This window comes from Prunus avium, chromosome 2, assembly GCF_965620075.1.
Source record: "Prunus avium chromosome 2, drPruAviu1.hap1.1, whole genome shotgun sequence".
NCBI lineage: Eukaryota > Viridiplantae > Streptophyta > Magnoliopsida > Rosales > Rosaceae > Prunus > Prunus avium.
Genome location: NC_142285.1, coordinates 3,228,424 through 3,372,602, shown reverse-complemented (window position 1 = coordinate 3,372,602; position 144,179 = coordinate 3,228,424). Strand labels below are relative to the sequence as shown.

At 39.8% G+C, this 144,179-nt stretch overlaps 7 protein-coding genes, 2 long non-coding RNA genes and 5 pseudogenes across 13 annotated transcripts; 7 read left to right on the top strand and 7 right to left on the bottom strand.

Moving 5' to 3' along the window:
* Positions 1–3,335: 3,335 nt before the first annotated feature.
* Positions 3,336–8,119, bottom strand: LOC110744750 (putative disease resistance RPP13-like protein 1). Of its 2 annotated transcripts, XM_021944746.2 has the most exons (2): positions 7,465–7,598; positions 3,336–7,201 (listed from the first exon to the last, which is right to left on the bottom strand). In XM_021944746.2, exons 1-2 carry the CDS (start codon positions 7,569–7,571, stop codon positions 3,433–3,435), a joined length of 3,876 nt encoding a protein of 1,291 aa, XP_021800438.2. In that variant the 5' UTR covers positions 7,572–7,598; the 3' UTR covers positions 3,336–3,432. The 2 variants fall into 2 exon arrangements, with proteins under 2 accessions (XP_021800438.2, XP_021800437.1); XM_021944745.2 differs by having other exon boundaries at positions 3,336–8,119.
* A 1,654-nt stretch (positions 8,120–9,773) lies between these two features.
* LOC110744748 (basic leucine zipper 23 pseudogene) lies at positions 9,774–11,714 on the bottom strand (annotated as a pseudogene). The gene is made up of 2 exons (XR_015833744.1): positions 11,404–11,714; positions 9,774–10,870 (listed from the first exon to the last, which is right to left on the bottom strand). The product of XR_015833744.1 is annotated as a basic leucine zipper 23 pseudogene (transcript).
* Positions 11,715–14,157: 2,443 nt separating this feature from the next.
* LOC110744751 (putative disease resistance RPP13-like protein 1) lies at positions 14,158–18,686 on the bottom strand. 2 transcript variants are annotated; one of them, XM_021944748.2, is made up of 2 exons: positions 18,301–18,434; positions 14,158–18,037 (listed from the first exon to the last, which is right to left on the bottom strand). In XM_021944748.2, exons 1-2 carry the CDS (start codon positions 18,405–18,407, stop codon positions 14,269–14,271), a joined length of 3,876 nt encoding a protein of 1,291 aa, XP_021800440.2. In that variant the 5' UTR covers positions 18,408–18,434; the 3' UTR covers positions 14,158–14,268. The 2 variants fall into 2 exon arrangements, with proteins under 2 accessions (XP_021800440.2, XP_021800439.2); XM_021944747.2 differs by having other exon boundaries at positions 14,158–18,686.
* A 546-nt stretch (positions 18,687–19,232) lies between these two features.
* On the bottom strand, positions 19,233–22,318 carry LOC148296266 (uncharacterized; annotated as a pseudogene).
* A 283-nt stretch (positions 22,319–22,601) lies between these two features.
* On the bottom strand, positions 22,602–23,294 carry LOC148296265 (uncharacterized). Its single transcript, XM_088248145.1, has one exon. The coding sequence runs from the start codon at positions 23,292–23,294 to the stop codon at positions 22,602–22,604; it is 693 nt and encodes a 230-aa protein (XP_088104271.1).
* Positions 23,295–38,563: 15,269 nt separating this feature from the next.
* LOC110746982 (pentatricopeptide repeat-containing protein At4g38010 pseudogene) lies at positions 38,564–39,403 on the bottom strand (annotated as a pseudogene).
* A 16,776-nt stretch (positions 39,404–56,179) lies between these two features.
* Positions 56,180–56,605, top strand: LOC148296264 (uncharacterized). The gene has a single exon (XM_088248142.1). It carries the CDS (start codon positions 56,180–56,182, stop codon positions 56,603–56,605), a length of 426 nt encoding a protein of 141 aa, XP_088104268.1.
* Positions 56,606–61,290: 4,685 nt separating this feature from the next.
* Positions 61,291–62,469, top strand: LOC148296263 (uncharacterized). The gene is made up of 4 exons (XR_015833383.1): positions 61,291–61,432; positions 61,565–61,643; positions 61,744–61,811; positions 61,933–62,469. It is a non-coding gene; the product is annotated as an uncharacterized LOC148296263 (long non-coding RNA).
* An 11,586-nt stretch (positions 62,470–74,055) lies between these two features.
* Positions 74,056–75,005, top strand: LOC148296262 (uncharacterized). The gene is made up of 2 exons (XM_088248242.1): positions 74,056–74,674; positions 74,962–75,005. The coding sequence occupies exons 1-2, from the start codon at positions 74,056–74,058 to the stop codon at positions 75,003–75,005; spliced, it is 663 nt and encodes a 220-aa protein (XP_088104368.1).
* A 6,284-nt stretch (positions 75,006–81,289) lies between these two features.
* LOC148296258 (transcription factor ABORTED MICROSPORES-like) lies at positions 81,290–140,877 on the top strand. 2 transcript variants are annotated; one of them, XM_088249729.1, is made up of 4 exons: positions 81,290–81,817; positions 82,510–82,587; positions 82,720–82,798; positions 140,808–140,877. In XM_088249729.1, exons 1-4 carry the CDS (start codon positions 81,768–81,770, stop codon positions 140,850–140,852), a joined length of 252 nt encoding a protein of 83 aa, XP_088105855.1. In that variant the 5' UTR covers positions 81,290–81,767; the 3' UTR covers positions 140,853–140,877. The 2 variants fall into 2 exon arrangements, with proteins under 2 accessions (XP_088105855.1, XP_088105854.1); XM_088249728.1 differs by having other exon boundaries at positions 81,312–81,817; positions 82,405–82,587.
* Positions 82,890–83,831, top strand: LOC148296261 (uncharacterized). The gene is made up of 2 exons (XR_015833385.1): positions 82,890–82,940; positions 83,062–83,831. It is a non-coding gene; the product is annotated as an uncharacterized LOC148296261 (long non-coding RNA).
* On the top strand, positions 89,650–93,903 carry LOC148296260 (uncharacterized; annotated as a pseudogene).
* On the top strand, positions 100,332–103,047 carry LOC148296259 (uncharacterized; annotated as a pseudogene).
* Positions 107,685–109,872, bottom strand: LOC110772724 (flavonoid 3'-monooxygenase CYP75B137). The gene is made up of 2 exons (XM_021977184.2): positions 108,801–109,872; positions 107,685–108,458 (listed from the first exon to the last, which is right to left on the bottom strand). The coding sequence occupies exons 1-2, from the start codon at positions 109,761–109,763 to the stop codon at positions 107,826–107,828; spliced, it is 1,596 nt and encodes a 531-aa protein (XP_021832876.2). The 5' UTR covers positions 109,764–109,872; the 3' UTR covers positions 107,685–107,825.
* Positions 140,878–144,179: the final 3,302 nt, after the last annotated feature.

The window sequence follows — 144,179 nt, the reverse complement described above, 5'->3', positions numbered from 1 at the left end:
TGTCAATTATCCAAGTAGTAGAACCCATACCTGGCATAGTATCAGAAGCACACAGATTTGCAGACGGAGTCGGAGGATGGGCCGCATCGTGAGTCAGAGTGCAGGTGGCCTTGGGGCCGTACATACGAGCTTTGTAGTTAGCAAACCAATCAAGGTAACCATGCTCCTTAAAATTTTTTTTAGAATAATGATTCCCATTACAATGGCGACATTTAGGCGGACCGTCAAGAGAGCTAGGGATAGAGATAGAAGGACGGGACTCAGTAGAAGATCCAAATTTTTTGGACGAGGAGCGACCGGTCGTGTCGTGCTGGGCGACCGGTCGTTGATGAGCTGGGTCAACTTTGAGAGCCAGTGATCCTCCTCCAAGCATAGCGGATTGACGGGTGTCTTCCTCCATGACCATGGCATTGGCTTCAAGAAGGAGGGGGGGGGGGGGGGGGGGGGGGGGAGAAGGGGACTGAGAGCAAGAATACGGCTATGGATGCCATCATGGTGGATCAAGTCCTCCAAGAAAATCATAAACTCAATCGGCTTCAATTTCTTTCAAACGACGAGCCCCATTAGTAGAACAACTAAACTCATGTGGACGCAGACAATCAATCTCTTGCCAGATAGCATAGAGTTTTTCATAGAACACTTTCACAGATTCACCATTCTGACCTGTAAGTATGGACTGTTGTCGGAGTTCAAACAAATGAGAACTATTCTGAGTCACAGTATAGGTCTTCTGAGTTGCCTCCCATATATCAAAAGCAGTATCACCATGTTCAAACAAGGCACGAACTGGTTTAGTAAGGGAATTGAGAAGCCATGACTGCACCAAGCAATTATCTTCTTCCCATTGATCCAACTTGCCATACGACAACTAGTAATTGTAATACGCGCACCGCGAGACCAAGAGGTATAATTGGAGCCATCCAATTTGTCAGAAGTAATCAGGGTAGAGTAATCACGCGAGGGACGTTCCTCCTTTGGTGTAGACGCACTAGGACCAACCACAACCTTGAAATCATCACCCATGATAGCAGCGGAAAAAACACAAAACGAAGCAGATACGACAAACACAGCACATGCACGAGCACAAGAACCCTAAAAGAAAATAGAGCACACAGTAGAACACGGGTGGGTACAACACACACAGGTCACTAGAAACCTGGCTTTGATGCCAAGTTAAACAATATGGTAGAATATTTTCAGATATATTTCATTCTCCGAAAGGAGGTATTTATAATACAAGGTTACAAACCCTAGTAGGGTTAAACTAGGAAATAAGTGGAATCCTAATTACATAATATCTATACAAAAGGAAATAAATAAAAATCCTAATAGAATAAGAAGGAAATATCCTAATAGGGCTAGGATATCTCGCAAACAAGGGCAACATTAACGTCATTTCAACCCAACATTGGGCTTAGGGTTGCGAATATGAATTTTGAGATAAATTTTGGGTTTGGGTTTCAATATTATATCCAAATTGTCGATTGAAAACGACTAAATATTGTTGGCGTGACATGTTACCTATAATTAAGTGAGACAACCCAAAAAATCTAAAATACATAATTTGTACCGCAACATGTTCTCTTTTCATCAATTTGATTAAGATAATTTAGGTCATATCCTTGTATTGCAATCTTTAGACAAACAAACTAAAGAGCTAAAAGGAAAATATTTGACTCCTTCTGCCACATGTAAGAACTAAATTCATGCGAATTACAAGTTGACATGTATATATGTGTTTCTGATGACAGGAGGTAAGAACTAAATTTATGCGAATTACAATGACATGTGTGCATTATATGTGTTTTGGATGAATTATCTTTGTATATGTATCAAAATTAGAAACTTATCAAATTACAAAAATATCCATATTACAAGGATTATTTTTGTAATTTTGCATAACTTTCTTCCAGGAAAACAGAGTCACGCTGCCATAATTGCAACAGAAGCAGTGGCCCATCATGACGAGAGGATTTCTGGCCCAGTTTCTTTATTGAGCACCTTTATAAGAAAAATAGTTCTTTATTGTTTTTAGGGTAACATTATAAATAGTTCTTATTGCATTTACAGTTTCGAAGCATGAGTTCCTTTCGTTCTTTCACAAGGTAGCTAGTTTCATCAAGCATGCTCTGCTTTCGTCAATAACTTCATTGAAGCTAATGGCAAAGCTGATGCAATACCATTCCTTGTTGAGACCTTCTAAGATTTCAAAGCAAGTTACAAATTTTATGGAGCTCAGAGAATTACGGAAACTAGCAACATCACGGAAAGGGCACCAGACGAGTTTGATGACATCTTTTCATTTTGAATGAGGAAATGGTGTTTGTATGCTGAAATGAGGAACAGTTCCATTTTCGAGATTCTGAAATGACGAACACGCAGAGGTGAAAAGTTTTGTTCACTCATAACTTCATCTTTATCTCCATCTTGGGGAAAAGTTGCAAAAAAATTTAAGAGCAGAAGATTAAACTAAATACTCCTTTCCTCTTTCGTCATCTCTTCCGGCAACCTCCTCTGTCATCCTCAGCATTCCCCAGCACCGCAACGCCTAACCCGTCCCAACCACCAAGAGTCCGTCAACCTGCCGATCACCCTTATCTATCACTCCCCACTCTCGTCTCTTCCAATATCTCGAAGCGCCACTAACATGGCACAAGTGGTACCTCTGTCTATTCATAGTAAAAACAACTACAGCGTGCAATATAAAATTGAAGGGATAGAAAAGAATATCTAAAGAGAAAGTGTTTGTAGTTCAAGTGGTTAAGAGTAGTTACCCCTGCACTTGTGATAATGTCCACAAATACCATTTGAACTATTTATGTGCGCAATTTTAACCTATAAATAAATTTGTAATACATCACTTCATTTTTACGTTTAGTAAAAATCTTTTCTCTACAATTACAATTACAATCGTTATAAGGTATTTTGGTGAAAAATATCAAGGTCCTTAAAGGGACAGATTATGGGTTATAATCTCAAACTCACAAGATTTTTATAATATTTACTCTTGAATATGGAAAGAGATAGAAGTCAGTTGAATTATGTCTTTGTAATCATGTAGCATATTTAGGGCTTCTTGGCTGCAACTGCAACTGTCCACATAGCAGAGAATATAGGCTGCGGATCCTCTGGCAGTCACACACATCCATGCACATCCCTGAGTTTAATACTTTTATTTGATGCAATTTTAAATCATGGATGCAGGGGTGCAAAGAAGTTGAGGGTAGTAAGAAGCAGCTGCTTAAAAAGCCTCCATATATTTTAGGGCTCCAGTTGGTGTAAATCATGGATTGTTTACAACTCATAACTGGATGGAGAATAAAGGGCTTACAGGATGTGTAAAGCTATGGTAAAATATGAATGCCATTTTACAGGGAACGAAAATATATGAATGCCACTTTTACAGGGAATCAGAAAGCACAACTCACAAAACTACCTCAAATCTACAAAGGGGATGTTTTCAATCTTGGACCAATCCTCTCCTTTGTCTCGCTCACACCGACGTTGAAGAAGATGACAATAACGAATAGATAGGTCACCAAGTGTAGCTGGCAGCCCATTCATTGGCAAAGATTGGAGCTTATCACACTCACTAATAACCAATTTGTGAAGTGAGGTGAGATTCTGGAGCGCCTCCGATATGGATTCAAGATCAGGGAGCCTTTGGACAACAAGAGAGGTTAGACTGTGTGGAAAAAGATACTCATTTGAAAACGACACGAGGCCGGGAAATCCACCAAAAATGAGATCATGAAGAGATTTGAGTTTGTGAAGTTTCCACTCATCTACGGGATTAAGCATTTCACAATCTGTAACCGTCAGTAATCTTAAATTGGTGGGCAGTCCCGACTTTGGCAAGGATGTGAGACTTGGACAAAAAGATATCTCCAACCTTTGAAGCCGCTTGAGTTTGTAAATAAACTCAGGTAGGGACTTGAGCTTCTCACATTCAGAAATTCTAACTGTCTTCATGTTGGTTGGCAACCCACCCATTGGAAAATGCTCAAGAAGGGGGCATCTAATTACTTCCAAGGTCTCAAGATTTACGAGGTTGACAAGGTTGAATGGTAAGGTCTGGAGTTTAGAGCAATCACCAATCTCAAGACGCTCTAGTGTTGTGGGTAGTTCACCACTTGGGAAGGATATGAGAGAGGGGCAGTTGTCTATCTCCAAAAACTGAAGAGTCATGTTGTCTTTGATCATTAAGCCCCCAGGCAGTGATGTCAGAATTTTGCAGTAGTAAACTTTCATATGTTTCAGAGTAGTAGGCAAGTTTCCTTCCTCAAGAAATGATATCAGAGAGGAACATTTATGTATGTCCAAATACTCAAGACAATTGTTGTTGTGTAACACCTCCTTCGGAAGGCTCTTAAGACCGCCACACTCACCGATTACAAGACGCTTAAGCATGGAGGGAAACCCTGTATCTGGAAATGATTCAATCTTTGGACACCATTCAATCCTCAACTCTGTAAGAAACTTAAGTTTGTAAAGCTCATCTGGAAACTTCAACAGGCTCTCAGAATGTTTTAAACTCAAATAGTTAAGCACAGGAGGCAGCTTATCAGCTTCATTGGGAAAAGCAACAAATTGAGGACAATTGGAGATTGTCAAGCGTTGGAGGGATGCAAGATCTTTCAGTCCAACTTGCTCATTTGACAACTGATTAAGTTCAGAAAAGCTATCAAGACTCAATTCTTCAAGCTCTGTGGAATGTCGTATAAAGCCCTCAGGCAGTGACTTGACATGTGAAATATGATTCAGGTGCAGAGAGGTCAGTGAGGTTAGTTCATTCATACATCCCAGTAATTCAGCATTAGAATCTAACACGGACAATGTACAAAGTCCCATTAGCCTTGGAAGTGCAGCCAATTTTTCGCAACCATCTATCTCAAGACCTTCCAACGAAGGCAGGGTAACAGGAAGATCTTCAAGCTCTTTGCAACCTACAAGAACAAGCTGTTGAAGGCTAGGAAATTGTACAGGTTCTAATTTTCCAAGTTCAGGATGATGAGAAAAACTAGTCAAAGCCCCACAATACTTGATGCGCAGTTTTTTCAGGGAAGCAAATCCATGAGAGAACTTTCTTAACTTCGGACATCTGAATACGGAAAGCTCGCGAAGGCCAGGAATTCCTTGAAGTCTTCCATCTTCTAAAGATGACCATTCCTCCCACTCTTTCATGTTCTCAAATTTCAAAGTTTCCAAAGACGGAAAAGGAATTGTGGAAGCATCACAATCCCCATAAAAATCAAGTCCGACATGATTTATTCCATCCATTGCTTCAATTACAAGATCTTTAAGGGAAGGCAGTTGGCCCAGGGATGGTAAAGATGTGCATTTTGCGCAACCTTTGAGATGCAGGTATACCAAGCCAGTGAATTCAGGATCACACATCCAACTTGGAAATTTTGTACCACCATAGTAGCTAATGGTGAGTTTACTCAGGTTTTCATGAGGCTGTAATGCATCCAATACATCTGTCTCAATTTGTTCATTTCGCGAATCATCATCACTGCTCCATTCCATAATTAGTTCATCAAGGTGTAGCTTAAGATGCATTTTCGCCCGGACTGCATCCCCAACACTGACTTCATGCAAACCAGAAATGGAAAGTGAACCTCGAAGATGTGACAAGTCTTTTAACTCTGCTATCCCTGATCCGATGTGTTTCCCCACAACAAAATCTGAGAGTGTTTGAAGGTTAATCAATCTTCCCATTCTCAGAGGCATACTCTTCAGCCTAGTTCCTAGAATATTGAGATGCCGTAAATTCCTTAGGTTTCCCATATCTGTAGGCAGTGTGGTAAGAGATACGCATTGAAATAATATCAATGTCTGCAGATTGTATAGGTTGCTTGTTGACTCAGGCAACTCTTTTATTTCACAATGAGATAGATTGAGGTACCGAAGATGTTTCAAATTGCCAATTGAATCTGGCAACTTAGCTATGAGATAACCACTAAAGGATAGCACACGCAAGAATCTAAGTTTTGGCATCATATCACGAGGAACCTTGGGGGTTAAGCTGCTCAGATTGAACCCTTGCAATGGGTCTAAGGGTAGAAAGGTTCGCAAACACTCAACTTTGCTGAATGGCTCAAATTTCTGAAATACATCTTCAAGTTTACGAATGTATGATAAGTGACGGGTTTTTGTGGAATCGATATTATTCTCTGCGTTTTCCTCCAACCTGAAAAATGTTTTTCCAGAAACAGATTGAGCTAGATCATGGATGAGATCATGCATCATAAATCGTGACTTGTCATTGATGCATTGTTGGAAGAAGGACCTTGATAATAATTCAGAAACATACTTTCCAGCTACATCTTCAATTCTTTTATTTCCCTCCGGCTCCTGCACAAAACCCTCTGCCATCCATAACATGATTAGCATCTCTCTGTCATATTCATAGTCCTTAGGAAACATTGAGCAATATGCAAAGCATTGCTTCAAAATCCCAGGGAGGTGATAGTAGCTTAACCTTAGAGCTGGTAGAATGTTGTTGTCTGGCAGTTCCCAAAGTTTGCTATTCAAGGTGTCATTCCAAAAACTCTCATCTGGTTGAGGTTCAGCGCGCAGGAGACCCCCAAGTGCCTTTGCTGCCAAAGGCAACCCTTTACACTTCTCTACTATTTTCTTGCCAATCGCTTTCAAGTTTGGATAGGCATCTAAATTCCTGTTTCCGAACACAATTTGTTCAAATAATGACAGACAATCATTTTCCGACAGTGCCTTCAAATGGTAAGGTAGAACAGTGCCCACAAGTGATGCAACTTTTTGAGAGCGTGTTGTGATTATAATTTTACTCCCTGGAGCACCAACTGTGAAAGGTACTCGTAACTCGTCCCAACTTTCATACTTCTCATTCCAGACATCATCCAAAACCAGCAGAAATTTCCTTTTGTTCAATAATATTTTCAGATCTTCTTGAATTAATTCCAGATTGTTTGTGCTCAAAGTTTTCTTTGTGGCAGACTCAACAAGTGTTTTTGTTATCCTGACGACATCAAATAAATCAGATACACAAGTCCACGCCTTCAAATTAAAATGCCCAGCCACGGTGTCATCATTGTACACAATTTGAGCAAGTGTTGTCTTTCCAATACCTCCCATGCCGACAATTGGAATTATGGAAACCTCATCATCATTTTCCTTGCCCAAATCCAGCAACTTAATTATCTCCTCCTTATCAAACTCTCTGCCATAAACACGAGATTCATTAACCATTGGAGTTGTTGGCAATCTATCAACCCCGAATGATACCCCACCAACATCTTCTCTCAAACGAAGAATATCTTTTTGTTTTGCAATTTCATCTAGTCTTTCTATGATCTTTTTCATTTTTGGCTCAACACGCTCCCGAAAGGGATTAAGAGCATTACCAATGTCTTTCATCTTAAAGTCCAGCTTTTCCTTTACTATTTCATTTGTATTGAAAGAGTCACAGACAAAGTTCAATACCTTGTTGTTGCTGTTTTGTGATTCAAGAGCATCATTTGCGATCTCAGCCACAATGTCCTCAGCATCATAAGCTGCAACTCTGACCTCCTCAATCCAAGCTTTGACATGTAAGTCTTTGATTTGCTTCTCCTCAGCATGATTGAGAACTGCATGAATTATTAGTAGGTTCCTCTTGAGCTTTCCTAACAGGGAACCATCGGGTTCCCACTTGAGGAAAAAATCTATTACATCCTGGGTAGCCAACTTGTTAAGCAACAGGCTTACAGAAGCAGATTCAAATGCTCGTCCCAAAGGCATGGCTGCAGTTTAGGTTTCTGAGGAGGAGGAAATGAGAGAGAGAGAGAGAGAGAGAGAGAGAGAGAGAAATGGTGCTTAATGGAAGATAGAAAGACAGAAATGAATAGAGAAAGAAGGCTTATCATGGTTGTTGGCATAACTTTCAAGCTGTCAAGTCGTTGCCATATGGTATACGCAATCCTATTCTAAATAAGCTAATATTCTATTGGTTAATCTAAGTCTAACTATTAATTTAAGCTTCGATTCAGTCAATTTCATCAACCAGGCTCTGCCAGAAAGAAAGATATTTAGTTCTAATTTCAGCAGAAAATTTTGGGTTGAAGACAAGTGGTGGGTCATCCATCACCGACCAGGGAGAGGAAAGGCTCACGAGGGTGGTAATTCTTTAGAACGAAAGAAAGGGTGGTACTTCTTCTTAATTACTTTTTGGGGTGAGACGGGATTTTTTTAGTTTATTTGTTCGTTTCGTTTTTGTTTGGACTTAAATTATGCACGCCAGCCCATAAACTTTTGACCCATGATAACGAAAGGGCGAGGATCTAGCGAGAATGCCTATGTGAAAACATAACATGAGAACACCGTTGGATCTAATTTAACGGCTGCATGAAAAGCAATTGTAAGTGAAAGTGTTGTATTAGAATGAGGCCTTCTTCTTTCTCCTCCCGCCAAAACCTCCCCAATTGTCGATTGAAAACGACTAAATATTGAGATAAATTTTGGGTTTGGGATAAATTTTGGGATAAATTTTGAGATAAATTTTGGGTTTGGGTTTCAATGTTATATCCAAATTGTCGATTGAAAACGACTAAATATTGTTGGCGTGACATGTTACCTATAATTAAGTGAGACAACTCAAAAAATCTAAAATACATTATTTGTACCGCAACATGTTCTATTTTCATCAATTTGATTAAGATAATTTAGGTCATATCCTTGTATTGCAATCTTTAGACAAACAAACTAAAGAGCTAAAAGGAAAATATGTGCCTCCTTCTGCCGGAGGTAAGAACTAAATTCGTGCGAATTACAATTTGACATGTATATATGTGTTTCTGATGACAGGAGGTAAGAACTAAATTTATGCGAATTACAATTTGACATGTGTGCATTATATGTGTTTAGGATGAATTATCTTTGTGCATGTGTCAAAATTAGAAACTTGTCAAATTACAAAAATATCCATATTACAAGGATTATTTTTGTAATTTCGCATAGCTTTCTTCCAGGAAAACAGAGTCTCGCTGCCATAATTGCAACAGAAGCAGTGGCTCCTTGATAAGAAAAATAGTTCTTTATTGTTTTTTTGGTAACATTAAAAAAGTTCTTATTGAATTTACAGTTTCGAAGCATGAGTTTCTCTATTCCTTTTATTCTATTATTCCTTTTGTTCTTTCACAAGGTAGCTAGTTTCATCAAGCATGCTCTGCTTTCGTCAATAATTTCATTGAAGCTAATGGCAAAGCTGGTGCAATACCATTCCTTGTTGAGACCTTCTAAGATTTCAAAGCAAGTTACAAATTTTATAGAGCTAAGAGAATTATGGAAACTAGCAACATCATGGAAAGGGCACCAGACGAGTTTGATGACATCTTTTCATTTTGGATGAGGAAATGGTGTTTGTATGCTGAAATGAGAAACAGTTCCATTGAAACAGACTGAAAGATTTTGACTCGAGATTCTGAAATGACGAACATGCAGAGGTGAAAAGTTTTGTTCACTCATAACTTCATCTTTATCTCCATCTTGGGGAAAAGTTGCAAAAAATTAATGTAGCCATCATCAGCTTTCTCTGTTGTAACATTCCATCAACTAGTCCCAATTTAATAATTCAGTAGGAACACTGCATGCATTAAGAACTTCAAAAGAAAACTTAGTTTGCCAAAGATACATGACTCATTTTCGATGCAAATGGTTTTCTATCTACATCGCAGTTGATCCTAGGATGACATTATCCTCATCAGTGATTGAGTTCCATGTCACTTGATGTTCTGAAAGTTATTGACTAAAAGAAATTTCATCAACAAAAGTTCTTTAAACATAGATCAATAAACAAAGAGAGGAAGTCTTATATACACGATGGATATGATATAAGTTATTCAAAGAAACCAAAACTACAAACATTATCGACAAGTATACTACTTTATTGACCTAAATTCGTATCACCGTAAAGGATCTTAAATATGGACATCACAATGGCATTCATATATTTTAAATACTATATTAATCTATTACTCTTAAAATATGTTATAGCAATAGGTAGTGGTATAAAGATATTTGCTCTGGTATAGAAGAAACTCACATGCTATATTTACTCAGCTTCTGTTGCCAATGATACCAAGGTTTCTACTATGTGTAGAGTTTTGTACTGCACTAGCCATCTCATTTGTATTTGCTTGGCAATCAATTACTGCAGGCTGACAATTTCCTCCTAATGGCACCATTGCTTTCGCGCTTGTGCCGATACTAGCCTGCATTGATGACCCAACAGGTGAACAGAAGCATGGTAAATCTGTTTGACAACAAAGTCCAACTGCCCCAACAGTAAACTGCAGATTACAATCACCTTCCGTTAGAACAGAAGAAGTCTTACACTGATTTTGGAAGGGGAAAGCACCCAACTCATGATCAATCTTTCCTCTAAGGTCCAGAAACACGCTTCTCAGCCTTAAAAACTCTGTTTCAAGAATTGCCTGCCCCTGTATTTTTCTAACAAGTTGCTGGTTCAACAGCCTCAATTTCTTTACTTCCTCTTCTAAGTAAGCTGTATGCGCCTTCTTTTTCTCCCTGTACTTTCGAACTGCTTCTCTATTTCTGGAAGGCCTTCTTCTTCGTGGTCTGGGAACGGAATGCTCTTTATTCTTAGCACCATCATCATCTTCTGACAGAAGAACTTGGGTATGGGTGTGGTAGCAAGTATGTGTATGTGCAGCATCAGGGCCAGGTGGGTTGCAAGTGTGAGTGTGAGTGCAAGTCCGGGTATTCTTCAGACATTCATCAACAAATGTATCTACAGCCTGGTCTGAAGTCCCTACCTCCCCATCATCCATGTTTTCTTTGATTACTTAAAATAAGAACTATTTGGAGCCAAATAACGTAAGAAAGAGCGTAGCTGCAAAATACCAAATTTCTGTTTATTGGTCAATTAACTATAAAGCTACAAACTTTATGCATAATCGAACTAAACCACACAATTCTTACTAAAAAATATGAGGGCTTGACTACAATCAAATTAAACATAATTCAAGAATAGATGCACAGCAGCACAGCACTCGGAACAAAATCTATGAATTACCCACACCATCATATGTTCTAATGAACCAAAATCTCTCTTAAAAGCGACTTATTTGAACCCATAAGCAGAAACAACCCTGACATGCACTCAGAAGTTGAGGGTTTGAACTGAAAGCAGGGTCTTTCAGCAATTCAAAAAAGATATTAGATCAATCACAGAGACAAAATTATGGTACTGATCAATACAGAGTGTGAAGAGAATCCAGACATCAAGTGGGGCTATATGATGGAACAGAACATAAAAAAGCAGACTTTCGTGCAGAATATAAGAAAAGCAAGAATATGATTTTTATCAGATTGTGAGGCAGAAAATTCTGGAAATCTTTGTCGCAGCAAGTATGATGTAGTTACCTGCTTTCTAGGGTAAGATTCTGTGACCATGATGGTTTCATCTATCTGCCATCTTTACTCCATTGAAGAAGAAATAAGCATCTCTGGAGTATTTTTCATGTCTGTAGTCCATTCGAGGATAAATGTCAACAAAACGTTGCCTTTTTATTTTAGAGTTTTATCTTTAGATAATAGACTGGGTATTAGTTTGGCCGAACCAATGAAACAGGCGATTCGAATTAGAAAAAAACAAAAATTTAATGGTTTAAACTGAATTAAACCGAATAGCTCGACTCGACTGTGATTTTGAGATTTTTGCAAACCAATTCAAACGGAAAGAGACTGTCCACTTGTATATTTATTTTATTTTATGTGTGTAATCCTCTCCTTGGATAATAACTACATAAAAATGTTGAATTTAAAGTTTGAAGTTATTGATATTGATATTTGTCACTAAAGTAGTTATTGACGTCACGTTTGATTTAATGTTGAATTTTAAGATAGTTTGATATGCCAGAAAATGAAAACTATGTAGCAAGTTATGATTTTTTGTTGTTGTAATTGGACTAATAAAATTAAAGAAATGTTGAAGGAAAAAGGATTGGGTTTAGGACCAAACCAAACCAAATATAATCTTCCATAATTGGTTTGATTTGGTTTGGTTTTTTTTTTTTTTTGGTCAAAGGAATGAACATGTCATTACCATAGAGTATTACCATAGAATTTTACATAAAGGCCCAATACAAAAGTGAGAAATATAAAATAAGGCCCAACTAAACAAAATACAAGCCCCAATCCAATATACAAAAAGGCCCAAAACAACCAAAAAACCCCAAAATACAAAAACCCTAGAAACACCAAGCAGCCGTCATAGCCAGAAGAACAAGAAGGTTCAGGGGAACCAACAAAGGGGATCTGTAGAACGTGGGTTTGGGGGAGCAAGCCACCAACATGCATCATGCTCAAGCGATCCAGGAGCAAGTATTGGTCCAAATGGACCATTAAACTACAAAGCCAGCACCTCCATGACCTGATCTCAGATATGAGGTTGGTTTGTAGGGGAGAAACAGCAGCAGCAACAAACAAGTAGACGACCAAAAAAATTCTAGGGAGAGAGGAGGATTTTAGGGTTTGAGTTTTCCTGGGAGGGGGAGAGAAAAGGACTGATGGGGGGTGAGTGTATGAAAGGGAAAAAGTGTGAGAGAGGTGAAATGGAGTAGTGAGGGAGGAGATATGGAGGAGATCTGGGCCTACAACTAGAAAAACATGAGAGGGAGGGCAAGCCAAAGCAAACTAAAAAAAAAAAAAAAAGGAAAAGAAAGCCACACCAAAGGATGGCAGAGAAGCCACACAAGAGGTGGCGGAGGAGCCGCCCCGAAGGGCGACGGCACAGACACCAGCAGCTCAGAAGAGGGCGGTGGGAAAGGAGAGAAGTTCTAGAGAGAAGGGGGAGCCTCTCTCTAAAGCTCTCTCAGAATTTAAATAAAAGATCCAATTTGGTTTGGTTTCCTCATTAATTTTATCAAAATTGAACCAAACCAAAACCATTTTATTGTAATTAATTTTGCCAATGTTTTCTGGTAAAACCAATCCAATCAGGATTGTGCTTGCCCCTAACAGACACAACATCCTTTCCGTATTTGAGCTATTTGAAGAATCGTGTTTTCAATTTTGACATTTAAGTACCATACTTGGTGTTTTCAAAATTATTGCATTGTAGTTTTGCAGTTAGATTGATTGTTAGAAAATCCGTTTCAGTCATGATGTGGCACACATGGGATCTACATTGTTTTCTTAAGTGAAATAAATTATTAATAAAAATTTAAAATTGAATTAAAAAAAGCAGAAGACTAAACTAAATGCTCTTTTCCTCTCTCTTCATCTCTACCGGCAACCTCCTCTGTCATCCCCAACATTCCCAAGCCCCGTAACGCCTAACCCGTCCCAACAACCAAGAGTCCTTCAACCCGCTGATCACCCTTATCTGTCACTCCCTCCTCTCTTGTCTCTTCCAACATCCGGATGCGCCACTGACATGGCACAAGTGGTACCTTTGTCCATTCATAGTAAAAACAACTATAGCGTGCAATAGAAAATTGAAGTGTTAGAAAAGAATATCCAAAGACAAAATGTTTGCGGCTCAAATGGTTAAGTGCAGTTACCTCTGCACTTGTGATAATTTCCACAAATACCATTTGAACTATTTATGTGCGCAATTTTAACCTATAAATAAATTTGTAATACATTACTTCATTTTTACGTTTAGTAAAAATCTTTTCTTTACATTTACAATTACAATTACAATTGTTATAAAATATCAAGGTCCTTAAAGCGACAGATTATGGGTTATGATCCCAAACTCACAAGATTTTTATAATATTTACTCCTAAATATGGAAAGAGAAAGAATTCAGTTCAATTATCACTATACGGAAAAAGTATCTGCTACATAATGTGCAGAGTAATATTGACAGTTTAATACATTGCTTGTGTCTTTGTAATCATGTACCATATTCAGGGGTTCTTGGCTGCAAGCCTGCAACTGTCTGCATAGCAGAGAATATAGGCTGTGGATCCTCTGGCAGTCACAGACATCCATGCACAACCCTGAGTTTGGTACTTTTATTTGATGCAATTTTAAATCATGGATGCAGGGGTGCAAAGAAGTTGAGAGTAGTAAGAAGCAGCTTCTTAAAAAGCAAACCTCCATATATTTTAGGGCTCCAGTTGGGTGTAAATCATGGATTGTTTACAACTCATAAGTGCATGGAGAATAAAGGGTTTACAGGATGTGTAAGGCTATGCTTAAATATGAATGCCATTGTAAAGGGAACGAAAACATATGAATGCCACTTTTTCAGGGAATCAGAAAGCACAACTTACAAAACTACCTCAACTCTACATAGGGGATGTTTTCAATCTTGGACCAATCCTCTCCTTTGTCCCGCTCACACCGATGTTTAAGAAGATGACAATAACGAATTGTTAGGTCACCAAGCATAGCTGGCAGCCCATTCATTGGCAAAGATTGGAGCTTATCACACTCACTAATAACCAATTTTTGAAGTGAGGTGAGATTCTGGAGCGCCTCCGATATGGATTCAAGATCAGGGAGTCTTTGGACAACAAGAGAGGTTAGAGTGTGTGGAAGAAGATACTCATTTGAAAACGACACGAGGCCGGGAAATCCACCGATGGTGAGATCATGAAGAGATTTGAGTTTGTGAAGTTTCCACTCATCCATGGGATTAAGCATTTCACAATCTGTAACTGTCAGTAATCTTAAATTGGTGGGCAGTCCCGACTTTGGCAAGGATATGAGACTTGGACAAAAAGATATCTCCAATTTTTGAAGCCGTTTGAGTTTGTAAATAAACTCAGGTAGGGACTTGAGCTTCTCACATTCAGAAATTCTAACTGACTTCATGTTGGTTGGCAACCCACCCATTGGAAAATGCTCAAGAAGGGGGCATCTAATTACTTCCAAGGTCTCAAGATTTACGAGGTTGACAAGGTTGAATGGTAAGGTCTGGAGTTTAGAGCAATCACCAATCTCAAGACGCTCTAGTGTTGTGGGTAATTCACCACTTGGGAAGGACATGAGAGAGGGGCAGTTGTCTATGTCCAAAAACTGAAGAGTCATGTTGTCTTTGATCATTAAACCCCCAGGCAGTGATGTCAGAATTTTGCAGTAGTAAACTTTCATATATTTCAGAGTAGTAGGCAAGTTTCCTTCCTCAAGAAACGATATCAAAGAGGAACATTTATGTATGTCCAAATACTCAAGACAATTGTTGTTGTGTAACACCTCCTTCGGAAGGCTCTTAAGACCGCCACACTCACCGATTACAAGGCGCTTAAGCATGGAGGGAAACCCTGTATCTGGAAATGATTCAATCTTTGGACACCATTCAATCCTCAACTCTGTAAGAAAATTAAGTTTGTAAAGCTCATCTGGAAACTTCAATAGGCTCTCAGAATGTTTTAAACTCAAATAGTTAAGCACAGGAGGCAGCTTATCAGCTTCATTGGGAAAAGCAACAAATTGAGGACAATTGGAGATTGTCAAGCGTTGGAGGGATGCAAGATCTGTCAGTCCAACTTGCTCATTTGACAACTGAACAAGTTCAGAAAAGCTATCAAGACTCAATTCTTCAAGCTTTGTGGAATGTTGTATAAAGCCCTCAGGCAGTGACTTGACATGTGAAATATGATTCAGGTGCAGAGAGGTCAGTGAGGTTAGTTCATTCATACATCCCAGTAATTCAGCATTAGAATCTAACACGGACAATGTACAAAGTCCCATTAGCCTTGGAAGTGCAGCCAATTTTTCACAACCATCTATCACAAGACCTTCCAATGAAGGCAGGGTAACAGGAAGATCTTCAAGCTCTTTGCAATCTACAAGAACAAGCTGTTGAAGGCTAGGGAATTGTACAGGTTCTAAGTTTCCAAGTTCAGGATGATGAGAAAAACTAGTCAAAGCCCCACAATACTTGATGCGCAGTGTTTTCAGGGAAGCAAATCCATGAGAAAACTTTCTTAACTTCGGACATCTGAATACAGAAAGCTCGCGAAGGCCAGGAATTCCTTGAAGTCTTCCATCTTCTAAAGATGACCATTCCTCCCACTCTTTCATGTTCTCAAATTTCAAAGTTTCCAAAGATGGAAAAGGAATTGTGGAAGCATCACCATCCCCATAAAAATCAAGCCCAACATGATTTATTCCATCCATTGCTTCAATTACAAGATCTTTAAGAGAAGGCAGTTGGCCAAGGGATGGTAAAGATGTGCATTTCGCGCAACCTTTGAGATGCAGGTGTACCATGCCAGTGAATATAGGATCACACATCCAACTTGGAAATTTTCTACCACCATAGTAGCTAATGGTGAGTTTACTCAGGTTTTCATGAGGCTGTAATGCATCCAATACATCTGTCTCAATTTGTTCATTTCGCGAATCATCATCACTGCTCCATTCCAGAATTAGTTCATCAAGGTGTTGCTTAAGATGCATTTTCGCCCGAATTGCATCCCCAACACTGACTTCATGCAAACCAGAAATGGAAAGTGAACCTCGAAGATGTGACAAGTCTTTTAACTCTGCTATCCCTGATCCGATGTGTTTCCCCACAACAAAATCTGAGAGTGTTTGAAGGTTAATCAATCTTCCCATTCTCAGAGGCATACTCTTCAGCCTAGTTTCTAGAATATTGAGATGCCGTAAATTCCTTAGGTTTCCCATATCTGTAGGCAGAGTGGTAAGAGATACGCATCGAAATAATATCAATGTCTGCAGATTGTATAGGTTGCTTGTTGACTCAGGCAACTCTTTTATTTCACAATGAGATAGATTGAGGTACCGAAGATTTTTCAAATTGCCAATTGAATCTGGCAACTTAGCTATGAGATAACCACTAAAGGATAGCACATGCAAGAATCTAAGTTTTGGCATCATATCACGAGGAACCTTGGGGGTTAAGCTGCTCAGTCTGAACCCTTGCAATGGGTCTAACGGTAGAAAGGTTCGCAAACACTCAACTTTGCTGAATGGCTCAAATTTCTGAAAAACATCTTCATGTTTACGAATGTATGATAAGTGACGGGTTTTTGTGGGCTCGCTATTATTCTCTGCATTTTCCTCCAACCTGAAAAATGTTTTTCCAGAAACAGATTGAGCTAGATCATGGATGAGATCGTGCATCATAAATCGTGACTTGTCATTGATGCATTGTTGGAAGAAGGACCTTGATAATAATTCAGAAACATAATTTCCAGCTACATCTTCAATTCTTTTATTTCCCTCCGGCTCCTGCACAAAACCCTCTGCCATCCATAACATGATTAGCATCTCTCTGTCATATTCATAGTCCTTAGGAAACATTGAGCAATATGCAAAGCATCGCTTCAAAATCCCAGGGAGGTGATAGTAGCTTAACCTTAGAGCTGGTAGAATGTTGTTGTCTGGCAGTTCCCAAATTTTGCTATTCAAGGTGTCATTCCAAAAACTCTCATCCGGTTGAGGTTCAGCGCGTAGGAGACCCCCAAGTGCCTTTGCTGCCAAAGGCAACCCTTTACACTTCTCTACTATTTTCTTGCCAATCGCTTTCAAGTTTGGATAGACATCTAAATTCCTGTTTCCGAACACAATTTGTTCAAATAATGACAGACAATCATTTTCTGACAGTGCCTTCAAATGGTAAGGTAGAACAGTGCCCACAAGTGATGCAACTTTTTGAGAGCGTGTTGTGATTATAATTTTACTCCCTGGAGCACCAACTGTGAAAGGTACTCGTAACTCGTCCCAACTTTCATACTTCTCATTCCAGACATCATCCAAAACCAGCAGAAATTTCCTTTTGTTCAATAATCTTTTCAGATCTTCTTGAATTAATTCCAGATTGTCTGTGCTCAAAGTTTTCTTTGTGGCAGACTCAACAAGTGTTTTTGTTATCCTGACGACATCAAATAAATCAGATACACAAGTCCACGCTTTCAAATTAAAATGCCTAGCCACGGTGTCATCATTGTACACAATTTGAGCAAGTGTTGTCTTTCCAATACCTCCCATGCCGACAATTGGAATTATGGAAACCTCATCATCATTTTCCTTGCCCAAATCCAGCAACTTAATTATCTCCTCCTTATCAAACTCTCTGCCATAAACACGAGATTCATTAACCATTGGAGTTGTTGGCAATCTATCAATCCCGAATGATACCCCACCAACATCTTCTCTCAAACGAAGAATATCTTTTTGTTTTGCAATTTCATCTAGTCTTTCTATGATCTTTTTCATTTTTGGCTCAACACGCTCCCGAAAGGGATTAAGAGCATTACCAATGTCTTTCATCTTAAAGTCCAGCTTTTCCTTGACTATTTCATTTGTATTGAAAGAGTCACAGACAAAGTTCAATACCTTGTTGTTGCTGCTTTGTGATTCAAGAGCATCATTGGCGATCTCAGCCACAATGTCCTCAGCATCATAAGCTGCAACTCTGACCTCCTCAATCCAAGCTTTGACATGTAAGTCTTTGATTTGCTTCTCCTCAGCATGATTGAGAACTGCATGAATTATTAGTAGGTTCGTCTTGAGCTTTCCTAATAGGGAACCATCGAGTTCCCACTTGAGGAAAAAATCTATTACATCCTGGGTAGCCAACTTGTTAAGCAACAGGCTTACAGAAGCAGATTCAAATGCTCGTCCCAAAGGCATGGCTGCAGTTTAGGTTTCTGCGGAAATGAGAGAGAGAAAGAGAAAAAGGGTACTCAATGAAAGATAGAAAGACAGAAATTAATAGAGAAAGAAAGCTTATCATGGTTGTTGGCATAGCTTTCAAGTGGTCAAGTTGTCAAATTGTCGCTATCGAAAATTCTGTGGTGCATCGATTGTACCAATACAGCCAATCATCTGAGGGCTCATATTTCATTTTAAAAATCAAGGGTTGAGATTGAATGACCTGATAACTTGTTCACCCCTTTCTTATTAAAGAGCACGTGAAATACACGTGACTGAGAAAACAAACGAAAAAGCTTTGACGAACGCGAGGAAGACATCGCGTGCACTGGAGCTGCTTCATCATTGCGATATCTTTCTCTCTCTCTAAAATCCAATCCTCATCTTTGTCCCCAAGTCGGAATCTGAGCGTCTCCTCATCTTTGTCCCCAAGTGGGGTGATTCAGTCGAGTTCGACGAGGGTGGTGTGAAAGGCCTTGATTCGAGTAGAAATTCAACGACTTGGTATTGAATCTGGAGTGAGGATGTCTGTTGCAGAGCCTGGGAGAAAAAATTCAACGCCTTGGACTGAATCTTGGCAAATTTTTTTTCTTCCCTCTTTTAATAATTTTTAATATTTTAATATTTTCTCTTAATTTCATCATAGCATCAGACCCACTGTGATCCTTTCTCCATCAAACCATCAGACCCATGTAATTTTCTTTTTATGGAGGATTTGTTTTCTTCCATGTATGAGGTTATGGATTTGTGTTTTTTTTTTTTTTCAATTTGAGATTTGTTTTATTACTCAAGAACTCTAGTCATGATGAATCTCTACACCAAAATCTATTACGGTGCACAAAGCACGTCGTGAATTATCATTCACGACGCGAAACATGCAAGCAGTAAAAGCCCCCGTCATAAATAGTGTTCCTCAATCACGTTGCCTTATAGCACGTTGAATACCAACAAGCTCTCCTCGTTTCCGCACTTCTTTTAGTAATTTACATCTATGATCTCACCAAAGCTTTGCCATCTTTTGTAATGCATACTTCTTATGACACTCATCAACAATAAATTTATGGGTTAATTACTGTAGACGTCCGTGAACTATGGCGCCAGTTGCAATTGGGTCCGTGAACTAAATTTTGTGGCAATTTGGTCCTTTAATTAGATAATAAGGTGCAATTGGGTCCTGCCGTAACTGAATCTGTCGAAATGACCATGTGAGTGTCACGTGCTCTTGTTGTTCGGGGTATTTTTGACTTTTCGTCATTTTGAACAAAACAAAATAGGAAGAACAAGAAAGAACAGAGACAACAATGGCACCCAAAACCCAGAAAAACCCACAATTCCATTTGATCATTCAATCCCCACATAGCTAAACCCAAAACCCAGAAACCAAAATCAACCGAAAGCAACCCTTCAAAAATAATAATGTCCATTTCTTATTTGATCACAGGATTGAGCCTTGTGCCTTGCAGTGCTGCTGGCTTCTTGTGTGAGCCAGAGGTTTTCGTTTTAACAGATGCTTTTATTTACCAACAAGAAATGAAATTGCAGCAGCCTTGTTGGAGGGGCAGGGCACCTATATTATTCCCAAAACCATTTCTAACAAGAAAAACTTCGAGACCCATTTCCCACCATCAGCACCAGAGGCTTGGCATCAACAACAACAAAGATAAGCATCCAAAGAACACTCAAACCAACGGCGGGAGAGAGAACTTGCAAAACATGACAAAATGATTGCCAAGCCAGACCCTTTCCCCTGCTTTCCAGCCATCGAATGCCGCCGAGTGGTCAGACCGAATCGAGTCGCAGCAACCGATGTAGATCGCTCGTCGCCGTGCCGTTCCTTCCCAAAAAAGCAGGCAAAGGCACTGAGCTCGGGGGTGGAGACGTGTAGAAGGCACTCGATCCAGCGTAAATCGCATCCATGACCTTGAATTCTGCAACCTTAATCTGCTTCTGTACGGTCTCCGGGTCGGGGCCCAAATAGTCCGTCGATCCCAGTACCAAATTTGGAACATCTTCGCTCTTTGCCCTCGGCTTGCCAGCATCGCCGGAAACAACTCCGAGTCCTCGGTTAAAATCAACCGAAATGGCCAAGACTGGCGTGTTTCATTATGATCCGGCTATGGTGGTGATGCGAATGACGACTAGGCTTGCCTTGGATTGTCTGAGAGAGAGAGAGAGAGAGAGAGAGAGAGAGAGAGAGAGAGAGAGAGAGAGAGAGAGAGAGAGAGAGAGAGAGAGAGAGAGAGAGAGAGAGAGAGAGAGAGAGAGAGAGAGAGAGAGAGAGAGAGAGAGAGAGAGAGAGAGAGAGAGAGAGAGTGGCTGTCTGAGTTGGGGATTAGATGGGATTGGGGTTGGAGTGGTGGTGGTGGGTGGCTTTGGGTTGGTTGTTGGTTGTGGTCTGATGGTAAATTGGGGAGGACGAGAGGACGAGAGTGAGAGGGAGACGAAGAAGTTTTTTTTTATTGTGTTGAAATCGGGGCGAGGAAGTCCCACGAGGAAGTGTTGAAATCGAATTGGAAGACAGCAGAGGACGGCGAGGGACGATCGATCGGGAACGAGCGAGTGTCGAAGAGCAAACTGCCAATGACGTAGAGGGGGGGCGGCCAATGGAGAGGGATGTAAAGTTGCAGAGGCCATATACGTGGGGGTTACAAGGCATGGGGGGAATGGGGCACCAGGCTAGGTTTTGGGGGTCGAAGAGATAAGGAGAGGCTACGGAGGGGTCTAGGGGAAGATACAGAGGAGGTGAGAGAGGTTACGGTGGGTTTGGCGAAGAGCGATTAGGGTTTTGGAGGAGAGGAAGAGCTTCCATGATTTGCAGGTTGGTTTGAGGCGAGCTTGGTGGGAGTAGGGGATGAAGGAGAGAATGAGTGATGCGACGTCGTTTGGGAGACCAGGAATTAGGGTTACGGTTTCGTTGATCTGCATCAATTGTGGTGAAGATGGCGATGAAGAAGAGGAAGATGAAGATGGCGATGAAGAACCCTGAACCCTTCAGTTTTTTTCTTCAGACTCGAAAGGATGTTTTTACCCCTCATTTTGACGGACAAATTGACAGAGTTGGACGGCAGGACCTAATTGCAACTAATTGTCTAATTAAAGGATTTCATTGCCTCAAAAATTAGTTCACGGACCCAATTGCAACTGGGGCCATAGTTCAAGGATGTCTAGAGTAATTAACCCAAAAAAGAAAGAAAACATAGCTAATTGAAATTACCTGAGCGTGCTCCCACAACTGATGCTTGAAGTCTTTAGAAATATCTTTCCAATTCTCTAATGTTATAGGCACCAACTCCCATGCTGTGGCACCAAGGAGAGAAGCAAACTTAGCTGCATTTTCCCCATGTGGCTGGCCTCGAGGATTGAATTCAACTAGGAGCTTCTTTCCTTTTCTAAGATATTGCAATCGTGCTCGACCCCTAGGTTTCCTATTTTCTTCACCAACCTTGCCTTTCCCTTTTGTCTCAGATTCACCAAACTTGCCTTTCCCTTTGGATGACACATTAATTCCTTCCGTAGTAGGATTAGAAACTCCTTCACTAATGGGTGGCATGGTAGCTGAAGAGTCAGGAACTCCATCGGATATTCTTATAGCCCTCCTTTGCCTTACTTGTAGAATAGCTGTAGCAAGAACAACTGTGTGTTGTTTTTTTGCTAGCTTGGAACCCTGTTTTGAGCACTTTAAAATGACTATATGAGACATGATCATCAATGAACATTTAAAAATAATAATAAAAACCTTAAAATTATTAGCTTACTTCAGCAATCATGTTGTTTTTTTTCCATTCACAGTGCGTCCTGTCTTAGCCTTGAGAAAAGAAAACCACCAAGTACAGTAACTAAGAATAATGGCCCAAATAAATTGACAAGGAGTAAAGAAAGTAGTATAAAATATCTAATGTACAGTAACGAAGAATAATGATCCAAATAAATTGACAAAGTAAGAGGTTTTAAGGACTCATAGTCTTACCTTTTATTCTTGGATATTAGGTTGTATCCTCAAAATGACCAAAAGGATAACTCTCATCATCAAAATTCAGGCCAAGTTTTGTTACATCTAACGGTATGGACAACGTATAAGCATTCTCATCATGAAAGCCCCTTGTTGGTGCTTTTAGTACCGCATACCAATTTGAATTGCTATCAGTTCTAGAGTAAAACACTTGCTTAGCTTGAGATGCTAAAATAAATGGGTCTTTTCTAAATTGATGTAGGCTTTGATGGAGATTAACTAGTGTAAATCCATCTCCAACTTTGACACCATTCGTTATGTTTGCCCAATTGCAGTCAAATATAGGTACTTTGAACATGCGATAATCTAGCAAAACAATGTCTCTTATAACCCCATAACAAGTAATTTTCCCAATGGCCTGAGATGTGTCTTTTGCACTAGATTGACAAATAGTGTCTGCCTCCATAGATACACCACTATCTTGTGTGCTTCTGTTAACATCTCTTGTATGAAAGCGATGTCCATTGATAACATAACCAGAATAAGACATTACATCTCTCATAGGCCTAAATGCAAGCCACTTAACTGTTGTTGACTTACCATTAGTGCTGCCAAACTTGACTTTATTTTCTAACCATTCACTAGAAGTCAATATATGACGTTTTTCTAGTAGGCCTTCATTATTCAAAAGACGTCTATCTAAAAGCTTAAGCTCCACTCGATGCATTCTAGTACAGAAAAGAAGAGCATGAAGTTAGAAAAGAATAGCAAGCAATCATATGGCCAATCACTACTACACAAAGGGCAAAAGACGACCAGAAAACAACTATGGTAGATCAAAAAACCATCGTCGTTTTTTAAAAGACGACGGTAATAGAAACCTGTCGTAGATACATAACTTAAACACCTAAAAAACCGGGATCCGCATAGATATTTCTAAAACACGATGCACCAAATTAAAAAAGCGTAGTCTTATTAAAAAGGTTTTATTTCGAGTTAAAATCAAAACCTAAAAACAACGACTGCATCTATGAACTTACCGCCATAGAAAGTAAAGACGACGGTTTAAAAATCAGCCACCGTGTTAACTCATGAATAAAAACGACCAAATTTTCTTAGTCAGCAACGCATAAATTCAAAGGAATTGATGGCCGTGAATTACAAAAAATTTGCCGTATTAAATTAATTTACCACGACGGTAAAGATAAATTTATTGACTTTTTAACTACAGTATATTACGACGGTATCTATAACTCTACTGCCCGCTTAATTTTCTCTAACCACGACGGTTTGTTCAATTAACGACGTATAAAATTTCTTTACCACTTCGTGGAGTTAAAAATACCGTCGTATTAATTAGGTTGCTCGTGCATACATGTTGGATAAATCGGTCCCTCACTACTTATGGGGACATGCTCTTCTCTTTGCAGTCTATGTAATTAATTGGGTGCCTAGTAGTGTTTTGGATTTTCAGACTCCACTAGACACCTTGGCTCGTCATGTCTCTCTTCCTATCATCCTCAAGTTGCCTCCTCGAATATTTGGTTGTGTTGTATATGCTCATGTTCCCTCTCATCAAACGAGTAAGCTGGATCCTTGTGCCATTCGATGTGTGTTCGTTGGGTATGGATCAAATCAAAAAAGATACAAGTGTTACCATCCTCCTACTCACAAGCTCTTTGTCACTATGGATGCCACATTCCATGAGGATTTATCCTATTTTGAAGCTTCCACGCCCCATTCTCTTCAGGGGGAGAGGATGAGTGAAGAGAAGGAAGAAACAATTCAAGATTGCCCTGAAGCGACCGGTCGCTAGCCAAAAACAACCGGTCGCGAAACAATCTGCCTAAAAACGACTGGTCGCCTTGAACCCAGCAACCGATCACCTTGCTCCAGCGATGTTGAAATTCCAATATGCCCAAAAATGACCGGTCGCAATCCAGGAACGATCGGTCGCCAAGCAACCTGTCCAAAAATGACCGGTCGCTTAGAACTCAGCCACCGATTCCTTTACCACAAGGGAAGAAATCAGTTGGATGTCGGTGGATATACAACATTAAAGACAAAGCTGATGGATCCATAGACCATACAAAGCTCGATTAGTGGCCAAAGGGTATACACAAACATATGGAATTGACTACCAGGAGACATTTGAACATGTTGCCAAGATCAACATTGTACGTGTTCTCATGTCATTGGCTGCAAATCTTGATTGGCCACTACTGCAGTCTGATGTAAAGAGTGCATTTCTTCACGGAGACTTGCAAGAAGAAGTGTATATGGATCCACCACCAGGGATCTTGTTGCATTCCTAAAAGGACACAAATTAATGTGCAAACAACCAATTAAAAATACCCGCAAGTGCACGAATCTAATGAAGTATAGATTATGTAAGTACGGGGTCGATCCCACGAAGAACTTGTCGGTTTCCTATAAGTTCTAATTTGAGTACGTAAATAACACTAATTTTACACAACACACAAACACAATACAAATTGGAAACTAAAAATGAAGTAAGGAAGATAAAAGAAATGAAACAACACAAGAAAACAAAGAAAAACACAAACAGCACTTTCTATCACCCGTTTATCACCATTTGGACAGATTCGTTTCTCTGTTTTTCAGTTTCGACCTCTGTCCAGTTTTTGATCTATAACTTTCCAACCGTTTATCCAAAATTCACGTTCTTTAGACGGTTGGAATCAGCACAGAAAATGAAAGAACACAACGCGGACCAAAAGTCCAAAACAATTACGGAAACAAACAAAATTCAGTGACAAAGACACAAAACGTGTCAAACACGCAACTCACACACACATTGGGGGGGTTTTTTGATTTGGTTCAAGTGACCTATTTCTATTGCATGAAAGTAAATGGACTTTGAATTTAAATGTGAATGGCAGAGATGAATTATCAAAAAGTGAAATTAAAATGTAACAAACACTAGGGTTTCGGAATCCACCCTAAACAATTCTACCCATGTTCATGGATACTCAAGTGATGAACTCTAAATGTATTGATGAAGATGTTCGCAATCAAGACCATGGGTCGTGGCTCAAGACGCATTGATTCTCTCTAATATACGTAAAGTGCATGGTTCGTGCTACAATACTTGTGCCCTCCTCATAACCGAACCTAGGTATGGTTCGTACTTCGATTCGATTGCAAGGAAAACCCATTAAGTTCAAAGAGAATATGAACATCACAAGAACCCTAATAGCATGGTGTTTACATTAGGTATTCAAGAAACCAATTCACATGGATGGTTCTTACTCCATCCATCTATTGCTTAGGAAAACATGAAGATACACATAATCCCAACAACCTCAAGAAGCATGCTTTCAAAGGTAATCAATCAAGGAAAACACACATCAAGGATAGATTAATTTGGTGAATTGGAATTCATCAATTGTTGTCAAGAAACCAATTCACATGATGCTCACTTAAACAAGTTCAATCATTTGTTGCTAATTAGAAATTGTGTTCTTGGTTATCTTACACAACTTCTCAACTTTAGCTACATGCATACAACCTAAGGTGATTAAGCAAAGGAAGCAAACACATATCATAAAATTCAATTAGTGAATGGGGTTCATCAACAACATCTAGAAATTCATACACTCAAGCATCAAAACAATAAGGTAATCATGTTTAGGGCTTCAACCTAAGCCCTAGCTATGGAGTTTAGTTGCTCATACTTATTCCAAATACAAACTCGAAATATAACTAGAAGGAGTTTACAGATTTGGAAATGATGAAAGCTTGAAGTCTTCAATGGTGGAAGTCTTCTCCTTTCTTCCTTGGCTGCACCTCCTTCTCCTTCCTTGCTCTTAGCTCCTCCAAAAGCTGCTCTCAAGTTGTGTAGAATGTGGAATAGCCTCATTTCCCACGATCAAAAGGCTCCCAATATCAGATTGCAATTTTGACTTCTCCTCCCTCTCTCCTCCTTTCCAGCTTTTACCTTTTAATATAAAACTACCACCTTTGATAAAGCCTTAGCCCATTGTCCCCTTGCCATGATGGAGCTTTGACTTCACAAAGATGCCAAAAGCTCAGAAAATATCTATTTTACAAATGTAATTCCTTGTTACCAAGAGTTATGGTAACAAGAAGTTAAGATGACACAAGGGAGGTAAAAGCTGGCCAAATCCGGATTTCCAGAACTGTGGTAACATGATGGATTGGTTGGATAGGCAATACTTGTCCAATGGAGCTCAAATTTGGATATGTTGTAGTTAACATCCATTGGAACAAGTCTCATGAAGATCATGACCTCATCCGAGCACCAGAGCATGTTGATCCCAGGCCAAGAAGTTGACCTACGAAAATGAACAAAAACAGAATTTATAACTAATAATGCACTTTTAGCTCATTTTCATCCCAACCAAGGCAAAATCTAAGAAAACACAAAAAGGAAGTAAAAAGCTATAAAATGTCAAGAACTAACTCAAAATAGTGGGTGAATAACATGAAAAATCATGTGTAAAAATGAACCGAACAAACTTCCCAAACTTATCTTTTGCTAGTCCTCGAGCAAAACAGAAACTAAAACAAGACTCGAAACAAAACTTTTCGAACACTTTCCAAAGAGAGAGTGACTTATGCAAATGACTCAAAAATTTTCACAAGAAAAACTTAGTTTAGACATTAGTCACAAGGCGGCAAAGTTCAGAACACAACATGCTCAAGTGTAGTAGTGTGATGGCCAAATGAAACTCATTCTCCAATTTCAGTTTTCACACAACTTCAAAAAATCATACCAAGCACAAATGTAACTTCAAATCTCACCAAAGTTGTCCTCTCACAAATGAATCACTCGGGAGAGGGTTACAATGCATCACTCAATAATAGACATGAGAATAGAGTTAAACCATAAGGGACTTAACTCAAAATTAGCAAGCTGAAAAACATGCATGAATATGATCTCAAGAAGGATGCTAAACACTCAAAAGCTGAAAAATGTGTGCAAATCAACCACATGACATTTAGGATCAATTTAGGTCTTTATTATAGGTTGTAATGGGGCTAAGGGTGCAAGGTGAGTAAGAAATGAAGGATATGGATACAACAAAGTCCAAGGAACTCACAATGTAAGAGCATATAATCGTTGACTAAAAGACTTTGAAACATCACGCTTAAGATTTTCAATTTTTTTTTTTTTTTTTTAATTTTTTTTTTAGGGGTGATCAAATAGACCACAAAGCCTTGTACCTCCACTAATTATGATTCACACTCCTTCCTTCCATTCGAACAACCAAGAAACATGGAATTGGATTTGAAACCATTGCCACTTAACCACAACTTTTCTCTTTTCTTTCACCCTTTGAGTGAAGTACTCTTTTTTTTTTTATGTTTTTTTTTTTTTGAAATGTAATAACCCTTCCCAAACTTAGCATAAAAAACATATCTAAATTAAAGCTCATGAGTTCCTTAGAAAGGTATATTCTTGTTTTTCAGGCTAAGGCTAGAAGTAAAAATTGGTTACTTGAAAGAAAAGGCTTACATACATATAGGCTCAAGGTGGTTAACAATGGAAAATCATGCTTAAGCATGCATACGGTTAGCTTGAAAGGCACAAACGGTCCAAAGAGGGCCTCAATATCATTTCTCAAATGTCATGTAATCAAATTGCACAAGAATGAGTGACTTTTAAGTGCTCAACCAAATCAATGAATAATGAGATCAAACAACAACTCGGATGACAAGAAAATAAGAATATGTGTATAACACTCATGAATTGAAGCAAAAGGCTCAAAGCTCACATTATATGGTTATACAAGTCTAATTCATGCTTGATACAATTCTTTGGATCATGCAAATCCCTCAACTGGAGAATTATGAAACAAATGGCAAGTGCATAGAGGGTTTCAAACATATCATGCTAGAACGATGCCATTTAGTGAATAACAAATTTTTTATTTATATTTTTTTTTAGCATTTTCAATCAAGTCATGTAAACATTCATCACAATCTCATCGTATATGTCCGGAAAGTGACTTGAAAACAAAAAGACTCAAAACAGAAAAGAAAACAAAATAAAAGAAAGCAAGAGTTTAAGTGAAACGAAAAAGACTTGCTATCCCTTCCCAAACTTAAAAATAAACATTGTCCTCAATGTTAAAGAACTTAGGCATCAACAATGTTATAACAAGAAATAAAGGGAATAAAGCAAGTAAAAACAAGAACAAACAAGAAATACAACTACAACACGGCTGCAAAACAAAACGAAACAAAACAAAACAAAACCAAACTGAACCAAACAAAACAAAACAAAACAAGCAGAACAGTAAGCCCTAACAACAGTCCTACGCACGCAGAAATCCAACCCAAAGAAACGCACAAACCAAAATGAAAGCCCAACCCAAAGGAAAGCCCAAAAGCGAAGGAAGTATATAAAACAAAGAAACTGAGTCAGAAACACAAAGAGCGAGGACTCAGAAAAATAAAAAAAAAGTGGGCCCTGATGTCTCGGCTCCTGTGAGTCACGGGATACAAAGTGAGAGACGTGCCGACAAGCAGAGGTCTCTCTCACGGTCCCAAGCCAGAATTATTGCCTTCATAGGAAGGCGTGACGACTTTCGTTTCTTGAAAGCGCTGAAAGGCGGAAATGCAATTAAAGGGGTTGGGGGACAGGTGAGGCGATAGAGGGGGATAGGCCGCAAGGGCCGCGCCAAACCAGAAGCGCAGTGGCTAGGGTTACGTAGAAACTAACTCTATAAAAGAAGAAGAGAAAGAGTTGGGGCAAAACACACAAAACTCAGAAACACACAAAAGAGAAAAGCAAGAACAAAAGAAAAGAAAGTTCAAATGGCCTCTTCCTACCCATTCTCGCTGGATCTCAACCTAGCTCAACCAACTCAGACTCAGGGCCAAGCAGTGGCACCAGTGTGGATGCCCTACTTTGCCTCAGCACGGGGGCACGTGACAGTGAATGACTCGATACTGCTGGACAACGATGTTGCCCTTGGAGTTGCTAGAAATCTAGTGACTCCCAAGGATATACGGGTGCTGGGATCAAGGGATGACAACCGGGTCGTGAGCGATGCTCTGGCACTAAGCGTGCAAAGCACAGCAACAGTCGCAAGTGTGGGTCATCGCCTAATTGCGAAGTCCCATGAGGTGGAGGTGCTAAGAGGTCAGTTGGCGGCAGAGCGAAGTATGGTTGAAGAGTGCCAGAGTATTATTAAAAGTTTAAAAACAGAAAGGGCAAGGATACTAGAGGTGAATCGACACCAGCTGGAGGCGTTGCGGGAAGAGAACAAAAATCTCTCAAAGATGGTAAGTGTTTACGCCCATGACATGAGAAAGCAGCTGGAGGACATAGACCGACCGGGAAAACGCAAGAAAACAGACCGCGAGAGTGGTTACGCTCAAGCTAAGAATGCAATCTTTGGGAGCTCGAGTGATGAGCCCCAAGAGGCTGTGCGTGAAGCCCCGGAAGTGGATAGCCAAAGGGCTAAACTCAAGGGTCCTATGGTCGTGACATCGAGCACTGGAAAAAAATGATTCTAGTGTATTATTGGTGTGCCTGTCTGTCTTTGCCTTTCGGTGAATTTTTTTTTTTTTTTTTTTTTTTTTCAATTTCTCGTTTTCGGAAATAAAAGAAAAGAAAGTTGCAAAAGACAAAGAAGAAAAACAAAACGCACTTCCCAAACTTGAATAAAGGGAATGCGACAAACTAAAAAGAAACAAAGCACACTTCCCCAACGGAAATAAAACAAAGACGACAAACTAAAAAGAAATCAAAACACAATGCACCAGAAAACAGGGAGGGAAAGAAAGTAAAGTGAAAGCAGAAATGCTTCCCTGTTTAACTTGACTCATCCGCAAATTGCTCCGGAAATACAAAGTGGTGTCGGCTCCCCTATGAGAATAAGTCTATTTAAACCACTTCTCGGTTGAAAGAAGGAGCATCCTGCATTTCAACCTGCAAACTCAAGAAAAACCATCAAAAAGCCCAGACAGAAAAATCAATGGCATCCCCAGATATGCTTGTTGATGACCTTAACCTTGAGTTGTCGCTTGCACCACCAAATGCCCAGATACGGGCTCCTCCAAACCCTATCTTCCCAAACTCCTCATACCATCATGGCTCGGCCTCAAACTTCTCTGAGGTGGTGCCGCGAAGGGCAGTAATGCCGGAGGGCATGACTGTCAGCAGACTTACAGTTGCAGATCATCTGCATGTGGCGCAGAGGTCTGACCAGATGGCAGTGGACGAGTCCCACAATCTAACCGTGCTCAACGCGGTCTCGGCCACAAATTTGGGCATGCGCCTACTGGCGAGAACACGAGAGTGCGGGGCACTGAGTGAGGAGGTGGCGGCCCTGAAAGCTCTGGTGGCGGACCTGCAGAAGCGGCTCTACAGTGCCAGCCAGCATGTAGAGATGCTGCAAAAGAGGAATGAAGATCATGTAGAGCTGTTGCAGGTTCTACAAGCAAGAACAGACAGAGGCAATTAGCAGAAGCCTCAGGTGGTGCAAAATGCAACAATGAACATGTGATTGAGAAATTTATGTTTTTTTTTTTTTTTTTTTTTTTTTTTTTTTTTTTTTCAAGTTTGTGTTTGGAATCACATGTATGGAATGAAATAAACATTTGAGCCAAAGTTCAGTGTGTGCAATCATGAAGCAATCTACTTCCCAAACTTAACAACAAAATAGAAACACAAACAAGTAAAGGAAAGTAAAAGTAAGAAAAACAAAGAGAAACAACAAGAAAATCGAAATTACCTTGGCTGGAGATTGAAATCCTAACTCAAAAGGAAAATAAATAAATAAAGTAAAATAAAAGTAAGTTTGAGTCTAGAGAAACTCCACTTTGAAGCGATTAGGACGACAACAAACTTCTTCTATTCACCTTGGGTTGCCTCCCAAGAAGCGCTAAGTTTAAAGTCTTTTGCCGGACTTCCAACATACTTGGGTCACTTGGGGGGTTTTGGCTCAATCGCCTCCTTGTGCCGAACATGAAGTTTCTTCAAATCCCTTTGCCATCTAATCAACCCATTTCGTATTCTTTTCTTTTTATGCACATGAGTAGGTTTCAAAAGCAATTTTAAGCGCTCTTCAATACGTGGATTAGATGGAGGAGGCACATATTTAGGGTCGGGTGGCCTTCTCATTTGAGTAGAAGGAGTGACATTGAACATATGATTGGTGCTTGGAACATGGATGTTCAGCTTGTCTTCCTTTAGTAAAGGAATTGTGAAACTTCCTGGATCTTGCAAATTGGGAGGAAGCTTCCTTTGCAAAACAGCAGAAACCTCTTCCGTTAATGCAACAGTTTCGCATTCCTTGAGCTTGTTTGCATCCAAGGAAGGAATATTGACTTGCACTTGCTTGAAAGTTTCCAATATGTCCTTGGCATGTTGATTTTTCCTAGAACTCATCAACCTGTGAGGAAAAGGAGCATGTAAGATATCTTCATCAGTAGGTTCACGACTTACCTTCTCCTTTCTTGCCCTTCTTGCAAGTTCATGCTTTGGGATCCACTCAGGTGAAGATGCTGCTTGTTTATCTTCCCCCTTGTTGATTTCATCCTTTTCCTTAGGCCCAATCACTTGCTCAACCTGCATTTCATCAACATTGTGAATCAAATTTTTAGAACCATCAATTTCACCAATTACCTTACCAGTTCTCAAGGTAACTGCTTGAACATGCTCACGCCCATTTTGTATCACTGTTTGGCTAGACATTATCCTAGCTTCCCTTTGACTCAAAGATGTGACAATTTGCCCCACTTGATTTTCTAGATTGGCAATGGCCTTAACCATTTTCTGCATGTGGGTATCATTCCTCTGCATATGGGTGTCATTCCTCTGCATGATGAAACTATCTGTGTGTCTAACCATTGAAGCAACAATTTCTTCCAAAGTTGGTCCTTGAGGTGGTTGGTGAGATTGACTAAGTGGTGGTGGATTATAATATTGGGGTTGACCATAAGGTGGACAAGTATTATGTTGGCCTTGATATGGTTGATATGACCCTTGTTGAAAATTTGGATTGTCGGTCCACCAGAAGTTTGAATTATTTCTCCACTCCGAATTGTATGTTTGTCGGAAATATTCATTCATAGGCAATTCATTATGAAATGAGCCAAAAACATTTGCTTCTTCCATCACAAATTTATTGGAGTATTCTTACATAGTAAGTTCCACAATTTCAGTTGCGGCTGCCATTGGAGATGGTGGAGGTGACTCCTCGGATGTTCCTGTAAGAAAAAGAAACAAAAACAAATCAAGATAAAATGAAACAACAATCAATAAACAAAAATAAAACTAAGTACTCTAAACATACTCAAACAAAACAAATAAGCAACCGTGCCAGTTCCCCGGCAACGGCGCCAAAAATTGTTGCATTCCTAAAAGGACACAAATTAATGTGCAAACAACCAATTAAAAATACCCGCAAGTGCACGAATCTAATGAAGTATAGATTATGTAAGTACGGGGTCGATCCCACGAAGAACTTGTCGGTTTCCTATAAGTTCTAATTTGAGTACGTAAATAACACTAATTTTACACAACACACAAACACAATACAAATTGGAAACTAAAAATGAAGTAAGGAAGATAAAAGAAATGAAACAACACAAGAAAACAAAGAAAAACACAAACAGCACTTTCTATCACCCGTTTATCACCATTTGGACAGATTCGTTTCTCTGTTTTTCAGTTTCGACCTCTGTCCAGTTTTTGATCTATAACTTTCCAACCGTTTATCCAAAATTCACGTTCTTTAGACGGTTGGAATCAGCACAGAAAATGCAAGAACACAGCGCGGACCAAAAGTCCAAAACAATTACGGAAACAAACAAAATTCAGTGACAAAGACACAAAACGTGTCAAACACGCAACTCACACACACATTGGGGGGGTTTTTTGATTTGGTTCAAGTGACCTATTTCTATTGCATGAAAGTAAATGGACTTTGAATTTAAATGTGAATGGCAGAGATGAATTATCAAAAAGTGAAATTAAAATGTAACAAACACTAGGGTTTCGGAATCCACCCTAAACAATTCTACCCATGTTCATGGATACTCAAGTGATGAACTCTAAATGTATTGATGAAGATGTTCGCAATCAAGACCATGGGTCGTGGCTCAAGACGCATTGATTCTCTCTAATATACGTAAAGTGCATGGTTCGTGCTACAATACTTGTGCCCTCCTCATAACCGAACCTAGGTATGGTTCGTACTTCGATTCGATTGCAAGGAAAACCCATTAAGTTCAAAGAGAATATGAACATCACAAGAACCCTAATAGCATGGTGTTTACATTAGGTATTCAAGAAACCAATTCACATGGATGGTTCTTACTCCATCCATCTATTGCTTAGGAAAACATGAAGATACACATAATCCCAACAACCTCAAGAAGCATGCTTTCAAAGGTAATCAATCAAGGAAAACACACATCAAGGATAGATTAATTTGGTGAATTGGAATTCATCAATTGTTGTCAAGAAACCAATTCACATGATGCTCACTTAAACAAGTTCAATCATTTGTTGCTAATTAGAAATTGTGTTCTTGGTTATCTTACACAACTTCTCAACTTTAGCTACATGCATACAACCTAAGGTGATTAAGCAAAGGAAGCAAACACATATCATAAAATTCAATTAGTGAATGGGGTTCATCAACAACATCTAGAAATTCATACACTCAAGCATCAAAACAATAAGGTAATCATGTTTAGGGCTTCAACCTAAGCCCTAGCTATGGAGTTTAGTTGCTCATACTTATTCCAAATACAAACTCGAAATATAACTAGAAGGAGTTTACAGATTTGGAAATGATGAAAGCTTGAAGTCTTCAATGGTGGAAGTCTTCTCCTTTCTTCCTTGGCTGCACCTCCTTCTCCTTCCTTGCTCTTAGCTCCTCCAAAAGCTGCTCTCAAGTTGTGTAGAATGTGGAATAGCCTCATTTCCCACGATCAAAAGGCTCCCAATATCAGATTGCAATTTTGACTTCTCCTCCCTCTCTCCTCCTTTCCAGCTTTTACCTTTTAATATAAAACTACCACCTTTGATAAAGCCTTAGCCCATTGTCCCCTTGCCATGATGGAGCTTTGACTTCACAAAGATGCCAAAAGCTCAGAAAATATCTATTTTACAAATGTAATTCCTTGTTACCAAGAGTTATGATAACAAGAAGTTAAGATGACACAAGGGAGGTAAAAGCTGGCCAAATCCGGATTTCCAGAACTGTGGTAACATGATGGATTGGTTGGATAGGCAATACTTGTCCAATGGAGCTCAAATTTGGATATGTTGTAGTTAACATCCATTGGAACAAGTCTCATGAAGATCATGACCTCATCCGAGCACCAGAGCATGTTGATCCCAGGCCAAGAAGTTGACCTACGAAAATGAACAAAAACAGAATTTATAACTAATAATGCACTTTTAGCTCATTTTCATCCCAACCAAGGCAAAATCTAAGAAAACACAAAAAGGAAGTAAAAAGCTATAAAATGTCAAGAACTAACTCAAAATAGTGGGTGAATAACATGAAAAATCATGTGTAAAAATGAACCGAACAGATCTCTATGAAATATAGTCCCAACACAGTATGCAAGCTGAGAAAATCATTATATGGGCTAAAGCAGTCACCACGAGCCTGATTTGGAAGATTCACCGATTCCATGAAGCGCTTCGGATACACTCAGAGCAACTCGAATCACACATTATTCTTAAAGCGTCGTGGTGAGAAAATCATCTATGTTGATGATATGGTGGTTACCGATAATGACAATGAAGAAATGAAGAATCTACAGAAGCTCCTTGTTAGTGAATTTGAGATGAAGGAATTAGGTGAGTTACAATATTTTCTTGGCGTAGAAGTTGTTAGATCAAAACATGGCATATTTTTATCCCAACGAAAATATGTGTTAGATTTGTTAACAGAAACTGGAATGCTAGATTGCAAGCCAGCTGACACACCTATTGAGCAGAACCACAAGTTAGGGATGTATCCAGATCAAGTACCTACTGATAAAGAAAGGTATCAAAGTGAGGCACACATGAATGGAGTATCACGGATTATGAGATACTTGAAGACTGCCCCTTGTTGCATTCCTAAAAGGACACAAATTAATGTGCAAACAACCAATTAAAAATACCCGCAAGTGCACGAATCTATTGAAGTATAGATTATGTAAGTACGGGATCGATCCCACGAAGAACTTGTCGGCTTCCTATAAGTTCTAATTTGAGTACAAAGAGAACACTTAATTAACACACCACAAATGCACAAATGAAAGAGGGAAACTAGAAATGAGTAAAGAAGTGTAAAAGAAATGAAACAACACAAGAAAACTAAAGAAAAACACAAACAGCACTTTTTATCACCCTTTTATCACCTATGAACAGTGCTAAAGCGACCGGTCGTGAGGCAGAAGCGACCGGTCGTTTTTGGGCAGAGTCGAAACTCAAATTTTGACGTGAAAAGCGACCGGTCTTCAAGTAAAAGCGACCGGTCGTTTTTGGGCAGATTCGTTTTCTCTGTTTTTCAGTTTCAACCTCTGTCCAGTGTTTTGCCTATAACTTTCCAACCGTACGTCCAAAATTCACGTTCTTTATACGGTTGGATTCAGCACAGAATATGCAAGAACACAACGCGGACCAAAAGTCCAAAACAGTTACAAAAATAAACAGAATTCAGTAAACAAGACACACAATGTAACAAACACACAACTCACACACACATTGGGGGGGGGGGGGGTTTTGGTTTGGTTCAAGTGACCTAATTCTATTGCATGAAAGTAAATGGACTTTGAATTTAAATGAGAATGGCAGAGATGAATTATCAAAATGTGAAAGTACCAAGTAACAAACACTAGGGTTTCGGAATCCACCCTAAACAATTCTACCTATGTTCATGGATACTCAAGTGATGAACTCTAAACGTGTTAATGAAGATGTTCGCAATCAAGACCATGGGTCGTGGCTCAAGACGCATTGATTCTCTCTAATATACGTAAAGTGCATGGTTCGTGCTACAATACTTGTGCCCTCCCCATAACCGAACCTAGGTATGGTTCGTACTTCGATTCAATTACAAGGAGAACCCATTAAGTTCAAAGAGAATATGAACATCACAAGAATCCTAATAGCATGGTGTTTACATTAGGTATTCAAGAAACCAATTCACATGGATGGTTCTTACTCCATCCATTTATTGCTTAGGAAAACATGAAGATACACATAATCCCAACAATCTCAAGAAGCATGCTTTCAAAGATGGCCAACCAAGGAAAAACACACATCAAGGATAGATTAATTTGGTGAATTGGAATTCATCAACAATGTCTAGAAATTCATACACTCAAGCATCAAAACAATAAGGTAATCATGTTTAGGGCTTCAACCTAAGCCCTAGCTATGGAGTTTAGTTGCTCATACTTATTCCAAATACAAGCTCAAAATAAAATTAGAAAGAGTTTACAGATTTTGAGAAAATGATGAAAGCTTCAAGGTCATCAATGGTGGAAGCTTTCTTCTCCACTTTGCTTGGCTGCACCTTGGCTTTCTCCTAGCTCCCAGCTCTCCAATCTGCTCCTCAATCTGTAGAATGGTGTGGTCCTCTCTCCCGTTGCAAAGCTCCCCCAAATCTGATTGCAATCCCTTTTGACTTCTGCCCCTTCTTTCCAGCTCACTTTTAATATAAAACTTATTCTTTCTCTAAAGCTTTTGCCCATTGTCCCCTTGCAAATGATGAAGCCTTGTTTTAAGGTATAATCCAAGGCTCCAATTGACTCAGGAAATGCCACTCAAATGCAATCCATTGTTACCAAAAGGTGTGGTAACAAGTAGAAATAAAATGCTATTAAGTGGGGGTGAAAACTGGGCGAAAACAAACATCCAGAGCCAGCATCAATTGTCCGATCAGTTGGATAGGCTACACTTGCCCAATGGAGCTCAAATTTGGATATGTTGTAGTTAACATCCATTGGAACAAGTCTTATGAAGATCATCACCTCATCCAAGGACCGGAACATGCTGATCCAAGGCCACGAAGTTGACCTACGAAAATGAACAAAAACAGAATTTATATCAAATAATGCACTTTTAGCTCATTTTCATACAAACCAAGGTAAAACCTATTAAAACACAAAAAAGAAGTAAAAAGCTATAAATGTCAAGAACTAACTCAAAATAGTGGGTGAATAACATGAAAAATCATGTGTAAAAATGAACCGAACACCCCTGCAAAAGGGTTGATGTTCTCCAGACATACACACATGGACATAGAAGGATACACAGATGCTGATTGGGTAGGATCCATCACAGATAGATGTTCTACTTCTGGATATTTTACATTTGTGGGTGGCAACTTAGTCACTTGGATGAGTAAGAAGCAAAGAGTTGTGTCTTGATCAAGTGCTGAAACAGAGTTTAGGGAAATGGCTCAAGGTGTGTGTGAATTTCTCTGGTTACGGAGATTACTGAAGGATCTTGGAATTAAACCATTGAAAGCTACAAACCTATACTGTGATAATAAAGCTGCTATCGAGATAACACATAACACAGTACAACACGATTGTACCAAACATGTGGAAGTCAACCAACACTTCATCAAAGAGAAACTAGAAAGTGGTATAATTAAGTTTCCGTTTGTAAACTCCAAAAACCAACTTGCTGACATTCTGACGAAGGCTGTATCAAGTAAAGTTTGTTATGACTCACTTGAAAAGTTGGGCATACGTGATATCTTTGCTCCAACTTGAGGGGGAGTGTTAGTCAATGATTTGAGGGGGAGTATTGGACAGCTTGGCACAAATCCTGGAAAAGCATGTCTCCCACCTAGAAACCCATGTCCATGTTTTAGGGAAACACAAAGAGCTGGAAACACACTTCCATGTTTTGTGATTTTTTTTTGTATTGTAACTAACGGATAGTTATATCTATACTTGTATATATGTTCCCAGATTAGTAATGAAAGAATAACTGAATTGAAAGGCTGCAAAACCTCTCTTATTACACTCTCATTACACTATCTTTGGCATAAACTTCACCGTCTGGTCTAAGCATTCGGCTTGACCTTGGAGATCAACCATACACCCATAGTTCTGGATCTTAGGAACAATACTGTAGACACTGCTCATCTTGTTGAAGTATGTGTACCCTTCATTGACTAAGCCTCCATGGCTACAAGCAGATAGAAGAGCTACAAAAGTGACATGATCCGGCTTTATTGCTAGAGCTTCCTTTTTTGAGTAGAGATCAATAGCTTTTTGGACTTGCCCTTCCATGGCATGTGCTGCTATCATAGCAATCCACACAAACACATTTTTTTCAGCCATATCTGGGAATATCTCATAGGCTTCTTCAATGCTTCCACACTTTCCGTACATGTCAATCAAAGCAGTTCCCAACATAATATCCAACTCAATATGATTCTTTTTTATGTAAACATGCACCCAAATGCCATGATTCAGGGCTGCAACACTGGCACAGGAAGACAGAACACTAGCTAATGTGATCTTGTTCGGCTGAACATTTGAACTCTGCATCGCATGAAATAACTCAAATACTTCTCTGAATCGATGAGATATGGAATATCAGTTGATCATGGCGTTCCAAGAAATCACATCCTTCTCAAGAATCTCATTGAAGAAGAGTCTAGCCTTCTTAATATCTCCACTTCTGCAGAACCCATCCAACATTGAATTCCAAAACACAACACTCTTGCAAGGCAACTGCTCAAAAACTAAGCAAGCCTCAGCCAATTTTTCACATTTGGCATACAAGTCTATAAGAGCATTCCATATTTGAAAATCAGATGGTGAATGGATCTGCCTAACTTGCAATCTCCCACATGAGCACATGCTGAAAGTAATGTGACCAAAAGAACCTCATCAAGGCTTAAATATATTTTTTTTCTCATTTGCCTGAATAACTCTAGACTTTCATAATAGTAACCTCCTTATGTTTGTGCCTAATAATTCTCGGTCATAAACTGACCGAAGAGACTTCCTCTCGGCCCTAGCACCTACCCATGAACTGGAACGTGGCGGTTTGTTAGGCATTTTGCCTTCCTAAAGACAAAGGAAAAGCTGCGAAGGGGGAATCCTCTCGGCCTCGCGACCGCGGCATTATAGGCCGAGGTCGAAGGGTGTAAGAGACACGGCCGAAGATATTAAGGTTAAATCACCACGTGGCAACAAGGTCCCACACTTCATTTAATGAAGTAACGCCTCTTACTATTGCAGCAAATCCACTAACCGCGAAAAGGCATTTAATGCACGAGGGAAGAAGGGAAGTGACTGAAGTCGAACTCAAACAGGCGCACCACTTAACCATTTTATCCAAACACTTCACTCTCTCGACGCACGGTAGACCGTGCTGGCACGCTCGCGCACAACCGCACCGCATCCAAAAGAAGGACGTCACGTGTTGATGCATATCCCCTCGGCCCTGAGCACCAGGCCGTGAGATTTGCGCAGCCAACACTTTTGGCACGCCCGGTGGGACTCTTGTAAAAACTCATGGTGGAAACTAGGGCACAGGTGAAACTCAAGAATAAGACAGTCGAAATGACTTCTGAGAATCCTGAGCCAACGTCACTAATAACTATCACCGATACCGAACAAGTGGTCAGAATCTCTGCCAGCGTTCCAATGACGACGGATCGCACGGCCGAGTCCATGCAAGAGCAAGTAGTGGTGGAGGATCTGATGGCTAAGCAGGCCTACAGGATAGAGACATCCTTTATGGCTGCAATGGACAGATTTTCCTCAGAGCTACGAACGCTCTTTCAAGAGAGGATGCCGGTGACCTCGCCCGCGACACCTCCAAGAGCTTGACAGAGAAGCCAAGAGCAAGAGAGGATTGAGCCTTATGGCGAAAGCAGCAGCCTCGGTGCCTCTGGTCACACCCAAGCGTCAGGCTACGGTCAGCATTTTCAGTCGCCGACGAATAGCTGGGGGCAATGATCGGTTCATAATTGTATATCATTTTGTACCCTTCTAGCTTATGATTTGGTTATGTTTTTGAGTTAAACTTGTGCTTTTAATCCTTTTTGTGTTTATCTTTCAGTTCATTGAGCTTTAGGTAATAATGAGGGCTTTGGATAGTAAATGATGCAATCCATGCATGTTAGGGCCTAATTTGGATGAATGGATGAAGAGCTTAAAGACAAACTCAATTTTGGCTACAGTCCCCTGCCAGCCCAGTTTCGTAGGTCATATTGCAAGCTTTGTTTCAGCAACCTACATAGCTCGGATGAGGCCACATTCTTCATGAAAGTTGTTCCAATGGGTGTATACTATAACATATCCGAAATTCAGCCTCATTGGATAATTGTGGAGTCTGTTACCTAGCAAACACAGAGCCATGCTCAGGATGGATTTTATCAGCGCGCAAAATGAGTTAGCAATTTGTTTTGGCCTTAACTTCCTCCTCCGACCTTGGATTGACCCAAATGATATATGGCTGGAAAGAAGACATTCTGAACTTCAAGTTTGAGTGCTTAAAGTCTTAATTTGCTTAAGGGAAGCCCAATTCGTAAGCCCTTGAAGTTGCTGGTCATGCTGACCTCAGGATGAGCTATTATTTCTGGTTGGAAGCTTGGTCATGGTGACATGAAGATGAGCTAGGGCTGCTGGTGGGATTTATTAGTGAAGTGCATCAACCATTTCAGATTTTATAATGGAAGTGTTGTATGCATTAGTGAAGTGCATCAACCATTTCAGATTTTATAAAACAAAGTGTTGTATGCATTAGCCATACTTAATTCAGATTTTCAGCTTCCTTAGGCCTATATATAGTGAGGTTTCCCAAGCTTGTAAACACACCCCAAGGGGGGGAGCTCTCAAACACTTCTCTAGAGCTCCCTTCCCTTCTCTCCCTCAAATTCTCTTAGTTTCCTTTGTAGTTCTCAATTGTTGTAATAAGATCATTCTACTAAATTTTCTTCTCCAAATCTCTCAAACACTTCTCCCATCTCTAAAGTTCTCAAACACATTTCCCTTCTCTTCCAAAAAGCCTCCATGTCCTCAAACACTTTTCCCAAACACTTCTCCTTTCTTCCTCAAAGTTCTCTTAGTCTCTCTTTAATGTTTTCTTAGTTGTAATTTATTTTTCTTGTAATGTACATTCTTTCTTAAGTATTCAAGTTTGATAAGTTTCCAAGTTTCAATTATGGTTTTTGTTCTTATTCATTATGCTTATAAGTTAATATGCTAGTTTGAATGATTGATCACCATTTAGGCTTGCATGTTAGCTATCTTGGTTTGAATTAAGAGTAGACACCATGCTTTAATTCGAATTGAACTATGAATAGGAAGAGTATGTATGGACATTCGACAACAGGGATTAGATACATGCTTGGTTGTTTAAATTGTTCTTCTATGCTTAATGGGTTCCTAATGCTTAATTTTAGGTTAGACAACAAATGATCAAATTAGGGAATTAGGAACACAAGGTTATGACCACACACCATGGCTTAATCATACTTTAGCTAGAATCAATCCATTAATCTAATTGAACTTGGGAACTTATCTACTTGAGTTAGTTATTTTCTTTCTTCCTTGTTTTATTTATTTCCTTTTTTTTTTCATTTCTGTTTTGTGTAGGGAAAATGAATTGGATCATTCAATCACCAATCCTCGTGGGATCGACCTCGCACTTACATATGCTATACTACCAAACGGCTCGTGCACTTGCGAGTATCACAAGTTGAGGATGCAACTGAATCCATTTTGGTGCAGCTGAAATCCACACAACAAGTTTTTTGCGCCGTTGCCGGGGATCGGTAACATTGTTTGATTCTATTTGGCTTTCCTACTTTATTTTTTTTTTTCTTAACTGGACAATTTCAAGTTTTAAAGTTAATGACATTAATGGATAAGTTGTGTTTGTAGTCCAACAGAAAAGGACAATTGCCCAACAAGCAAGAGAACTGGGTTTAAGTCCCAGCTTACACAACCCATTGGTGCTTGTTGCTTTGAAGCATGGAATTGGACGTGTGTTGATTTTTCCTTTTCATTTTTAGTTTTTTTTTTATATTTCGTAATCCTTTAATTCTGTTTCAAGTTTTTTGTGTTCGTTTTAGCAATTTATGATAGCTTAATAAAAATGGAGAGAGATGGCAACCTCAATCATAAGAATGGGAAGTGTGGAGCAATGGGAGAAGTCGCGACCTCCAAGTGCATCACATTCGACCTAATCGCTTCAAGGGGGAGCATTTCAATCCTTTCTCTTCTTTGAATTATGTTTCTTTCCGTCATTGTTTTTACCTTTTGGTCCGCGTTGAGTTCTTTGTTTTTCTGTGCTGAATCCAACCATATAAAGAACGTAAAATTTGGACTTACGGTTGGAAAGTTATAGCCTAAAAACTGAACAGAGGTCGAAGCTGAAAAACATAGAAACGAATCTGTCCAAATGGTGATAAACGGGTGATAGAAAGTGCTGTTTGTGTTTTTCTTTGGTTTATTGGTTTGTTTCTTTTAGTACAACAATTTATGTTGTTTGTTTGAATTTGTTTAGAGTACTTAGTTCATTTTCGTTTATGGTTTGTTGTTCCATTTTATCTTAATTTGTTTTTGTTTCTTATCTTAAAAATTTTAAAAAGATTTTTCATATGAGCTGACTTATGGTAACTCCAGTGAGCACTTCCGTCAATACAGTGTCTAGGAGTTCTATAGGCGACACCTTCGGTGTCTAAGAAGTTTGGGTTTTAAGCGGGACCATTGTGACCCCTCCAACCTTCCCGGATCCCCTGGCTGTGTTTTCTGAGGCCCTTAACTGGTCATCCATGAGTTGCTTGTATATTCGTGTGTTTTTAAATTAAGTTTTTTTTTTTTTTTAATTATTTTTTTTATTTTTTATTTTCTTTGTTTTCTTTTCTGTTAAGTCTTTGTTTTTGTTTTGTTAAGTTAGTTTATGTATTTATTTACGTGGTATGGTTAGTTAGTTAGTTTTTTTTCTCTGAGTGTTAAAAACAAACTTTATTTCAATTCAAACATTGCATAAAAAAAAAAAAACAAAAAAAAAAAAAAACAAAAAAAAACAAAAAAAAAAAACAAAATAACAAAATAACAACATCATCATCATCTTCATCATCATCTTCTTCATCTTCTTCATCTCCATCATCATCATGGCTTGCCTCTATTTTCTCGCACTTGTAGAATCTGCAGCAACTCCACATGGTCCTCATTTTTTCTCTGCAGTGCTTCCACGTGCTGATTGGCACAGTAGAGCCGCTTCTGCAAGTCCGCCACCATAGCCTTCAAGGAAACTATTTCCTCGCTCATCGCGGCACACTCCCTTGTCCTCGCCAGTAATCGCATGCCCAAATTGGTAGCGGAGACCGCGTGGAGCACAGTTAAATTGTGGGACTCCTCTACCGCTGCCTTATCAGACCTCTGTGCCACATGCAGATGATCTGTCGGAGTGAGCTTGCTGCTAATCATGCCTCCTAGCAGCACTGCTTTGTTCGACAGTGCCTCAGAAAAGTTCGGTATTGCCTCAGCAAAGTTTGAGGCCGTGCCGTGATGATATGAAGAGTTTGGAAAGACAGTGTTTGGAGGAGCCCTTGTTTGGGCATTCGGTGGTGCAAGTGAGAGCTCAAGGTTGAGATCATCAAGGTGAGTGCATGAGGATGCCATTTGTTTTGCTTCTGAATTTTTTGATGTTTTTCCTTGAGTTTGCAGGAAGAAATGCTGGGTATCATCCGCTTGCAGAGGTGTGGTTTAAATAGACATATGCTGATGAGAGAGAGCCAACACCATTTCGGATTTCCCGGGCATGCTCGACCTAATCGCTTCAAGGGGGAGCACCTTTACTTTACTTTTCTTTTTTTTTTTTTCCTCCGTGTTTTCTGGTGTTTAATGTTTTTGCCCGTTACTTTCATTTTCTAGAGCTTTGTGTTTTTGCTTTTCCCTTTCGGCTATCATCTTTAGTTTATTTTAGTTAGGGAAATGTGTTTTCTTTTCCGTTTGTCGTCTTTGTTTTATTTTAGTTGGGAAGTGTGTTTTCTTTTTCTTTTTCTTTCTGCAACCTTACTCTTTTATTTCCGAAACAAAATAACGAAAATACAAAAACAACAAAATAAAATAAAAACAACAATAATGCAGTAGGAAATCATTTCTTCTCGGTGCTTGGTGTCTCGACCATTGGAGCTTTGAGTTTGGCCCTCTGGCTGTCCTCTTCCGGGGCTTCACGCACAGCTTCTTGGGGCTCATCACTTGAGCTCCCAAAGATCGCAATCTTAGCTTGAGCGTAACTACTCTCGCGATCTGCTTGTTTGCGTTTACCCGGTCGGTCTAGGTCCTCCAGCTGTTTTCGCATGTCGCGAGAGTACAACTCTACCATTTTTGATAGGTTTTTATTCTCGTCCCGCAATACTTCTAGCTGGTGTCGATTCACCTCCACTATCCTTGACCTCTCCCTTTTCAAGCTTTTTATAGCAGTCTGACACTCCTCAACCATACTTCGCTCCGCCGCCAACTGACCTTTCAGCACCTCTACCTCATGGGACTTCGCAAGTAGGCGATGACCCAAACTTGCGACTGTTGCCGTACTCTGCACGCTCAGTGCCAGGGCATCGCTCACGACCCGGTTGTCATCCCTTGTCCCCAGAACACGTATATCTTTAGGAGTCACTAAATTTCTAGCCACTCCAATGGCAACATCGTTGTCCAGGAGTATTGAGTCAGTTACTGTCACAGGCCCCCGTGCGGAAGCAAAGTAGGGCATCCATACTGGTGCCGCTGCTTGGCCTCGTGTCTGAGTCGGTGGAGCTAGGTTGAGATCCAACGAAAATGGGTAGTTAGAGGCCATTTGATTTCTCACTCTCTTTTCTTCTTTCTTTCTTTTCTCTTTTGTGTGTTTCTGAGTTTGTGTTTTTTTTACCCTTTCTTTTTACCTTTTATAGACTTAGTCTGCTAAACCCTAGCCGCTGCGGTTCTGAGTTCTGTGCGGCCCTTACCGCTTATCTCTATATGTCGCCGCACCCGTTTCCCAACCCCCTTAATTGCATTTTCACCTTTCACCACCTTCTAGTGAAAAAGTCGTCCCGCTTCACCCAAGAAGCCAATAATTCTAGCTTGGGGGATGTGACTGCTGCCTCTGCACGCCGACACGTCCCTCACCCCTTTCACCCGTGACTCCCCAGGAACCAAGGCATCAGGGACCACGCTCTTCCCTTTCAGAAATCACACTCTTTGCACTCCCAATGCACATTTTTTTTTTAAATTAAAAAAAATAAAAATAAAAAATAAAAAATAAACGTCTGGGCTTCGGATTTTATTGTGGGTCGGGTTTTCACCGTTGTTTAGGTTTCAAGGTGGGTTAACTTTCTTTTGGGTTGGGCTTTTAATTGTTTGGGTTTTGGTTTGCGTAAGACTGTCTGTTTAGGGCTTTTTGTTTCGACTGTTTTACTGTTTCATTTCTTTTTATTTGTTTGTTTGTTTTGTAATTTTTTATTTTGTAATTATTTTATTTTATTTTATTTTTGTTTTTTGTTTTATTTATTTATTTATTTGCTTTAATACCTTCAATTGTTATGTTTGACATTGCTTGTGCCTAAATTTTAAACATTGAGGACAATGTTCATTTCTAGGTTTGGGGGTATTGGAGTTTAGCATGTAAATTTGGTTTTTCCTTAATTTATTTTTTTATTTTTTTTATTTGCTTGTTTTTATTTTTATTTTATTTTGTTAAGTCTTGCTTTTATTTTGATTTTGATTTTGATTTTGATTTTATTCACTTTCCGAACACATTTGATGAGATTGTGATAAATGTTTGCATGACTTAAATGAAAATTGAATTTTATTTATTATTTATTTTGTTTTCCTTGTAAATTTTTATTGTAAAAAAAAAAAAATTAATTAATTAATTAATTTGGCATCGTTCTAGCATGACATGTTCGAAACCTTCTTTGCACTTGCCATTTGTTTCATAATTTTCCAATTAAAGGATTTGCATGACCCAAATAATTGTATCAAGCATAAATTAGACTTATATAACCATATAATGTGAGCTTTTGAGCCTTGTGCTTCATTTCATGAGTGTTATACACATACTCTTATTTTCTTGTCATCAAAGTTGTTGTTTGATCTCATTATTCATTGATTTGGTTGATCACTTAAAAGTCATTCATTCTTATGCAATTTGACTTCATGACATTTTAAGAAGTGATATTAAGGCCTTCTTTGGATCGTTTGTGCCTTTCAAGCTAACCTTATGCATGCTTAAGCATGATTTTCCATTGTTTACCATTTTGAGCCTACATGTAAACCTTTTCTTTCATTTTACCAATTATATTTCCTCACCTTAGCCCGAAAAACAAATATTTACCTTTCTAAGGAATTCATGAGCTCTAATTCGGATGTGTTTTTCAGGCTAAGTTTGGGAAGGGATATTACATCAAAAAAAAAAAAAAAAAAAAAAAATCACACAATTGGTGAAAGAAAAGAGAAAGTTGTGATTAAGTGGCGGTTGTTTGAAAATTCATTTTTGGGCCTTCAAAATAATTTGGTGTTTGGAAAGGAGTTTGAATCAATGTAAATGAAGGTATAAGGAGTTTTGATCATGTAAAAGAAAAAAAAATCTAATCGTGATGATTCGAAGTCTTGTAAACAATTGTTTTATGCTCTTACATTGCGAGTTCCTTGGACTTTGTATTATCCATACCTTTCATTTCTTACTCACCTTACACCCTTGGCCCCATTACAACCTATACTAAAGACCTAAATTGATCTTAAATGTCATGTGGTTGAATTGCATCCATTTTTCTACTTTTAAGTGTTTGGCATCCTTCTTGAGATCATATTAATGCAAGTTCTTCATTTTCCTATTTTGAGTTAAGTCCCTTATGATTTAACTCTAATCTCATGTTTATAATTGAGTGTTGCATTGTAGCCCTCTTCTGAGTGATTCATTTGTGAGAGGACAACTTCGGTGAGATTTGAAGTAGCATTTGTGCTTGGTATGATTTTTGAAATTGTGTGAAAACTAAGATTTGGGAATTTGTTGCATTTGGCTATCACACTAATACACTTTGAACATGTTATGTTTTGAACTTTGCCGCCTTGTAAATAATGTCTAAAATTGAGCTTTTAAACTTTTGAGTCATGTGCATGAGTCATTTATCTTCATAAAATGTTCGGAAAGATTGTTTTGAGTTTTTATTTATTTATTTTTATTTTTATTTTTGTTTTGTTTTTGTAATTATTTTTGTTTTTGTTTTTTATTTTGCTTACGGACTAACAATCTTTTAAGTTTTCTAATTACCTTGTTTTACAGAGTCAGTAAAACGTTTGTGGGTATCGTATCTGTTAAACCCTCAGGAGACACAACTCCTCCTACTAGGGATGCCTAGAGGTTTAAAGGCTTGTTGCATATGCTCAATGCAATCGAGTTACCTACGAAAGTGGTCTAGTTAACTTCTTGTTTGTTTTTATCTTTGTTTTCCTTTTGTTTTGCTCGAGGACTAGCAAAATCTAGGTTTGGGGGTATTTGATCGGTTCATAATTGTATATCATTTTGTACCCTTCTAGCTTATGATTTGGTTATGTTTTTGAGTTAAACTTGTGCTTTTAATCCTTTTTGTGTTTATCTTTCAGTTCATTGAGCTTTAGGTAATAATGAGGGCTTTGGATAGTAAATGATGCAATCCATGCATGTTAGGGCCTAATTTGGATGAATGGATGAAGAGCTTAAAGACAAACTCAATTTTGGCTACAGTCCCCTGCCAGCCCAGTTTCGTAGGTCATATTGCAAGCTTTGTTTCAGCAACCTACATAGCTCGGATGAGGCCACATTCTTCATGAAAGTTGTTCCAATGGGTGTATACTATAACATATCCGAAATTCAGCCTCATTGGATAATTGTGGAGTCTGTTACCTAGCAAACACAGAGCCATGCTCAGGATGGATTTTATCAGCGCGCAAAATGAGTTAGCAATTTGTTTTGGCCTTAACTTCCTCCTCCGACCTTGGATTGACCCAAATGATATATGGCTGGAAAGAAGACATTCTGAACTTCAAGTTTGAGTGCTTAAAGTCTTAATTTGCTTAAGGGAAGCCCAATTCGTAAGCCCTTGAAGTTGCTGGTCATGCTGACCTCAGGATGAGCTATTATTTCTGGTTGGAAGCTTGGTCATGGTGACATGAAGATGAGCTAGGGCTGCTGGTGGGATTTATTAGTGAAGTGCATCAACCATTTCAGATTTTATAATGGAAGTGTTGTATGCATTAGTGAAGTGCATCAACCATTTCAGATTTTATAAAACAAAGTGTTGTATGCATTAGCCATACTTAATTCAGATTTTCAGCTTCCTTAGGCCTATATATAGTGAGGTTTCCCAAGCTTGTAAACACACCCCAAGGGGGGGAGCTCTCAAACACTTCTCTAGAGCTCCCTTCCCTTCTCTCCCTCAAATTCTCTTAGTTTCCTTTGTAGTTCTCAATTGTTGTAATAAGATCATTCTACTAAATTTTCTTCTCCAAATCTCTCAAACACTTCTCCCATCTCTAAAGTTCTCAAACACATTTCCCTTCTCTTCCAAAAAGCCTCCATGTCCTCAAACACTTTTCCCAAACACTTCTCCTTTCTTCCTCAAAGTTCTCTTAGTCTCTCTTTAATGTTTTCTTAGTTGTAATTTATTTTTCTTGTAATGTACATTCTTTCTTAAGTATTCAAGTTTGATAAGTTTCCAAGTTTCAATTATGGTTTTTGTTCTTATTCATTATGCTTATAAGTTAATATGCTAGTTTGAATGATTGATCACCATTTAGGCTTGCATGTTAGCTATCTTGGTTTGAATTAAGAGTAGACACCATGCTTTAATTCGAATTGAACTATGAATAGGAAGAGTATGTATGGACATTCGACAACAGGGATTAGATACATGCTTGGTTGTTTAAATTGTTCTTCTATGCTTAATGGGTTCCTAATGCTTAATTTTAGGTTAGACAACAAATGATCAAATTAGGGAATTAGGAACACAAGGTTATGACCACACACCATGGCTTAATCATACTTTAGCTAGAATCAATCCATTAATCTAATTGAACTTGGGAACTTATCTACTTGAGTTAGTTATTTTCTTTCTTCCTTGTTTTATTTATTTCCTTTTTTTTTTCATTTCTGTTTTGTGTAGGGAAAATGAATTGGATCATTCAATCACCAATCCTCGTGGGATCGACCTCGCACTTACATATGCTATACTACCAAACGGCTCGTGCACTTGCGAGTATCACAAGTTGAGGATGCAACTGAATCCATTTTGGTGCAGCTGAAATCCACACAACAGGCAATCCCAGCCAACATGGGCAAATCCCGGGCCGACCTACCCAGCAGAAATAGCGTACGGCCCACTCCATGCTTTGGCCGTATCATTGGGGCAAAGTAGCCCCACGCTTTCTGCAGTCCAGCAACTCGGCCCAATCCATGCTTTGGCCGTCCAGACATAGCCTGGCCCAAGCAACGCGACCTCCATGACATCACAACAGCACGGTCAGAGTGGTCGGACTGTTGCACCACCGTTACAGGTATACGGATCGGCCATCCTGACGGTAACACATACACACCCCGGTCAAACCCACGGCGCTTATCTAGTGCCGCCTGGCTCGGTCGCAACGGCCGAGCCCCTTGTTCAAGTGGCCCAGCAGGTAAGGGCACAAAATGATGCGCAACAGGTACCGCGGCCGTGTGCGGCCCAACAGGAAACGCCCCCTCAAGGGCTTCAGTTCGAAGACGTCCAGCGAATGATCGAGGACGGCCTGACTCAGAGGCGACCGGAAGCGCTAAGATACACAAAGCCGTACCCGCCAGAGATTGACCGAAGCCCCCTTCCCCGGAACTATCGGTTGCCAGAATTCATGCTATTCTCCGGGGATGGGCAGACCTCATCCATTGAACACATAGGCCGTTTCACGGCCCAATGTGGAGAGGCCGAGCCCAAAAGCTCCGCTTATTTGTTCACTCTCTAACCAGCGTAGCGTTCTCATGGTTCATAAACCTTCCACCGAATTCGGTGAGGGATTGGTCTAACATGGAAAGAATATTCCACGAACATTTCTATCAGACCAACCGAGAGATAACGGTCGCCGAGCTGGCAAGGATGAGCCAGACGTCAGACGAATCACCTAGCGACTACCTGCAATGGTTCAAAACATGCAGGAACTGGTGCCGAACAAACCTACCAGAGAGGGAATTTGTCAAAATGGCTGAAGAAGGGTTGGAGTTCGAATACCGGAAAAAATTCCAGGGAATCAAATTCCGGGACATGCATGACTTGATCAACAAGGTGGACAGATACGTGTCCTTATTGAAGGAAGAAATGCAGAAGAAGACGGCTTCGAAAGGGACTTACTACAGGAATCCCATTGTCGGCTACGCCGAAGCGGACGGCTCCGTGAAGGCCGAGAGCGACGAGGTCGAGATGAGCTTGGCTGAAGTCAGCACAGACAAACCATTCGTCTGCAAAGGACTTGTCAAGGCTGACAATAGCCGCACAAAGATTCCCGATGCCAAGTTTGCGGCTCGAGAAACGAAGGCCTACACTTTTGATTTGACAAGGGCCAAGGCTATCTTTGACCTGCTATTGACCGAGAAGAAGGTCAAATTGTCTTTCGGTCATAAAATTTTGAAACCCGACGAGCTCAAAGGGAAGAAGTTGATAGACGAGAAGAAGCTCCAATTCCCGTAGAAGGCAGCCATGCAGGTTGACTCCAAGCCGTTCCCTCCACCTGTCGTTAATATGGTCAACGCCCAGCTCCGAGCCGAATATAGGGAAGTTCATCGGCCGGCGAAAGGAAAAGAGCCGTTAGCTAAACCAGAGCCGGTGCTTTGCAACCGATGCAAGTGTGAGATCGGTCAGCACAGATTGCAGGAGAACAAAAGGAAGGCCGCTGAGCCCTCTCAACAGTCTGTGAAGAAATTCGGTGGGCAGTACGACCGTCGGCCAGCCAACAGAGCTATTTTTGATTGACTGGGGGCACGAACCCCCAGTACCTCGGTTGGCCAAAGAGACAAGGCTGCCCCTAGGCCAGTAAAGACTTTCAAACTGCCAGTCATACGGGATGACCGTTGGTACCATGCCTGACCGGAGGGCAAGGCCGAACCACTAACAAAAACCCAGTTGAGAAGAATGCAGAGACAGGTTCAGCAGGCCATAATACAGACGACCCAGGCCGAGGGTTCCAAACACCAAAAGAAAATGGCAACTTAGTAGCCGATCGTCTCCTCTACGACGAAGACGGCCAGCACCAGACCTTCAAGGACGTGGCGCTCTAGGCAGGACGAGAACCCTCATAGGACTGCGGCCTTTTCTGTTGAGCCAGAGGCCGTGGCCGTAGAGAAATCAGACGAGGGTATCATCGATGTTTACCGCGGAAGGGACCCCCTATTCTCGGCCAACGGTTTGTCCTTCCTCATAGAATTCCACAAAGACCACTCGGCCATCGACCTATACGGCATGACCCCTGAGAACCGTGAAATCGTGAAGTTGGCCCTCAAGAACGCTAAGGCAAAAGGGCTCCTCATTACCAGGGGGTCTGACTCAGCCATTAAGGCCGTATACCAGGCAAACCGGGAGGCCAGAGCAAGAGGGATGCCAGGTTACCAACCTGACTTGGGAAGATTGGAGGCCAAGGCCCCCTTCAGCAAGGGCGACTTAGAATACCTCCGCCAATATTTTACCGTGACTCCGGCCGACACTATCTTTGGTCTGACGGCCGAGGAAAAGGCCCAGGTAAGCCGTTTGGACGACTACTTGACGGCCAGGGATACGTTGGCTAAGGCTAGACGAGCCCTCGAGGAGAAGGTCGAGGACTCGGACCCCCTCTGAGATCAAAGTGTCCACAGGCGAGGTCCCTGGGACTGCAAGGCCTATGATCGAGGGCCCCGGTGATCCTTTCTTTGCGCATGAGGCTGAAAACGACCCCACATTAGGAATCTCCGATGAGGAATACGAGGGGATCCTCGGGATGGTTGAGGGAGCTGATAGGGGAGACCAGCACGAGCCGAAGGAGGTCAGCATGAACATGGTCTTGGTACTGCCGTCCGAGTTTTCAGCCCCAGGAGGGCAGAGGAACGGCCTGGATGATGACGTGGTCGAGGAGCAGCTTGATCTGAGGCCAAAGACAAAGGAAGAGTTGTTGGCCGTGGCTTTTAACGAAGTAATACCCAGAGATGAGCCAAACAAATACCGACATCTCAAGCCGTTGTACATCTCGGCTCACGTGGAAGGTGTGCCCGTGTCCAAAGTCTTCGTTGACTGTGGGGCGATGGTCAACATCCTTACCTATTCCCTGATGAGGAAGCTGGACAAGTCAAAAGAGGACCTCATCCCCAGCGACGTGGTTATGAGCAGCTTTGTCGGCGATAAATCTAAGACCATCGGGGTATTGCCGTTAAAAATCACCGTGGCCGACCAGACAAGAGTCGCGGCCTTCTATGTAGTCGAATCCAGTGTGGACTACAATATATTACTCGGCCGTGACTGGATCCATTAATTTGGATGCATACCGTCTTCCCTCTTCCAACTATTGTTCTTTTGGGACGGCCAGAAGGTGTCCATTCACCCGGCCGACGAAAAACCTTTCGAAGCCAATGCCGTGCAAGCACGAATTCACGACGATGACGTTGGATGGGTTGTCCTCATTGGCCACGATGCAAGCGGCCGACCAACCAGGACAACGGCCCAGAAAGTACTGGAGTTAGGCGCCGAGAATGTTCGACAGGATTCGGCGCGCGAAGTATTGATCGACCTCACTAGCCTCTAGATGACAGACAAAGCCACTAAAGAAGAGGGAGCAGCGGCCGTGACCAACCTGTTGGAAAGACTGCTGGAACATTGGGCGGAGGAATCCTTACGGCCAAACTCACCGATCAACTTGATCGAGTTCCTCCATGAATCAGATGAGGTGGATGCTTTGACCTTTGAAGACTTGGAAACGGCGCCTGCCGAGATGGAGGATGACTACCCTGAGGTCCAGGACCCTTTATTAGAAATAAATGTAGGGACGGAGGCCGAACCACAGCCTCTTTTTGTAAGCCAACTTTTGAACCCTGAGTTAGCGGGCGAGATTATCGGCCTGCTCCATGAATATAAGGATTGTTTTGCTTGGGATTACCATGAGATGCCTGGATTGCTAAGAAGTTTGGTCGAGCACGAATTGAAGATCAAGGAGGGGTTTAGGCCTTTCCAACAGCTGCCAAGGCGGTTCTCGACCGAAGTACAACTTAAAGTCAAGGAGGAAATTGAACGGCTCCTTAAAGCCGGCTTCATCCGTACGGCCCGGTACGTTGAGGGTTTGCACCGATTACAGGAATCTGAACCTCGCGACCCCCAAGGACGAGTACCCCATGCCTATGTCGGACCTCTTGGTGGACGGAGCCGCGAAGCACGAGCTCCTGTCTTTCATGGACGGCCATGCTGGTTACAACCAGATCTTCATAGCCGAGGAAGATGTCCACAAGACGGCGTTTAGATGTCCAGCGCAATCGGAACCTATGAGTGAGTGGTCATGCCGTTCGGCCTAAAGAATGCCGGCGCAACATACCAACGAGTTATGAACCTTATCTTCCACGACCTTATTGGCCGAACCATTGAAGTCTACATCGACGACGTGGTTGTAAAATCCCCATCCAAAGCTGACCACGTAGGGCATCTTCGATAGGCTTTCGACCGAATGCAGGCGCACAGCCTGAAGATGAACCCTAAGAAATGTGCTTTCGGCGTCACTGCTGGGAACTTTCTCGGTTTCTTGGTTCACCAACGAGGGATCGAGGTGGACAAAAATAAAGCTACGGCCATTATGGCGGCACCTCTGCCGAGGACCAAGAAGGAACTCCAGTCCTTCCTCGGCAAGGTCAACTTTTTGAGGCGATTCATATCCAACTTAGCAGGGAAAATCCGGCCGTGACTCCTTTGCTCAAACTGAAAGACACGGAACGGTTCATGTGGGGGGCAGAGCATCAAGTGGCCCTCGACGACATCAAAAGATTCTTATCTCAGCCACCGGTCCTTATGACGCCGAAAAGGGAGAAACCCTTGAGGCTTTACATTTCGGCTTCAGAGGGCTCTATCGACTGTCTGCTGGCTCAGAATAATGAGTTTGAACGAGAACAAGCAGTGCACTATCTGAGCCGCACCCTTAACATAGCCGAGCTAAACTATTCACCGATTGAAAAGCTATGCCTAGCGCTCTACTTCGCGGCTACTAAGTTGCGTCACTACATGCTTCCTTCGGTCGTTCAGATCATCTCCAAGATCGACCTCATCAAGTATATGCTCACTCGACCGAACATGCGCGGCCGAATCGGGAAGTGGACGATGGCGTTATCAGAGTTCACCTTCCAATATGTGGCTAAGAATTCGGTCAAGGGTCAGGCGTTGGCCGATTTCCTGGCTCACCACCTGGCTCAGGGACATGAAGAAGAGTTAGAGGTCGAGATCGGCATGGCCCGCATGGAGAAGAACTACTGGACCATGTACTTCAATGGCTCCAGTACCGAAGCCAGGTCTGGGGTCGGAATCGTGATCGAATCCCCTCAAGGACAAAGGTGGCAATTTGCATTCCAGCTTGATTTTAAATGCACCAATAATCAGGCCGAATACGAAGCACTCATCATCGGTCTCGAAATTCTAAAAGAAATGAAGGCAATCTGTGTCTTGGTCTACGGTGATTCTCAGTTAGTAATTAACCAACTGACTGGGGAATACCAATGCACGAGCGAGAATTTAACTATGTACTACGTAACGGCCCTCAATACGGCCGATGAGTTTTCTATGATCTTCTTTGTTCACGTACCACGTGCCGAAAACCATGAGGCCAATGGGATGACCCAGGTAGCGTCAGGTGTGAATATTCCGGACAACGACGACGATCGCGTGATAAGAATCGAGAAGCGTACCTTGCCGGCTTTGGCCGAGCGAGGAATGGCAACGCAAGTGTCACCGGCCGAAATCACCGATGAAGTCAACACGGCCGAAGTTGACTGGCGCTACCTCATAGTGAAGTATCTGCGCGACCCCTCCGGTAACCATGAAAGGACTATTACTCCTATGTCCCAGCACCGAAGACATTAAGGTTATCATGACCGAATCCCACGAGGGGATTTGCGGCGCTCATCAGTCGGGCGTCAAGATGAGATGGTTGGTTCGGAGGCACGGCTATTATTGGCCGACCGTTTTAAAAGACTGCATAGAATATGCGAAAGGGTGTATCAAGTGTCAAATCTACAACCCCATACAAAGGGTACCGGCCGAAGCCCTCCACCCGGTTACTGAACCATGGCCGTTCAGAGGGTGGGCCGTCGACATCATTGGCAAAATCTATCCAGCCGCGTCCAACCAACACGCATGGATTTTGGTGGCAACCGATTATTTTACTAATTGGGTCGAGGCGGAGTCCTATCGGTCAATTTCTAGCGCATAGGTGGTCAAATTCTTTGAAAATCACATCGTCCACAGATTCGGTATACCTGAGCCTATCACGGCCGATAACAGCCCAGTCTTCGCGTCAGCCGAGACTCAGGAGTACGCCGAAATGATGGGGATCAAATTGGTTCACTCAACACCTTACTACCCTCAGTCTAACGGACAGGCCGAGGCAAGCAACAAGGTAATCAAGGGCATCCTTGAGAAAATGATCGAGGAAAAGCCTAGGGCTTGGCCCGACTTACTCCCTGAAGCTCTTTGGGCTTACCGAGTCTCAAAACGCTCGGCTACTGGCACGTCTCCTTATGCTTTAACCTACGGTCATGACGCCATCGTTCCAATGGAGTTAAGGGTTCGGTCTCTCCGTGTGACCGAGCGGCCTGGGCAAGAAAGGAAGGACTACGCGCAAGCCATGGCTCAGGAGTTGGAAGATTTAGAGCAGTCCAGGCTCGATGCTTATAATCTAATGCAAGCACAAAAGCAGATTGCGGTGAGGGCCTACAACAGAAAGGTCAAGCAAAAGACTTTCGCCGAAGGCGACTTGGTATGGCGAGCCGTGCTTCCTATCGGGACTAAGGATCCTCGATTCGGCAAATTCTCACCCAATTGGGAGGGGCCGTTTGTTATCGAATGAATCCTCGGCCGAGGTGCTTTTCAGTTGAAAGATAGGGATGGAGAATGACATAACTTGCCAATAAACGGCCAGTACTTAAAAAAATATACCCCGTCATTATGGGAGACGGCCGAGATCGAGTTGTGAGATTTACAAGTAACAAATGAATGAAGTAAACGGCACGACGAAGCTAAGAGGAAAAGCATGCATTCAAACAGTAGGAAAAGGAAGTTATACTTCATTTAGATTAAAAGAAAGGGGGTCGCGTTTACAAAGGAACGGCCGGTCGTGGCCGATTGGAAAAAAACATATAAACGTACATATGTGAAATACAGATTACTTCCTAAGTCTATGAATGACGGCTTCTTGATCCCCTCGCATAAGAGGCAGATGATCCTTCCCTAGGCGATGTCTCCGCCGTCCACATCTTCACCAACCGCTGCCCCACCACGGTCGTTACTCTGGAAATTGGGGTCATAGTATGGCCGAGGCCGTCACTCTGGGCACGGGTGCAGCCGGGTTGAAGCCAAGGCCGTCACTCTGGGCACGGGTGCAGTCGAGTTGAGGCCAAGGAAGTCACTCATGCCATGGCCAAGGCCGTCACTTTGGGCACGGGTGCAGCCGGGGTGCAGAACCCACGATCAGGGGGGCGGCCGAGATTTACCGGGATTTATGGGGTTACACCACCATGCTTCAAGATCCCAAATGTTGATTGGACTACCCACTTGCTTTGATCAGGCTCCACCATGCAGATTTTTAGCCTTGATTACTCCTCCAGAGCTCTTCCTATAAATACCAAGCTCGAGCTACATTCAAAGGGTTCAAACACCAAACCAAAAGCCTTCCACGGAGCAAATTATATTTTCCTGTAATGCACTTTCAATACCTTTACTTGCTTTCCTAGGAGTAGTGATAGATTGTAAGGAAAATCCATTCATCAATATATCATACGACCCTTGATTTTCAAGGCGCCGGAGCACTATCTCTGTTACTCTCTCATCCACCCCATATATCATACGACCGTCGCTCTCTGAGCAACGCGCTGGAGCACCGCCCAAAACCCACCACCAACACCACCGCCAAACGGCCTTGTAGCTCAGGCCGTGAACCTGACGGCCGAGATCAGTTCCTCTCTCGGCCACAATCGTTTGATTAGAAGTCGAACTCAAACAAGCGCACCACTTAACCATTTTATCCAAACACTTCACTCTCTCAACGCACGGTAGACCGTGCTGGCATGCCCGTGCACAACTGCACCGCATCCAAAAGAAGGACGTCACGTGTTGACGCATATCCCCTCGGCCCGGAGCACCAGGCCGTGAGATTTGCGCAGCCAACACCTTGAACATAACCTGAAATCATCGTCATCCATGAAATCAAGTTCCTCTCTGTCATCTGGTCAAACAGGCACCTAGCAACATGTATTTGATTAGATTTTACATAAATTAGAGGGTACCAGTACCCAACAACATCACTTGAAGAACTAAAATAAAATACATGGGCTCTTTGCAGCAATTGAGAGATACTGCTCCCGGAGAGAGCGCATCTTGTGTTACAGATAAATTTTGGCTCAATAGAAGAAGTTGGAAGTGGATTTGATGGTGCTTGTTAAGGCTAAATACATAAGGTTAGAGAAATCTTAGAAGGAACCAGAAAGACTAAACAAAATCTTGTTTAAAAAAGAAAAAGAAAATCAGCTAGTGTGGCTGATGAGCAGGAAACATTGGTTAATGAGGACCAATACGAAATGAATTTCAATTTACCAGAACATATCGTACTTGCAAAATGTTCCCAGTTGATAGAGACAAAGACAAACAGTCCTACCATTCACAAACATGATCAATGAAAAGGGTTTTAATAACTGAATTTGGACAAAAATCAGTAAGTGTAGACACCGAGCAGGTCATTGGTTAATGAGGACAAATACTTGAGAAAAATAAATTTATGTCACCAGAACTGATCTTACTTCCAAATTGTTTTCAATTGGTAGAGGAAAAGGAAAATTTTCCTGTGGTTCCCAAACATGATCAACGAAAAGAGTCTTAATGACTGGATTTGGACAAGGGTCTTTACACTGTTAATGCTGCCAATTCAAGCTGTCAAGTTAAACACACAAGTAAGTGTCTCTCCCCATTACAAAAAACAGAAAGTGACTAAATCTTTTACTAAATATGAGAATAACAAGTACTCTCTCTCACACACAAACGCGCACAAGCATATGTATGAACATATGCAATCACAAAATAGAAAGGAAGACCAAAACTAGAGAGGAAGCATTACCTTTGGTTAATGAGTTTATATAATCTATGACTTTTGATGCTAGGATACTTCAGTTTGCCACGGAAAACTGGATTTGCCTCAATTATTTGCCTGAGTTTTTTCATCATATTCTTCCTCATAAACATTATATCTCCACACATGGAGAGTGCCTTATGATCCCCGTTGGATTGAACCCATATACATGTGATGCATTTCTTTGAACAGCTCCTCATTACCTTTGGCAAAAACTTTGAGATCCTTCATGAGGATATCTAATGCCTTGGCGCGACAATTGCTATCAAGAATGAACCAAAAACATGCAGAACATGGTAATTTTTTTTATAGAGATTGTTTATGTAAAGATTATAAGAAGCTGAAAAAAAAAAATAATGATGTTCTCACTTGTCAATGGGCTCAAGGAAATTTTGCTTTCTGATCTGGAAATGGATCTTCGTCGAGTAGCGATTGTTATTTCTATTTCATAGTGACATATTGGAGACATCAAATCAAGTTGAGAGGAAAAATAGATCTTCGTCATAGACATGCGGCTTATTGTTTAAGGAGTACAGCCGGGCGACAATACTTTTTAACTATATTATTTAAGGGGTACAGCCGCGCGGCAATACGTTTTAAATATATTATTTCAAGAGTATAGCCGATCGGCTATACTGTTTATAAAATAAAGTAAAAAGGACCGCCTAGCCCGCCTAGGCGGCCCATTTTTAGAAAACTTGAATGGCGTTTTTTTTCTTCAGATTTCTTTTTTCCTGTCTGGTCTGGCGTCTCTCTAAATACATCAAGCTTGGGTTTTAGCGACTCACGTTTATCAACAACGTAAAGGCATCTCTGAAAATCAGCAACGTTCCAAGCCTGAAACCTTGGAAATTGGCAGAGGTTAAACCCAGAAACTAGTGTCTTGTGGGGGGAAGGGATTGGGTGAATATAGTGTTGTTTAATTAATGTTTTCTATTCCACAATGCAGGCTGCATCCTTCAAAGAAAAGATTAACCGAATGTTTGGTGGAGAGCATGGCCCATAAAGAGTGGCAGTATTCCGTTTCTGAAAATTATTTGTGGCATATATAATTTATTATTTATTATCAGAGGATGGATGATTCGGGTATAAGGGTATTCTATTAATTTGTTTTCCTCTGTGTGCAGTCTTGCAAACGTTGATCCTATTGATGTAGCCAGAAATATTGCAGGGTTAAACCCAGAAACTACCCTCGGTAAGCATTAAGTTTATTTATATCACTAAATATTGACTCTTGTAATCTTAAGCTCTATGTGGGGTTTCTTATCGTTCATTCATATTCTTTTGATATTTGCAGTTGTGGTAGTTTTGAAGACCTTTACAACAGCTGAAACTATGTTGAATGTTCAAACCCTTCGGGAATGGATTTCGTCTTCTCTCGGGTTAGTGCACTGCTAGCACTTGTTCAAGTATACGAACACGTTGTTTCAGTTCAGGATTTGCTTAATAATATTTGGGTTAATTTAAACAAACGTGAATGAGCTTGGGAGTGGGCGAAATGAATCATATTTGGAATAGCTTGGGAGTGGGCAAACGTGAATGTACGTTTAAATAATGTATTTGGGATAGCCGATCGGCTATACTTTTTAAATAATATATTTAAACAGTATAGCCGCCCGGCCATAACCTTCAAATATGTTAATTCAAGAGTGTAGAGTATAGCCGTTATAAAACAAAATAAAAAGGACCCGGCTAGCCCGCCTAGGCGGCTGATTTTTGGAAAACTTCAATGGTGTTTTTTTTTTCTTCAGTTTTCTCTTTTCCTGGCGGGTCTGGCATTTCTACAAAACATATCAAGCTGGGGTTTTAGCGACTCACGTTTATCAACAACGTAAAGGTTAGTTCTTCCCAACAATTTACCCTTTTTTTTTCTGTGCATTCTTTAAGCTGTGGTCTTAGAGTGAATTCGTTTGAAATTTCTCAAATTGTCGATAGCTCTGAACAAGTAGTCGAGTTGTTAAGATTGGAGCTTTGTGATAAATATTGCTCTTGCCCTCTTGTTTGTTGATAGAATGACTGGCTGGGTGAAGGAGCTTTTGAGGAATTATTGTAACAAGAATTTCAGAAATTGAGGTCTCTTGTGGCTTTTGGAATATTATTTTCTCTCCATATTATGAGATTCGATAGATTGTTCTTTAAAGAAATATCCATTATTGAATAGATTCCCTGTAGATATGCCATCATTATGCAAAATCTGACTGAGAGGCTTAGGCCCCTTTTGGGTTTGAAAGGCTAGGATTATTGTGTTATTTGGAAATTGAGTGAAGACCAAAGGTTAAGAGGAACCTTTTAATTAACAGTTACGAATTCATGTTTCTTTTTGTGAATGAGTTTTAGATTGGCTAATTTTTATTTTATTTTATTATTTTTTAGGTTTATTGAGTTGATGGATTGTTGTTTTTCTGGGGCTGATGAGAACACTCCGACTAATGTAGGAAATGAACTTATTTTTCCAGTTTATCCAGTCCTTCCATGCAGAGATACAATGCAGCACTCAAGAACAAATTCCTGTGATCTTCTTGCCCAGCTTCCTTCTTCTCTGTCCTTAGACTCTGGGTATCTATATATCCTTTTCATTTTCGCATTTTTGTTTACTCATTCAATCATAATTACCAATTACCATACATATCTTGACAAAAGAAATTAATTAGTGTTTTTATATCATTAACCATGGGTGCTCATGAGCAGGATTTATGCACATCCATTAATATCAAACCAGCCCATTTGGTTGAACTCATCTTCTAACAGAGATTCAAGTGCCATGGCAGTGAGCTCAAGTTCCCATTTTTCCTAGCTAGTTCCAAAAGAAAGTCCTTTTCTCAACATATAATTAAATGTAACTATATATTTCTACTTACATTTTGCAGGAAAGAGATGGGACCAGAGTTTTGGTTCCAAGTGCAGGGGGTTGATTGAGCTGTTTGTCTCCAAAGATGTATGATATTTTATGATGTTTCACTCAAACCTTGCATTAATTTCTTATGTTCGATTTGAAATTTCATTTTGGTCACATCTCACAAATAGTTTTTTTTTTGTGGTAACTGTCATATTCACAGGTCTCTGATGACCAACAATTGATTGATTATATCACAGCCCAATGCAACATTTCACTGGAGCAAGACACCCTGCTTGGTGTTGGCTGCAATACAAGCTTCCCTGTCAATATAAATGACATGAGCACTGAAATACAACCACAGCCCTTTCCAGGCAATGAGAATGAAGGAAATGATCATCTAAACAGTAATCATTTCCAGCAGCCGCCTGTTGTTTCCCCAGTGGATCATGATTCGAATGTGCCATACAACATATCATCAGTTGATCGAATCCTTCTCTGCAGCACGTCTCCAATGAATGTCCTGCAACATGTCACTTACAACTCAGAGAATAGCATGAAGAACGTCCTTGATTTTGTGAGAATTGATAATGCCCTTGTATTTGATAGAGGTCATGTGTTGAGCTGAACACGAATGATCGTCAAAAATTTCATCTTTTCTATATGGTTTTGCATGTATAGTTGATGTCTTGTATGATTCTTAATTGTAGATAAAGGATGGGATTCATTGCTTAGTACCAACAGATGGCAAGACCCTCGAGGTCGATGATAAGAGCAATGATTTTTTGAATTTGTATTTTAGTATTTTTTCTGATGTGAAAATATAGTAGCTAATATTACTATAGAATGTTATGTAATAATATTTCTTCAATTCTTATACCAGTTGTTGTACGAGGATCATTGGCAAATATATCAATCATATTGAAGAGATACATATATATATGGTGCTTCTCGTACCCTTTAAACACATTTGAATTTTTTAAAAGTATAGCCGCACGGATTGATATATCTCATAGCAGAAGAGCAGGGTTGTCAAGTGCAATAAGAAAGGCTTTAATTGGGTTTAGTTCATAATTACGATGGATACAATTTAAAAAGTAAATTCCTATACAAGCAATTTTATACTATGAAATTCAACATTCTATGATCCATAAAATGTTGGCAGATCCCTTTTTGTTGTTGTTGGTATTTATGGGTTTAACCTGTATTATTTGTTATAAATAGAATTCATTTTTTATTCTTGCCCAGTGGGCTAATAGCTGGAAATCATTATAAGCTTGAAATATAATATATTCGAATATTTTAAAAGTATAGCTGATCGGCTATACTCTTTAAATATATTTGAAACGAACACGAAGCTTGCACTCGCAGAGGACGGAGGTTGCAGTCGAGGTCATAGCCATTTCACTTCTCTATCAACTCAAGCTTCGATTTGTTTTCTTCAGTTTCAGCTACTTAGTCCTCTAGGTTTGGCACCCAAAAAAGAACCAACCTGACTAGGAGGCCGGCCAGCCGCCTAGCACCTGCCTAGCCACCTATTCGCTAGCCTAAACCAATTTTTCGAACACTACGATTGACTGAAAGTCTGAAACCTGAAATTGAAAAAGTTTAGCTGCTAATTTGAGTTTGAGATTGAGATTGGGAAGCCGAAGCAAGCACAAGTCAGGTCCATAGAAGAAGAGATCATGAGATTCTTAATTCATCTAATTCCATTCCTCTCCCTGTTTCTCGCCTTATTCTCTTCTCTCTAGGCTCTTGTAACGACCCGGTCCTAAATTTATAATTAATTACTAAATTATTAAAGAAAAAGACAATGTTACCCCTGTTGAGGCCCAAAAAAAATCATAGGACAGGCCCATGCATATTTTAAAGCCCAATCGCTATCATGCTATAAAAATGGCCTAGCTGATGCACACATGCCATGCCAAGCAAGGTTACAATTTGGCACGCGGGGAGGCAGTGGTATGAGTTTACCACTTTCACATGCAAACTTGTAAGAATTACAAGGTTTCGTAGGCCCAAGCCCACTTAGCCCACTGCACTGACAAGCATTATCTAACGCAAAGCCTGAGCCACTGCAATACGACATAGCCCGAGCCACTGCAAATACAATATAGCCCAAGCATAAGCACACGATAACGTGCAATGCCAAGCAACTCCCTGTTGTGTCAAAACTCGCAACAAGCCTAAGTGGGCCCAAGCCACTTAATTATACGCATGGGGCTTGCTTATTGGTTTGTGGTGTGGATGGTCACAAGTTACACAAGGCCCATTGATGGCTCAAAAATAGAAGCTTTGGGCTGGGCACCAAAGCCAAGCCCATTTTCTTGAGTCATTAAACGGGTGAGCAGAGAGAGAAAAAACCCAGCACCAGTTCTGAGCGACCGGTCGCTAGTACTGGGCGACCGGTCTCTTTTGCACAGAGTCGAAAACCCAAAACAGCACAGCTGGAGCGATCGGTCGCCCGTCACTAGCGACCGGTCTCTGAAGACTCTGCCTAAAAGCGACCGGTCGCTGGCACCTTGAGACCGGTCGCTGGTCACGATTTCCAGCTTCTTCGAATCTGCTTCAAAACGACCGATCGCTCATCCCTTGCGACCGGTCGCTCCCTCCGACCTACCCTTATCCCACCTAAATACCTACACAACAGCAAAACAAAGTCCTGTGGCAAAAACAAGGTCCTGCGGTAAAACAAAGTCCTGAGGCAAAAACAAGGTCCTGCGGTAAAACAAAGTCCTGCGGCAAAACAAGGTCCTGCGGTAAAACAAAGTCCCTACGGCAAAACAAAGGTCCTGCGGTAAAACAAAGGTCCTGCCGCAAAACAAGGTCCTGCGGCAAAACAAAGGCACGGCAGCAAAATCAACAACCCAAAATAACTCCTTACCCGGCAACTGCATAAAATGAAGAGGTTATGTCATATCGGCTGGGAGACAAACACCTCGAAGTCGGAGAGCAGGTCGGACCACCTTGAGGCCGGAGAGCAAGCCGGACCACCTCGAGGCCGGAGAGCAAGCTGGACCACCTTGATACCAGAGTGCAAGCGGCAATCTGTCAATCTCTCTCTCTCTGCTAAACTTGTGGAAACTTAGCTCCCGCATCACAAGCCTTTCAAGCCAAGCATAACTTTCTAATTCTTTTATCACAGTCATCACCTCCTTGGTGGGAAGAAACAGAGCATTCCCTGAAAATCTACGTTTTCTCGGAGTGTTTTGGGCCTGGTTCCGAACTCAGGCAAAGGGGCATCACAATTAGCTCTTTACGACGGCCCTAGTCCGCATTAAGCTATCGTAACCGAAAAAGACCCCTACATAAATTGGCGACTCTGCTGGGGACTCAGGCTGCCATTCTCACCAATGCCTCCAAAAAGGAATGTCAGAAGCAACACTGTGGCCTCCCAAGAGGAGTTAAACCACGGTGACTCGACGTCAAGAGGGAACAGCTCCCGTGAAGAGGAGAGACAAACAAATGGAGAGGACTATACACTCCCAGAGCTCATCACAGCCATCCATGCTATGGGTAAATCCCAGAGAGAAATGACTGAAACAATCAAAGAGTTGAAGAACTCTGTTTCCAATCAGAATGACAAAAATGAAGAGCAACGCGAAAAGACGCCATTAGGAGATTCAGCTCCTGCTGGAAGAGGATTTGAGCAGAAGGAAGCATCTTTTGTCACCCATGAAGATGTGATTGCCATGCTGGAAAAAGAGTTAAATCGAAGCCATGAAGATTGGAAATACGTCCCTCAGCCGCCATATCCGGCCAGCCTACTCGAGCAGCCCTATCCTAAGGGCTATGAAACTCCAAGCTTTATCCTCTTTGATGGGAGGAAAGGAAGTCCAAAAGAGCACATCAGTCGCTTCGTTGATGCTTTGGGACCCCATGCTGGTGATTATAACTTACGTGTTCGAGAATTTTCGAAAAGTCTCACAGACCGCGCCTATACTTGGTATACTACTTTGGCACCGGGCTCTATTCGCTCCTGGGAAGACTTGGCAAGCAGGTTCTGTAGAAAATATTTCCAGCACGAGGAACGAGTAACTACGACTCAACTCAATAACACCCACCAGAAGCCTGGAGAAAACCTTGTGGACTTTGTCCGTCGGTTTCGTGACTTAGCTCTTGATTGTTATGATGAGAGAAATGAAGAAGCACGGCAGCACATGCTGAAATAATGAAAAGCAAAGAAAAGCTCTCAAATTGCTGAAAGAAGTAAGCCCCAGACCCAACCTTTTAATATTATAAGTTTTTCTATAGAAAGATTTATTAACTCTTAAGTAAACAAATAAAAGGCACTCCACTTATGAGAAGTTAAGTGTGGCTTTTCCTCAGCACTTCCTTTCAGAGCCATTGAGTTTTGATTTCCTTACAAACTTTTTCCACACTATAATCATACGGTTATATTATTATTATGATCATTTTTGTATTGGTCCTGCGGCAAAACAAAGGTCCTGCGGTAAAACAAAGGTCCTGCGGTAAAACAAAGGTCCTGCGGTAAAACAAAGGTCCTGCCGCAAAACAAGGTCCTGCGGCAAAACAAAGGCACGGCAGCAAAATCAACAACCCAAAATAACTCCTTACCCGGCAACTGCATAAAATGAAGAGGTTATGTCATATCAGCTGGGAGACAAACACCTCGAAGTCGGAGAGCAGGTCGGACCACCTCGAGGCCGGAGAGCAAGCCGGACCACCTCGAGGCCGGAGAGCAAGCCGGACCACCTTGATACCAGAGTGCATGCGTGTGGGGAAGCAAACTCGCAAGATGTATAAAATGGCAAGGAAGCAGAGGAAAAGGGGACAACCCGAACACGACGAAAGAAAACACCCAGAAACCCAGAAATCTATACCAAAACTTAACCTCCTCCTGTGATCATATCCTTCGAAAGCCTAAAATATCACCCCATCACCCATATTTTCCGGTAAGGTCTTTGATACCAACCCAAGCGGCAATCTGTCAATCTCTCTCTCTCTGCTAAACTTGTGGAAACTTAGCTCCCGCATTACAAGCCTTTCAAGCCAAGCATAACTTTCTAATTCTTTTATCACAGTCATCACCTCCTTGGTGGGAAGAAACAGAGCATTCCCTGAAAATCTACGTTTTCTCGGAGTGTTTTGGGCCTGGTTCTGAACTCAGGCAAAGGGGCATCACAATTAGCTCTTTACGACGGCCCAAGTCCGCATTAAGCTATCGTAACCGAAAAAGACCCCTACAACCCCGAAATATTTTAATAGGTTTAAACATTGACTTGTTGATTGTGAAAATTTTGGTGAAATTAACATTCCGGTCCGAAAAATTCATAAAATAATTAAAATTAGAGGAAATAAATTTAAATGAGAAAAATAAATTGAGAGAAAGAATAAAATAAAATGATTTGAATTAATTAAGGTTTTTGAAAAATTAAAGTATTATTGAATATTAAAAGGGGCAAAAAGGGTCATTTTAAGTTCGGGAAGGAATTTGGAAATTCCAATTTTACCGTTGTGTAGAGCACGTCGAGACAAGTCCGTAGACACAAAGGGGGCTCGAATCGGAGTTGTAACAAGGTAGTTACGATAAAAAATGTTTCAGTAGCATAATCGTAAATAACTTGAAATTTGTTTTAGAAAAATCAGAATTTCCTCTCTCTCCACACATGCGTGCACAGATCTCTCTCTCTCTCTCTCTCTCTCTCTCTCTCTCTCTCTCTCTCCCTGACGGTTGTCTATCTCTCTCTTCGATTCTCACAGCACCGGCCACGGCAAGGGTCGGCACTGGTCCCAATCGAACCGGCTCGAGCCCCCGATCACGACCGGCCACTTCTCTCGGCCGGAAAGCTCGGAATTTGCCAGCGGTGACAACTGGTTTGAATCGATTTTGTTCCTGCCGTCGTACAGCTCCAACCGCCGTCTATTTCCGGCGTGTGGGAAAGGTATGTGACTCTCGGGTCTCACATGTGGCGTTGGAATATTCCAGCGTGTGAGACACAGTGATTATGTTATTAACTTATCACATGTGGCGTTGGATTATCCAACGTGTGATAGAGGATCCGTATGCTTGGATTACTGAAACTTTACTACAGGTGGCGTTGGACTCTCCGGCGTGTAGTAAAGTAACAGAGAGAGGAAAAATGAGATTATTTTACTATGTCGGGGAAAGATTAATATTAAAAAAGAATTATGTTTGGTGTGATGTGATTTGAATTAAAGGAAAAAAGATAATTCTAGAATATAATTTATTTGTACTACTGAAATCGATTGTATATTATCGGGTTTGTGATTATGGATGTTAGAAACTACGTGTGGCTTAATCCCTCATAAAGGGGTACGTAGGTAGCCTGGGGTCTTACCTGGGTGCAGCCACGAACTAAAGATATTTCTGACACTTTAATTTAGTCGATTGGAAGTGTGGTTGTGAGCAAGACAAATATGAAATTCGTTAGGAATTGTTGTGCGATTTGGACCAAGTCCTTAATCTACTTGTGATGGTGCTTGGTTGTTAAACATCGCTTGATGGAAATTTGGGAAGTTATTTTTATGTTAATTACGGTGGGCATGCTTTAATTAGTTTGAGATCATTAATGGCATTGTGTAATTTCATTATTTGGCTTAAGAACATTGCTGGTGGTTCTCCTTCGAATTATTTGAAGGTCGGAGGCCTATTATGTAATTGCATGTTTTTAACTTGTGCTTGCTGCTGGTTGAGTTATAACTGAGTTTTGATAGGTTAAAACTTTTGGGAAATGTTCATTTTTCAAGGGGGACTCTGCCGAAATTTCGGCAGAAAGTCTCGTTCTTTAGTAGGTGGGCCCAACATCAGGGTGATGTCGGAAAATTTCACAGGATTCGTCCCGGGTTTTGAGGAATTCGGGGCAAGTCCTGTCAACTTGGTATCAGAGCTTTAGGTTCAAATTCCTGTGGACTATGCACCTTGTGTGCATCCTTGTTCTAGTGAATTGTTGACGTTTCTCCATGTTGCCTTGCCTTGTGGGCATGATTGCATAAAAGGTATTAAGAAGTGTTGAAAAATTTGTTGAGGTTTTCATATGAAAATGTAGGATACATGTTGGAATGAAACATTTTTGGGAGGAATTATAATTGGAGACATTTAATGTCGAGGATTGGAGAAGGTAAATTGGGAAGAGAAGTAGGAAGAAACTGGGGAATTGTTTTGTGAATATGAATTTAGAGATGAGGTTTGTTAGTGGATAAGGTTAAGACGAGTGAAGATAAATTATTAAATGAAAAGAATTAGGTTTGAGTCCCTGTGGATTTCGCACCTTGTGCGCATCCTTAAGCTTGGGCATTGTAGGGTGTATCAGTGCCAAGTAATGCTCCTTCGGCAGGAAGGACATTGCAATTTGAACTAGAGATGCTTTCATAAATTCGTAATTTTTAGAAAATTGTAAAGTATAGCAAACCCAAGTGAGAATTAGTGGTATCCTGGGTGAAGTGTCACCTTACACATGTGGGCTATAATGCCGCGATTGACAAGAGTGGAGATTATAAGCTCTTAAATAGACAAGCTTACGAAACATGATGCATTTTTATGCACGCACATGTTGTGTCGTGTATGTCCAAATACATGGCTAGATTTTCACCCATTTCATCAAAGACAAAGAGCTTAGTAGTAGAGTGATTATGTGGAAAGGTTGAGAATATCGTTGACGAGTATTGTCTAGATGAGTCTTGTAATCCAATCTAAAGAGAAGGAAAGCCTCTTATACATACAGGTGGAACAAGATTCATAATTGAGGATTTGGCTTTATTTTGTCCAAAGAATTTACTCAAAGGAGATTATATTAGTAAGAAATACATTGAGCGAGAACTTTTCTAATCAATAAAATGCTGGCACCAAAGACAATTCAAATTGGCCATCAAAGGTTAAAGTTGACATTGATTCAAAGGTATCATATGATCAAATAGTGAATTTCGTTGAAGATAGTTAGAGTAAGCAAAGCACATAGGAAAACATGATTTTTCGAGACATTTAATTACACCTTTGGGTCATGGAGGGGTGCCAAAGGAGTACCTCAGAGAGTACTTAGGGAAGATTTGGAAGATACTCATAGTGTCCTATGTAGTAGGCGTTGAGCATTCAAGTTGCTTATAACTATGGTGAGTTGGATGATGATTACAAACCGATAAAGGATCCTTTTTGGAATTTTTTTTGAAGGATTATATTGACAACGTCGTTTGTCAATTTTAATGAAAGAGGAAAGCTGAAAAGCTGGAAGTATTGAATCCGCTGAGATGAGATAAAAATTAGAGACGTGATTAAATATCTGTACATATGTTCCTGTATGATTATTGACATGTAATCTGCTTTAAACGTCCGTTCTTTTGTATATGCATCGTCTTTTAGAAGTTAGATGATGGTTTGTTTATTTATTTGATGTAGTATACGTTAACCACGATGGTTTCTAGGTTATACAAGTCGTATTCCTTCAATTAGGGACGTGGATAATTATTTGTACGTCGGTTTTTGTTTTGATCTTGACATGTAACACTCTTTAGACGACTAATTTTTAATAATACCGTCGTCTAATGTTGTAGAAGGTTTCATTTTACGATATATGTATATAGTCATTAGACGTCGGTTTGTAATATTTGTTGACGTTGAATGGTTTAACGACGTCGGTTTTTGGCCGTCGTTGTTTTCTATATCAAAAGATGGGGGTCGATTTCACGACGGTTTGAAAACCTTCTAGACAACGGTGGATTCCCGTCTTCTATTTCGATTTGTGTAGTAGTGATGAATACTCATTTCATGTGTATGTGGAGGAGATGTGGGATGAAATGCTCAATGATTTGTGCGATGCCTTCAATGATTTGGGCGACGAGGAATGAAGAACTATTTGATTGTACTAAGCGATATCTCATCTTTTTTTATATTTACAACACTGAAGAGCAATCATTTGTGTTGAATGTGGTGTGGTGTGGTGTTCATCTTGTGTTTTTGGACATTGTACTCTAATGAGGGCTTGTTATAAGTTCCTATCTTGATTTCATTATAAGATGTGTGCTTAATTTGGAAAATGGCCATTCTAAATTCCTTCGTTACATTTTCTGTAATATCACATGTGCTCGCGATTATTCTTCAAAGGTTTTCTATCTTAACTTTCCCTAACCACCAAAGGTTTTCCTAGCTAAATTTCTTAGAGGTTCAGGAAAAGTTTCTTGGTGAAAGAATGTTGGTTGCGCCAGCTTAACAACAGGCACAACCAGTAGACAAATGAAATAATATGTTATATTTAAGAATGAGATGCTACTTCTCATCTAACACATGTTGTTTGAATTCTAATTTTGAATAGTTCATATATCAATGTCATATGAACTCTGATACCTTCAATAAATTTCAAAACAGAGCTGCAAACTTCTCTTCGTTGTCTCGTTTGACTGTTTTGTATCCAATTTTTCTTCTAGAAAGTAAATTGCTATACAAGCAATTTTATACTATGAAATTCAACATCCTTTGATCCACAATATGTTGGGGGATTTTGTTGTTGTTGTTGTTGTATTTATGGGTTAAACCTGTATTATTTATTATAAATAAAATTCATTTTTTATTCATGACCAATGGGCTAATAGCTAGAAATCATTAGAATGGGAGGGATCAGAAAGAATTTAAATTCTCATTCCCCAATATATAAAGGGAGATTCATTATTATACCCAATATAGGAGCTCAAATTATAAAAATACCCTATATGAAATGGACTTTAGAAACACACCCAAAGCCCATTTACAACATAACAAAAAGGCTTTTCACTTCTTTTAAATTACAAAACTGCCATTGATTTCTCAAAACAAACTCAACCCCAAAACATATAAAAAAGCCCAAAACACTCAATAGGGCATCAAAGTAATTTAATAATCAAAATTAAATTCAATAGGGACAATTGTCATTTTTTGGGTTTGTTTATAGAAATTAAATGGTGTAGAGTTTATTTATAATTTTAGTGCTAAGAATGGGTATTTGACTAAATATCTCATATATAAATAAAATAATTGAAGAAATAACTCTAGCCTAGTGGGCTAAAGTGGTACTTTAACCCTAAACCCTAAAATGATATGATAAAATTGTATATTTAAAAAGTATAGCCGGTCGGCTATACTTTCAAAATACGTTTGGATATTTTCAAAGTATAGCCGTTTGGCTATACGCTTTAAATATTAATATGTCTGAATATTTTAAGGGTATAGCCGCACGGCTATACGCTTTGAATACAAACGAACACGAAGCTTGCACTCGCAGAGGGCGGAGCTTGCAGACGCAGACAAGTTTCGGCTGCTTCGTCCCCCTTGTTCGACACCGAAAAATGACCCAACCCGCCTAGGAGGCCCGCCAGCCGCCTAGCGCCCGCCTAGCCGCCTAGCCATCCGCCTAGCGCCCGCCTAGCTGCCTAGCCATCCGCCTAGCCAGATTGTTTGAACACTGCGATTGACTGAAAGTCTGAAACCCGAAATTGAAAAAGTTTACCTACAAATTTGAGCTTGAGATTGAGATTTGGAAGCCGAAGCAAGCACAAGTCATGGGAACCCTAAATACAAAATTTGCTATGGTCTTGCCAATAACAAGGTTCGGTTTTTAGGCCCCAATCTCAAATTCTGACTATTTATTTCTAGTTTGGTTCTTCTTGCTTGAAACTTGATAAATCTTTATGCATTCAATATTCATCCATTGATGGTTCTTCTTGGTTGGACTGCTTTTCATTCTTTGGATATTGCATTTCTGTTATAGATTTTGACATTTGATCATGCCCTCTTGTTTGCTGATAGAAAATTTAAAAAAAATGTAAGATTTGTCTCCTCCTCCTCTTGCATAGGAACACAAAACCAACCCATGAAAGAACAGAAAAATAAAAAATAAAAAATTACACCACCTTAGTCCTGACCCAAATGGCATGTGGAAACTGTCAAGCTAACTGTAGGGAGAACTGTATTTGATTTTACCTTAAAGACTGATCCCAAACCACCTTCTCCAAGTTTGTTGTTGTTTGATAAGTTTTTGGTTGCACAAACAACAGCGGCCAAGTCAAATAATGGTAATTCCAGATCTTCCTTTTGGCCGGGCTTCAGTTCTCCTGTGAAGTACTTAGTGAAGTAAATAATGTAGCATGGAACCTTAGTTTAGAAACCAGAGAAGCAACAGCACAAATTTTCTATAGAACTGAACCTACCTATCTTAGAAGATGGAGGGGCAGAAGAGTACAAAATCAAATAGCTTACCATATATTTGTTGCTGGTGCTTCCTCACATATAATAGCAGGGTTAGGCCCAGGATCAGCAGTCCAGTAGACAACACAGTACTGGTTACTATGATCTTTGTATGGTGTCCTCGATCGAGGACTAGGAATGAAGTATTTGAAAGCAGAAGATTGAGGAGTCAGAAATTCATAAAGAAGACATAAAGAAGAAATCGAGTCCTGGATTTCTTATATTTGTGTAGTGCGAACAAAATAAATATAAAAAAAGTCTTTGATAGGAGTTCAATGTTCACTTCGTCACATTTATGCAATGGAAGATGTTGGTTTAGTTGAGGCTCATGTAATCTCTCTTAATATCAAAAACAAAAAAACAAATCCATGTTTTTTACACTTGGTCGCTCCTGGTGTTGAAATATGCAAATCATATCACAGATTATGTGGAGACAATTGTGATTTAGTTACCTTGTATAGGTCTTGATTATAGGATCTTGATTCTTTGTAATTATAGCACTTGCCTTGTATAGCCTAGCCCAGCCCTATATTACTATGTAATGTATTCATCTTTGATATATGAAAATACAGGAGTCTTCTCCTTCATTAAACGTTGTCTAGCCTCTGTTTCTTTTCATGGTATCAGAGCGCCATTCCTGGTGACTCACACACCTTTAACACCTTCCGCAAACACTGAGACATGGCTGGCGACGATGAAACACCAAAACCTTCAGGCGTTAAGCCTAACACACAAGATACAGAGACCATTGATGCCTCTGATCCTTTTTACATACACCATGCAGATCAAACAGGTCTGACCCTTGTCACGCAACTTCTAGATGGTGACAATTATGCAACTTGGAGTCGGGCGATGTTGATCAACTTGGAAGCAAAAAACAAACTCGGTTTTGTTGACGGCACAATCAAGGCACCGCCAACAACCAGCGCCAAATACCTCTTTTGGAGGAGATGCAATCAGTTGATTAAATCTTGGATTCTCAATTCCATTAGCCCTTCATTGGCTAACACTGTGATTTATGCCAACACCGCCGCTGAGGTTTGGTCAGATCTCAAAGAGCGTTTTTCTCAAGGGAATGTGTCTCGTATTTTTCAGATCAAGCGAGAAATTGCTGAAATGCGACAGCACCAGCAGTCTATTTCAACATATTACAACATGCTTAAAGGTCTTTGGGATGAGTTGGGATCATATCTTCCCATGCCATCATGCCAATGTAATCCAGCGTGCAAGTGTGGAGTCATGAAGGAGCTTGCTGACAGAGAGCAACAAGAACAGGTACTTCAATTTCTTATGGGCCTAAATGATACTTATTCGGCTGTTCGTACACAGATGCTTCTGATGTCTCCTTTACCCATGGTGCGCAAGGCATATGCCATGCTCATGCAAGAAGAAAGACAGCGACAAATAACTGAGAATAGCACAATCAGTTCCGTTCATGCCATGAACACATCAAAGAGTACCAACAAACAACCTCGCAAAGTGCACGACGATGACAACAAGAATTTACATTGCACACACTGTAATGGTGACACCCATACAGTTGATCGCTGCTACTACCTTAATGGTTTCCCAACATGGCACAAACTACATGGAAAGGCAGTCAAGCCACCCAACAAGAACAAGCGTGTGGGCGCCAACAACACCACCCAGGAATCACAAAAGGGAACTGGTACTCAGACTTTGGATGATCTGAAATTCACCCCTCAAGAAGTTAATCAGATCAAGTCCTTTTTACGAGGTGATGGTAAAATTCAAGCCTTTGCAAATGCTACAGGTATATCACATGACTCTTGGATAATTGATAGCGGTGCAACAGACCACATTTCTTCTTCACCCAAATTGATTCCTAAGAAAACCATTTTGTCTAATTCTTCAGTCAACATGCCCAATGGTTCACAAGCACATATCTCTTGTCTTGGTTCTGTTCAAATCACTCCTCATCTAAAATTGGAAGACGTGCTTTGTGTTCCTGGTTTCCGAGTCAATTTAATGTCCGTCAGTAAATTAACTCGTCATCTCCATTGTCTTATCTCATTCTTCCCTACTTTTTGTATCATGCAGGATTTAACAACGAAGAAGATGATTGGGTTGGGGAAGGAGCATGATGGTTTGTACTATTTAGTACCAGTCACCGAAGATTTTCTTTGTGAGCGTGGTCCCCGAATAGCGGCTGCTGCGTTGTCCTCCACTTCTGATCTTTGGCATAAACGCTTGGGTCACTTGTCTACTGGTCCAATGCGTGTTTTATCTCAAACAGTCCCTTCCATTTCATTTAATTTTCATTCTCAATGTGATGTCTGTCCTCTTGCCAAACAGACAAGATTACCATTTTCTCTAAGTTCAATTTCAACCAATAAACCTTTTGAGTTAATTCATTGCGATATATGGGGTCCTCATCGATTACCCACTAGCTCAGGTGCTCGATATTTTTTGACTATCGTAGATGACTACTCACGTTTCACATGGTTGTTCCTCATGAATCTTAAATCTGAAACACAAGAAAACATCAAACTTTTTTTTGCCTATGTTAAAACTCAATTTCATTGTGACATTCAACAGGTGCGCAGTGACAATGGTGCAGAATTCCTGTCCATGCGTTCTTTTTTTGCTCAAATGGGCACCCTATGGCAACATTCTTGCTCACACACCCCCCAACAAAATGGGGTTGTGGAACGCAAACATCGCCATCTTCTCACTGTTGCCCGTGCTTTATGTTTTCAAGCACAAGTTCCACTCAAGTTTTGGGGAGAGAGTATCCTTACTGCAGCCTATATCATTAACCGTTTGCCCACATTAGTGCTCTCCAAAAAATCACCCCATGAGGTTCTCTATCACACCCCACCTTCCTATCGTCATTTTCGTGTCTTCGGTTGCCTTTGCTACGCCACTCAAACAAATTCGCTCCACAAATTTGACGCGCGGGCTCGACGTTGTATCTTTGTTGGCTATCCCGCATGGCAAAAAGCTTATCGTTTATATGACCTCACATCTCACCAATTCTTCTCCAGTCGCGACGTGGTCTTCCACGAACACATATTTCCATTTTCCACAATTTCTCAGCACACCCAAACAGCACTCCCTCACGGCCCAATTTTGCCATCCCACCCACATGACCCATTTCCTCCTGATGCCACTTTCGAGCAGCCCATCATCACCTCGGAAACAAATAAACCCTCCTCAGAAACAGTTTCCCTCTCCTCGGATACCCATCACCACCCTTCCGATACACATCCCAACGCCGACCTCAACATTGATCTCGACATCATCTCTGAGTCTATCGCTGATCCACCAGCAACCCTCGCTCCTTTAACATCCTCCGATATTCCCATCTCAATTTCTTCCTCTCCAGCACTTCGACGCAGCACTCGTTCTCGGCAACCCAACGTACGTCTCCTCGACTACGCATGCTCACTGGTGACTACTCCTACTCCCACTCCATCATCTTCTTCGGTGTCAGGTACTCACTATCCTCTCTCCAAATATCTCTCTTCTTCTCATTTATCTTCCTCATATCGCTCTTTTCTGCATAATATTACTACCTGTGTCGAACCCACTTCTTTTGCACAGGCTAACCTTGATCCCAAGTGGCGTGAAGCCATGGCAGCTGAATTGCAGGCTCTTGAACAAAATCATACATGGACTCTCACCTCACTACCTCCTGGCAAACGTGCTATTGGGAGCCGTTGGGATTACAAAATCAAGCATAAATCAGATGGCTCTGTTGAGCGCTATAAGGCGCGGCTGGTAGCCAAAGGCTACACCCAAACTGAAGGCTTGGATTATTACGAGACTTTTGCCCCGGTGGCCAAATTGGTCACTGTTCGATGTTTATTAGCAGTGGCTGCTCATCACACTTGGCCTCTTCATCAACTAGACGTCCAAAATGCTTTTCTCCATGGTGATTTGGAGGAAGAGGTTTACATGTTACCCCCACCTGGCCTTCGTCGACAGGGGGAGCACTTGGTTTGTCGACTCCGGAAATCTTTATATGGCTTAAAGCAAGCTTCACGGCAGTGGTTTTCCAAATTTTCCACAGCTATTCAACATGCTAGTTTTCGACAATCAAGGGCTGATTACTCTATGTTCACTCGTGTAAAAGGTAAATCCATCACTGTGGTATTGGTCTATGTTGATGATATGATCATAACCGGAAATGATCCTACTGCCATACAACAATTAAAGGACTTTCTCCATCATCAATTTCGAATCAAAGATCTTGGTTTGCTAAAATATTTCCTCGGAATTGAAGTAGCTCGCTCCAAGGAAGGCATCCCCATTTCACAGAGAAAGTATATTTTAGACATATTGGATGATGTTGGTTTGTTAGGGGCTTGTCCTGTGGATTTTCCCATGGAACAAGACTTAAAATTACAGTCGACAGAAGGAGAATTGTTGAAAGACCCCACTCGTTATAGAAGAATTGTGGGGCGTCTCATCTATCTCACAATAACAAGGCCTGACATTTCATATCCTATACAAGTCCTCAGTCAGTTCATGAGCCAACCACGCAAACCACACCTTACAGCAGCCATGCGTGTGTTGAAATATTTGAAGGGGTCAATAGGCCAAGGATTAATATTTCCATCCAACAATTCTTTGCAGCTACGAGGTTATTGTGATGCCTCGTGGGCGTCGTGTCCTACAACAAGGCGCTCCGTTACGGGATACTGCATCTTCTTAGGTAACTCCTTGATATCTTGGAAGACCAAGAAGTAGCATACAATATCACGATCTTCTACGGAGGCAGAGTATAGATCAATGGCAGCAATTACCTATGAACTCACATGGCTACGTTTTCTGCTACAAGATCTTCGAGTCCTTCATGCCGCACCTGCTCGGGTTCACTGTGATAATCAGGCCGCGCTACACATTGCGGCTAATCCTGTCTTTCATGAACGTACCAAACACATAGAGCTAGACTGTCATCTGATTCGAGAAAAAATTCAAGCTGGGCTTATCACAACTCATTTCACACCATCTAAACATCAGGTTGCAGACTTGTTTACCAAAGCACTTGGTAAACTCATGTTTCAAGCTCATTGCCGCAAGTTGGGCATGCACAATATCCATGCTCCAACTTGAGGGGGAGTGTTGAAATATGCAAATCATATCACAGATTATGTGGAGACAATTGTGATTTAGTTACCTTGTATAGGTCTTGATTATAGGATCTTGATTCTTTGTAATTACAGCACTTGCCTTGTATAGCCTAGCCCAGCCCTATATTACTATGTAATGTATTCATCTTTGATATATGAAAATACAGGAGTCTTCTCCTTCATTAAACGTTGTCTAGCCTCTGTTTCTTTTCACCTGGCTCTGATTGTTTCCCTCCTTGGCTGATCCCACATGAAAAAAAGCCTACGTGATCCCAATCAAAACTAACATTACTATATTAACCCAAAGATATCAATCAGGAAATAAAAGATGGCAATCGCAGGCCATATAAGCTGAACCTTTGAACATCAGCACTATGAGCCAGTTTGGTACAGCACTGCCTTCAAAGCTATCATATAACCATATTTTGATCTTGCCATCCACTGATGTTGAAAAGACAACTGAGGCATGAAGCATGAAAAAAAGTGTTGGATAATATATTGCAGGAACCGGAAAGTAAATCAGATGATTCAAAACAAAAACATCACCAGAACCAAAACATCAATACCCAAAGTGGCCCTTACATGGACATTTTCTTTGGTATGAGGACAGACAGAATAGACAGGAGCTTCATGACCTTCAAAAGTAAACAGTCTTTGGCTACAAAATATATCCCAAACCTTAAACATACATTAATGAAACCAACCTTGACGGTCTTGTCATCAGCACAAGTTATGACCAAAAGTTGGTCGTGAGGGGAAAAGAATGCCAAAATCATTTACACTTCCTAAGTGCGCTTTGCATATGCAACCCCTGTTCAATGAAGAACACGACGGCAGTGAATATGAACTACAAGAAATGAAAATCAGCAACTCCATACCATTTTAAGTATGAGAACATTCTCACCAAATATACAACCATCAGGACTCTGTCGGATACGATTACCAGATACATATGAATCTTTGACCAGAGCTTCCTGAAATAATTGACATTGGTTCAAATTTCGGATCATATCAGTAAGGTTGAAGGAGTAGTACATAATCCAGAAGCAGATGCACCTTTAAGGCCAACGGGCCTGCATCAAGATTCCGGACTCTAAAATTTCTTGAAAGCAACTTTTTCCCTGAACTAACATCCCATAGTCCTATGTCTCCAACACCCCCAGGTTCCAATTGAAGAATCACATTAGCAGGATTCATGAGTGAACTATCAAAAGTAGTTACCACACGTGATCATCCTAAAAAGACAGGAAATTTATAAACGATGGGAGAAAAAAGAAAAGAAACAAAAGAATGTAGTTTCTCGTTACTTAACATAGAAGAAGAGTCTGCCAAGTGGGATGAAAATCCATGCTCATTGGAGATGAGCCCTCATTTAGTGTCAGGGCAAAAGTAGTGGGCAAAACATTGGGTATGGCAACCGCAGACAGGTGACTTTGGCCAGGATCAGTGACAACTGATTTTACCTAAACAAATGAAAGAAAGCCAAGGTCAAGACACACAAGTTCTATAATTATGTAATTCTGTACATAAAATTGATTCAGATTACCTCATCCATAATCAGAAAGAACATTTTTTTGGACAAGCATGGATAGTCAATAACCTCTATAGCTGTAGCCACAAAAATTTAATCAAAAGTTAATAATAACAACTATGCAATGTGTAAAATGACGACACACTTCAAACATAAATTAGAGGGTACCAGTACCCAACAACATCACTTGAAGAACTAAAATAAAATACCTAGGCTCTTTGCAGCATTGAGAGATACTGCTCCCGGAGAGTGCATCTTGTGTTATAGATAAATTTTTGGCTCAGCAGAAGAAGTTGGAAGTGGATTTGATGTTGCTTGTGAAGGATAAATACAGAAGGTTAGAGCAATCTTAGAAGAAACTAGAAAGACTAAACAAAATCTTGTTTAAAAATAGAAAAAGAAAATCAGCTAGTATGGCTGATGAGCAGGAAACATTGGTTAATGAGGACCGATACGAAAAGAATTTCAGTTTACCATAACATATCTTACTTGCAAACTGTTCCTAGTCGATAGAGACAAAGACAAACAGTCCTGCCATTCACAAACATGATCAATTTAAAGGATTTTAATAACTGGATTTGGACAAAAATCAGTAAGTGTAGACACCGAGCAGGACATTGGTTAATGAGGACAAATACTTAAGAAAAATAAATTTATGTCACCATAGCATATCTTACTTCCAAATTGTTTTCAATTGGTTGAGACAAAGGAACATTTTCCTGTGGTTCACAAACATGATCAACGAAAAGAGTCTTAATGACTCGATTTGGATGAGGGTCTTTACACTGTTAATGCTGCCAATTCAAGCTGTCAAGTTAAACACACAAGTCAGTGTCTCTCCCAATTACAAAAAACAGAAAGTGACTAAATCTTTTACTAAATATGAGAATAACAAGTACTCTCTCACACACACAAACGAGCACAGGCTTATGTATGAACATATGCAATCACAAAATAGAAAGGAAGACCAAAACTAGAGAGGAAGCATTACCTTTGGTTAATGAGTTTATGTAATCTATGACTTTTGATGCTAGGATACACTTCAATTTACTAAATTTCTTTGAGGTTCAGGAAAAGTTTCATGGTGAAAGAATGTTGGTTGCACCAGCTTAACAACAGGCACAACTAGTAGACAAATTAAATAATATGTTATATTTAAGAAGCATAATATGTTATATTTAAGAATGAGATGCTTCATCTCATCTAACACATGTTGTTTGAATTCTCATTTTGAATAGTTCATATATCAATGTCATATGACCTCCGATACCTTTAATTAATTTTCAAAAAAGAGCTGCAAACTTCTCTTCGTTGTCTCGTTAGACGGTTTTGTATCCAATTTTTCTTCTACAAAGTAAATTGCTATACAAGCAATTTTATACTATGAAATTCAACATCCTTTGATCCACAAAATGTTGGGGGATTTTGTTGTTGTTGTTGTTGTATTTATGGGTTTAACCTGTATTATTTATTATAAATAAAATTCATTTTTTATTCATGGCCAATGGGCTAATATTTGGAAATCATTAGAATAGAAGGTATCAGAGAGAATTTAGATTCTCATTCCCCAATATCGTTTGTATAAATAAAATAATTGAAGAAATAACTCTAGCCCAGTGGGCTAAAGTGGTATTTTAACCCTAAACCATAAAATGATATGATAAAATTGTATATTTAAAAAGTATAGCCTGTCAGCGTTACTTTCAAAATACGTTTGGATATTTTCAAAGTATAGCCGTTTGGCTATACGCTTTAAATATTTATATATTCGAATATTTTAAGGGTATAGCCGCATGGCTATACGCTTTGAATACAAACGAACACGAAGCTTGCACTCGCAGAGGACGGAGCTTGTAGACGCTGACAAGTTTCGGCTGCTTCGTCCCCCTTGTTCGACACCGAAAAATGACCTAACCCGCCTAGGAGGCCCGCCCAGCCGCCTAGTGCCCGTCTAGCCGCCTAGCCATCCGCCTAGCGCCCGCCTAGCCGCCTAGCCATCCGCCTAGCGCCCGCCTAGCCGCCTAGCCATCCGCCTAGCGCCCGCCTAGCCGCCTAGCCATCCTCCTAGCCAGATTTTTTGAACACTGCGATTGACCGAAAGTCTGAAACCCGAAATTGAAAAAGTTTACCTGCAAATTTGAGCTTGAGATTGAGATTTGGAAGCCGAAGCAAGCACAAGTCATGGGAACCCTAAATACAAAATTTGCTGACTTGGTGTCTGTCTTCGGTGGAAGTAAATGATGAAGCTATCCTATCATGGAGTTTCTATGGTCTTGCCAATAACAAGGTTCGGTTTTTAGGCCCCAATCTCAAATTCTGACTATTTATTTCTGGTTTGGTTAAGCAATAGATTGATTGGTTTGGTTCTTCTTGCTTGAAACTTGATAAATCTTTATGCATTCAATATTCATCCATTGATGGTTCTTCTTGGTTGGACTGCTTTTCATTCTTTGGATATTGCATTTCTGTTGTAGATTTTGACATTTGCTCTTCCCCTCTTGTTTGTTGATAGAATGACTGGCTAGGTGAAGGAGCTTTTGTGGAATTATTGTAACAAGAATTTCAGAAATTGAGGTCTCTTGTGGCTTTTGGAATATTATTATCTCTGCATATTATGAGATTCGATAGATTGTTCTTTGAAGAAATATCCATTATTGAATAAATTCTCTGTAGATATGCCATCATCATGCAAAATCTGACTGAGAGGCTTAGGCCCCTTGTGGGTTTGAAAGGCTGGGATTATTGTGTTATTTTGAAATTGAGTGAAGACCAAAGGTTAAGAGGAACCTTTTAATTCACAGTTACTAATTCATGTTTCTTTTTGTGACTAATTTTTAGATTGGCTAATTTTTATTTTATTTTATTATTTTTTAGGTTTATTGAGTTGATGGATTGTTGTTTTTCTGGGGCTGATGAGAACACTCAGACTAATGGAGGAAATGAACTTATTTTTCCAGTTTATCCACTCCTTCCATGCAGAGATACAATGCAGCACTCAAGAACAAATTCCTGTGATCTTCTTGCCCAGCTTCCTTCTTCTCTGCCCTTAGACTCTGGGTATCTATATATCCTTTTCATTTTCACATTTTTGTTTACTCATTCAATCATAATTACCAATTACCATACATATCTTGACAAAAGAAATTAATTAGTGTTTTTATATCATTAACCATGGGTGCTCATGAGCAGGATTTATGCACATCCATTAATATCAAACCAGCCCATTTGGTTGAACTCATCTTCTAACAGAGATTCAAGTGCCATGGCAGTGAGCTCAAGTTCCCATTTTTCCTAGCTAGTTCCAAAAGAAAGTCCTTTTCTCAACATATAATTAAATGTAACTATATATTTCTACTTACAGTTTTGGTTCCAAGTGCAGGGGGTTGATTGAGCTGTTTGTCTCCACAGATGTATGATATTTTATGATGTTTCACTCAAACCTTGCTTTAATTTCTTATGTTCGATTTGAAATTTCATTTTGGTCACATCTCTCACAAATAGTTTTTTTTTTGGTAACTGTCATATTCACAGGTCTCTGATGACCAACAATTGATTGATTATATCACAGCCCAATGCAACATTTCACTGGAGCAAGACACCCTGCTTGGTGTTGGCTGCAATACAAGCTTCCCTGTCAATAGAAATGACATGAGCACTGAAATACAACCACAGCCCTTTCCAGGCAATGAGAATGAAGGAAATGATCATCTAAACAGTAATCATTTCCAGCAGCCGCCTGTTGTTTCCCCAGTGGATCATGATTCGAATGTGCCATACAACATATCATCAGTTGATCGAATCCTTCTCTGCAGCACGTCTCCAATGAATGTCCTGCAACATGTCACTTACAACTCAGAGAACAGCATGAAGAACGTCCTTGATTTTGTGAGAATTGATAATGCCCTTGTATTTGATAGAGGTCATGTGTTGAGCTGAACACGAATGATCGTCAAAAATTTCATCTTTTCTATATGGTTTTGCATGTATAGTTGATGTCTTGTATGATTCTTAATTGTAGATAAAGGATGGGATTCATTGCTTAGTACCAACGGATGGCAAGACCCTCAAGGTCGATGATAAGAGCAATGATTTTTTAAATTTGTATTTTAGTATTTTTCTGATGTGAAAATATAGTAGCTAATAGTACTATAGAATGTTATGTAATAATATTTCTTCAATTCTTATACAAGTTGTTTTACGAGGATCATTGGCAAATATATCAATCATATTGAAGAGATACATATATGGTGCTTGTTGTACCTTATTTATATGATAATGAATAATGATATAGCATTTTCCTTCATCATAGTCTTCATCATAGACATTATATCTCCACACATAGAGAGTGCCTTATGATCCCTGCTGGATTGAACCCATACACATTTGATGCATTTCTTTGAACAGCTCCTCATTACTTTTGGCAAAAAATTCGAGATCCTTCATGAGGATATCTAACGCCTTGGAGCGACAATTGCTGTCAAGAATGAACCAAAAATATGCAGAACATAGTTTTTTTTAATTATTTTTTTATTTTTATAAGATTGTTTATGTATAGATTATAAGAAACATCAAAAAAAATGATGTTCTCACTTGTCAATGGCCTCAAGGAAATTTTGCTTTCTGATCTGGAAATAGATCTTCATTGCATAGCAATTGTTATTTCTATCTCATATTGACATATTGGAGACATCAAATCAGGTTGACAGGAAAAATGTGAGGGTCATACTTTGAAGAATTAAACTTAGTTTACCTAGACTGCAAAATGGTTCTTTTTCATTGCTCATAAGTTTGACTCCAACTCTTCAGTTAACTGCATCTAGAATATTGGTTTTGATCATTATTTCATCCCTTTCAATTTGCTTCTCTGTTTTTCCCACCCAACAGGCCCCCACACAAAAATCTGCTGGGCCAAAATGACGTCGTTAAATAACAGAAGTCACATTAGAGTAGAAGCCATGTCTGAAATAATTGTAGTTTCCAATATGCATCATCACCAGAAGAAACTAGTACATTCAGAGTGTTCGAGAAGGCAAGGCTAGTGACTCTTTTAGCGTGACCCTCAAGCTTCCTTGTAACCTGCAAAATATATAAATAAAGGCAATGACAAAACTTTTCGGGTTTGCTTCATCACAACATCGAGCATGATTTGTTTTTTATTTTATTTTTATATACAAGAACTGTTGTGAATTAGAATAACTAACTCACTGCCCTTAAAGATCTTGTTGTTGATGGACTTTAGACAAAGAACTCAATGATGGATGAGTCTTACACACACACACAAATTAACCAAGCACAAATGACACAAGTGTTTATAGAGGTTCAGCAAATTGCCTACATCCTCTTTGGTGATCACCTTGAGAAATTTCACTAATGAAGATAGGTTACAACTTTGGTTTACAAAAGGAAACCCCCTTAGAACACTACCCTCACAATCTGTTTCTCTCACACCCTTGCTAAACACCTTGATACACTTAGAGAACTCTCTTGCTCTCCCCTTGGCTTTTCTGAAACTCTCACCAGAAAAACTAAACTTCTGCTTCAGCCACTTCCTAATTATCCAACTTGTTTTCTCCTCTTGTGTTATCTTACTTCACCCCATTTCCTACACAAGCCAATGGACATAAGATAAGACACAATCTTTGTCCTCCACGTTCCTTCCTTTAGTCACCACTTAGACTAAATGTCAGATCAAGTAGGTAAATGATATCCCACTCAGCCACCTCCCACTTACACCAGAAAATGGAGAGTGATCTCTTTGAAATAAGATAACCAACTAGCCATGAGTGCTCTCCCAACTTATCCAGCAGGTAGTCAACATTCATTTAACTCAGAAGTGACCCACTAAGCCTCTGAAATCATGTGGAAAGCGATAGCCATCGAAAACACAGTTGAAAACACGTAAAGGAAACGTCACAGCACGACTGGAGCGACCGGTCGTCAGGAATGGGCGACCGGTCGCCAGAAGTTTCCCTCCAGACTTTGAATTCTGCTTCTAAGCGACCGGTCGCAAATGTCACGCGACCGGTCGCTCATGCTTCCTGCGACCGGTCGCAAAGAACTGGCGACCGGTCGCTCCTTGGTTTAGCTCCAGACCTCGAATCTGCCCAGAAACGACCGGTCGCAACTTCCCAGCGACCGGTCGCTTTTAGGCAGTTTCAAATTCTCCCTTTGAGCGCCAAAACCTTTGTATCCTTTAGGTGAGCCATTTTTTCCAACAAGAACAAACAAACTACCACATCTGAGTGGAGATTGTATCGGTTGGTGCCACAGGAAAAGCTTTGAAGGATGTCATCGCTGTTGGTATTGGTGGCAACTTCTTAGGTCCTCTTCAAACAGGTCCTCTTGATTTTTTTTTTGGGGTATAGCCGGTCGGCTGTACTTTTAAATATAGCCAACCGGCTATACGTTTTAAATATATTATTTCGAGAGCATAGCCAAGCGGCTGTACTATTTATAAAATAAAATAGAAAGGACCCGCCTAGGCCCAATTTTGGAAAACTTGCGTGTTTTTTTTTTTTTTTTCAAATATCTTTTTTCCTGGCGGGTCTAGCATCTCTGCAAATACATCAAGCTAGGGTTTTAGCCACTCACGTTTATCAACAACGTAATGGCATCTTTGAAAATCAGTATTTTCCATTTTCTGTTTTGGTTTATGTTATGTTTGGTTGCTAGGAAGCTAATGATGAACAAATATTCTCTTACCTGAATATTCAGTTTCATGTTTCTTTTGTTGTATTGATTAGTTTTGTTACAAACCGAGTTGGTCTGGTTAACTAATCCAAAAGGAGTATGCTGCTTTCTGGGGCTCCAATTGTTGAGTATGAGTATCCACTTTTGTGGTTTTATGTGTTATCTTTAGGACATTAGTTAAAGAATGCATAAACATGAAATGGACGGGGACAGGGAGATCCATTAGTTGACTAGTTGTACCCATTTTTCCATATTCTCATTCAATTTCAATGGTAACATGTTTTGTTAGATCTCCATAGTCGGATTTGTATGAGTTTGAGTATGGGATTCTGTAACATCCCACATTATGACCAACGGAGAGGGGGTGATGTGCCTTATATGTACATGCCTGCCTCCATCTAGCACGAGGCCTTTTGGGAGCTCACTGGCTTCGGAGTCATGGGAACTCCGAAGTTAAGCGAGTGGGGGCCCAGAGCAATCCCAGGATGTGTGACCCACTGGGAAGTTGCTTGTGAGTTCCCAAAAACAAAACCGTGAGGGCAGAGAGGGGGGCCCAAAGCAGACAATATCGTGCTACGGCGGAGCCGATCCCGGGATGTGACAGATTCAATTTCAATGGTTAAGTTTGGGACAATATTGATGTTGCTAGTAGTGGGCCAAGGACCCATCCCTATGAAATCTTAACATAATTGGTTGCATGTGTGGCCCACTAAAAAGTGGTCTCACGTGAGGAGGAGTGTTGAAGAATAGATAGAGTCCCACATTGGAAACTTAAATAATTAGAAAGTCCCATATATTAAATGGTTCCACTCCTAATACCATCGAGGCCTTTTGTATAAAACCCACACCTACAAAATATGTGGTTAAGTTGGGGACAATATCGATGTTACTAGTGGTGGGCCAATGGTCCGTCCCTCTGAAATTTTAACATGGTATCAGAGCAGATTGATTGATTAGCCCTGAATTACTGGGCATTTACCCTTACCCCTTACCCCTTGCCCAATATGTGAACACCCCAAACATTCTCACAAACATAACACTTAATTTGTGTGTCATTTATAATTATCTTTTGTTCTTGTGCTCATTTGCTATATCTGATGTTAAACATAGTTGTACTTATTTTTAAAACATTTGTGTTGCGTGTTAAGAAATTTTATTAAAACCTACCATTCTAGATGAAGTTATCTATGATGTCGTTACATTATATTCTAATTGAGTTATATTTTGTTCATTTATTTCTCATACAATTACATCAGATGTCAAGATCAAGAGCATTTCAATTATTGGTGGTGCTGATGGAACAAGTCCTTCCAAGATGAGGGCGTAAGTTCGAACTTTGATATTTTCTACCTAAGGCTTGGATTTCTTATATTGGTGTTGTGTGAACAAAATAAAGACAAACTGAGGCATGAAGCATGAAAAAAAGTGTTGGATAATTGTAGACAAAGAAATTTTGGTGCAATAAATTCCATTGGACGAGAAAATAATTAGGGTACGGTGGATTAAATTGTGGGCCCCATAATTCGTCCATGTGGCGTGTGACTCATCAAAATCGAATTAGTTGTCAAAAAGTGACATGTGGCGACATCCGACGGAGTGCATCAAACGGTTCAAGATGAAGACAAAATTAAGGGAAGGAATCTTCTGTGATTGACTTTGATTTAAATCAAGTATTAATCAGGTCAATCAATTGAAGGTTAAATTGCCAAATTATGGGAATTGATTTAAATCAAATCAAAATCCCATAAAACAAGGTTTTAAATAAGGAAAGTTATTTAGGTCAAGCATCCTACAAGAGCCTATAAATAGGAGGCCTCAAGACGAAAGGAGAGGCTTAGACACACCCAAGCACTCAGAAGAAACAGAAAACTCTCTGCATTCTTCACCTCACTTCGGAAGAGCCACCAAGCACAACAAATACGTGCCGGTTCCTCCACCCCAGAAAAATCCAAATACCCAAGCAAGCCTTGTGCTACCCGTTTGATCAAGATCAAGTCTCTACGACCCTTGTATCAAACACAACTTTTCTTTAAACACTTCAGAGATCGAATCAGAGGATTCAATACAGAGATTGTAACCCTAAATTTCATTAATACAAATATCATTTTGTACACGTGTTCTTGTCTCATTTGTTGCAGGAAATTCGTGTTTACAAATTTGGCACGCCCGGTGGGACAATCTCTGCCTCTCATCTCTTCTCCAGTTCCAAAATCAATCAACACACCGAAAACGATGGCTTCCAAGAAGATTCAAACCGTTCCCACGATGAGAGACAAAAGCGTGAGCGCCTCCTTCTCAAGCGGAGACTCTGCTGGGGTCGTCACCCGGAGCAAGGCCAAGGCGATATCCGCAACTCAACCTGTCACTGCCATACCGACTCACTCCAAGGCGAAAGACGTGAACCGAAGGCGTGAACCGGTTATCAATTTGACTCCCTTGGGGGCAAAGAAGAATACCCTCCGAGCGGAGGAGAGAAACTCTCGGAACGAAGAAAGGAGTTTTTCGGGCTCGAAGAATTCAAGAGAACGTTCACTCTCGCCTGTTTCAGACGCTGACTCGAGCACAGGCTCTTACCATGGATCCCCATCCGACGACCAACTGAAGAAGATTGCCATGAATCACTCGGCGTCCATAGGTGAGTCTTATTCTATGGCTATGCAGGTCATGGTGACAGGAGCAATGTCCATTGAAGAACAGCTAGCCCATATGAGCGAAGCGGTCACGAAATTGACGAAGATGGTCGAAGAGAAAGATGCGCAGATTGCTTCTCTCATTAACAAGTGGGAGACACATCAGGATAAGGAGCCTGGTCAAGACACGCACAAGAAAGGAACACATCATGAAGCTGAATCCAGCGAGAAAGGATTAGGTCATGAAACAGAGTCAGGTGAGAAGTTGCACGGAAAAGGTGACGCCGCCTCGGTGGGCTCTTTATCAGTCCAACAACTTCAGGACATGATCGCGAACACCATCAGGGTTCAATATGGAGCTCCTTCCCGAGACACGCTCATGTACTCCAAGCCATACACCAGGAGGATAGACAACCTGCGGATGCCAACGGGATATCAACCTCCAAAATTCCAACAATTCGATGGAAAGGGCAACCCAAAACAACACGTTGCACACTTCGTCGAAACATGCAACAATGCTGGGACGGAGGGTGACCACTTGGTGAAACAATTCGTTCGTTCCTTAAAAGGAAATGCGTTTGATTGGTATATAGACTTAGAGTCTGAGTCCATCGACAGTTGGGATCAAATGGAGCGAGAATTCCTAAACAGATTCTATAGCACTCGTCGCACCGTGAGTATGATGGAACTCACAAGTACCAAGCAATGGAAAGATGAACCTGTCGTTGATTACATCAATCGATGTCGCTCGTTAAGCCTGGATTGCAAGGATAGGCTTTTAGAGATATCAGCAGTTGAGATGTGCATTCAAGGGATGCATTGGGGGTTACTCTACATTCTACAAGGGATTAAACCTCTCACGTTTGAGGAGCTAGCCACTCGTGCCCATGACATGGAGTTAAGTATCGCCAGCCACGGAGGAAAGCATGAGCCTGTCATAGAGCATAAAAAGGAGAAAGTCTTTGGACAAAAGGCAGATAAGTCTATCAAGAAGCCTACCAAGGAAGCAATGACAATCAACACTGTCCCTGTCAAAATCTCCACCCGAGATAAGAAGAAAGAAGTCAAAAGGATGGAGCCATCCCGAGAGGTGGATAGACGTCGACGAACCTTGAAGGAGCTGGAGGAAAAGACATACCCTTTCCCTGACTCTGATGTCGCAGGTATGCTGGAGGATTTGCTCGAAAAAAGGGTGATCGAATTGCCAGAATGTAAGCGACCTGAAGAGATGAACCGGGTTAACGACCCTAAGTTTTGCAAGTACCACCGAATTGTCAGCCACCCAGTAGAGAAGTGCTTCGTGTTGAAGGAGCTAATTATGAACTTGGCTAGGCCAGGAAGGATTGAGTTGGACGTTTACGAAATCGCAGACGCGAATGTTGCCACAATTGTGTTTGGATCCTTTGATCCCGTGCCGTTGCCCTCATTGTCGCCAAGGGTGACTGATCTGTGTGCAAAAGAAGTGGTGGCCGAATCAACCAATCAAGGTGATGATGGCTTCGTTGATGACTCACCTTGCGATGACGATGACGGATGGACACTTGTTACTCGGAGGAAGTCTCGTACGAAGCACACTCCTCGACGACAAAATGCTCAATCAAAGAAGGAGCGGCGAAAGAGAAGCTCGCGCCAATACTCTAAAAGCAAAACCAAAGTAATGGTGAGGAGAGACTCTAACCAAGAAAGTGGACCACTAGTCCAAGAGCCACGGATTCCGATTATGCTAGGAGAGTACTTTCCCAAAGTGTTCTTCGTAAGAGGACCCATGGAGGAAGTGCATACGACAACTTGCTATCAAGTGGATGACGAAGATGCCTCGGAAGGAAAATTTGAGACTCATGAAGAGCCAAAAGTCTCAGTACAAGCAGAGGAGTCACCGTCGCACTTCAATATTGAGGAAGCGATGCAACTTCCTGAAGCAATACGCATAGCATTGGTCAAGGCGCTGATGGATCTCAATATTCATCCAAATCAAACAAGAAGGGCTGAAAGATTGGAGCATGAGTCTCAAGATCATGCTATTTGTTGCGCGACATGTGCCTCTATCACATTCACCGATGAAGATCTCTTGTTAGGCTCCAAACCACATAACCGTCCGCTTTTTGTGTCAGGGTACGTGCGAGAACAGAAACTTAGTCGCATGCTCGTGGATGTAGGTTCGTCAGTAAACATCATGCCTAAGTCCACAATGATGAAGTTAGGCATCACCATAGATGAATTGTCTCGAAGTCGTCTCATGATTCAAGGCTTCAACCAAGGAGGGCAAAGAGCCATGGGTATGATCAGAATCGAGTTCGTGATAGGTGACTTAAAGTCAAACACCCTATTTCACGTGATTGATGCTAAGACTTCCTACAATCTTCTTTTAGGAAGGCCATGGGTACATGAAAATGGGATAGTGCCCTCAACTTTACACCAATGTTTCAAATTTTACAGAGGTGGAGTGAAGAAAATCTTGGGTGATGTCAAACTATTTACCGAAGCTGAGTCCTATTTCGCCGACGCCAAGTTTTACATCGATGAAGACGTGGCATCTGAGGTCATTCCCATTGAGGTTCACTCAACAGGCAAGGCCATACCAAGAAGAGATGAGGATTCAAAGTGCCTTCCCATTGAAGAGAATGACAACAAGAAGAACACTTCGTCTGGACAAACATGATCATCATCAATAGACTCACAAAAAGTGTCTATTCCTGTTCTTCGCTATGTCTCATCGTCCCGACGGAAGGAAGGACAATCCCCGTTTGGAAAAGAAGTAAAATCAAGAAAGTTAGGGGAAAGTGATATGAAGTTCTTGAAGGAGTCAACAACCATGCCTTTGCCCAAGTTGAACAATTCGGACATTTCAAAACCTTCAGTACCGGGATTCGTCAGACCATCACAAAACGCAACAAGACACGAATATCTTCCGGTCAAAAGAACTAAAGAAGGTTTTGATCCTAATGCTTATAAACTCATGTCGAAGGCAGGTTATGACTTCGGCTTATCTCCTTCATTGGGAGAGCTTAATCCAGACATCACCGGCGAAAGGACACATGGCCTTAGCGAAACCCAAAAGAAGTTGAAGGAGCAGGGTTATGCAATCGACTCAGCTAGAGCAGGCCTTGGTTTTACTCCTATCGCACCAGTTAAGATCTCTGCTAGAAGAAAAGAAAAGAAGGCAGAGGCTCAACACATTAGTGCTGAAGTGGTCGAAGAGGAGGAAGAACTAAAGTCTACTAAGAGAGCCTCAGTGTTTGACCGCTTAGCCAAGCCTACTCAACGGACCTCAGTTTTTAGTCGTATCAGAGAATCAACATCACGACCCTCCGTGTTCAAAAGGTTAACTAGACATAATAGTCAAAGGGGAGTTCGATCAACTTCACGCAAATCGGTGCTAGAAAGACTCGGAGTTCCAAACAAGCTGTCTGAAGAAAAAAACCAGCGAGAATTGAAAGGTGGAGTTCATGTTGATTCGACAGAAGATAATGAAATCCGAAGCCTAATTTCGTCACGTATGAAACGTCAATCAACATTAGACGTAACTTTAGGTGACCAACTCAAAGTGAAACGACGGACAATCATACATACTAGGAAGGTTGTAAGTCAGCAAAACAAAAGCGATGATGAAGAAGTAGAGGTCCTAGCTGTTCATCATGTTACGATTAAAGAGGTCGATGAAGAGGAACCTTTCGAGGATGAGGTTCACGAAGCCCCTCCTGCACTAGAAGATGGAGGGCAGGCGACTGTAGATGAATTAAAAGAACTCAACTTGGGTACAAGTGAAGATCCCAGACCCATCTTCGTTAGTGCACTCTTAAACCCTAGTGAAGAGAAATCATATCCTCAACTGCTACTTGAGTATAAAGATGTATTTGCTTGGACGTATAAGGAAATGCCAGGCCTCGATCCAAAAGTTGCTGTCCATCACCTTGCAGTCAAGCCTGGAACGCGTCCGATCAAACAAACTCAACGTCGCTTTCGCCCGGAGCTTCTAGGTCAAATGGAAGCCGAAGTCGACAAGTTGATCGCCGCCGGATTCATTAGGGAGGTGAAATACCCAACATGGATCGCGAATATTGTTCCGGTGAAGAAGAAGATTACTGGACAGATTCGTATTTGTGTTGACTTCCGAGATTTAAACGAGGCTTGCCCGAAGGATGACTTTCCATTGCCCATAATTGAGCTCATGGTAGATGCAACCACAGGTCATGAAGCCCTATCTTTCATGGACGGTTCATCTGGATACAATCAAATAAGAATGTCGCCAGAAGATGAAGAACTGACAGCTTTCCGCACTCCGAAAGGAATTTACTGTTACAAGGTGATGCCATTTGGTCTTAAGAATGCAGGTGCGACTTATCAACGTGCAATGCAAAAGATCTTTGGCGACATGCTTAACAAGAATGTCGAGTGCTACGTTGATGATCTGGTGATCAAGTCATCAAAAAGAGAAGATCACTTGAAAGACCTAAGAATGGTGTTCAACAGGCTGCGGAAATACCAACTTAAGATGAACCCTTTGAAGTGTGCTTTTGGCGTCACGTCAGGTAAATTTATTGGTTTCATTGTTAAGCATCGAGGCATCGAAGTAGATCAATCCAAGATTAAGGCTATCCGAGATATGCCCGAGCCAAGAAATTTACGTGAGCTGAAAAGTTTACAAGGACGTCTCGCTTTTATTCGGCGATTCATCTCAAACCTAGCAGGGCGGTGTCAACCATTCAGTCGTCGTATGAAAAAAGATGTCCCATTCGTTTGGGATGAGGCTTGTCACAACGCCTTTGAGAGCATAAAGAAGTACTTATCGAGTTCACCACTGTTAGGAGCTCCTATTCCCAGCAAGCCACTCATATTGTACATTGCGGCTCAAGAAAGATCAATCGGAGCCCTTCTGGCACAAGAGAATGAGTCGCATAAAGAGCAAGCACTCTACTATCTAAGCCGAACCCTTACTGGTCCCGAGCAAAACTACACACCTATAGAAAAAGACGTGTCTTGCACTTGTTTTTGCTATCCAGAAGTTAAGGCACTACATGCAAGCGTTCACAGTTCATCTAATTGCACGAGCTGACCCAGTGAGGTACGTTATGTCAAAACCAGTCTTGACGGGGCGTTTGGCCAAGTGGGCATTGCTTCTCAATCAATATGAAATCATCTACACTCCAGCAAAGGCGGTTAAGGGTCAAGCTGTTTCAGACTTCCTAGCCGATCATCCAATTCCAGCAGACTGGGAAATTTTAGATGACTTACCCGATGAACAAGTCTTCTTCGCTGACGTTTCTCCTGCTTGGATGATGTTCTTCGACGGATCGGCTCGCATAGATGGGGCAGGGGCTGTCGTAGTCTTCGTATCACCCGAGAGACACGTATTACCATATTCATTCTGTTTAAGTGAACTTTGCTCAAACAATGTGGCAGAATACCAAGCTTTGATCATGGGCTTGCAAATGGCCGTGGAGATGAAGATATCAAGCTTAGAAGTGTACGGTGACTCCATGTTAGTGATCAACCAGCTACTGACCTATTACGAGGTCAGGAAGGATGATTTGATTCCATACCACCAAATGGCCATGCAGTTACTTGAAAAGTTTGACCTCGTGACGCTGGAACATGTGCCGAGAAAAGAAAATCAAATGGCAGATGCCTTAGCCAACCTTGCTGCTACGTTGGCGTTAACAAAAGATGAAGCAGTGAATCTTCCAATTTGCCACCGTTGGGTTGTTCCATTAGCACTTGGAGCATCACAAGAAGGAGTCAATGTTATCTCAGTATTGTCCATTGACATTGACGACTGGAGACAACCTTTAATTGATTATCTTGAGCATGGGAAACTGCCAGATGACAAGAGACATCGATCAAAGGTACGACGTCGGGCACCTTGATTCATTTATTACAAAGAAATTCTCTACCGTCGTTCATTCGAAGGCGTGTTTCTAAGATGCTTGGGAGAAGAAGATGCATCCAAAGCAATGGAGGAAGCTCACTCAGGTATTTGTGGAGCTCATCAATCAGGGCCAAAGCTACATTTCCAAATAAAGAGGATGGGCTACTATTGGCCGACTATGGTCAAGAATTGCATGGATTATGTGAAGAAATGTCAGGCATGTCAATTTCATGCCAACTTTATACACCAGCCGCCGGAGCCACTACATCCCACAATTACTTCATGGACATTTGATGCATGGGGTCTTGATGTGGTTGGACCGATAGCACCCAAATCTTCTGACGGTCATTCTTACATCCTTGCAGCCACAGACTACTTCTCGAAATGGGCGGAAGCTATACCTCTAAAGGAAGTGAAGAAAGAAAACGTAGTGAGCTTTATCAAAGTAAACATCATTCATCAGTATGGTGTGCCGCGTTACATCATCACAGACAATGGAAAGCCATTCTCGAATCGGTTAATGGACAAATTGTGTGAAGACTTCGGTTTCAAGCAACGCAACTCCTCAATGTACAACGCCCCGGCCAATGGTCTTGCAGAAGCATTCAACAAAACTCTTTGCAACCTGTTGAAAAAAGTTGTTGGGAAAACCGAACGCCTACCCAGGCTACGCCGTATTCACTTTTGTATGGTGTGGAAGCGGTCTTGCCATTAGAAAGTCAAATTCCATCACTGAGGATGGCCATACAAGAGGGATTGACTGACGAAGAGAATGCGAAGCTACGTCTCCAAGAATTAGAAGCATTAGATGAAAAGAGACTCGAAGCGCAACAACGCTTAGAGTGTTATCAAGCCCGACTTTCAAATGCTTTTAATAAGAAAGTCCGCCCTAGATCTTTCCAGGTAGGAGATCTCGTCCTCGCATTGTGTAGACCTATCATCACAACACACAAAACTGGAAGTAAGTTTGCTTCGAAGTGGGATGGGCCCTACGTAGTACGAGAAGTATACACAAGTGGAGCTTACAAGATCGTGGCTGAGGACGGCTTAAGAGTCGGCCCCATCAATGGAAAGTTCTTGAAACGATACTATGCATGAAGTAAATCCAAGCTCCTGGCCCGCATGAGCCTAAACTGCGTACGGCACTCAAAAAAAAAAAAAAAAAAAGTGGCTCATTGAGTTGAAAACCCGAAAAGGGCGGCTCAAAAAAAATTTAGAGCATAAAAAAAAAGTGGCTTGTTGGATTGAAAACCCGAAAGGGCGATCCAAGCAAAAGTTAGAGCATAAGAAAGTCCGTTGAGTTGAAAACCCGAAAGGGCGACTCAAGCAAAAGTTAGGACACCAAAAAAAAAAAAAATCCCTTTAAACTACGTGATGACTTGATCCCTTTTCATCGAGGGTACATAGGCAGCTTGGACAAATAATTCCAAGTTCAGTCACATCAAAATAAAAACAAAGGGTTTCCCCATCAATCCGAACCATTTGAAAGAAATAATGAAATAAGAAAATGCTTTTATTTCATTATGAAAGTTAACTAGTAAACATCAACACTTTGACAAGTTCGAAGAAAAATACGAATGAAACAAAGAAGGTTTACAACAATAAAATTTGCTACTCCCAAGACAAGTCCCTGAAGCCATTACGTAATCTCTCAAAAGAAACTCGTAGCGCATCTAATGTCTCAGCATCAGTAGCCGATAATACAGGAGCTTTTTCAACTGCTATCTTATCCTCTCTCAAGCGGGTAACCTCACCATGATGATATGAAAGCTGTGCACCACTCTCCGAAAGTGATTCGTTTAGTTGACGCAGTCTTAACTCCAATTCTTCTTGTTCTCTCCTCAACTCTTCCATACGCGTGTTGACAGATTTAATAGACTCAAGTATGGAAAACTGATGAACCTCTTCAGCTTGTTGCAGAGCCAAAGCAATAGAAAGTGAAGAGTCAACGGCAGCTAAACGATCGCTTTGAATCTCAGGAGAAAGCTTCTGGGAATAAGTAGAGTGTGCAGAATAATAGTCAATTGCGGTCACCATAAGTGCATCGATCATAGCTTTTAAAGATGAGACGTCCGCCCCCACATTTTCAAGGGTAGTCAACAGCTTGCCAAGCTCATCTTTGAATGAAGGAAGCCGTTCTAATGAAGCCTTCAAGATTATGCTTTTTATTTGGTTTCCTAAAACGGAAACTACTTTGCGAAGGGTCTTGTCTGCAACACCTAATTTGGGTTCTCCACATGACATTTCAGAGGTAGATGCGTGATTAGCCAGCTTTGATAGATGTTGTTGCGCATGCGAACCTACATTGATCGGAGAATAATGGTTAAGCGAGTAGACTCAAAGACTTCTAAACACGGAGCGTGACAAAGATTTGAGTAATACCTCTTAGGCTAATACCTGAACCACTCATCGGGTGCAAAGTACGATTTTCCCTTTCGATAGGCACAGGATTAAATGGCACAAGCTCGGACACGGTGGGAACATGATGCACGACTTCTCCCTGAAAAAAAAAAATTATATATATATATATATATATATATATATATATATATATATATAATTTAAATAATTAAATAAAAAATTAAATTTTAAAAAAAAAAAAAAAAAAAAAAAAAAAAGGGGCTCAAAGTGAAACAAATTGCTTACCTCGTTCATTAAGACTGGTTGCGAAACAGCAGGCACATCACAAAAAAATGTGTCATCGAGTGGGTATGCCATGTCCAAATCGCAATAGAGAGATCCAACACTTGTCTTCTTATGCCTAAAGTTGACTTCACTATCTTCATTGCTACTTATATGTCCTCGCTTCAGGTTGCGAATTCGTCGACCGAGGGGAACGAAATCTTCATGTGAATCTGCTACACTTTCTAGTTCTCCTTTATCACTAGGGACCTGAATCAGAGGAACATCAACTGGAGGTGGGTGTTGAACCCGAGGCGCAGGAGTAGTAGAACTACCTTCAAGCAATGTGGTACCTTCGTCCCGGTTATCACTTTCATCCTCAAGAATAGTAACAGTGCCTTTCTTGAAACACTTGAAGAAGGCCATTTGTATAAGATGAGCAGCATGAAACAATATTCAATATCAGGCTAATGACTTCAAACTTGAAGAATGAAAAAAAATAAAAAAATAGAGCAACCAAGGGAAAGCGCTTACTTGTACAAGCTTGGAGATCCGGATAAAGATGAAATGCCACAAGAAGCAATCTTTCACTTATCCTCCACTACGTAAAGCCTAAGCGCTTGAGCGGGCTATCACCAAGTCGGAGAGATGGATCAAACCCAAGTGGTATAGGACGTCTACGTTCTTCACTTCTCCTCCACTACGTAAAGCCTAAGCGCTTGAGTGGGCTATCACTAAGTCGGAGAGATGGATCAAACCCAAGCGGTATAGGACGTCTACGTTCTTCACTTGTCCTCCATTACGTAAAGCCTAAGCGCTTGAGCGGGCTATTACCAAGTCGGAGAGATGGATCAAACCCAAGCGGTATAGGACGTCTACGTTCTTCACTCGTCCCCACTACGTAAAGCCTAAGCGCTTGAGCGGGCTATCACCAAGTCGGAGAGATGGATCAAACCCAAGCGGTATAGGACGTCTACGTTCTTCGCTTTCTTTCAAGGTACCTATTATAAAAATATATATATGAGTATTATCAATAAATAAATAAATAAAACAAATTTGATTGAAAGAGTAATAGATGTGTAGCAGCAGCGAAAAAAAAAATAAATAATAAATAAATAATAATAATAATAAAAAGGGGAAGGAGAAAGCTGAATGGGGGCAGCCCAGTATGCCCACTTTTCCAACCCAGCCAGTACGAAGGCCCAGCAATTGTTGCAGCCCAGCATACATCCATCTAGGCCCACGTCGCGAACAGCCCACGTCGCGTCCAACCCAGGACCAGCAGGGAAGCCCATGTCGCGCCTGGCCTGCTCGCTCCAGCGCTAGCTTGCGCAGCCCATTCCTCACGGAAAGCCCATCATCGCTCGCCCATGCTCCTGCGCAGCCCACGCCTCACGCAAGGCCCATCGTCGCCTTGCCCTAGCTCCAGCTCACGCAGGCCCACGTCGCACCCCAAGGCCAGCGCCTTCTTGCCTTCACCTTGAGCCCAGCGCAGGTGGACTTGAACCTGCCAGCCTTCCCTTTCCCCCTAAAAAAAAAAACAAAACAAAACAAAAAACAAACAAAAAACTGACGCAAGCATAGTAAATTCGTATGCCAAGGGAATTTGCTGTTCATACCAATTGAGAATCTGCTATTCATCCATCAGGTCTCTTGATATGCCCAAAACGGTGGGTTCTGGTGGCTGTAAAAAAAAAATTATAAATAAAAAATAAAAAATTCAGTTTTCTTTGTTCCGCTGGCTGCAAGCAGGCATATATATATATATATATGTATGAGAGAATCAAACAACGAAGGAAAAGAAGCAACTCTCACCACCTTGGTTGCTGAGAATTCGGATGATGCAAACTTCAAAGTTGTAGACCTTCTTGCCGACAAGAGGAGTTTTTCTGCTACTCTATTTGGTTGATCTCAATATTCATGAACGTAGTGCAATTTAAAGAAGCCAAATACCATCAAAGCTCCTAGTGGTGCTAGGGTTTCTCATTCCTAGTTTAGGAAAATATTGGATTTTCTTTCTTGTTTCACAAGATCTTAACAAAATTGGATATTATTAAGCTTAATAATATCTCTTCCAAAAAAAAAAAAAAAAAAAAAAGGGTAACTTTCAAAGCTCCACGTTGGAAGCAATCCAAATTATTGGAAAGACATGAAGAAGTAACACTTCAAGCTGCACCTCCTGCATGTGACAAAGCACATGTCTACCATGCATCATGAAGTGGGGGCAATTTGTAGCCGTACTATTTTTTATAATAAAAAACCTTAATATAGCCGTGCGGCTATACGTTTTAAGTATATTATATTTAATAGGGAAATGGCTTAAAATGCCACCCATTTTATAATTTTTTCTAAAAATACCACCATTTCCTTAAAATTTTAAAACTACCACCTATAAATACATCTTTATTGTCGACTAAATGCCCCCATATAACTTTTTCAGAAATTGTGTTCTCTCTCAACTCTCTTGGCTTCATCTTTCTCTATCGCTCAGCTATCTCTCTCGTGTAACTCTCTCTCTCTCTCTGACGCAGTGGTCTTCCTCCCTCAGCGGTGTCTGTTCATACAAGCTTAACTCCACAGTTTATATCCACAAGGTACTGTTCATCGTCCTTTTCTTAGAAATTTGGGATTTTTGGGAATTTGGTTTAGGGTGTATGGATTTGTATGAAATTGGTTTAGGGGTTTCTTCGAAATTGGTTTAGGGTTTTAGGGTTTAGGGGTTGCTCTAAAATTGGTTTAGGGTTTATGGGTTTCTATGAAATTGGTTTATGGGTTTCTTCGAAATTGGTTTAGGGTTTAGGGGTTCCTTGGTACACCACATCTTTCTTACCCTTTAATTCTACTGAGCGTTGGTTTTTAGATGCTTGTATTAACTACAAACTTGCATTCTCTTTCGTTAAGTGGAATGAATTTGAGACGTGTGCTATATTTTAACCCAAGCAATGACATTCTCAGCCCATATAACTATCTAATAATATCTATTATATTATAGCATGGGTTCGTCCGAGTGGTTAAAGGTGTTTATCATGTTTGCATCTCATGCCTTAACTCCCTTAGTTCTCTCGGGTAGCTGTCAGATTGTTTGAAAATAATTGTCCACTTATAATTTGTTGAAGACTCACCTTGTTATATGTTCATTTTACAATACAGACTTATGTTTTATGCATTCATAATAAAAAAAAATTGGTTAATTATATTACACTAGGTTGATTCTCATTTGTTCGTTTGTGGAGACATTCTTTTGGTTTTTCTTGAACTCTATCCCCCATATACGTTAAACGAGGTTTCTTTCCACTAAATATGAACCTCAATGAACCTCTTTTCTATTTGGATCCGATATAAGTTTTATTTTCTTTCTTAAAAATAAAAAAACTCTTGATTTTCAGGGCTACAGACATTCAAGGCATCTAATGAATAATCCTTGAATCTCAATGTTAGTGTTGTTGTAGGAAAAACTTCTTATCTTTTCAAAATTGCATCTTGTGCTGTCTGTAACACCTCAACCTAGGAATGCATGTTAATTGCTTCACCCAAACATATTGTGTGCAGCATGGGAACTATTTTTTTTTTCTTCCCTTTTTCAGAAAAGATTATTAAAGACTATGCACAACCTAGGAATGCATGTTAATTGCTTCACTCAAACATATTGTGTGCAGCATGGGAACTATTTTTTTTCCTTTTTCAGAAAAGATTATTAAAGACTATGCACAATATGCTCATGAGAAAGCTATAGCCAAATTACAATAAGAAAGAGCTAGACCAAACACTCTAATCCAATAGGACGCAGCTTATGAAGTTACCTGATTTGGAATTTTGTTATTGTAGTCTTCTCAAAATTTAAACTTTGACAGAAATATTGCTTCTTTTTACTTCATCTCATGTGTTTTCCTGCTCATTTTTTCTTTCTTCGTGTTTCCCTATCCATAAATGATTATTGCACCTTCCTAAGTTCATTCTTTCAAATTTCTTCAGGATTAAGTACAGTATAAGCATTGTTGCTGACAAGGGTTTGAAGAAAACTCTTTATACTTCTGAGTGTTTGAAGAAGGGAGAAGTTCTTTATTTACAACACATTCAAGCAGGTATAATGCTAACTATATATTGTACTGTGTATCTGGGATTTGACCATGATCTGTTTTAAGGACTAATATTTGATTATCACATATTTTTATTCATTTGTTTTGGCTACTAAATGTTACGTAACATAGGAGATGAGTTACTTGTAAATGAGGGAACATTGACATTTTCCTTCCTATTTCTAGTTTGTTTAGCTAAACAACATAACCGAGGAGAGTTTGCTTGCTTGGAAAATACGGACTTCTGTCTTTATTCTTTGTCTTTCGCCCTTTGTACGTTTCTTCTTATTTTTCCTGATCTTATTTGGTTTCATGATCATATGTTCCTTTGGGATTTGGCAATATGTATATGTGATATGGTTCTCGCTTTTGTTAATCTCTGTGATATGGTTCCATCTTTTGTCTATATTGTACGTTTGCCACTGATATATCTCCTGCCTATTGCCTTGATATGCCTGTGTATTGCGTGTTTATTGCTTGTTATTGTGCAGATTTCAACGGCCTAAAATTATTTGTATAATATTGGTGTGCAGGGAAATATGTTTCTCCAATTAAGTTGATGATTGCTGAGGAATAAAAGTTTCAGGGAAAGGCATTGTCCCTTTCCCATACAAAGACCGCAATCAGTACCATAAAGGAGAAATTCAGTCCGCAATAGCTACGAAGGTTTGAAGACTGTTGTTTTGGTCATCTCTTACTAATTGAGGACCTTAAGTGGACTTCGCCAATTGTCCACAGCTTGTTGCTGAGGAAGGCTAATCCGAAGACAGAACGGGATAAAATTCATTGTTGGCAATAAGGTGATCCAATTCACGGCGCAATAATTTTGCGTCGTCACAGGGCTAAGGTTTGGAAACCTTCCTTTCACTCCGATCGCAACTAATGAGAACTGCTCATTGAAAAAGAAGTACTTTTGCAACGATAAAACCGTCAGCCTTTTGGAACTAGAAAAAGCCTTCCTCGACTGCACTGATGAGGACGATGTATTAAAGCTTTGATTTGTATACTTTGTTGTTTTTGTGTTGTTGGGTAGTGAAAAACATGTCCACATTGACATGCAGTATTTGAAATTGGCGGAAGACCTTGAAGAGTTTGTGAAGTATCCATGGGGTGCTATGTCTTATGCCAAGACAAATGCCACACTTTTGAGGGCACTTTGTGCAGATTACCAACGAGTAAAAGTGCCCAAAAAAGCTGCAAAAACAAAAAAATCTAAAAAGAAAGCAAAGACAATGGCAACTGGTAGACCAAGAGAGTACCACATCAAAGGATTTGCCTTTGCACTTTAGGTGAGCAAATTTCCATTCAGGTTTAAGTTCAATTTCATTTGTTTTCAGTGAGTGACGTTTTATTCTTCAAACTAGATTTGGGCTTATGAGGTCTTTCCAGCGTTCGCTACACTGCATTTTGTTGTGCACGAAGAGAATGCCTACATCCCTCGTATACTTCAGCTCGTTTTCATGAGCTAATGAGCTAAGTACTCAAGAACTGTGAGGTTAGTTATGTTTTTAATGATAATGTTATGCAGATGAAAATATAATAAGTTTACTGATATGTATATTGTATGTGTAAATTGCAGGTTGATGTGCAACTTCTCCGCCCAACTGTAATTGACAAGCAGCAGCCCTATTAAACTTGGGGTGACGGTGTTGACGACATTGAAGAAATTGTTGAGTTGTTTGGCGATGACGCCGAAGAAAAAACCAGCACTTCTGCTTTTGTAGAAGAAAAAGATGATGACATTGACGAAATTGCTACCCTTCCGTCGTCTTCTACGGTAAGCATTACCTTTTTCCAATATATAAGTCATAATACAATAGAAAAACAATAGCTGTATTTGGGCTATATTTTGGAAGTATTGTAACAGTTGCATTATAATTGAATGCATGGTAAAGTCCCGTCCACTAAGTTACGCACTTTGAAGCGTGACTTTCAAGGACAAATGATGAATTGGCCAAGGTAGCCAGGTCAAATCGAGCGCTTCGAAACAGAGTGCATGACTTGGAAGAAATGGTACAGAAGGAGTCATTGAAACTTGAAAAGGAGTCTGCAAAAAATAAAAAGTGTGTGGAGGATTTCGGCAAAACCCTCGTGTGTAAATTATTTTTAAAAATAATTTCTTATAATGTCTTACGGTGCAATTATGATGCACCTGACTGCCTGTTTTTGAAAGGCACGTTGTTTCTTTCTCGTCCTCGTCTTCTTTTTGAATGAAGTAGGGCCTAAACCGTAAACCCATTGATGAGCCGTAGTCAATATACATACAATATAATAGCAATATTAGGCCAATATACATGCACTAGAGAGGCAATATTAGGGCAATATAACCACAATACGATAGCAATAGTATCACAATATACATGCAATAGGGTGGCAATATGCATACAATATCTATGCAATACAAAGGCAATATTAGTACAAAACACATACAATAGGACAACAATATTAAGTCAATCTACATACAATACACACACATCCATTACAGACTACAATTTAGACATGCAAAATAAATCGCCATCGAACCCTAACAATACTATCCCGCAAAGGGAAAAGGAAGGCAACACTTTGACATTGCATCACCTAGCACCGCATGAACCGAACCAGCATGCACCCTTACTAGAGGTCCATCACAAGATCCATGTCTTTGGCCTTCCTCCTCGCTGCATGCACGAGGCTATGATGAGCCATTCCCTCTCCACCCATATTCAGCGCCGCATGAACCGAACCAGCACTCACCCTTACTAGAGGACCATCAAAAGATCATGTCTTTGGCCTTCCTCCTCGCTGCATGCACGAGGCTATGATGAACCATTCCCTCTCCACCCATATTCGGTACAATTGTAGTATGGTGAGATGACCGAAGCATAATCTCGGAACATCTCGAAGCCGTTGTTGAAACATTGAACCATTTCATGGTTATATTCTTCAGATTTTGTGAATTGTTGGACATCATATTTCTTTTTCTCTTCCAATTTTAACTTGAGGGACTCTAACTCTTTGCTTCGATTTATTGCTTTTAGAGTTTGCTTAACTTCTCCTGCATATGCTTTCTTCAACTTGTTCGACAAGTTTCCCATAACTTGGCCATGAATATCACATTTCGTCTCCCACCAATCTGTTGCCTTTGACAATATTGGAGGTCCTGCTTGACGGCAGAGATTTTGTCAAGCAGATCATTACTCTCAGCCTCACTTCCAGATGAAGTGGGATCGTGATTGGGAGTCAGAGGTGGAGACGGGAACGGCACATGCCACGGCTGGTCTTCCGGGTAACTGACATGATTGTTTGGAGGGCGTACATCCGACATCTTTAAGTATCGGTGGGGACAATTCACAGCTACAGACTACATAAAAATAAATAAAGGTACATTCAGTCTCCAGTTTGACGTTATGAACACTTGTAAACAAGCAAGAATAATTACCTTTCCCGTTAAGAAGGTGCCTATGCTGCAGAAATGGTAGGAAGCTTCAGTTATATGTAGGAACTTGTTTGAAGTATATTGGGTATTTAGTTGGGGCATTAAATTGATGGGATTGCAAACTACACCATTTACTACTTGGCTGTCATTTAGAGCAGTAGAGCAATAACAGCAATAAAAGTACCTTACAAAGGACAAAAACCAAACCTTAATGAGAAAATGGAAACTGTGGATTTCAGGCCAAAAAAGGACTATGTAACTAACCAATTATTGGAAATTTGAAAAACGAAAATTGGAACAAAGGAAATTGGGGAAAATACGAAATTTGCCACAAAGGAAATTGGAACATAGGAAAAAGGATATTAGGCAAATACAAAATTGGAAAATTGGAAAATTGGAAACCAATTGAAATGGAAAAAATGGGAAATAGGATTATTACCGTACTGGACAAATTGAATAAGTTGGTACTTTTGCCAAAGTAGGCAATTTCTTTAAATACAAAAAATTGGGAAAACCAGGAAATTGGGAAATTCCAAATTGTATATATAGGGGAATATATGAAACTTTGGGGAAATACAAAAATTCCCACATACAAATTGGAACATAGGAAAAGTAAATTAGGCAAATATGAAATAGGCAAATTAGAAAATTGGAAAATTGGAAAATTGGAAAATTGGAAATCAGGAAACTTGGAAAATAGGAAAATAGGAAAATTGGAAATAGGACAAAAGGAAAATTGGAAACTTGGAAAATAGAAAAATTGGAAATAGGACAAAAGGAAAATAGGAAAATTGGAAAATTGGAAAAAAGGAAACTTGGAAAATAGAAAAATTGGAAATAGGACAAAAGGAAACTTGGAAAATTGGAAAATTGGAAATAGGAAAAAAGGAAAATTCGAAAATTGGAAAATTGGAAATAGGAAAAAAGGAAACTTGGAAAATTAGAAAATTAGAAAATTGGAAATAGGAAAAAAGGAAACTTGGAAATCGGAAAAAACAAAAGTTGGAAAATTGGAAATAGGAAAAAACAGGAAACTTACAAAATAGGAACATTGGAAAATGGAAAATAGGAAAATTGGATAATTGGATAATAGGAAAAATGGAAAATTGGAAACGAATTGAAATTGCAGAAATGGGAAATAAGAAAATTACCATATTGGAGAATTTGTATTAGTTGGTGAATTAGGCAAATTATTTCAATTACATAATGGGAAATTTACCAAATTCGGAAAATCCAAAATAGAAATATATTAAAAAAAGGCATACAGCCAACTGGGCGATAACTCCCACCTAATACTATCCCGCCCAAGACTCTCGCCAATCCCTCATCCCACCAATTACTCCCCCCAATCCCTCCCGCCAATTACTCTCTGATTTACTCCACATCATTAATGCTTGCCTATATTAATCAACCCAGCTGTATGAAGGGATTTCGACCCAAAAAAAAAGCTGTCTAAAGGAAAAACTTGCATGACATTAACTCCTTCCAACCATTACCTTCCCCATTGATTTCACTCACATCACATTTAGTCCCACTTATCTCCAATTAAGTCCTACACCAGCCTACAATAAATATCCAAAACCATGGACCATAACCTCACACCAAACGCAACGCTTTCAATTACTGAAGGAAGGGAGACTAAAACAGAAGCCAAGTCACCCAATTCACTCACTGCGGACTTGGTCCATGGCATGCAGCAATGTCGAGGCAATACCATGTTTTGGAAAAATCAACATGCAGACATAGTTTCAAAAATTGTGGAGGGCCAAGCTAGGTGGGATGTCATAAGAAAGCGCATATTTCGCTCTCATTATCATGCCCGCATGCATCTCCTCCATATAAAGGGTATGAAAGCCAAAATTGAAATTGTCCCTGCCACTGCAATTATGGTATTCAAGGAATCTGATGAAATGGCTCAGTTGAAGCAACAAGTGGAAACTGGATTCGAACTATTTCGTAAGTTTGCAAAAATAGTGGATCCATAAGGAAATTGGGACAACATCACTATGGGCAGGGTCATGAATTTCATGGGTCGCGGTCGCCGCAATTGAAGAGTATGCAACTTCGAATGTGGCAACATCAGGAAATTTGTGACACTTTAATATGACTTTTGATTGGCTGTAAAATATAGTGGAAACAACATGTAAAATGGAATCATATTCAGGTGGCCTCTTTTTGTATTATGTAACTATGGGGTGGCCTCTTGTTGTATTATGTAAGTTTCGAAATTAGATTTTATGGAATTATGATGCCTCTTTTTGTATTTCTGCGTATACAGTTTATCCGTGTCCAGTTCAGTGGCGATATAGAGGCAATAACTCCACAATAAGCATGTGTATAATGGGAATATGATGTCAATAAGAGTACAAGTCCTATGACTAGATATCACCATGTTGAGATAAACTAGGCTTGCACTTGTGCCTTCCAAACCTAGTTAAATTAGTTCTATAGTTTAAAGTATCAAAGCGAAATCGAAATATAATATTTAAAGTGGAACCAGTTCTGTCATGATCCTGTTTTTGCTTTAACCATGTTACAAAATTATCATTTACTATATAGGTAGTGTCCTCAATAAAATAGTACAATGTTCATATTCAAGAATTTCAAATTGAAAGTAAATACTTGAGGAAGTGCTTTGAAACTTAATTTGTTATTATTGTTAATATTTTTTTTTATGAACTAACCCACCGTCTATCTCTTGAGATTGATATGTTGCGGTTTGAAGAACCTTCTGATATTATTCAAGATGTTCTCTTTTGTTTATTCATTCTTTTTGAAGTTTAAACTATCTGTTAACAAAAAAGTAACTAATATAGTGCAACAAAATAAATCACAAGGTATCTCTCGTGACATGAGACAAACAACACCAAGTCCTTTATTTCCTCCATTTATTATAAGATAATAAGGATTATGGGGGAAACAATTGAACCAAGAGCATCAATGCATATATGTGACATGCATGCTGCATCTTTCAAGAGGGAATGAAAATAAATCTAAGTATAGAGCTCCAATTTAGATAACCTAGGTGTTGGAATGACAACTAATGGAGTCATTTTCTTTGTCACAATCCCAAATTTGTCTTGAAGGTCTAGCTTTGCATCATTAGGCAACCTCCACTCAAATGAATGCAAAAATGAAGCCAACACATAGATCATCATCCTCTCTGCTAAGGGAATCCCAGGACACATTCTTCTCCCAGAACCAAATGGAAGATATTCCAACTTATTGCCATTGTAATGAATGTTGTTGCTGGGAGGATCATTGAAGAACCTCTTGGGCCTAAATTCCAAGGGATTGTCCCAAACATTAGGGTCTCTGTGAATGGTCCAAACATTTATAAAAACACTTGAACCTTTTGGTATTTTGAACCCTCCAATGGTGGTGGATTGGCTTGGACAATGGGGTACCAGAAGAGGCAGAGCAGGGTGCAATCTAGATGTCTCCTTAATCACAGCATCTAAATAATGTAATTGGGGTATATGAGACTCTTCAACCAAGTTTTTCAACCCCACAACTTCTTTCAGTTCTTGTTGAACTTTTTTCAGGTCATCTGGGTGTTGCATCAGCTCAGCCATTACCCATTCCACCATTGTTGCTGTGGTGTCAGTTCCACCAGCCACAACGTCCTGTTCAAAATTATCAAACTGTTAAAAAGTTCAGAAAAAAGATTTGTTGCATTTTAATTTACTTCTTACTATCCCTTGTGTTAGAATTTTTACATCAAAATTTGCTCTTGAAAATAAATTGATAGGATGCACATAGAGGCATATCAGCGAAGTTTATTTATCATCACAAGAAGGATATTATGTGGTGAGTCTCTCACGCATGCATATGCGAATACTGACCGTATTAATGCATTAAGTGTTGTTAAAAGTAAGGCAAAAGTCATGTGTCAATGGCCAGAAATCACTCACATGCACCTGGTTGACTGCCAACAAACTACAAACCAAAAGATAAGAATACATTACCGTGAGCAGGGCCTTGATTTGTTGCAAAGTAAGCGATTCCGCATCATCTCCATGCTCATTAAGCTCCAACAGGAACTGCAGAAAGCCCTTCCTTTCATGCTTTAGCGATAGCCCCCAATCTTGCTCTGCTGCCTCACTCATCTGCTTTTCAATGGCAGAGTTGAGAATCTTTTCAATCACATATAGAAGCTGCTTCGCACGCCTCGCAATTCCTTGCACATCAAACTTGGCAAGCCAAGGAAAAAAGTCGGAAATATTTCCCTTCCCAAGCAACTCCACCATTTCAGCCACCACATTTCTGAACTCTGCCCCAAGATCAGTCCCTTTCTCTGCTTCCAGAGTCCCACCCCACAACATTCTCATGATTGTGTTGATTGCTGTAAAAAATGCAACCTGCCCGAAATCAATTGGTCTGCCACTTTTGCCATAAATATGACCAATTGACTTGAGAACTTCCTCTTTTCTCAGAGCATAACAAGCATCAAGGTTGGCTTTGCTCATCACGTGGCTCACAAACACCTTGCGCAACCTCCTCCAATCTGGACCATAGGATCCGAATGCGATGTCGATTCCTCCGTAGGTGACAATCTGTGCAGCAATTGTAGGGTCATGATTTGCAAAGAGGGTGTCTTGGTCACGAACCACTTGTTTCACAAGTGATGGCGAAGAGAGCACAAAGCATAATTTGCTACCAAGTTGGAGTTTGTAGATAGGGCCATAAACACTTGCCAGGTTTGTGAATTCGTGGTGAAGGTTGGGGCCTAAAAAGGGAAGGCTCCCAAGAAATGGCAGGCCACGAGGACCTGGTGGCAATGGAGGTGTTGGGTGTTTTGAGCTTTTCCAGTTCCACATGAACCAGAACAGAGCAACCGCCATGGCTGAAATGGTGAGAAATATAGCTCTGGTCATCATGAGATGGCCATCTTTCTCAATATTGCTAGCATCCCACCATGGTGACCACATTTTTTGTTAGCCTTAGGCCCTGAAACCTAATAAAGATGAAAGATATATAGGCTTATTATATATACAGAAAATACATATAGAAAAGCTTTTTGATAAAGAAGCTTGTGGGATGTGGGGATAGCTTTTAAGAGCTAAAAAGTGTTGCCCCCCTACCACACAAGACATCCAGGAGAAAACGCCAGAACAAAAATCGAGAACTTGACAGGTTTGGACAACGGATGCATTATTTTGTAGCAGATTAATATCTCTGGTCACTGTTGTCTTGCAGTGTTTGCCTCAACTTGGTGGGCTCAGAGGTGTTAGGCTTCGGCCTATGAGTAAGAAAAATAATTTTTCTTACAGTATTTATACACATCTTTGTTATATATGATCATCTGTTCAGTTTTACATTTTTCTTCTAACCAGATGAACAAAGACTTCAATGTACCAATTTCTATATGAAAAAAATAGCCAAGGTATACGATCCTATTGTAGTAGGTACTGCATCAGCATGGTTTTTAAAATATCTTGGAAGAAAAAATTACAAAAAAAGTAAACCAAAATTAAATTAAAAATTGGAAAAGGGATGAAGTATACATCCCTTAAAAGACATATGGCCTACATTACACACCTTCAATATGGACTCTATATATACAAATCATGCCTTGCATCACCATCACATCCCCCCCTAAATTACAAAAACATGACACCACAAAACCTCATGCTTCTTTCTCTTTCAACCCCTGAATCATCCATCGGAAGCCCAATACTAGATGGCAGCTTGGGCGATGGGATACCCTGAAACTCCATAACAAAATTGGTAGGGGAGAGCGGTTCCGGAAAGACCCAACTTTGTCTCCAACTTACGGTTAGAGCTTAGCTCCCACCCTCACATGGCAGACTAGAGGGCTCCTCCCTCCACATATTCACAGAATTCAGCTTCTCATTTCGTCAATTGCAACAACTAGGCAACCTTTATCATGCATCATACCCCAACTCAATAGGGATGGAGCAATTGGAAGACATATATGTTCATGGTGTTCATGATGCTCAATAACTCATTGTAGGGGTCTTTTTGTTCCAGCAGCCTGACGAATGGTCTTGGGCTGCTGTAATGAGAAAACAAACAAAAACGTCCTGAAGCCTGAGTTCAAGAACCAGGCTCCTAAAAGAATTTTTAAAAGACTTGCTGAAGCCTTAGAAAAATACGTTTGGGTTCTTTTCACCAACAACCAGAAGAACGTATCAAATTCGTTAATGACTTAGCTTGAGGAACTTGTGGCATGGGAGCTAAGCTTTCCCAAGTTTAGCAATTTGAGAGAGAGATCAAAGCATCATTTTCTTTCAGGAAAGAAGGTTTATAGTGGAAGAAAGGGGAATTAGGAGAGTTTCTATCTCAGAGGGAGAGAGAAACGATGGAAATAAAAGATGGGGTAAATTCCAGTTTCCTTGACAAAGCTTGGTATTGCTCTGGAATAGTATGTGTTTGCTGGGTAGAGGGGGCTTTCTTTTATAGGCGTTTGGAACCCTAATTTCGTTAATCCTCCATTCCCACTTTTCCTTTGCTTCTTTCCAATTACTCCTCTTCTTGTGAAATATCTTCGACCAGAGCGCCTGAGCCAATGGTTTCTTAAGGTTCCAAGGTTTTATGTGGCTGAGCCTCCCCATGGGGGTGAGGCGCCACTTGCTTTTTCCCTTGATTTTTAAACTGGAGCTCGTAGAGGAAAGAAGAGAATGGGTGAAGTCCTTTACCCAGTGGGTATTCCTTCTACGTTCATAGATTCCCTATGGTTCTTGCTATGGTCCCTTGTTGACCACATGGGAGTTCTGATATGGGTGGAGCTCGATGCTGGATTTTTTGTAACAAGGACTTAGGCTGGGCTTTGCTCGTAGATGCTGGGTTATTGGTGTTCTCTTTTCCAGTGGCCCACATGTTTTTGTCAAGCTGCTGGAAGTGGCCTATTTGTTTTGGGCATTCTAATTAATCGTGGGTTTGTCTAAGTGCTACAACAATATATGAGGTGTTCTCCTGAGGCATTGGGCCCTATTTTCCCTCTCTCATGCTAACCCATGTATTTGGGCCCGGGGAATGGGCGTGAGTTTTAGTGCTCCCAAGTGGCCTAAAACTTCCATTCCTTGGTCCCTCAATAGGCCCTGTGAGTGCTCGTACCCATCCATGCCACAACCTTCTCAGCAAGCCCCGGGTAATTACGTGGCTTGGGCCCACTTAAGCTTGTAGCATGGCTTGATGGCATCGCGTGTTTATTTGTCGCGCTTATGCTTGAGTTTTGTTGCACCATAATAAATCGAGATCGAATTAAATAGCACCGGATAGGTTCGTGAGCGTGAATTTATAAGGCCATTGTATTTTGGCCCTTTCGTGCTTGCTTGGCATGATTCGTGACTCATGGCTTATGTAGGCGTGCCCTGCAATTCCTTTTCATGTCCCCATTGGGCTTTACTTGTAACTAATCATTTGTGCCAGGCTAAGAATAAGTTTGGGCCTAGCCCATGGATTTCTGGGCCTCAACACTCATAAATGTCCTTCGAGACATACAAGCATTTATTGCCATTGATCACACCCGATTACCTGTTAAACTCATTGTCATTGATTCCATTGCTGCATTGTTCATATCACAGTATCAGACAACACCGGCAGATTTGAAACGGCGGTCTGAAATGTTCTTCAAGATACCTGAGACATTGAAGGCTTTAGCAAATAAGTTTGGGTTGGTGGTGGTTATCACCAACCAAGTGGTGGATTTTATTGGGCCATATGATGGAGTGAATGGGGTGAGGTTGGGAAACTTGGAGTGCCTGCATACATCAGGCAGACGAGTGAGTCCAGCTTTGGGACTGGCTTGGGCACATTGCATAAATTCAAGGGTGTTCTTGGCAAGACATCAGCAATCTGTTGGGGTTAACAGTCGTAATGCTCCTTCACCAACTATATCTACTCAAACGCATAGGACATTTGACCTTGTATTTGCCCTCCATTTGCCCCATGCATCGGCTGAATTTGTAATAAAAAAAGAAGGTGTAGTAGGAGTATCACGGTAACTGTGTAATAATGGAATTCTAAGAACTTTAATGTTTTTGATCCATTTGGAGTTACATTCCAGGCTCTTTAATTTTGTACTCACAGTTTACATTGCAATACCAATACCAATACAATAAATGTACAATATAATGACAATCTGAAGGCAATAAAATTACAATATGATAACGATATTGTCGCAATAAATAGGGAACATAGCATGCTGTATAGCAATGCAACCCAAATTTTGCAAATTTAACACAATTCACATTCAACAAACACGAAACCCACCACAAATAAAATTAAAGTTGACATTACCTAACAAAGCAACAGAAATCATATTGCCTAAGATACATTGCACAGTGGAATATTGTTTTTACAGGTGGTTTTATTGTGGCCTATGGAACCGCACCTTGAGCACTTTCTTGTAATGGTGCCCTCTCCTTGCGAGGGAATTCTTAGCTTCTTCTGTCTGCATGGCATGACCTTTGCCATGGGAGGCAACACAACTCGACTTCGAACTCGTTCAGGAATAACCCACATTGCATGAGGCTATACCGGGTAGACGTTATCCGAAGAAGCATCCAACCAGGTATTCCGAGTATAATACCGAAAAGCCTTCAAGTATACATTTAGTTTCAAGAAGCGGCAAACTGCAACTACATGCTTGCAAGGTAGCTGCTCAAGCTGAAACTTTCTACAACTACAACTGTTGCTCGTCAAATCCACGAGGCTGTCTATATCACCGTCCAAAACATTAAATTGTACGTTATTTAGTTTAACGACATTCATCCTTGCAGCATCCTCCAACCTATTCCTCAACTTCTTCTCGCCAAAATTGGGGCACAATGTTGTTGTGCAATTCATAGCCAACTCACGACGTTCGGTGAACCATTTCACAAGGAGATTAATAATTTCCCTTATGAAATGAACCACTGGCAGCATCCTTGCAAACCTAAGGACTGAGTTTATTGACTTCGCAATATTTGTTGTCATTACATTGTATCGGTGTCCATCCATGTAAGCTCTAGACCACTTATGTAACCCCGCATGTTCAAGATATTGAGCAACATGTTCCTTTCTCTTGATCTTCCGAAAATGACAATCAAACTCAGCAATGGAATAAGATTTCGCAGCCTGCTCAAAGTGCATAAGTATTTGATCACGCTTTTTCAACTTGCAAGTGCGTTTCATGTTCCCCTTCATATGATAAAAGCATATGCCATGTTGCGCTCTTGGAAAAACTTTGTTCCACACATTCTCTATGCTAACATTGCGATCAGAAATGATAACAAGATTTGGATACTCACCAATGGCTTCATGAAGTTTAGTGAAAACCAATGCCATGATGCATTCGTCTCCAAATCCCCGATCCCAAAAGCAAGAGGATATATATTTCGATTGCCATCGAATGCATTTGCTACAAACATAACACCCTTGTACTTGGATTTTAAATGAGTGGCATCCACGGCTATCACTGGGCGCATGAAAGAACAAAACCCTCTAATACATGCGCCAACTGCCATAAATAAATACACAAAGTGATTGTTCTCATCAGTTTGGATGTGTACCTTTGTGCCGGGATTCATACGCTCCAATTCATAGCAACAGGCTGGAAGGATATAATAAGCCTCCTCGACTGATCCTCTAATGGACAATAGAGCTAACTCCCTTGCTTCCAAAGCTTTCGAATAATGGATGGTGAAACCAAAGTTGCATTTCACATCTCTCATTATGTCACTTGGTGTGTATATTGTCCGAGAATCCTTCAACTTCCTTTTAAATGAAGTGGTTACAAGTGTTGCGGTTGCTTGACGATGGTCGTCATGTACGAACCTCAAATCACATTCATGGACAGCTGTACACCTCACAATCATGAAGTTGTATTCTCCAATTCTCGATGCTCGGACCCGCCATGGGACAACAAACCACAAGCAACCTCTTAGTGCAAGAGAATTGCACCTTAAATTCCAAGTGGCCTCTCAATGCCGTCAACCGTAACTCGGTCAACAATGCTCCCTTACTAGAGAAAATTTGCCCAACTGTAATTTTCGAATTCCCATCACTTCGCGAATACCCTGTGTCCAAATATGCTTCTCCATCATTTACACCGGCCACATTGTACCGGTTTTGTTCACCCATTTGACTCAAATAATGTTCACGAGTGGGTTCAGATTCTCCTCCTAAATACATTATTGGCAATTGGGCAGATGTGTTCAAGGGGCCCAAAATAGGAGGGGCAGAGTACACTAACACTTCATTTATTTCAGTACCATTATCACCACCATGCATCTCCTCCACCTCGCTAAAATCAATCATGTCTATAAAATCTGTCCCAACATCACCTCCCACATCAGCGACATTTGTATTATTTCGAGTTACTTCTTTACTTTCAACAATGGTAGCTGAAGAACGACCCATCCGACTACTATCTATCGTGATATGCATACTATCAACTACATCATTTGTCAGTCCATTATCTTCTATACTCACGAGTAAGGGAGCTAGTTTTGAAGGTGTTACCTCACAATTGTACTTCATAAAAAAGTTGACATCATCATCGTCCTCAATCTTTATGTGCTTCCACTCATTCGAGGCCACCAAAACTAAGAACTTTAAGCAAACTTTGTCTTCCCTGCTATTTGTATTACCAATCTGATGCACACGATCCAACAGTTCAACAAATGTGATGGTCCGTAGAACTATTAAGCCTTTTGAGTCACCCTCTTCGTATTTGCACATCTTCTTTGAGGTTACCCATTTTCCATTGTAGCAAACCAGAATAACAATTGTCTCCATTTCTGACCATGAAAAAAATTATTTCATTAACACAATACAACCACAATAACCAGGGAATACAATGGCAATATAACAGCAATATAACATCAATATAACACAATATAACGGCAATATAACAACAACACCACAACAAAATAACATGAACACAACAACAATACAACACTAACACAGCAATGAACAAGGATTCATCACAATCACACTATACAAATCCACTACATCAAATGGAAAATCCGAAGTTTCAAGATTCACATATCCAAAGCAATCTAAATGCAATTGGTAAAAACCCATATGGATGAGCATGAAGATTCAAAAAACCTTACCCCAAAGCAATTACAGCCAAAACCGATTTAACAGAAACCCAAGCAATCAAAATCAAACCAATTTCATAGAATCCAACAGATATTAAGAAAATAACCATCAACACTACCTATTCGAGGTCGGCGATCTAGTAGAGCTTCAAGGTTGCAAGTAGCTATTCAGAAGACATACCTAAAATATGGGGTCGAGGGAGGGGTTCGTGATTCAGAACAGAGAACGAGACAAAGCTGCCTGAGAGAGAGAGAGAGAGATAGAGAGAGAGAGAGAGAGAGAGAGAGAGAAATGGGGCTGAGTGAGCTGAGAGAGAACCAAATTTCTAAAAATGTGATATGTGTGAATTAAGTGGACAATAAATATATATTTATAGGTGATAGTTGCGAAAAAAATGGGGAGGGGTGGTATTTTTAGAAAAAATTATAAAATGGGTGGCATTTTGAGCTATTTCCCTAATATATAACATAGATATAGGCTTTAAAATACACAATATATATAGGATGACATCATTTTGACGTCGAGGGAAAGAAAAAAAAGGAACCGCAAGCAACGCTGCATGCTGGAGGATGCTGCACGCTGGGGAGGAGTAGCACTGCGCTCTCTTTGGGGACTTTCGTCGAGTAGTTTGCTGGGGTCAATTTTCTCCCCTCTAATGGTAGATCCCAGAATTGCAGGAGTCATTTGACCACCTTTGCTCCTCTGTGGATCCGTCTTTGATGAGATGTAAGAGAAATTAAACAGGATCTCCCCACAGCGTAATAGTTTGCTTAAATTGCTTGAATTAATGAAAAGAAAATTAAACTTTTTCGATTAGGACCAATTCCAGTAAGCTTTATTTGTTGAGTTGTTTTGTTGACTCCATGTATGCAATTACTAGTATTTTAGTATTTGCATGTAGATGCGCAGTATGACTTGACAATTTATATGCAATTGCTTAGGGTGGATCTGCAATTAGCAAGACTGCATGCATTAGCTCCCATAAAAAATTCTTTTTCATATGATGACTTATTTCTTTTAGCGCACATAGTTAATTACATATGAAATGAACAGTTACATGGATGCAATAGATTTGAATATCTGATCTAGCTCCATCTAATAGAAAACAAGCCGTGTATAGCACTATACCTATGGTTTGTTGTACCAGCCCGTTGTAGATATGGGGTAGCAATCCACAAAAATCATAACAAAAAAATTTAGATACTAAATCAAGCAATGTAGAAGGACTTGTATTTCTAACTGCTGTCTGGAACCCAACCAAGCAATTGATTAAAGCATTGGCTACTAAATCAATCATGATGATCTCAGAAATCCTAACACACCTTTCCACATAAAAAAGCCTTTTCTTTTTCGTTTAGCACAAATTCGTCGAATGCCTTACAAGTTGAGGAATAATGATAATGATAGTGATGAAGATGATGATCGATCACACTCACCCTTCCTGCAACAGAATAGAAACCGATATCTCTTGACTGGTGAGCAAGGTTTAGCCATTCCGTATACGGAACTTGCAGCCATGGATTAGTCGTAGACTAGTGTTCGAACCACTTAATTACTTGATTGTGAGGATGAAGCCTACTTAATTACTTGCTAGTTCTTCTCAATCTGAAAGCTGCTGCTCTGGCTGACGCTTTGCCTTAAAATTAAAAGGCTTAAGCAAAGAAGCAAGCAAAGCACAAGCAAAAGTTGCTAAAGCAAAGAAGACTGAGAGGATCGGCCATGGTTTCGGAACCGGTTCACTCGCCCAAAATCAACAGTATGGGCTACTACAATATTATGGTCCACCTCTGTCACTCAAAAGGCCCAAAAGCACATTCCAATTATATATTAGCAACCCAAAATGAACAATTGGTACTCCCACTTCCTTAAACCTGTTGTCTGTCTGTAATTAAACACCAACTCTGTCATGGGCCCAAATTTGAGCTCATACGTCATGGTAAAGCGATGAGTTTTACTTGTGACATCATTAGCTTCTAATCAACAGGTCATGGGCCCAAACCTGAGCTCGGAGCCCAAACTTGCAGCTTTCCGAGTTTGCCCTTTGTGCGCACGTCTCGCCAACTCCTCTTCAATTACTTCCGCCAACTGTTCTCCAACTCCTCTTCAATTTATTAATGAAGTTCACATTAAGGACATGCTAATTTTTTTTCGGTCTTATGGAGATGTGTATCTACTATCTAGAATGAATTAATGCAAATGCCTATGGGTCTTTCAAAAGTACTAAATTAATTAATGACGTTTCAATCAATCACATGGTTTTGTTTTGTATTAAGGAGAAGTCTAGAATGCAATCATAAAAATGGAGCATCCACATTGGGTAAATTCAAAAGACTGGTAAAAAGAATTCACGTATATGATATCAGTGAAGATGCTCAAGGAAATCGAACTTATTGAAAACCAAAACAAAGAAAATTTGGCCAGCAAACTATCAAGGAATTAATGTGTGTTCATAGGACTTAAATTGGAATTTTAAAGTTAGACACGTACACACAGTCTAGTTTTGCAGACCCTCCAATAATTATATAGTTTTTCAAGAGAGATTTTTTCAGCCGATGTGGTTTTCAGGTGACATCCCTTATTATAAACTGATTAATGGCTATCCTATCTATGGCCCACAAGTACAAGTAGTAGAAATAACATAATCAAGTTCACATTAAGCACCGGAACAACAAATAAGAAAATACTAGGCTGAACTTTGTTTTATTTGAAGACGTGAAGCACGCTCTAGTTTGTTTTATTTGAAGAATATTATTACTTCAATTGTAGGATAAATTTTTATATGTTTTGAATACACCAGTGGCTGGTCATGATTTTGGAACCGATTCACTCGCCCAAAATCAACAGTTTGAGCTACTTCAATATTATGGTCCACCTCTGTCACTTAAAAGGCCCAAAAGTACATTCCAATTATATATTAGCAGGCCAAAATGAACAATATCATATCATGGGTGCTAATAATATTTTGGTCCATCACTTAAAAGCCCAAAATTAATTTAACCCAAAAAAATTATAAATTAACTCTTAATTACTTGAACTATAAACTTCATGCACAAACCATATAGTTAAGTCCAACCCTAAAAAAAACATATAGTTAAGAGGAAATAATTGAAGAAACTAAATATATAAAAAACAGGTTTATTTAAAATTATTAGTAAAAAAACAACACATTTGAAATGAATTCAATAGCTTCACACAAGAAATTGAAATATAAATTCATGTCTTCTTTTTGTTTCCCTTTAATTTAGTTGTTTTTAGGATATAAATTAAAAAGAATCGTCCACTGTTCATCACCACTTTCATTTTTAACTTCTATTCATGTAGTTTTCCTAGTTTGCCCTTGCGTGCGCGTCTCTCCAACTCCTCTTTAATTACTTCCTCCAGTTGTTCTCCAACTCCTCTTCAATTTATTAATGAAGTTGATATGCTAATACTTATGTCTTATGGAAATGTCTATCTAGAATGAATTAATGCAAATGCCTATATGTCTAAATTAATTAATGACGTTTCAATCAATCACATAGTCTTGTTTTGTATTAAGGAGAAGTCTAGAATACAATCATAAAAATGGAGCACCCACATTGGGTAAATTCAAAGACTGATAAAAAGATTTCACATATATAATATCTTATCAGTGATGCTCAAGGAAATCCAACTTACTGAAAACCAAAACAAAGAAAATTTGGCCAGCAACTTTCAAGGAAATGTGTGTTCATAGGACTTAAATTGACATTTTAAAGTTAGCTACGTACACAGAGTCTAGTTTTGCAGACCCTCCATTTATATGGTTTTTCAAGAGAGATTTTTCCAGCCGATGTGGTTTTCAGTTGCTTAATTTGCTTCCTTCTATGACCTAGCTTGGTTTGGTTATGAATTTATGAAATGAAACCCAGCACATGTTATGCTCCCTAAGATTAAGAATGACCTGGGCCTTCAGCCCTCGCTGTTCAGTCCTAATCAATGACATTATTAAATTGATAAATGGCTATGGCCCATAATAAGTACAGGTATTAGAAATTACATATTGGGCGCTAATAATATTATGGTCCTTTACTTCATTTTGGGTCCAAAATAATATTATTGGCCGGACAAAAAAAAAACGGAAAAATGATATTATTCACACGATTAATTAATGACGTTTCGATCAATCACATGGTTTTGTTTTGTATTAAGGAGACGTTTCAATCAATCAATCACATTGGGTAATTCAAAGACTTATCTGATGCCATCGGATCAGTGATGATGCTCAAGGAAATCCAACTTCATCTTATTAAAAACCAAAACAAATAAAATTTAATATTAATGTGAAATGAATTTAAAAGCTTCACACAAGAAATTGAGATATATGAATTAATATTCTCTTTTTCGTTTACTTTTTTTTCTTTGATTTATTTGTTTGTAGGGTCTAAATTAAAAACAATCGTCTGCAACTGTCCTAAACTTACGCAAAATCGATAGATTTTGCTTAAGAGAAAGGGGTTTCTTAGCAAAAAAAGAAGAAGTTTTGTATGTGTGAAAGGAACAATTGAAACTATGTATTACTCTTCTAAACTTATCATACGTCTGTGATTAAAGTATGTAAACATCTCAACAACTTTGTTGTTCAATCCTAATTAATGACATCATTATAATGTGATAAATGGCTATGGCCCATAAGTACAAGTAGTAGAAGTTACAGATTGAAGTTCACATTAAGCACCGAAACAACAAAGAAGAAAATAGTAGCCTTAACTTTGTTTTATTCGAAGACGTGAAGCACGCTTTAGTTTGTTTTATTTGAAGAATATTATTACTTGTTCCTTTCAAAATTGCCACCTGGCTTGACTTTTTATTTTTATTTTTAATGGCTTCAATTTTCTCTGTTTCGCGGGCCAACTTTGGATACGTACAGCAAGAAAAAGAAGCAAAAGCTGCATGCATGCATGTGTATGCATGGTTTGGGTTTGGCTTTGCTTGATTATAAATAGCACATCAGGTTGGAGCTAGGGAAAGCAATAAGCAACGAGAGAGAGAGAGAGAGAAAGAGAAGTGAGTTTATTAAAATAAAATAAAAATTCAATCATATTGAAGCGCTCTAGCGAGCGAAAGATCATCAGAAATGGCATTACAACTGCCAGAGCATCTTGCGCTGAAATCAGAGTACAACCACAAATACTTGCGCTACAGAGATTACATCGATACGGTGCAAGGGGTTCTCCACTTCTCCGGAGAGGAGGTTGTGAGCCCATACACAAAGTTCCATGCGGAGGACTCCGGAATTAGTTCCTGCTACAACAACAAATTCTGGAGGACGGCAGGTGAAGAAGATAAGCGGATTGTGGCCGATGTTGACGAGAAACCGCCAAATCCTCTCTTCAATTTCGAGTATGTACACCAGGAAGACAAAATCGTACGGTTGTTCGACGTGCAACACAATAAGTATTTACAGATACGCCCTGAAGACGAATGCCTCATTGTAAGCGATGTATTGCCAGACCACAACCCTACTTTGTTCAACTTCAAAGTCATCGACTGGGATACGTTGGTGATTTTCCCCACGCTTGTTGCCTTCATAGGCGACAATGGCTCCTACCTCAGAGTCCAATCCAATGGTGAATACCCATTTCTGCAGTTCTCGGCCAATGAACCTACTGATCCAACGGTAGAGGTCGAGGTCTCCTTTACCCGTGATGGATACGTTCACTACAGGTCCACCTACAATCAAAGGTTCTGGAAGCGTGCAGCTGGAACTAACTGGATTTTGGCTGACACAGACGACACCACAGTACAGGACGCAACGTTGTTTTGGCCAGTCAAGGTAAACATCGGGAACGTCAATGTCGTTGTAGCTCTCCAGTGCAACAACAATTTCTGCAGGAGGTTGAACTGGGGGGCCGGTATAGAGAGTCTGAATGCCGCCCTCCCCTCCCCCCTCCCTCCAGTTACCCCAGAGGCGCACCTGACAGTCAGAGAGCTTGTAAAGTCCCGGACCATCTTTGATCTCAACTTCCACGTCGACGATGCCAGGATCTATAACCGCAGACACAACGTCGTCGTGGCCACCGGAGTAGCCCAAAACAGAACCCTAAAATCGGCCTATGCAGTCATACTGCTCTCCTATGAAGACACTAGTACTTGGATTTCCAATCTTGACGACTTCGCCTTCACGTCCCTCATCCCAACCACCCTCACCTCTGACACTCTATTCGTCCTAAACGACGACGAGGGAGACATCATCGGAATTTTGGGTCACTTTGACGGACCATACCACTGGGGTGAAGATCACATATCAAAAACTCAAATTCGGTTCCCGGTTGTTGTGCCGCCAATGAGTAAGGTGAAGGTGACCCTTTTAGCTACAACTACATCATGCGACATTCCCTTCTCCTACTCTCAGCGGGACACTCTTATTCGCCAAACCCCGGCAGCTATGACCTACATCAAGGAAGGTGGCCTTTACACTGGGGTCAGTTCATACAACTTCAAGCACAGGAGAGAAACAGAAAGGCTTGCAGGATGATCATCCTGTGAAATTATTGATGTTTGTGGGTTGCGTCGCTGGAAACCCTCACGAGACTTCACTCGTCCCATCAGGGTCACCTATGGGTTTAAAAGGCTTGTTGCATAGGCTAAATGCAATCGCGTTACCTGCGAAAGTGGCATTGTCTTAAGTTTTCCTTTCGTTGTGATTTGGGTTCAATAATATTGCATGCAGCTGCGGCTCATGTGCTCATGCATTCATGCATTAATTTATGTAACCTATAAGACTATCTGTGGGAATAAAAGTTGTGCTTCTTTCGTTTTACTATTCCGATCCAGATCACTTGCATTCATGCATTACTTCCATGATTCAAGAGTTTTAATTAATTAATTCACTACTACATTTTTCAGTTTGCACGACGAAGGAAGAATGGTCACGCAACGCACAAAGTGGTCGCACAAATAACAGCGCGACAGAACTTGTATTTATCATCGCGCATACTCCTTCGTTGCAGCAATAGTTCAAGGACGACATATTTTCCGTCGCGCAAAATATTTGCGCGACGAAGAGTCAGGCGTTACAAGAACACAGTGCGACGACATGGCTTCGTCGCGCAACATATTTGCGCGACGAAGAGTCAGGCGTTGCAAGAACACAGTGCGACGACATATCTTCGTCGCGCAATGTGTTTGCGCGACGAAAAGGCAGGCGTTGCAAGAACATAGTGCGACGACATGTCTTCGTCGCGCTAAAAGTTTGCGAGACGTGAAGGCAGGCGTTGCGATGAGTAATCGTCGTCGCGCAAATATGAAGGACTTGTGTCTCAAATAGTTGCGCGACGAGAATTGATTTGTTGCATTTTCTTTGGGGGACGAAATATTCCGTCGCGCAAACCTAAAATATATTGTTTTAAAATTTAATTTTATGGTTTTTTATTTTGTAAAAAGTGATTTTCGCGACGAGTATGTTTTCCGTAGCGTAAAAATGAGTAATTTATTTATTTTTTTTAGCTTTGTGTAAAAAATAATTATGGTTTTTTTATTTTTATAATTAAATCAAATTACAATAAAAAAATGTAATGAAGAGAAATTGTTTTTTAAAACATAATATAAAAGTATAATACAAGAGAAATGTTTAAAATGTAATTAAGAAAATAAAAAACTAATTAAACAATGTAGCTAAATCTACTTTGTCGTCTGTGTTAGAAATGTGCCCTAAGAGCCAATACATTTGATGTAATCTCCTTAGAATACATTTCGTATATGATAAATAAAGGGCAATATTATTTTGTTATCTTTTATGTCGTGTAAAGAAACAAAAGTCCAGGGTGTACTAAATAAGAGATAAAGTAATCTAAAGAAGTTTAGATTCGGGAGACCTTTAATCTCTAACTGTAGTATCCCAAAATGTTCCTAATCATAAGGTTATCAAATGGGCATTGATAAACCGTCAAGATTGGCACATACTATGTATGCTCAATGATGAGGATGGTTGGTCTCAAACCATTTGTGTAGTTGACACTAATACAAGTATGTGGGTGCTCATTAGTGAATGAGTACACTGAACGCGATCAACCGGAGTTCTCGTATGGAGTATTTATCTATATGTCAAACGAGAACTCATAGTTGCAATAATGCAAATTAGTCCTTAGACCTGAGGCATCATGGTTGTCTTGTGATGCGTTATTGATCTTTGATAGCTCACAAAGGCAAGCCGTAAAAGATTTTCCTTATGTGTTATTGGGATCTCTTAATTCATCATAGAGGCATGTGAATGTACAATAAGGAATCTCTACCTTGATAAAGAAAGGAGAATGTTTCAAGATATGATTCAGTGAATCTTCGGCCGAAGTACTTGAACATGATTTAGAAAGTGGTTTTTAATTGTGTTCTATTGAATCATATGAGTTTAATCATATTAGGGGTTTGACATTATCAATCCGTACCCTAACAATATGATTGGAAACATTGTATAAGAGAAGGACCGTATTGCATTGCAATTCCAACTGAATAGGTTCTTCATCTATTCTAATTAGCTTGGGTAGCCATGATATATTGCTAGATGTCACTCTTGGCTTGTGGAAGTCCTAGGATTGATTGTGATCGATCCAAATAAAGGAAGAATTAAAAGGGGGTTTTAATTCCAGTTGGTTAGAAAGAGTTCTAATGTTTTCCCACTGCCTTGCTAAATTAGAACCTAATGGATCGCACACCTTAAATGGTTAACTTTGAGTAATACAAATGAGAATGAGGAAATCAATTTGATTGATTTGATGTGGATGATTTACTACATGTAAAAATGTATTTGGGCATCGGTAATAGTTAATGAGAAGCCCAAATGGTTGGGTATCAAGCCTAAGGACTTAAGACATCTAAATATTATGGTTTAAGTGTCATAAGGCCCAAGTTTGGAAGCCCAATGAGGTTTGGCCGAAAATGCTTAAGTAGATGTGTATGGAAATTGTTTCTATAAGCTAATTTGACACACAAACACAATCCAACATCAACCAAAGAGGTTTGGGAGATCAAAGAGAGATAGTTGTGAGTTTTTCAAGAGTGAAACACAATCTTCTTTCAAAGGGGTTTAGATTGAAACCAATCTTGAGAATCTTGTACTAGCATCCTTGTATTCTCAAGATACCTCTTCTCATCTCAAGGTTTCATTGGTGTGGAGACTTAGAGGCCATATACTTTTGTGGCTCACAAGGAGGAGAAAGATCAAGAGGAGATCAACAAAGGAAAATCATCAAGAGAAGACCAAAACACAACTTGGTTCATATAATTGCTTCAAGGGTAATTAGATCTTATCCTTTCTCTTGAATTTTCATTTATGAAAAACATATCAATGTTCATGGCTTAAGATACTTGGAAGAAGTTTTGTTTTTGAATTTAAACAACCACCATATCCTTCCGCTGCGATTAATTTGATTAAATGCATGTTTAATATTCAAATGAACTTCTTAAAAAATGTTTTAACATAACATAAAATATTAATTAAAACATTCATATAATAACCATGAAACTTGAACGCGTAAGATAATAATTAAAATTAAAGGCTACTTACATGAAGGGACTCCGCCAACTCATTCCCAGGTCGAACATAAACGTCGCCAAAGACGTCAACCTCTGGGAATTTGGACCCCTCCTAAATTGAACAAGAGAAGAAAAATGTTAGAATGAAAAAACAAATTACTATTAATGACATATTAAAAATTAAACAAAAACGACTTTATTATTACCCGCCGCCGCGCCTCCATCCCATAAGAGAAGGGCCTGGAACCTGAATGGTGGAGAAGAGTCTTCTTCTCCCTATTGCCCTTATTTGCTATCTTCTGTTATACAAAAAATAAAACGTATTATTTGAAATTCAAATGAAATATAAAAAAATTAAATAAATATGGGAGCTTCACTAATATACCCAAAATGGGTGCTGAAATTATAAAAAAAACCCCATATGGAAAACACTTTATAAACACACCCAAAACCCATTTATTAAATAACAAATTAGTGTTGAAGTTCCAATAAATTACAAGCACTGCCACTATCAAGCCCAACAGAAAAAAAAACTCAAAAAGCACCCAAAACAACCCCAGCCCAAACTTATAAAAAAGCCCAAAGATTTTACCATCTCCAAAACCATAATTTCGTTCAAAAAAATGGAAAACAAAAACGTAACTTCCAGCCTGCGACTTCAATTAACCATCTATGCCAAACGTCCCTTCAGTCACCGTCTTCATCAAAGTGTCTTCTTCATCTCTCGAAACCGAAACTCCATAACCACCACCAAGCTTGATCTACTTTGAAAAACAAACACCACACACTGACCTCCACCTACAAAACCAAGACAAAATTTCAGAGAACAATTTCAACAAGAAAACGCTTCAAAGGTAAGACATTTACAAACCAAACCTACACTGTGATTTTGATTAATTGCTATAGAGTTCCAGTCTATGGTAATAACAGTATTTTAGATTCGAATCAAGGACAAAATCTTGAAACTATATTGGATTTCACTATTGCACTGACTGCTTACTATCAGTATTTTAGTCGCTAGTTTACTGTTATTCTGATTAATGGCTGTAAAGTTCCAATATAGGGTAATAACACTGCTTGTTTCCTCTGAAATCCTATTTTTGATGCATGTCTACCACTGTAAAGTTCCAGTATAGGGTATTAATATTGCTTGTTTCCTCTGAAATCCTATTTGTAATGCATGTCTACCATTGTATAGTTCCAGTATGTGGTAATAACACTGGTAGACGTGCATTAGAAATAGGATTTCATAGCAAACAAGCAGTGTTATTACCCTATACAAGAACTTTACAGTGGTAGACGTGCATTACAAATACCATTTCATAGCAAACAAGCAGTGTTATTACCCTAGACTGGAACTTTACAGTGGTAGACGTGCATTAGAAATAGAATTTCATAGCAAACAAGCAGTGTTATTACCCTAGACTGGAACTTAACAGTGGTAGACGTGCATTACAAATACTATTTCATAGCAAACAAGCAGTGCTATTACTCTATACTGGAACTTTATAGTGGTAGACATGCATTAGAAATAGGATTTCATAGCAAACAAGCAGTGTTATTACCCCATACTGGAACTTTACAGTGGTAGACATGCATTAGAAATAAGATTTCATAGCAAACAAGCAGTGTTATTACCCTATACTGGAACTTTACAGTGGTAGACGTGCAATATCATAGCAAATAAGCAGTGTTATTACCCTAGACTGGAACTTAACAGTGGTAGACGTGCATTAGAAATAGGATTTCATAGCAATCAAGCAGTGTTATTACCCTATACTGGAACTTTACAGTGGTAGACATGCATAAGAAATAGGATTTCATAGCAAACAAGCAGTGTTATTACCCTATACTGGAACTTTACGGTGGTAGACATGCATTAGAAATAGGATTTCATAGCAAACAAGCAGTGCTATTACCTTATATTGGAACTTTACAGTGATAAACAGAAAAAACACGAATATACTCAAATTCAACTGAAAAAGCATACCTCAATTAATATGAAAACCAAATCGAATATCACAAATTTCTAACCACATCTCAAACAGCAAATCCACAACCAAACAGAATCTGAAATCAATCCAAATTATAAACAAAAAGAAATTAAAATCACAATTTAAAACTCAAACGAATATCTAAGTACAAATTAGAACGAAATCAGAAAATCCAATAAATTACCTCCAATTCAGCAATAACAAAAATAAACAGATAAAATCAAGAAGAATAGTATCTGCATGTCAAATTTAAACTCCAAGACTGAAAAAATTAAAAACGAAAATCTAATCAGCAACTTAATTAATCAAACATGAAATCACCATACAAACTAAGTCGTTGAATTTAAAATGTTCATAAGCCAAACACAAACAAAAAACACAACGATTCATACAATAAACACTAGAAAATACTGAAATGAGAAATCATCATAAGAATAAACTGTGAAAATACGTACATCAGAAGCGTTGATCTCATGTTCACCTCCTGAGTTGTAAAATGACGTTGCCGAGGTCAGCGTATCTAGCTCTTCAAAAAAGAGCTTCTTCAATGGCGACCGTAGAGAGGAAGACGAAGCGATAGTACCTTTGGCTCTGGAAGTATCGTCGTAGTCGGCATCGGTGAATAGGAGATCCTGGTTGAAAATCGGGAACATTGGACGGATCTGGCCATTTTGGAATATATCGTCGGTGGAAATTGGCGATCCGTCGGGATTGGTGCAGGTGAACGAGAAATCGTCTTCATCTTCGTTCTTCTCGCAATCACCACTGGCATCGGCATTCTGAAAGCCTTCGTCCGGCAATTGACACCTCAAATCTACAGAGTAGCCACAGAACTCCGCGAGCTTAACCATTAGCTATGTTCATATCGAAAAAATGGAAATTAGCACCAAATTCAACGAAGAAACTGAAATCGAGTCAAAATTCAAGTAAATTAAGCAAAAATCAAAAGGAAAATAACGAATTGAAGCAGATGGAACAAACCTGCAAAAGAAATGGAGGCATCGGCGGCGAGAACACGTGTGCGGCCACCGACGTAACGGAGATTGTCGTCGGTCTTGTGTTGGTCCATGGCTCTGAGACTGTTTGGTTTACTTTGAAGGCAGAGAGAGGGAAGAAGGGAGAGAACAGAGGAGAGATGTGGGTTTTAAGGAGGAGAGGGGCTTGAGGCTTCAGACCTCAGGGAGTGGTTTTGTTGAATTTTAATGTTGTCTGCATTCTATAGATTCTAAACGAGATCCAAAACTAATTTAATGCTAAAAATGGTAATAAAGGTATTTGATCTTATTAATTAAATTAAAAAATATACAATTGTTGATTTTTGGGTTTATTTTGGGTGTGTTTATATATAATGAATGGTATAGGGTATATTTATAGTTTTATGTCTAGAAATGGGTATTTCACTAAATAGTAAGAAACGTGTAATAAACATTAGTAAAAAATTAAATAAACATTAGTAAAAAATACCACATAATCGGCCTCCTGAAAATGACCCCAGAGCAACTCCCAACTATCCTCCCGCCCCTCAAGCTCCTTCGGACAACCCTCCTGAAGAGTGACCTACGGATCATCAAATGCCTGAAAATGGTGGTGCAGGTCGCTCTTCCACTGCTTGTACCTATCAGCAAAGAGTCTATTGATGTACACCAACAACTCGTCGTCGAGGTTCTCTAAATTGTAGTTCATCTACAATGAAGTAATTACATACATTAAGTATTAGAAATATATAAAATTTGAAGGGAAAACAATTAAAAGGTAGGATACATACCAACAGCTGTCCGCGCACCTCCATCTGCACCTCGTCAGGCATGGCCTTCCAAGACTTCCATTTCATCGGACATTGGGTCCGAACGACTGACCCAATATCGTGGGCCAATGAGCTATGTTGGTCCACCGTTGGGGCAGCCCGATGATGCTCGTCATATGCGATGTTGATACGAGTGTTGGTCACCCGAGTGACCTTCGATGTGTTCAACTGGCGACAAGGTCCCCGGGTGTTCTTCTTGGTTGCAAAGAAATATAAAATTAACGTTAAATAACAAATCATACTAAAATCTTGATATGAAACTTCTGTAGTTGAAGGAAATCTTTACCTGCTCCGCTCGAAGTGGTGTCGGTCGTGCTGGAAGGGCGATGACGTCGCCTGGCGCTAATAGGTTGCGCCACTGATGACTCTGATGACACCGCTAATTTGAGCTTGAGATTGAGATTGGGAAGCCGAAGCAAGCACAAGTCAGGTCCATAGAAGAAGAGATCATGAGACTCTTAATTCATCTAATTCCATTCCTCTCCCTGTTTCTCGCCTTATTCTCTTCTCTCTAGGCTCTTGTAACGACCCGGTCCTAAATTAATAATTAAGTACTATATTATTAAAGAAAAAGACAATGTTACCCCGGAATATTTTAATAGGTTCAAACGTTGACTTGTTGATCGGGAAAATTTTGGTGAAATTGTAAAATTCCGGTCCGAAAAATTCATAAAATAATTAAAATTAGAGGAAATAAATTTAAATGAGAAAAATAAATTGAGACCAAGCATAAAATAAAATGATTTGAAGGTTTTTGAAAAATTAAAGTATTATTTAATATTAAAAGGGGCAAAAAGGGTCATTTTAAGTTCGGAAAGGAATTTGGAAATTCTGATTTCACCGTTGCGTAGAGAACGTCGAGACGAGTCCGTAGACATGAAGTGGGCTCGAATCGGAGTTGTAACGAGGTAGTAACGATAAAAAAATGTTTCAGTGGCATAACCGTAAATAACTTGAAATTTGTTTTAGAAAAATCAGAATTTCCTCTCTCTCCACACACGTGTGCACAGATATCTCTCTCTCTCTCTCTCTCTCTCTCTCTCTCTCTCTCTCTCTCTCTCTCTCTCTCTCTCTTTGATTCTCACAGCACCGGCCACGGCAAGGGCCGGCATTGGTCCCAATCGAACCGGCTCGAGCCCTCGATCACGACCCGCCACTTCTCCCAGCCGGAAAGCTTGGAATTTGCCGGGGGTAACGACTGGTTTGAACCGGTTTTGTTCCCGCCGTCGTACAGCTCCAACCGCCGTCTATTTCTGGCATGTGGGAAAGGTATGTGACTCTCGGGTTTCACACATGGCGTTGGAATATTCCGGCATGTGAGACACAGTGATGATGTTATTAACTTATCACATGTGGGGTTGGATTATCAAGCGTGTGATAGAGGATCCGTATGCTTGGATTATTGAAACTTTACTACAGGTGGCGTTGGACTCTCCGGCGTGTAGTAAAGTAACAGAAAGAGGAAAAATGAGATTATTTTACTATGTCGGGGAAAGATTAATATTTAAAAAGAATTATGTTTGGTGTGATGTGATTTGAATTAAAGGAAAAGGGATAATTCTAGAATATAATTTATTTGTACTACTGAAATCGATTGTATATTATCGGGTTCGTGATTTTGGATGTTAGAACTACGTGTGACTTGATCCCTCATAAAGGGGTACGCAGGTAGCCTAGGGTCTTACCTGGGTGCAGCCACGAACTAAAGATATTTCTGACACTCTAATTTAGTCGATTGGAAGTGTGGTTGTGAGCAAGACAAATATATATGAAATTCGTTAGGAATTGTTGTGTGATTTGGACCAAGTCCTTAATCTACTTGTGATGGTGCTTGGTTGTTAAACATCGCTTGATGGAAATTTGGGAAGTTATTTTTATGTTAATTACAGTGGGCATGCTTTAATTAGTTTGAGATCATTAATGGCGTCATTTAATTTCATTATTTGGCTTAAGAACATTGCTAGTGGTTCTCCTTCAAATTATTTGAAGGCCAGAGGCCTATTATGTAATTGCATGTTTTTAACTTGTGCTTGCTGTTGGTTGAGTTATAACTGAGTTTTGACAAGTAAAAACTTTTGGGAAATGTTCTTTTTTCAGGGGGGGACTCTGTAGAAATTTCGGCAGAAAGTCTCGTTCTTTAGTAGGTGGGCCCGACATCATGGTGATGTCGAAAAATTTCACAGGATTCGTCCTGGGTTCTGAGGAATTCGGGGCGGGTCCTGTCAACTTGGTATCAGAGCTTTAGATTCAAATTCCTGTGGACTCTGCACCTTGTGTGCATCCTTGTTCTAGTGAACTGTTGACGTTTCTCCATGTTGCCTTGCCTTGTGGGCATGACTGCGTAAAAGGTATTAAGAAGTGTTGAGAAATTTGTTGAGGTTTTCATATGAAAATGTAGGATACATGTTGGAATGAAACGGTTTGGGAGGAATTATAATTGGAGACATTTAATGTCGAGGATTGGAGAAGGTAAATTGGGAAGAGAAGTAGGAAGAAACTGGGGAATTGTTTTGTGAATATGAATTTAGAGATGAGGGTTTTTTAGTGGATAAGGTTAAGACGAGTGAAGATAAATTATTAAATGAAAAGCATTAGGTTTGAGTTCCTGTGGATTTCGCACCTTGTGCGCATCCTTAAGATTGGGCATTGTAGTATCAGTGCCAAGTAATGCTCCTTCGGCAGGAAGGACATTGCAATTTGAACTAGAGATGCTTTCATAAATTGGTAATTTGTAGAAAATTGTAAAGTATAGCAAACCCAAGTGAGAATTAGTGGTATGCTGGGTGAAGTGCCACCTTATACATGTGGGCTCTAATGCCGCGATTGACAAGAGTGGAGATTATAAGCTCTAAAATAGACAAGCTTACGAAACATGATGCATTTTTATGCACGCACATGTTGTGTCGTGTATGTCCAAATACATGGCTAGGTTTTCACCCATTTCATCAAAGACAAAGAGCTTAGTAGTAGAGTGGTTATGTGGAAAGGTTGAGAATATCATTGACGAGTATTGTCTAGATGAGTCTGGTAATCCAATCTAAAGAGAAGGAAAGCCTCTTATACATACAGGTGGAACAAGATTCATAATTGAGGATTTGGCTTTATTTTGTCTGAAGAATTTACTCAAAGGAGATTATATTAGTAAGAAATACATTGAGGGGGAACTTTTCTAATCAATAAAATGCTGGCACCAAAGACAATTCAGATTGGCCATCAACGGTTAAAGTTGACATTGATTCAACGGTATCATATGATCAAATAGTGAATTTCGTTGAAGATAGTTAAAGTAAGCAAATCACATAGGAAAACATGATTTTTCGAGACATTTAATTACACCTCTGGGTCATGGAGGGGTGCCGAAGGAGTACCTCAGAGAGTACTTAGGGAAGATTTGGAAGATACTCATAGTGTCCTATGTAGTAGGCGTGCATCATTCAAGTTGCTTATAACTATGGTGAGTTGGATGATGATTACAAACCGATAAAGGATCCTTTCTGTATTTTTTTTTGAAGGATTATATTGACAACGTCGTCTGTCAATTTTAATGAAAGAGGAAAGCTGAAAAGCTGGAAGTATTGAATCCGCTGAGATGAGATAAAAATTAGAGACGTGATTAAATATCTGTACGTCTGTTCCTGTATGATTATTGACATGTAATCTTCTTTAAATGTCCGTTCTTTTGTATATGCGTCGTCTTTTAGAAGTTAGACGATGGTTTGTTTATTTATTTAAAGTAGTATACGTGAACTGTTAATGTATACATTTTGAGTATTTCTTTTGGCTTCCCTTGACAATTTTGTAATAGGATTTTTATTGTTTTTATCAAGCTCAAGTTTAGATTAAGAATAGATTCTCTAGGTGTTCTTAACTAACAACTATGCTATGGAGGTTCAAGCAAATTGACAAAGGTAAATTGTGCATTGCATCACATTGCATTAAATTGATTTCATAAAATTATGGATTTCCAGCTGGATAACCAAGTTTTTTGTCCTATTCTCCATTCCCTCTCTGCTGGCATGTGTCGATTCTGACCTAAGGAAATTTGTGTAAAAACCTCTGTATTCCTCTTTTGGCTGCTGTGACTTTGGGAGGCAAGTTTTGGAAAGTTTCTTTGCAAACTTTCGCTTCTTCCTCTAGAGTTACCTTCATATTTTTCATCCTTGAGTTTTCCAAATTGTTTCTTTTTGAAAGTTGCATTTGAAAATGAAAATCTGCATCTAGCTAAAGATGGCGGTCAATTTCACGACGGTTTGAAAACCTTGTAGACAACGGTGGATTCCCGTCGTCTATTTCGATTTTTGTAGTAGTGATGAATACTCATTTCATGTGTATGTTGAGGAGATGTGGGATGAAATGCTCAATGATTTGTGCGATGGCTTCAATGATTTGGGCGACGAGGAATGAAGAACTATTTGATTGTACTAAGCGATATCCTCATCTTTTTTTATATTTACAACACTGAAGAGCAATCATTTGTGTTGAATGTGGTGTGGTGTGGTGTTCATCTTGTGTTTTTGGACATTGTACTCTAATGAGGGCTTGTTATAAGTTCCTATCTTGATTTCATTATAAGATGTGTGCTTAATTTGGAAAATGGCCATTCTAAATTCCTTCGCTACATTTTCTGTAATATCACATGTGCTCGCAATTGTTCTTCAACCTTGCCTTTGCCTCTATTTCTATCTTAACTTTCCCTAACCACCAAAGGTTTTCCTAGCTAAATTTCTTAGAGGTTCAAAAAAAGTTTCTTGGTGAAAGAATGTTGTTTGCGCCAGCTTAACAACAGGCACAACCAATAGACAAACGAAATAATATGTTATATTTAAGAATGAGATGCTACTTCTCATCTAACACATGTTGTTTGAATTCTCATTTTGAATAGTTCATATATCAATGTCATATGAACTCTGATACCTTCAATAAATTTCAAAACAGAGCTGCAAACTCTCTTCGTTGTCTCGTTTGACTGTTTTGTATCCAATTTTTCTTCTAGAAAGTAAATTGCTATACAAGCAATTTTATACTATGAAATTCAACATCCTTTGATCCACAAAATGTTGGGGGATTTTGTTGTTGTTGTTGTTGTATTTATGGGTCTAACCTGTATTATTTATTATAAATAAAATTCATTTTTTATTCATGGCCAATGGGCTAATAGCTGGAAATCATTAGAATGGGAGGTATCAGAAAGAATTTAAATTCTCATTCCCCAATATTGCTTGTATAAATAAAATAATTGAAGAAATAACTCTAGCCCAGTGGGCTAAAGTGGTATTTTAACCCTAAACCCTAAAATGATATGATAAAATTGTATATTTAAAATGTATAGCCGGTCGGCTTTACTTTCAATATACGTTTGGATATTTTCAAAGTATAGCCGACTGGCTATACTCTTTAAATATTAATATATTCGAATATTTTAAGGGTCGGCTATACCCTTTGAATACAAACGAACACGAAGCTTGCACTCGCAGAGAACGGAGCTTGCAGACGCAGACAAGTTTCGGTTGCTTTGTCCCCCTTGTTCGGCACCGAAAAATGACCCAACCCGCCTAGGAGGCCCGCCCAGCCGCCTAGCGCCCGCCTAGCTGCCTAGCCATCCGCCTAGCGCCCGCCTAGCTGCCTAGCCATCCGCCTAGCCAGATTTTTTGAACACTGCAATTGATTGAAAGTCTGAAACCCGAAATTGAAAAAGTTTACCTGCAAATTTGAGCTTGAGATTGAGATTTGGAAGAAGAAGCAAGCACAAGTCATGGGAACCCTAAATACAAAATTTGCTGACTTGGTGTCTGTCTTCGGTGGAAGTAAATGATGAAGCTATCCTATCATGGAGTTTCTATGGTCTTGCCAACAACAAGGTTCGGTTTTTAGGCCCCAATCTCAAATTCTGACTATTTATTTCTGGTTTGGTTAAGCAATAGATTGATTGGTTTGGTTCTTCTTGCTTGAAACTTGATAAATCTTTACGCATTCAATATTCATCCATTGATGGTTCTTCTTGGTTGGACTGCTTTTCATTCTTTGGATATTGCATTTCTTGACATTTGATCATTCCCTCTTGTTTGCTGATAGAAAATTTAAAAAAAATGAAAGATTTGTCTCATCCTCCTCTTGCATAGGAACACAAAACCAACCCACGAAAGAACAGAAAAATAAAAAATAAATAATTACACCACCTTAGTCCTGACCCAAATGACATGTGGAAACTGTCAAGCTAACTGTTGGGAGAACTGTATTTGATTTTACCTTAAAGACTGATCCGAAACCACCTTCTCCAAGTTTATTGTTGTTTGATAAGTTTTTGGTTGCACAAACAACAGCGGCCAAGTCAAATAATTGTAATTCCAGATCTTCCTTTTGGCTGGGCTTCAGTTCTCCTGTGAAGTACGTAGTGAAGTAAATAATGTAGCATGGAACCTTAGCTTAGAAACCAGAGAGGCAACGGCAAAAATTTTCTATAGAACTGAACCTACCTATCTTAGAAGATGGAGGGGCAGAAGAGTACAAAATCAAATAGCTTACCATATATTTGTTGCTGGTTCTTCCTCACATATAATAGCAGGGTTAGGCCCAGGATCAGCAGTCCAGTAGACAACACAGTACTGGTTACTATGATCTTTGTATTGTGTCCTCGATCTAGGACTAGGAATGAAGTATTTGAAAGCAAAAGATTGAGGAGTCAGAAATTCATAAAGAAGACATAATGAAGAAATCTAGGCCTGGATTCTTATATTTGTGTAGTTCGCATTTTTGCAATGGAAGATGTTGGTTTAGTTGAGGCTCATGTAATCTCTCTTAATATCAAAAACAAAAAAACAAATCCATGTTTTTTACACTTGGTCGCTCCTGGCTCTGATTGTTTCCCTCCTTGGCTGATCCCACATGAAAAAAAGCCTACATGATCTCAATCAAAACTAACATTACTATATTAACCCAAAGATATCAGTCAGGAAATAAAAGATGGCAATCGCAGGCCATATAAGCTGAACCTTTGAACGTCAGCACTATGAGCCAGTTTGGTACAGCACTGCCTTCAAAGCTATCATATAACCATATTTTGATCTTGCCATCCACTGATGTTGAAAAGACAACTGAGGCATGAAGCATGAAAAAAAGTGTTGGATAATATATTGCAGGAACCGGAAAGTAAATCAGATGATTCAAAACAAAAACATCACCAGAACCACAACATCAATACCCAAAGTGGCCCTTACATGGACATTTTCTTTGGTATGAGGACAGACAGAATAGACAGGAGCTTCATGACCTTCAAAAGTAAACAGTCTTTGGCTACAAAATATATCCCAAACCTTAAACATACATTAATGAAACCAACCTTGACGGTCTTGTCATCAGCACAAGTTATGACCAAAAGTTGGTCGTGAGGGGAAAAGAATGCCAACATCATTTACACTTCCTAAGTCCGCTTTGCATATGCAACCCCTGTTCAATGAAGAACACGACGGCAGTGAATATGAACTACAAGAAATGAAAATCAGCAACTCCATACCATTTTAAGTATGAGAACATTCTCACCAAATATACAACCATCAGGACTCTATTGGATACGATTAACAGATACATATGAATCTTTGACCAGAGCTTCCTGAAATAATTGACATGGTTCAAATTTCGGATCATATCAGTAAGGTTGAAGGAGTAGTACATAATCCAGAAGCAGATGCACCTCTAAGGCCAACGGGCCTGCATCAAGATTCCAGACTCTAAATTTCTTGAAAGCAACTTTTTCCCTGAACTAACATCCCATAGTCCTATGTCTCCAACACCCCCAGGTTCCAATTGAAGAATCACATTAGCAGGATTCATGAGTGAACTATCAAAAGTAGTTACCGCGCACGATCATCCTAAAAAGACAGGAAATTTATAAACGATGGGAGAAAAAAGAAAAGAAAAAAAAGAACGTAGTTTCTCGTTACTTAACATAGAAGAAGAGTCTGCCAAGTGGGATATTAAAATCCATGCTCATTGGAGATGAGCCCTCATTTATTGTCAGGGCAAAAGTAGTGGGCAAAACATTGGGTATGGCAACCGCAGACAGGTGACTTTGGCCAGGATCAGTGACAACTGATTTTACCTAAACAAATGAAAGAAAGCCAAGGTCAAGACACACAAGTTCTATAATTATGTAATTATGTACATAAAATTGATTAAGATTACCTCATCCATAATCAGAAAGAACATTTTTTTGGACAAGCATGGATAGTCAATAACCTCTATAGCTGTAGCCACAAAAATTTAATCAAAAGTTAATAATAACAACTATGCAATGTGTAAAATGACGACACACTTCAAACATAAATTAGAGGGTACCAGTACCCAACAACATCACTTGAAGAACTAAAATAAAATACCTGGGCTCTTTGCAGCATTGAGAGATACTGCTCCCAGAGAGCGCATCTTGTGTTACAGATAAATTTTTGGCTCAGCAGAAGAAGTTGGAAGTGGATTTAATGTTGCTTGTGAAGGATAAATACAGAAGGTTAGAGCAATCTTAGAAGAAACCAGAAAGACTAAACAAAATCTTGTTTAAAAATAGAAAAAGAAAATCAGCTAGTATAGCTGATGAGCAGGAAACATTGGTTAATGAGGACCGATACGAAAAGAATTTCAGTTTACCAGAACATATCTTACTTGCAAACTGTTCCCAGTCGATAGAGACAATGACAAACAGTCCTGCCATTCACAAACACGATCAATGAAAAGGATTTTAATAACTGGATTTGGACAAAAATCAATAAGTGTAGACATCGAGCAGGACATTGGTTAATGAGGACAAATACTTAAGAAAAATAAATTTATGTCACCATAGAATATCTTACTTCCAAATTGTTTTCAATTGGTTGAGACAAAGGAACATTTTCCTGTGGTTCACAAACATGATCAACGAAAAGAGTCTTAATGACTGGATTTGGACGAGGGTCTTTACACTGTTAATCCTGCCAATTCAAGCTGTCAAGTTAAACACACAAGTCAGTGTCTCTCCCAATTACAAAAAACAGAAAGTGACTAAATCTTTTACTAAATAACAAGTACTATCTCACACACACAAACGAGCACAGGCATATGTATGAACATATGCAATCACAAAATAGAAAGGAAGACCAAAACTAGAGAGGAAGCATTACCTTTGGTTAATGAGTTATGTAATCTATGACTTTTGATGCTAGGATACACTTCAATTTACTAAATTTCTTTGAGGTTCAGGAAAAGTTTCTTGGTGAAAGAATGTTGGTTGCGCTAGCTTAACAACAGGCACAACTAGTAGACAAATGAAATAATATGTTATATTTAAGAATGAGATGCTTCTCCTCATCTAACACATGTTGTTTGAATTCTCATTTTGAATAGTTCATATATCAATGTCATATGACCTCCGATACCTTCAATAAATTTCAAAACAGAGCTGCAAACTTCTCTTCGTTGTCTCTTTAGACTGTTTTGTATCCAATTTTTCTTCTAGAAAGTAAATTGATATACAAGCAATTTTATACTATGAAATTCAACATCCTTTGATCCACAAAATGTTGGGGGATTTTGTTGTTGTATTTATGGGTTTAACCTGTATTATTTATTATAAATAAAATTCATTTTTTATTCATGGCCAATGGGCTAATAGCTGGAAATCATTAGAATGGGAGGTATCAGAAAGAATTTAAATTCTCATTCCCCAATATCGCTTGTATCTATATATATAAAGCAAAAGGCAGAGAATGGTGAAACATTCAAAATACCAGAAAATGCCCTTGGCTAATGCAAACATTAAGAATTGAAATTATTAATTAAATGAGGATAATATAGTAAATTCACACTTTTTCATATTTAAAAAAAATTTAAAAAAAAAAAATCAGATAATGAATCCTATTTTTATGGAACACAACTACCCATTATCTTTTTTAATTTTAAAATAAATTTTAAATTTATAAAATAAAAAATAAAATAAAAAAAAGCCTCTCGCAGGCGCAGAAGCGCGTGCAAAGAGGCTAGTAAATAAAATAATTGAAGAAATAACTCTAGCCCAGTGGGCTAAAGTGGTATTTTAGCCCTAAACCCTAAAATGATATGATAAAATTGTATATTTAAAACGTATAGCCGGTCGGCTTTACTTTCAAAATACGTTTGGATATTTTCAAAGCGGCTATACTTTCAAAATATATTCGAATATTTTAAGGGTATAGCCGCATGGCGATACGCTTTGAATACAAACGAACACGAAGCTTGCACTCGTAGAGGACGGAGCTTGCAGACGCAGACAAGTTTCGGCTGCTTCGTCCCCCTTGTTCGACACCGAAAAATGACCCAACCCGCCTAGGAGGCCAGCCCGGCCGCCTAGCGCCCGCCTAGCCGCCTAGCCATCCGCCTAGCCAGATTTTTTTAACACTGCGATTGACCGAAAGTCTGAAACCCGAAATTGAAAAAGTTTACCTGCAAATTTGAGCTTGAGATTGAGATTTGGAAGCCGAAGCAAGCACAAGTCATGGGAACCCTAAATACAAAATTTGCTGACTTGGTGTCTGTCTTCGGTGGAAGTAAATGATGTAGCTATCCTATCATGGAGTTTCTATGGTCTTGCCAATAACAAGGTTCGGTTTTTAGTTCCCAATCTCAAATTCTGACTATTTATTTCTGGTTTGGTTAAGGAATAGATTGATTGGTTTGGTTCTTCTTGCTTGAAACTTGATAAATCTTTATGCATTCAATATTCATCCATTGATGGTTCTTCTTGGTTGGACTGCTTTTCATTCTTTGGATATTGCATTTCTGTTATAGATTTTGTCATTTGATCTTGCCCTCTTGTTTGCTGATAGAATGAGTGGCTGGGTGAAGGAGCTTTTGAGGAATTATTGTGACAAGAATTTCAGAAATTGAGGTCTCTTGTGGCTTTTGGAATATTATTATCTCTGCATATTATGAGATTCGATATATTGTTCTTTAAAGAAATATCCATTATTGAATAAATTCTTTGTAGATATGCCATCATCATGCAAAATCTGACTGAGAGGCCCCTTGTGGGTTTGAAAGGCTAGGATTATTGTGTTATTTGGAAATTGAGTGAAGACCAAAGGTTAAGAGGAACCTTTTAATTCACAGTTACTAATTCATGTTTCTTTTTGTGACTAATTTTTAGATTGGCTAATTTATTCATTTATTTATTATTTTTTAGGTTTATTGGGTTGATGGATTGTTGTTTTGCTGGGGCTAATGAGAACACTCAGACTAATGGAGGAAATGAACTTATTTTTCCAGTTTATCCAGTCCTTCCATGCAGAGATACAATGCAGCACTCAAGAACAAATTCCTGTGATCTTCTTGCCCATCTTCCTTCTTCTCTGTTCTTAGACTCTGGGTACCTATATATCCTTTTCATTTTCGCATTTTTGTTTACTCATTCAATCATAATTACCAATTACCATACATATCTTGACAAAAGAAATTAATTAGTGTTTTTATATCATTAACCATGGGTGCTCATGAGCAGGATTTATCTTCTAATAGAGATTCAAGTGCCATGGCAGTTAGCTCAAGTTCCCATTTTTCCTAGCTAGTTCCAAAAGAAAGTCCTTTTCTGAACATATAATTAAATGTAACTATATATTTCTACTTACATTTTGCAGGAAAGAGATGGGACCAGAGTTTTGGTTCCAAGTGCAGAGGTCTGATTGCGCTGTTTGTCTCAAAAGATGTATTATATTTTATGATGCTTCACTCAAACCTTGCTTTAATTTCTTATGTTCGATTTGAAATTTCATTTTGGTCACATCTCTCACAAATAGTTTTTTTTTTTGGTAACTGTCATATTCACAGGTCTCTGATGACCAACAATTGATTGATTATATCACAGCCCAATGCAACATTTCACTGGAGCAAGACACCCTGCTTGGTGTTGGCTGCAATACAAGCTTCCCTGTCAATATAAATGACATGAGCACTGAAATACAACCACAGCCCTTTCCAGGCAATGAGAATGAAGGAAATGATCATCTAAACAGTAATCATTTCCAGCAGCTGCCTGTTGTTTCCCCAGTGGATCATGATTCGAATGTGCCATATGACATATCAGTTGATCGAATCCTTCGCTGCAGCACGTCTCCAATGAATGTCCTGCCACATGTCACTTACAACTCAGAGAACAGCATGAAGAATGTCCTTGTTTTTGTGAGAATGGATAGTGCCCTTGTATTTGATAGAGGTCATGTGTTGAGCTGAACACAAATGATCGTAAAAAATTTCATCTTTTCTATATGGTTTTGCATGTATAGTTGATGTCTTGTATGATTCTTAATTGTAGATAAAGGATGGGATTCATTGCTTAGTACCAACAGATGGCAAGACCCTCAAGGTCGATGATAAGAGCAATGATTTTTTAAATTTGTATTTTAGTATTTTTCTGATGTGAAAATACAGTAGCTAATAGTACTATAGAATGTTATGTAATAATATTTCTTCAATTCTTATACAAGTTGTTGTACGAGGATCATTGGCAAATATATCAATCATATTGAAGAGATACATATATGGTGCTTGTTGTACCTTATTTATAATGATATAGCATTTTCCTTCATCATAGTCTTCATCATAGACATTATATCTCCACACATATATAGAGAGTGCCTTATGATCCCTGCTGGATTGAACCCATACACATTTGATGCATTTCTTTGAACAGCTCCTCATTACTTTTGGCAAAAACTTCGAGATCCTTCATGAGGATATCTAACGCCTTGGAGCGACAATTGCTGTCAAGAATGAACCAAAAATATGCAGAACATATTTATTTTTATAAGATTGTTTATGTATAGATTATAAGAAACATCGAAAAAATGATGTTCTCACTTGTCAATGGCCTCAAGGAAATTTTGCTTTCTGATCTGGAAATAGATCTTCATTGCATAGGAATTGTTATTTCTATCTCATATTGACATATTGGAGATATCAAATCAGGTTGACAGGAAAAATGTGAGGGTCATACTTTGAAGAATTAAACTTAGTTTACCTAGACTGCAAAATGGTTCTTTTTCATTGCTCATAAGTTTGACTCCAGCTCTTCAGTTAACTGCATCTAGAATATTGGTTTTGATCATTATTTCATCCCTTTCAATTTGATTATCTGTTTTTCCCATCCAGCAGGCCCCCACACAAAAATCTGCAGGGCCAAAATGACGTCGTTAAATAACAGAAGTCACATTAGAGTAGAAGCCATGTCAGAAATAATTGTAGTTCCAATATGCATCATCACCAGAAGAAACTAGTACATTCAGAGTGTTCGAGAAGGCAAGGCTAGTGACTCTTTTAGCGTGACCCTCAAGCTTCCTTGTAACCTGCAAAATATATAAATAAAGGCAATGACAAACTTTTCGGGTTTGCTTCATCACACCATCGAGCATGATTTGTTTTTTATTTTATTTTTATATACAAGAACGAACAAACTACCACGTCTGAGTGGAGATTGTATCGGTTGGTGCCACAGGAAAAGCTTTGAAGGATGTCATTGCTGTTGGTATTGGTGGCAGCTTCTTAGGTCCTCTTCAAACAGGTCCTCTTGATTTTTTTTTTTGGGTATAGCCGGTTGGGTATACTCTTTAAATATATTAATTTTAAAAGTACAGCCGAGCGGCTATACGTTTTAAATATATTATTTCAAGAGCATAGCCGAGCGGCTGTACTATTTATAAAATAAAATAGAAAGGACCCGCCTAGGCCCATTTTTGGAAAACTTGCGTTTTTTTTTTTCAGATTTCTTTTTTCCTGGCAGGTCTGGCAGGTCTGGCATCTCTGCAAATACATCAAGCTAGGGTTTTAGCCACTCACGTTTATCAACAACGTAATGGCATCTTTGAAAATCAGTATTTTCCATTTTCTGTTTTGGTTTATGTTATGTTTGGTTGCTAGGAAGCTGATGATAAACAAATATTCTCTTACCTGAATATTCAGTTTCATGTTTCTTTTGTTGTATTGATTAGTTTTGTTACAAACTGAGTTGGTCTGGTCAACTGATCCAAAAGGAGTATGCTGCTTTCTGGGGCTCCAATTGTTGAGTCATCTCTTCTTTTGAATTTTTTCTTTTTAAATTTCATTTTTGTCAATTCGCAGTAATGTAATTTGGGTGAAATGCAGCTTTTGGATCCGTTAGATGGGCAAAAAGAGTAAATAAAAAACTCCCAAAGAGATGCAAGATAATACAGTTGCTGTAGAAGACGAAAAACCCTCATCTTCGGCCAAAAAATTTCTGAATCATTGGTTGAGATTCAGTTCAGATTTACCATATACTAGGCATATGAAGTTCTCATCTGACCCTACTTTCTGCAATAGGAACACTTGGAGAGCAATGAGGGTGATCCTGAGTTACTTGTTCATATTCCGTGAGTATCCTTTGTGGTTTTATGTGTTATCTTCAGGACATTAGTTAAAGAATGCATAAACATGAAATGGACGGGGACAGGGAGATCCATTGGTTGACTAGTTGTACCCATTTTTCCATATTCTCATTCAATTTCAATGGTAACATGTTTTGTTAGATCTCCATAGTCGGATTTGTTTGAGTTTGAGTATGGGATTCAATTTCAATGGTTAAGTTTGGGACAATATTGATGTTGCTAGTAGTGGGCCAAGGATCCGTCCCTATGAAATCTTAACATAATTGGTTGCATGTGTAGCCCACTTAAAAGTGGTCCCACGTGAGGAGGAGTGTTGAAGAATACACAGAGTCCCACATTGGAAACTTAAATAATTAGAAAGTCTCATATATTAAATGATTCCACTCCTAGTAACATAGAGGCCTTTTGTATAAAACCCCACACCTGCAAAATAGGTGGTTAAGTTGGGGACAATATCGATGTTACTAGTGGTGGGCCAAGGGTCCGTCTCTCTGAAATTTTAACATGGTATCATAGTAGATTGATTGATTAGGCCTGAATTACTGGGCCTTTGCCCTTACCCCTTACCCAATATGTGAACACCCCAAAACCAATTGGCAATGGGAGGAGTAG

Excerpts from the sequence above, each read along its gene's own strand:
- LOC110744750 (XM_021944745.2), bottom strand. The coding sequence starts at position 7,761 with ATGCCTTTGGGACGAGCATTTGAATCTGCTTCTGTAAGCCTGTTGCTT.
- LOC110744751 (XM_021944747.2), bottom strand. The coding sequence starts at position 18,597 with ATGCCTTTGGGACGAGCATTTGAATCTGCTTCTGTAAGCCTGTTGCTT.
- LOC148296265 (XM_088248145.1), bottom strand. The coding sequence starts at position 23,294 with ATGCATCGAGTGGAGCTTAAGCTTTTAGATAGACGTCTTTTGAATAAT.
- LOC148296264 (XM_088248142.1), top strand. The coding sequence starts at position 56,180 with ATGATCGAGGAAAAGCCTAGGGCTTGGCCCGACTTACTCCCTGAAGCT.
- LOC148296262 (XM_088248242.1), top strand. The coding sequence starts at position 74,056 with ATGCTTAAAGGTCTTTGGGATGAGTTGGGATCATATCTTCCCATGCCA. Across the intron at positions 74,675-74,961 it reads AGCCTTTGCAAATGCTACAG|GATTTAACAACGAAGAAGAT; the intron begins GTATATCACATG and ends TGTATCATGCAG.
- LOC148296258 (XM_088249728.1), top strand. The coding sequence starts at position 81,768 with ATGATGAAGCTATCCTATCATGGAGTTTCTATGGTCTTGCCAATAACA. Across the intron at positions 81,818-82,404 it reads ATGGTCTTGCCAATAACAAG|GTTTATTGAGTTGATGGATT; the intron begins GTTCGGTTTTTA and ends ATTATTTTTTAG. Across the intron at positions 82,588-82,719 it reads TCTCTGCCCTTAGACTCTGG|GATTTATGCACATCCATTAA; the intron begins GTATCTATATAT and ends GCTCATGAGCAG.
- LOC110772724 (XM_021977184.2), bottom strand. The coding sequence starts at position 109,763 with ATGTGGTCACCATGGTGGGATGCTAGCAATATTGAGAAAGATGGCCAT. Across the intron at positions 108,459-108,800 it reads AAATCAAGGCCCTGCTCACG|GACGTTGTGGCTGGTGGAAC; the intron begins GTAATGTATTCT and ends AATTTTGAACAG.